The following is a 117182-nucleotide window of genomic DNA, read 5'->3' on the forward strand; positions in this document are numbered from 1 at the left end:
ACTTTCGGGATGCGGGCTGTCTCGGGAATTCCCTGGCGGTCTCGTGGTTAGGGCTCAGTGCTTTCACTGCTGGCGCCTGGTTCAGTCCCTGGTCAGGGAACTAGATCCTGCAAGCTGTGTTCATTCAGTTCAGTTCAGTCGCTCAGTCGTGTCCTACTCCTCGTGACCCCATGAATCGCAGCACGCCAGGCCTCCCTGTCCATCACCATCTCCCGGAGTCCACTCAAACTCGTGTCCATCAAGTCGGTGATGCCATCCAGCCATCTCATCCTCTGTTGTCCCCTTCTCCTCCTGCCCCCAATCCCTCCCAGCATCAGAGTCTTTTCCAATGAGTCAACTCTTCACATGAGGTGGCCAAAGTACTGGAGTTTCAGCTTTAGCATCATTCCTTCCAAAGAACATCCAGGGCTGATCTCCTTTAGAATGGACTGGTTGGATCTCTTTGCAGTCCAAGGAACTCTCAAGAGTCTTCTCCAACACCACAGTTCAAACGCATAAAAAAAAAAAAAAAAAGGCTATGGGCTGTCTTGTCATAGGTCAAGTCTAGAGAAAACCAGAGGAGATGAAAAGGGGGACTTCAAAGTCTTATTTCCCAATCTTTCTACTACTTTCTGTTCAGAGTCCTCCCGTGGCTTCCCCATGTATTTCATTTTGGTTTTATAGCTGCGTCCAGTGGGTGAGGAGAGTGTCCCCTCCGAGCCAGGGCTGCCTCTGACCCTGTAGCCCCATGCTCTGCACAACACCCTCTGTAGCAGATATGGCACCATCTTCTCTGAATTTACTTCATGACTGAGGCAAGCATATTTTTTTATATTTATGTGTTATTTCATATATCTTTGTTAATTTTTTTCATGTATCGTTCATGTTTGATTCAGCCCCCGTCCCTCACCCTAAATTTTTTAATTTCTTTATATCCTCTGGGGGGTGGTGTGTATGTCATGAAAAATCTTTACATTTGTATGTAAACAAATCAGTCTATCTTTGCTTGCATTTGGATTTTGAATTATACATAGGAAGCCTGTTTCCACACCCAGGTTATGAAGATACTCACATATCGTTTCTCTGGGTATTTGTATAGTTTTAGTTGTTTAATATTTAGTTTATTCTCAGGTATGATGTATGGATTCATGGGTATGGATCCAATTTTGACTTTTTCTATGTAGTCACTTATTTGTTCACAAACCAATTATTTTTTAAAGGTTCATCTTTGCTCCAGTGATTAGAGATTCCTCCTTTATCATACACTAAATTTCCGTATGTTCTTGGGTATTTTTCTGGTTTTTTTATTCTACTTCATTTGATTGTCCAGTCACAGAACAGTAACACATTGTTTAAATTTTTTTTTCTTAGAAGTTATATTTTAACCTCTGGTAGTACTAATTACTCCCACAACTTAATTCTTTTCCTAACTGATCTTGAATGCTTTTGTTTTACCTGTCTTTCAACTTGTCCAATTGAAAAAAAGAACACTGTTATTTTTATGGTAATCACATTAATTAAAAATCTTATAAATTAGAAAGAACTGACATTTTAATGATATTTAATGTAAGGAGTGTTTTTACAATTGTTCAAAGCTACTGCTGCATCTTTTGGGAGTTTGTTGAATTTTCCTCCTTTAGATTGTGCATGTTTTTAGTCAGATTTATTTTTAAATATTAGGTCCCTCTTCTCCAATAGTAAATAAAAAATTCTCTCCTGTTACAGCCTCTGGTTGGCTATCGCCTATGTATAAAATGGCTACTGATTTTCACTTCACTTTCATGTTCTACTAACTTATTGAATGATTTTTATTGATTTTTCTAGTTTTACCATTGACTTTTCAGGGTTTTTGAGACATACTATTTAGTTGCAATAGGGATTGTAATTCCCGAATTCTCTTGCCTCTACTTGTTTTGCTTGTTTACTTTCGTTTGCTCGTGTCTCAAATACAACGTTAGGGAGTGCCAGTCCTGTCCAGCACCTTTGTGTGACTGTATCCAGCACCTTCCTATACAGTCAAGCTCCTGCCTCCAGGGCTGATACACACAGAGTCATGATATTGTATCATATGCTGCTGAGTTTGGTTTGTTAATATTTTACTTTATTTAAGATTGTTGCACTGATCCACAAAATGCTCTAATTTCCTCTTTAGTATCATCATCAGCTATCAGGTTTAGCTATCAGTATTATGCTTGCTTTGTAAAAGGAACTTGGAAATTTTACTTTTTGGGTCAAATTTGGTAATCTGTATTTTTCACTAGGGAATACTTCATTGCATCTAAATATTTATACCTATTCCATGCAATGACTCTTCGGTGATAATTCAGTCAACTCTGCTAAAGTGACTTATATCCGAGAAAAAGCACCGCTTTGAAATGGACACTTTGTTGAGCTTGACAAATGTAAACACCGATAGAACCACCATCACAGTCAGATAGGTTGTTAGTTTCTCGGTTTTGTGGATCTTCTTTATTTCATTTTGGTTTCCTATTTCACTAAATCACACTCTTGACCTAATTTTGATTTCTTTTGGTCTAATTTTTCTTTTTCCAGGTTCTAGATTTAATCACATGGTTTCTTGATGTTTCAGCACCTCTTCTTTCATTACGTAAGCCTGTAATCTATCCATTTTCCTTGCATTGCCCATTTTCTTTTTAAAATAGAGCTTTGTCTTGATTTTATCACCCTTCAGTTGAAGGAATTTAAAAAATCATATTATAATTCCTTGTTCAACAGATGAACTAATCGAAATGTAATAATTCAGAAATAGTTGGGATTTAAAAGTTTATCTTCTTTGTTTTAGATGTTTAATTTAAGTGGATATGGTCAGAGAACACGGCCTGTGGGGTAATTTATTGTTAAATGATAAAAATCTGGACATTTGGAACAATGTGAGAGTACGAGACTGCTCTGTTCAAGGTTGAGCAGAAGACCTTGGCAGGGTGGAGGGGGGACAGGTCGTGAAGGAAAGCAGAGTCCTTTGGGCTCTGCGGCGTGTGGCGTTCACACGCAGCCTGACCCGTGGCTGGACCACGGACATGGCGGATGGGAACGTGCAGTGCTTGGGTCTCTCTTTTTAGGGCAAGGGGAGTGGAAGCAGCAGTGGGATGCCCCCACTGCCGGCTTTCCCTCCTAGGGCTTCAGAGTCCCTTCCCCGCCTCCCCACACACACTGCCGTCGGGCTGTCCTGCAGTGCCTTCTTGGAGCCCCGACCTCTTGCGGGCCATCTGGGGGACACTCAGGCCCCAGTGGGATCAGGCCCCACGACAGGACGAGGACAGAGAGAACTCTGCAGGCAGAACCAGTGAACAGAGGTCAGGGGATGGGGAATCTATGAACGCTGGCTCACCAAATCCATTTTATAGTTAAAGTTAAGGTAGTACAAACTAAGAGAACCAGAAACTCAATTATGAAGGATGTGGGGCAGAAGAGAAAGGCAAGGCGTGATCAGATGGAGACTGCACTGGGCACGTCTGAGTGTCGGCATGAAGCTGGACACCTGCTGGAATGGAGGGTGTAGCTGGCTTTGAGTTTCCCAGCAGAGACTGTGAAAAAAGACTCCAGTGGCCAAAGAATCTGCGGCAAAAGTCCTGAAGCTGAGGATGGCTGCGGTGGTGCCTGCACATCAGCGGTCCTGCTATTGGCGCAGACCAGCTTTGGGTTGGGTGGCCACATGATGCTCAGGCCCCCGGGAAAAGCGGGAAGGCGTGGTGTCAGGAGGCTGTGATCCGGCATTATCTCAGGTCAGAGGGACCGGGGGAAGCCGAGTGGTTGAGGACGGCTCCAGCTTCTTCTCAAACCACATGCTCAGCCACCAGGAAGCAGCTACTCACGGCTCAAGAATATCTTTCTCATGCGGTTGTCAATCATCTTCGTCTTTCCTTCACTCAGTCTTTACTCATTTATCCATTTATTCAGGAAAGTTTCTGATTTCTATCTGAAAGTATGCCCAGAAGGCCTACAGTCCCGGGCCCCCTGTCCAGAACAGAGACCAGGATGCTCAGCCCTCAAGGTGCCCATCTTCATGGAGAGGGAAGCAGAGACTGGCTGGCACAGTGGGTCGTGGTGGCCTCTGACCCAGATCACACACAGATTCCTAGCTTGGAGGGAAGACCCCAACTCTACCGGGTGACCATTTCCCTTCTGGACTGGCCTTGTGGACTGGCCTAAACTCAAGAAGTGAGATTCCTTATGCCTCAGTGGGCCAGGAACCTCACGTCGGGAGACGGGAGCAGTAGATGGTGACCAGTCTGCTTGGCCAGTCCAGGGGACCTGGGGTGGGGTTTAAATTCAGCATGAAAATCCACACCCTGAGTGAGCGGGAGAGAGGCCCCGCTTTAAGGTGGGCATTCTGGGACTCTCATCCAAAGACTTCCGGGTCACCCTGGCAGTCTCCCTAAACAGAGGGGAGCCACACCCAGACTGTGAACCCACGAAGGCCCCAGAGAACCAAGGGCCAGCCGGCCCATCTTGGTCTATGGGAAGATGGTGAGGAGTTGGAGATTGGGGTCAGGTGTGCAATGGTGGGAGGCAGATGTAAGAACCTGGGGCTGGGCCAGTGTGCAGACCCTGGGTCGGGGGGAAGCGTGCAGACTTGCGGGCAGGGTAAGCCTGAGAAACCAGGCGTGGTGAACGGGTGTGTGGACCCAGTGTTCTTCTGGCTCTGGAGGCCTGTGGCCTGGCGACGCTGCCCCCACCCGCTGATTCTTGGTTCCTGTCCTCTGCTGCCTGGTCCTCCAAGACGTCCCCCTGGATGGCCCGTGGGGCCCTGGTGCAGCCTGGACAGCCGTGAGCTTCTCATCAGTTCTGCTAGTCCCAACCTGCTCCCTCTCTGTGCCCTGTCCTGGGTGAGCCCCCACCAAGCCAAGCCTGGACCATCCTGGGCACCTCCAGGCCTTCCATCAGCACCTACCCTGTCCAACCCAGCTGAGCACCAAACATGGGTCCCGTCCATCCCACCACTCAAACGTCGCCTCCACCCTACCGCCCTAGGCAGGCACCACTGAGCCTGGCCGCTGCCCCAGACGCTGACCCTCCCTCTCCACCACTGGCTAGCCGGCCCTCCTGAGGACCTGGGCTTGAGCCCGTGGTGCCTGCTCGCCCAGCGCTGGTCCTGTCCCCCATTCGGTGGGCTGCAGCCTAGGTGGACAGCTTTGCGCAATGGACAGCTTTGCGCAGTACTCCCACGCTGGACAGCGCCCAACCACAGAGGTCTGCTGAGCGCTGGCCGAAGAGCTGGAGCCTGGGCACAGCGGGTAGAGATGAGGAGGAGGCAGGAGGGGGTGTGGGCAAGCAGTGACTTTATTGTCTCTGGAAGGAGTGACGGTCACGGTCCCCCTGCAGGACTCTGCCTAAGCCAGGGACAGAGGTGGCCAGGATGGTGGGCATGGAGAATGCAGAGCGGGTCAGAGCCAGAGCCAGAGCCAGCCTCTGGCTTTCCCCACCTCTTCTCCCACAACACCGGGGCCTGGACCATCCATTCAGGGCAGGGGCTGTTACTCCAAGCTGAGAAATGTGCATTCCCCAACACAGCAGGGGGCTACAATCCCAGGCTGTGTGAGTGAAGGGCCCCTGCTGGGGACAGGAGAGGTGGCCAGGCCCACGGCGAGGTGATGGCACCTCCGACCACCTCAGGGGCATGTGCCACCCAGGGTCTCGAGAGCGACGGGGGCAGGGTGCGCTTTGGGCCGAGGGAAGGTGCTCACAGCAGGACCCAGAGGAGGCCGAGGCTCACCCGAAGCAGGAGCCCCCGTGAGAGGGCCCTGGGGCCCTCCTGCGGGGCGGGGGCCCTGTTGCAGAGAGATTTGGAGCAGCAGTGCCGGACGATCTTGCTGGGCACCCCCGAGTTCGACGGCCATTTGAACTCTATGTTGGTGTTGGGGCACCTGGGGGCACAGCGCTTGCTGAGCAGGGTCTTCACCTGTAGTCCTGCGGGGAAGAGGACAGCATCCGGGAGGAGGAAGAGCCCGGGTGGGCGGCGAAGGCCAGTCCCCAAGTGGGCACTGACACCTTCTCCCGACCCTTTCACAGGCCAGGCTCTGCGAAGCGCTGGGAGCACAGCTGCCCAAGGTCACCTTCAAGGTCACAGCAAAGGCAAGGTTCAGGGCTGCTGGCCCTGGTCTGGGCTCTTCCCTGAAACCATGCACAGCCTGGACACCCAGGCAGCCAGGGGCCTGGGAGTCCCGGGGAGATGGGGGAAGCTGAGCAGAGAGAAAAGGGAGGGCAACTGGAGGGCCAGTTGATCCCAGCTGGGGCTCCCGTCCCCTCTTCACTCAGAGACGTGCAGAGACCTTGGAAGGAAGCTCCGGAGGGAAGCAGGGCACTCAGAATAACCCAGTTGCAGAAGAAAAAGTCGTCTTGGAGGAGCCCTCCTCCTCACGCTGAGCTGCTGTGCTGTGTGTGCATGCATGCTGTATCTGCTGCACGCATGGTATTCACTATGTTGAACCTTACTGTATGGTATATATGACAATCACACGGGGCCTCCCAGGTGGTGCTAGTGGTAAAGAACCCATCTGCCAATGCAGGAGATGCAAGACTCAGGTTCCATCCCTGAGTCTGGAAGATCCCCCTGGAGGAGGAAATGCCAACCCGCTCCAGTATTCCTGCCTAGAAAATTCAAGACAGAGGAGCCTGGTGGGTTGCAATCCATGGGGTTGCAAAGAGTCGGACACAACTGAGTGACTGAGCACGCACACATATGACTGTATGCGTTGCTTTACATCATATCATGGGCTGCCAAATGGCACCCCAGAGAAGGAAAGAGACCGGCCAGCCCCCCTCCAGAAGCCCTCAGGCTCAACCTTGAGCAGCTGGCCCCTCCCCTGTGCTCAGGATGGGGATCAGGCAAAGGTGGGCGCAGGCCAGGGTCCCCTGAGGGGAGCCTCCATCAGTTCCCCACTGAGACCCCAAAGGATCCAGGGCTGAGTTCCCGGAGTCCCCCTCCACGCGGGCCAAGTACTCACTCAGGGTGATGATCAACGTGTGGGAGACGCAGACCTGGTCAGTGGAGGAGCACATCGCAGGCAAGCAAAACTCCGGGCTCCTGACTTTGAAGCACTGGTAGCAGCTCAGGTTCTTCCCTGTGGGGCAGCACCGGCCCCGCGGAGGAGTGCGCTGCGCACCCACCCAGCTAAGAGCCGTCGCCGCGGGATGTGCCCACCGCCCCCAGGAGCCCCCACAGCCGAGAGGGCCATCCTCACCTGGCTCTCTGGCTCCGCCAGCAGGGTCCAAAGACACCAGCAGAGCCCACAGGGCTAGAACCAGCGCCCCCATGACGCCACCAGCTTAGCCTGCGGGGGAGTGGGAGAGGGGGGTGGGGCAGAGAAGGAGGCTTTGCCCAGAGCTCCCCAAGTTGCACCTGCCCATCCCCCGGGTCTCTCCGCCCTGGACCCCTCATTTAAGGTCAATCAGATCCTAGTTCTCATGGGACACTCTCTCCCACCCTGACCCCTCCTCCTGCCCCTTCCCTTCCCAACTGCAGGGAACTGCCCTTCCAGCAAAGTCAGCCCAGGGAGGGGCTGGGTGCAGGGGCCTGTCAGCCCCTGCTCTGGGGAGGGTCTCCTCGGGTCTGTGAGGATGGCCGTTTCCTGCTGGAGCAGAAAGGGGAGAAGGGGTGTGGAGAAGGCGTCTCCCCTGTGGCTCACCCCCTCCGTCAGGCTCCACCCCGCGGGTACTTCCTTCTCTTCCTGTAACAAACTCTTCAACCTCACTTGGAGACCAGCAGCTCTCGGGGTCCTGCCTGTGTCCGGGTGTGGCAGGAAAGCTGCCCTCTTCTCTGACCCCCAGGGACCCAGTCTCCCGAGGCTGCACCCTGAACACACAGCCAAAGCCCAGAGGCTCTCACCTGGGTGTCTGGTAGCTAGGTGGGTTTCACACTACTTCCTGCCTGCATGTTCCCCCAGGCCTTTTCTTTTTTCCTTCTTGCCTTTATGTCTTTGATCATGCCCCACTGAGCACTTGTGAGGAGCAGGCTGGCAGGGTGTGGATCCCAGATCTAGATTTGCAGCAGGGAATGCCTGCCCCCAGGGGTCCAGCAGGAGAGTGGGTAGAAGGACAAAGGGGGTGACTACTAGGCAAAGGGGGTTGAGAGGGGTTGCCTCTGGCCCCCAGGTGATGGCTGCGACCACCAGGCCTCGGCACCCCCTTCAGGCTCAGTTTCAAGGGTGTGCAGCTGGTTGGGGTCATTTTCCCTCCCAGTGGTCCAGCCAGAAGGACTGTCCCCTGCCCGTCTTTCCTGGCAGGTCCCAGCCTCCACCTCGGGGGTGGTGGAGCACCCAGAGCCTCCGGTCCGCTCCAGCCCCTCTAGCTGTCCGGCCTTTGGCGGTGTGTGGGCTGGGCTTGGAGGTGGGCCCAGAAGGGGTGGAACTGCCCCCGCCTGGGGGCGGATCTTGGTTTACATTGTGTGTTTATTCATTTGTCATTTCATGCAGTAATCCAGTTGAATGTGAGTCTGGGACCTCAAACCGCATGGTGGTGTTGGATGTGGGTGTGATGAAGCAGGCTGGGTGGGCGCGGGGTGGGCACCGGGACAGCTTTGCAGGACCCCACGCCTCAGGGTACAGTCTCGAGTTAAAGCCTTGGTCCCATTGGCAAAGGGTGAGTCACCACCTGTGAGCTCATGTTTCGGCAAGGTCCCTTCTTCTGGGCCGGGGACGCAGGTCCTGGGGTCTGAGAGGTATCTGCCCGCCAGCGATGTTTCTGCCTTCCTCTGCTGTCCCCGCAGCCCGGTGGCAGCCTCCCTGGACGGCTCCCTGGTACTGCAGGCTGAGAGCAGTGGGAGACGCATCCTTTCTTCGGAAGCAAGCACCCTTGGCAGGCTTGGTGGCACATGGAAAGAAGGGAGGGAGAAGGGGAAGTTCAGAGCTGCAGCAGCCAGAGAGACTCTTGATGTTGGAGGACACCCACCCCTCCCACCAACAGAGCGCGGACGCAGGGGCAGCTGCACTTCACCGCGCAGCCGGAAGAGGGCGACCCCGCGCCCGCAGGCCGCGACCCAGCGCACGAATCTGCGGGGAGAAGTAAAGAAGATAAAGCCTCGCTCCTGGAAAATGTCCCGGACATCCAGCTAGGGAGCAGAATAAAACTCTCCTGCCCGAATTAAAACATTTGAAAGTGTGAAGGAGCACCTTGAATCAGAACAACACTAGGCAATAAAAAGAAGACGAGATAAAAAATGACGAACGTGAGGAACGACTGGAGGAAAATCTCCATTTATGGTCTCCGTAAGTAGACCAGCTTAGAAGTGAGCTCACACTTCCAAGTTCCAAGGGGGCAGGCACCTGAGACCCTAAGTTGGAAGCTGTAGCATGAGAGCGGGCAAACAAGAGGACAAAACGACCTAACTCCAAACTAAAAGCGCTCACCTGTTCTGGAAAAATGACCCAGAAAAGTGAGCGCTAAGACTACGCTAGTAAAAAATGTAAAAGACACAGAAGCACCCTTTAATGCAAAACCTTCCACAGCATATATGTAAAGAGAGAGAGAGAGAGAGAGAGAGAGAGAGAGAGAGAGAGAAAGGTTGATATCAGACTTCTCAAGATGCAGAAATTATTTAAAAAAGAAAAACTCAAGAAAATAAAATTTGAACCAAATATTTTAAATATAGTCAAGAATATAATCAAGCATCAATACTGTAAGAAAAGTTTTTAAAAATTTGAAGTTTGATTTTTTAGTAAAAGGGAAAAAAATGACAATACACGAATTCAAAAATACTGGAGAGGTGGGGTGGGGAGGAACCAAAGCCAACAGAAGAAAGTATGGAGAAGAAAATCATAAGGCTAGAAGCTGAAGTAAATGGTGCAGAGAACAAAACCCAGACATGAGTAATAAAGCAAAAACTTGGTTCTCTGAGAAGTTAAAAGAACTAGATAAGCAAATGACTAACCTAATCAATAAAAGAGGGGCAGTACAAATATACAAATAATAAATACTGACTGAAGCAATTACTGAAAGACAAAATTTTAAACGATAACAGACTATTTCATATACTCTTAAACAAATATGGGACCTCAAACGAGGTGGATAACTACCTAGGAAAATACATGTAAGCAAAATTTATCCCAGTTGAGAGAAAAGCTTTAAGAGATCAGTTTCAGCATAAATAAATATAATAAGAAAGCATCCCAGAAGAAATGGCCCTGATCAGATTATTTCACAATCTGAAATAATTCTACAAAATTCACAAATTCTACAAAATCTTCAAAGACCAGATATTCCTAATGACACAGACTGAGAACATAAAAGAGACTTCCAAATTATTTTAACAAAGCCAGTATAATACTGGTAAGCAACCTAAAAACTGTAAAAAGAAAGACAATTACAAATCAACATCTTTTATCATTGCAAAAATCTTAAAGAAATATTAACAAATAGAATCCAACAGCACATCAAGAAAATAAACGAAGAAAAAGTAAGATATATTCCGAGGATTCAGATAGTTAAATATCATGGAATTTGTTAATGCAATTCATCCTTTTAATAGATATGAAAATAAATGTCATAGGAATAAATCTATAGACTTTGAAATATCTTGGAATAGATTAATTATCCTTCAATTAAAAATATTCAAGAAAAATATAATCTCTTAAAGTCATCACCTTACATTATAAGAAAAGCATTCCCTTCACTACTTGAAATTCAGCCAGTATTCACTGATATAAAATATTAATTAGAGGCTTTAGAATGGAGAACGAATTAAAATCAGGTCCATCTGTAGATGAGGTGGTAGTATACCTGGGAAATCCTGGAGAATAAAGAATACAAATAACAAATTTCGAAAAATAATTAGTAATGAGTCAGGATGCAAGGTAAGCATATAAAACTCAGTAGCCATCAGAGGGCGTTCGGTGTGCGTCAGGACGAAGGAGGCCGGCAGTCTTCTCCCGCGGGACCAAGAAGAAAATACCAGGCGGGTTGCAGCTGTCATATTTAAATGGGCTGGGAAGCTGAGAGGACCAAGCACCAAGTGGACTGGCTTCCAGAAGTGGGGAACTGAGCCTCCGCGGGCCCCAGCCCCGTCTTGCGGGGGCCTCGCCAGCCACCATCCCGACTGTACCCAGACACCCGGCGGAGCGGCGGAGTCGGCTACGCATGCTCCGTTCTGGGAAAGCGACGCGGCACACGCGCAGGGTCCCGCATGCTGGCGGTGGTACCCAGGGCGGGCCGCGTATAAGGAAGACGGGCACCTGCGGCAGTCCCACAGCTCTCAGGACCAAGTTCCCACCGGAGGAAAGAGGTCTGCTCCGAACACATAGCTGATCTTGCTCTGAAGAGACTCGACAGAGTCTGCAGCAAGGCAGCAGGAGTTGGCAGTGGGAGGCTTAAGGGCACAAAGGTGCGGAAATGCATCTGCCACGCTTTCCGGGATGAGGAGAGGGCCTGCTGAGCCTTCGCTGGAAGCCTGGGAGGAGAGGGATGGGAGGTCGGATGCGCCTTCCTAACTCTGGGGTCCAGCCCAACCTAGCTCGACTCTGATGGAGTTGACCTGGAGAACACCTCGTGCACTTGATCTGGTAAAAGAGGGAACTAGAGACCTTCTAGTAGTCGTGGCCTCTGGCTCTTATTTATACAACGCCGGAAGGTGACAGTAACCACTGGGGGGAAAGACCCAGGGATAATCCAGATAATGGAGTCAGTAGGAAAGGACTTTATGTTAAGTGTGTTCAATAGTAGACTTGAAATTGAGAGTTTTAACAGAGAATGCTACTGCTAAGTCGCTAACAGAGAATAGGACTTTATAAAACAAATCGAATAAATATACTGTGTATTGGCCAGGATTTTCCAGAGAAGCAGAACCAATAGAATGTGTATGTAAACAAAAAGTTTATTTTAAGGATGGGCTCATGACCTCAGGGAGGCTGCAAGTTCAAAAACTCCAGGGTGGGCTGTGTTGGGGAGGAAGAAATTTTCCTCTACCCTTTTGGCTAGCCTAAGAATTAAATTGACATGAGACAGATTAACAGGAGAAAATCAAACAGAAGTGTAATACCATGTCTACATGGGAGAGACCCAGGAGAGCTGAGTAACTCATTGAAGTGGCTGAAGCCCTCACCTTAAATACCATCCTCAGCCAAAGAGAAAAACAGGTTGTTGAAGGCAGGGACAGTCAGTTAAGGGGGAGTGATCAGTAATGCAGATTTAAGTCACTGAGTTCTCCACCAGTATGAGTTTCTAGATATTTGGTCATCCCAAATGGAGATTGCCTTTATACATGTAAATGTTTCTTACAAAAGGTCAACTCCTTACTTGGTTTTCAGAGCCCTTCCCATGTATGCTGTTTCTCAGAAAATAACCAGCTTGAAACAACTAATATGCCAAAGAGACATATTTTAGGGTGGCAAATTCTGCTCCCCTACAGCCAGAAGGCTAGAGACCCAGGAAAAGCTGATGCTACAGTTGAAGTCCAAAGACTGCTGCAGAATTCCCTCTTGTTTGGAGGAAATCAGTCTTTTGGTCTATTCAGACCTTCAACTGATTAGATGAGACCCACCCACATTATGGAGAGCAGCCTGCTTCACTCCAATTTCACCAATTTAAATGTCAGTCCTGGGACTTCCCTGGTGGTCCAGTGGTTAAGAATCCACCTTGCAACGTAGGGGATTTAGGCTCTATTCCTTGGAGGGGGAACTAAGAGCCCACATGCCACAGAGCAACTGAGCCACAACCAGAGAGTCTGTGCACTGCAACAAACAGCCCTGGTGCTGGTGCAACCCCAAATAAATAAATAAATATTAAAAAACGTCAATCTCATCCAAAAATATCCACACGGAAACATCCAGAATAGTATCTGACCACATATTGGAGTACTGTGGCTCAGTCAAGTTAATACACCCAGTTAGCCATTGTATTCAGAAAGTAAAAAATAAAATATCCAAAATTAAGAACTCATTTGGATGAATTAGGAGCAAAAGATACTATGAGCATAGGTAGAGACAGGACAGTATAAAATAGCCCAAAGGAAACTTAGAATAAAAACAATAGAAAAAAATTAATCAGAGCATCAGGGCCTGTGAGATTCAGTCAAATGGTCTAACTTTACATGAGATTGGAGTGCCATAGGGAAGAAAGAGGGGTTAAATAAATACTTGAAGATGTAATATTTTTCAAAATTCATAAATGATAACCCACAGATCCATGGATCGCAGAAAATCCTTAGCAGGATAAGTGCAAAGAATGTCATCCCAGCTGGTGATAATGCAATTGAGATGCTGAAAGCCGAAACGATGGTCTTAGTGAGATGGAGCAGGACAGTATGGTCCTTGCTCCCACCCCACTCCCCGCCACTGCATCGTCTCCCATGCATCAACCTAACAGAGAACTGTGCCCAAGCTGGGCACAGACCCTGAGACCCCCCTCCCTCACCCGACTTTAAAAGTGCTTTGTTGTAGAGATCAGATTTGTGGCTGCCAAGGGAGAGGGGGTTGGGAGAGGGAAGGATTGGGAGTTTGGGATTAGCACATGCAAACTATTATATATAGAATAGATAAATAACAAGGTCCTACTGTAGAGCACAGGGAACTATATTCAATATCAAATATATGTGTGTGTTTATGTATATATCTGAATATTTGAATATATATATATATCTGAATCATCACATTGTAAATCAACTGTACTTCAACAAAATAAATGTTTTAAAATGCTTTGCTGAAACCCTTTATGGAGTTCAGTTTTTGAGGAGGATCCGCCTGTTTGCCCTTCTTGGCCCTGCTATAAAACTGTTTGTTTCAAACTCTGACGTTTAGGTTTGCTTGGCCTCCAGGTGTGCTGGGTATGTGGGCTTGCCTTTGGTAACATTGGGGTAAATATGGAAGAATATTTACAGTGTAAAACAACAGCAGCAGCGTCTTGTGGGGTTTATAACATATGCCTATAAATAAGAACTAAGATAACAGAAGTGTGCTGGGAAGTGTCAACTGAAAAAAAAAAAATGTGTGACCTAAAATTTGAGAAAGGGAAAGAAGAAAGTGAAAAAGCTGGCTTAAAGCTCAACATTCATGAAACTAAGATCATGGCATCCGGTCCCATCACTTCATGGCAAATAGATGGGGAAACAGTGGAAACAGTAGCAGACTTTATTTGTGGGGGGGGGCCTCCAAAATCACTGCAGATGGTGATTGCAGCCATAAATTAAAAGATGCTTACTCCTTGGAAGGAAAGTTATGACCAACCTAGACAGCATATTAAAAAAACAGAGACATTACTTTGCCAACAAAGGTTCGTCTAGTCAAGGCTATGGTTTTTCCACTGGTCATGTATGGATGTGAGAGTTGGACTATAAAGAAAGCTGAGCGCCCAAGAATTGATGCTTTTGAACTGTGGTGTTGGAGAAGTGTTGAGAGTCCCTTGGACTGCAAGAAGATCCAACCAGTCCATCCTAAAGGAGAACAGTCCTGGGTGTTCTTTGGAAGGACTGATGTTGAAGCTGAAACTCCAATACTTTGGCCACCTGATGCAAAGAGCTGACTCATTTGAAAAGACTCTGATGCTGGGAAAGATTGAGGGCAGGAGGAGAAGGGGACAACAGAGGATGAAATAGTTGTATGGCATCACTGACTCAATGGACAGGAGTTTGGGTAGGCTCCAGGAGTTGGTGATGGACAGGGAGGCCTGGCATGCTGCAGTTCCTGGGGTTGCAAAGAGTGGGACATGACTGAGTGACTGAACTGAAATGAACTGAACTGAAAAGTTGAGAATGATGTTTTGTTTGTTGGAATTTCTGAGGATTTCAAGGCCAGAGAACAGCTTCTCAGAGGAGCCAGGATATGTAGGACTTTTTTGTGACAAAGACAAGGTAGTCAGAACTTGAAAAAATTATTGTTAATTAAAGAGGACCAGTTATCTCAAGGAATTTGGTGCTTTTCTCTGTATGGGAAGATGCGAGTCTGGGCTCACTGCAATCATTCCTTTCATAGGCACCTCATCTTCCAGGGCCAATATCCTGTTCTTTTCTGTCGCGAGTCCCCTCAGGGTGCACCGCTGGGGCAGTTGCAGTAGCTAAGGGCTTGGCAGTGGGCATGAGTTTGTCTCTATCCTGAGTTCCTTCAGGGCTCACCTTCGGGGGTGGTGGCAGTGGCTGAGGGCTGTAACATCCTTTGTTTACTGATACAGCAGCAACATTTTTCATTCACAGGAGGAAGGAAATGAAGTTATGGTCTGCAGGGTTCTTGAGCTGTTCAGGATATGGTGATAGTAGCAATTCGGACATGACAGAGCGACTTCACTTTCACTTTTCCTTTTCATGCATTGGAGAAGGAAATGGCAACCCACTCCAGTGTTCTTGCCTGGAGAATCCCAGGGACGGGGGAGCCTGGTGGGCTGCCGTCTATGGGGTCGCACAGAGTCGGACACGACTGAAGCGACTTAGCAGCAGCAGCATAACAAGTGCATATTGTGATAATCATATAAGAAATATACCTATAAAGGAGAAAAGGAAATATCAAAAATGTTCCATAATTCCGAAAGAATGCAGAAAGAGAAAAAACAGTTGGGAGAAATAAAAGCAAAGGGAAAAGTGGTAGCCTTGACCTGTTAGGTTTTGGCCCAGCCTATCAACACCCAGTGTTGTGGCCAGACCAGCCCTGTGGGTCCTATTAGGGTGGCAGTAACCAGCAGCAGTGTGCGCTGTGCCTGACTGCCCAGTCGTGTCTGACTCTCTGCGATCCCATGGACTGTAGCCTGCCAGGCTCCTCTGTCTATGGGGATTTTCCGGACCAGAATAGTGGACTGGGTTGCCATGCCCTCCTCCAGGGGATCTTCCCAACCCAGGAATTGAACCCAGGTCTCCCGCACTGCAGGCAGATTCTTTACCAGCTGAGCCCCAGGGAAGCCCAGCAGCAGCGATGACCGCAGGGAGCTTTGAAAGGACCAATTGTACTACTCACAAGTCCTGGACTTACCAGGAACCCCTGAAGGCACAGTGTGGGGTTTTGAGGGGAGACAGCGGGCACTGGCCTGGGGTTCTGCTTTTATGGGGTCGAGGGTGAGGACCTAGGGTCCCCTAGGGTTTGGTGGGATGCTTTTTACTTGTTACTTTGGCTTCCCTGGTAGCTCAGTTGGTAAAGAATCCACCTGCAATGCAGGAGACCCAGGTTCGATCCCTTGGTCGGGAAGATCTGCTGGAGAAGGATAGGCTACCCACTCCAGTATTCTTGGGCTTCCCTGGTGGCTCAGCTGGTAAAGAATTCGCCTGAAAAGCGGGAGACCTGGGTTTGATCCCTGCTAGGGAAGATACCCTGGAGAAGGGAAAGTCTACCCACTCCAGTATTCTTGGGCTTCCCTGGTGGCTCAGCTGGTAAAGAATCCACCTGCAATGCAGGAGACCTGGGTGAATAGCTACGCTGAGTTTCTTTGGCAAGCTGATTATGTGGGGTGGGGAAAATAAGGGCAGAATACTCACTGGGGAGGTGAGGGCTTGGGGTCACATTTCCCTGATTTCTTCCCAGCTCCGCCTTCCCAAGGGGGGAGGCCTTCATGCCTGATGGGTACATCTTATCTGCGAGGCTGATCTTACTGAGAATATGAAGAACAAAACATTTTCCAGGACTCTGGAGATTCCACCCTCTTCCCATCTTTCTTCATCTGCTTTGTTTTCTTGTCAACACCCACTGTTTACAGAATGCATGGTTTCCTGCCATGTGTCCCTGTGCCCCACTTCTTCTGCTCACATTCAGCTAACTGCCTGTTCTGACACCACAACTCACTACTCACTTTTTGTGTGTAGACCTGGATTGTGTGAGCTGCTAGTAATACACCATTTGGCAGTGTGTAACCCTTTGTCTCAGGAACGTATAACCCTGCCTTGACTTTTAACAGGTGGAAGAGTCCTCAGAGCTTTCTGAAAGACTGTCACCCTGATTGTAATCCTCAGGTCAGCTCCACTAAACTTCTCTTGTCTTAGAAAGACTGTTGATTGATTTTCCGTGGACAAGAGGACCCTGGGAGGTAGGGCTGGGGGCTCACCCTCACAGCGTGGCCCAGGTCATCCCTGTCCTCCCCTGACCTGTCTCCCCTCCTGTGGACCCAAGGGTTCCTCCTACAGGGACCACAGCTCTTAGCAGGCTCCGGGGAGGAGGGCCGGTCCAGCTGAGGACAAGTGGACCATGGAGGAACCCGAGTCACAGATCTGAGACCCCACTGGAGAAAGAGTGAGGCCACCTTCCCAGGGTTACTCAGGCGCCAGCCAGTGAAGTGAGCTGGGAGGTCTGCTCCCGGTCGGGGGTGGGGGGTGGGGGCTTTGCAAGGAGAGCTTGGGTGCAGCAGGATATGTGTTGGGGTCCAGCCCCGGTTGGATCCAGGGATTCCCTCAGGATGACGGCGTTGGCGATTAAGAGATAGCAAAGGCTGAGAGATTTATTAGATGCTCAATAATAACTGGTTTACGCGGGAAATCAATAAAGTTCGTGACAGCAAACCTGCTCTAACCACGGAGGCCGCAGGCGCCCTCTCAAATAGCGGAAGGTGCCCCACCTTAGGCACCTTCTCGATTGGGTCTTAGAAGCCCAGGCAAATAAGTCGTCGCAGAGGACCCCCGCGCTCCAAATTATTTTGGCATGAAGGAAGAACAGAAGAGAAAAGGAGGAAAAGGAAACAAGAAAGAACGACACGGGGAGGCCAAGCCTCGGTGAGCAAGGCCTGTAGCTTTATTTTCAACAGGGGCTTTTATACCCTAAGTTGCACACAGAGGATAATAGGGGGTGTGAAAACATGCAAAGTCAGCAGTCTTTGATCCTTATCGAAACCAAGGTTTCTTTTCTGCAAACTTATCGTATACAAAGGGTTTAGGTGATTTCCATCATCTTCTGGCCAGAAGGCCTGTTAACATTTTATGACTCTGATAAAGGTTTGTCAACCATAAGACTTATTTTCTCTAAGAGTAATTATTTTAAAGTTTGGCGCCATCCTCGAAGGTGTTAGATAAAGTTGCATTCCTACAGGGCAGAGGTGCAGTGGGTTTACAACAAAGGAAAGAATTTATTACCTTAAGGGTCTAAAGTTGTTAACACCAAGGCCACTACTTATTTTTTCTACATACCAACTATATTAATTAATACACTTCCAAGGATACAATACAGGGGATGTGGAAGCTTGGCAGCAAGCATTGGCTCAACAATGAAATCTACTAGTTCTATTCTGACAATTTCTAACTCTCCTAGAGGCTCTATACTATTTGAATATCGTAAGCTTCCCGTGCCTCTAGCGGCTGGGAGACTAAACAATCGTATGCATAGCTGTAGGAGTCCGGGTAAACCTGTCAGGCAAGTTAGAGAGCCATCTGAGGGATTTGTGAAATAAAATACTCTTGTCACGCCCAGGAACTTTATTAACTGGAGCTGTAAGTTAACTCTTTTTCAGAGAGAGAGATGGTGGTGGGGGACAGCCCCCTGTAAAGTCAGAGGTGTAGGTGAGAGCACAAAGCAGTAAAGTAGGCAGACTCTGGTTTTGGGGTAGACACTCAGGCAGGCCCAGAGGGGCACCCCTCGAGTTCTGGCTTGCCTTACCCACCAGAACTCTCCCACATAACCTTGTTATGGGTGGGGACTCCCGTGCTGGCTCCCGGCAGATATGGTGGTGGTGCAGGGACTCGCCAGAGTGGGGAGCCCCTGCACCCCTTCTCTTCTAGGCGCCTGTGACACCCTCGGGGCGGGGGAGGGCGGGACTCTGCCCATTCCTCTGGGGAGAAGCAGCCAAGGATGCCAATGAGCTGCCAAGAGCTGCCTCCTTCCTCCTACCCCACTCCAGGGATTAATGAGAGGAGGGGTCAGACCCTCTCTGGGTTCAGTAGGATGAGAGCCGCCGAGACCCACCCTACTGGTAAGGACAAAATAGGTGATTAAATAGTTAATCCCACTAGGGGATTGTAAGTAGAAAAATGTGGTGGTGGTTTAGTTACTAAGTCGTGTCCAACTCTTGTGACCCCATGGACTGTAGCTCACAAGCCTCCTCTGTCCATGGGGTTCTCCAGGCAAGAAGACTAGAGTGGGTTGCTATTTCCTTCTCCAGGGGATCTTCCTGACCCAAGAATCGAACTGGGGTCCCCTGCATTGCAGGCAGATTCTTCACTGTCTGAGATATGAGGGAAGCCCAGAAAAATATGGCAGACCCCTATAGGTTAATGATTACTCGAGAAAGTAGGTTTGCTTAACCGCAAAACCAAGCAGGTTTGCTTAACAACAAAACCATGCCACAGAAGGACGAGACCTGCCCCCATACGATAAAACAATGGCAGCATGAGACCCACGTCCAGCCCAGTGAGCTCAGTACGTTATGATCCCAGGACATGGTCTCTGAACACATAAAAAACAAGAATTCATGGACCTAGCTTGACCACAGGGGCAAGAAAACTCCCCTGCTCAAGCTGGAGGAGGAGCTGATGATAGAAGCAGGAAGTCTACTCAAAAGAAAGAAGATTTTCTCCCCCACCCCACTTTCCCTTTGGTTATAAAACTGTAGCCCACTAAGTTCTTGGGGTATGGCATTTCTTGCCTGCCTCCTTGTAAGCCTCACAAATGTCCTATTCTAGTAAATCACGTATCTACCACTTTACTCTCACTGAATCTCTTTACTGAGACATAAGAGACTGTGGTACTGGAGCTCTTCGGAGTCCCCCTGAAATGACACTGTTGTGGAATCCAGAGCCACAAAACACGCCTCGGAGGACACTCAGGGCAGTGGAGTACAGTTTACTACGCCAGCAGGTCCAACGGGGATCAGTTCCCAACAAGGATCCTGATGTTTCTGAGAGGCCCCGTTTCATACCCCCCACTATGTGACTGGTTACATGTTAGCAACCTCTTTGTTGCGTGTGATTGAGTTTTACAGCAAGTAGGTGCTGGGAGAACAAACGATGAAGGTTAAAGGGGGGACAATGACTATACATCAGGGGGTGTCTCCGCGGTTAACCTAACAGGCAGCCTGGCCTCCACTAGTCTCCCTTTGTCACGTGTAGGGAGGGAGGCCTCCAGGAGACCTGGTTTTCACTAGCAACGGTGTCCTCACTCTTGGGCAGGGTTCAGGCCCAGGTCACATCCTGTCTTTAAGATGGATGACAGGCTTCAAGATGCAGTCTCTCCTGCTTTCCTCACACGGGCCCCAACACCACCATATATAGGTTTCACTTCCAGCCTCTGAGCCCCTCTCCTGCCCACCCCCAGCCCAGGCCTGGGGGGCTATCCACGTTCCAAGTCCTGACCCTGGGACCTAGTGTGTGTGTGTGTGTGTGTGTGTGTGTTAGGGGGTGGTGGGGAGGGGGCCCCAAATGAAAACCGGGCCTGGGGGCTGGCAGAGCTCAGGGCCATTTTCCCAGGGAGAGCCAATCCCAGGCTCAAGTGCCTGCTCCTCTGGCCACCTGTGTCCCCAGTGGCTTCTTCGGCTCCCTATGTGGGCCCGAGGTGGCGGGGGGGGGGGGGGGGCTGTCAGCAGAGGACCTGAGGGTTGAGGGACAGGCAAAGGGGGTGGTCCTGGGGGGACGACCCCTCCAGCCCTCAGGAGGAAGCCAGCTATTAGAAGTGTTACCAGGTCCAAGCTCCCTCTGCTCACTGCACAACAGGCCAATGAATCCGAGGTGTTGAGGCAAGGAAAACGACTTTACTCGGAAAGCCAGCTGACAGGAAAAATGGCAGGCTAGCACCTCAAGATAACCACATTATTGGGGTCTGGATGCCAGGTTCTTTTATAGATCAGAGGGAAAGACGCAATAATGAAGTAAAGTCAAAAGGCAGAGCAGAGAGGGAGAGGCAGTGGGGAAGTAAAGGGAAAGGGTCTTCAGCCCTGTGAAAGAGCTCCAAGGCAATGGCCTGCCTTTGGAAGGGGTGTGTTAATCTCTGTTATTCACAGATGAGCAGGGTCAGATTCTCTCTCCTGCTGCTGCTGCTGCTGCTAAGTCGCTTCAGTCGTGTCTGACTCTGTGCGACCCCATAGACGGCAGCCCACCAGACTCCGCTGTCCCTGGGATTCTCCAGGCAAGAATACTGGGGTGGGTTGCCATTTCCTTCTCAAGCTGAACAAAGGTTCTTCAGTTTACAGTTGGGCAGGGGGTCAGGGTCCTCCAGGCAAGCCATTAAGTATCATTATAATAACAAAAGCAACAAAATCAAGTCAAAGAAACAGTTTCCAACGTGGAGTCAGAATGGCAACCCACTCCAGTTTTCTTGCCTGGAGAATCCCATAGACGTAGGAGCTTGGTGGGCTACAGTCCATGGGTCGCAAACAGCCGGACACGATTGAGTGACTTCACTCTCACTTTCACTTCACTTTCAGCAACAGAATCCAGATTGCCAGGAGAAATGTCAATAACCTCAGATATGCCGATGACACCACCCTTAAAGCAGAAAGTGAGGGGGAACTAAAGAGCCTCTTAATGAAAGTGAAAGAGAAGAGTGAAAAAGCCGGCTTAAAACCCAACATTCAAATAAAGGAAGATCAAGGCATCCGGTCCTGTTAGGTAGTTCAGTTCAGTCGCTCAGTTGTGTCTGACTCTTTGCGACCCCATGAATCGCAGCACGCCAGGCCTCCCTGTCCATCACCAACTCCCGGAGTTCACTCAGACTCATATCCATCGAGTCAGTGATGCCATCCAGCCATCTCATCCTCTGTCGTCCTCTTCTCCTCCTGCCCCAATCCCTCCCAGCATCAGAGTCTTCCAATGAGTCAACTCTTCGCATGAGGTGGCCAAAGTACTGGAATTTCAGCTTCAGCATCATTCCTTACAAAGAAATCCCAGGGCTGATCTCCTTCAGAATGGACTGGTTGGATCTCCTTGCAGTCCAAGGGACTCTCAAGAGTCTTCTCCAACACCACAGTTCAAAAGCATCAATTCTTCCGGCTCAGCCTTCTTCACAGTCCAACTCTCACATCCATACATGACCACTGGAAAAACCATAGCCTTGACTAGACAGACCTTTGTTGGCAAAGTAATGTCTCTGCTTTTGAATATGCTATCTAGGTTGGTCATAACTTTCCTTCCAAGGAGTAAGCGTCTTTTAATTTCATGGCTGCAGTCACCATCTGCAGTGATTTTGGAGCCCCCCAAAATAAATTCTGACACTGTTTCCACTGTTTCCCCATCTATTTCCCATGAAGTGATGGGACCAGATGCCATGATCTTAGTTTTATGAATGCTGAGTTTAAGCCAACTTTTTCCACTCTCCTCTTTCAGTTTCATCAAGAAGCTTTTTAGTTCCTCTTCACTTTCTGCCATAAGGGTGGTGTTGTTAGCGGAAGCACACTGATTGAAACTGCCCACCCTGGCCAGGCGCCATAGTAACCATTTGCATGAGTTGTTTTAGGACAAGAGATCCTGATAAGGAATACAGAACTAATAAGCTACCACCAACCGGAAGAGTTCGGGAAAGGTCAGAAGGAGACACCGCGTGTCCGTCCATTTCCCAGAATCCCTTTCACTAGCATCCATCTTGGCTGAGCGATGCGTGCGCCACCAGGAAAGACTCTGAATTAGAATGATTGGCCAAAGACCACCCGGAAACTAATCCCATCACCATAAAACCCGAGACTGCGAGCCACGCGTCAGAGCAGTTCTCCTGGGTTCCCTTACCCTACTGCTCTCCACCCGGGTGCCCTTTCCCAATAAAATCTCTTGCTTTGTCAGCAGATGTGTCTCCTTGGACAATTCATTTCCGAGTGTTAGACAAGAGCCCAGTTTCAGGCCCTGGAAGGGGTCTGCCTTCCTGCAACAGAGTCATCTGCATATCTGAGGTTATTGATATTTCTCCCAGCAATCTTGATTCCAGCTTGTGCTTCTTCCAGCCCAGCGTTTCTCATAATGTACTCTGCATATAAGTTAAATAAGCAGGGTGATAATATACAGCCTTGACGTACTCCTTTTCCTATTTGGAACCAGTTGCTGCTAAGTCATTTCAGTCATGTCCGACTCTGTGCGACTCCATAGACGGCAGCCCACCAGGCTCCCCCGTCCCTGGGATTCTCCAGGCAAGAACACTGGAGTGGGTTGCCATTTCCTCCTCCAGTGCATGAAAGTGAAAAGTGAAAGTGAAGTCGCTCAGTCGTGTCCGACTCTAGCGATCCCATGGACTGCAGCCTACCAGGCTCCTCCGTCCATGGGATTTTCCAGGCAAAAGTACTGAAGTGGGTGCCATTGCCTTCTCCAATTGGAACCAGTTAGAATAGGGAAAAAGAGTCCAGAATGGTGGTGGCTAAAAGATAAGGAAGAGAAAAGCCCGAGAAAATAGAACAAAGGAAGGTCCGAGGACTGGAGTGAGGACCTCAGGTAAAACAAACACTCCTGGCTGGCCCAATTTACATAGGACAGGCCCGGGGGAGAGAAAGAGGAGCCAAAGCTTTCCACCACCACCCCCCATGCCGCCCCCGCGCTCTGGGGTGCTCTTCTGTTTGCATCTCTAGGTCGACATGCCCTCACGCCTCGAAGATGGATTTTCCTGCTATTATCTAAATAAAATAGAGCTGTAACACTGAGCTGTAACACTGATTTGTCTAAGAGCTATAACACGGTCCATTCAAGACCTGAGAGCTATAACACGGTCTGTCTAAGACCTGAGAGCTATGACATGCAGAGGAGAGCTTTAATGTCCATCACTCCAAATCTTTGTTGTGACAAGACAGAACCGAGGAGCATATACTCGCACGACAGCCCCATCACTTCACAGCACATAGATGGGGAAACAATGGAAATAGTGACAGACATTATTTTCTCAGGCTCCAAATTCACTGCAGATGGTGACTGCAGCCATGAAATTAGAAGATGCTGGCTGTAGCTATGCGTTCCGGGAAACAAACTCACTCAGAAGGACAATGCAGGTAGTGGAGTGCAGTTTATTACACCGGTGGGTCCAAGGCAGTCTCCTCTTAGCCAAGGACCCCGACCAGTTTTTTGTGAAAACCTTATATACCCTAAGTGTACGTGCCCAAACCTACCTCTCCAAATTCCCTGAAACTAGTCTGAACAAAGGAAAAGAAAGATACAATCAATGTTAACCCGTGATTCATTTGCCTAAAGCCTAGGTAGTTAACAGTGGACAATTATCAATAGGCCTGTGGTCATATCCCAATTAACATAATGGAATTTACCACTTTGTTCTGATATAGAGATAATTAGCATATTCTTTTAGACAATGGAGAGTCCAAGTACAAGTCCTGAGGCTCTTTTATCCGGGGGTCTGGTTTTCCATTGGTATACCATTTCTATAGACACCGGGCACAAAGTTCAGAGTCCATTGAGAGGGTGACCATGCGTGTAGCCTAATGTTCACAGCCTGGCCTAAGATGGAGTCCAGCTATGTCTGCTTCCTTCTTCATTCCCCTCTCTTGATGCTCTTAACTCATATTATGAGCATCATTCATAAGGATATATTGAATACATTGTAAAATCCAGGATCCACAAAGCAGAACTATCAAGGCAACTATAACAATGGTAAATATAGTTTTCCACCAATCGCCCTTCACCCAAGATAGGACCGAAGTCCAGAAAGGAATGTTTTCATTTGACATTGCTTTTACCTGGTTTTTCATGTCATCTAAAGCAGTTGATACATTGTCAGATAAGTCAGGAATGCATACACAACATTCAACCTTAATTATAGCCTAGGTCCCTCCTTGAGGAGCTGTGAGTATGTCCAAAGCCATTCTATTTTGAATTACTGCTTTTCTTATTTGGATTTGCTCTTCATTTAAGGCTTGGATGGCTTTTGTTCTATCTAGGAGGGCCTGTTTTGTGAAATTAGTCAAGGCCTCTACTTTAATCATAATATCTGTTGTCCTAATAGAGGGTATGAATAAGGCAGCAATATACTCATACCATTGAAACACAGATCTTGTCCACCTAGCATGTAAATAAGGTAGATTTACCAGGGGTTGTTGTAGGTTAGGCTTTTGTTACACTGGCATTTATATCAAATGTAACCCTATGACCCGAGTCTATTGACTGTAGGTCTGGCTTACACCCAGAGAGCAAGGAGAGGTTATGATTGTGTCCCAGAGAAGAGCAGAGTGGTTTAAAATCTCCTTGGCGGAGCGGTGACAGCCACCAGGGAAGTCCATCCATCACAGACAGAGGCATAACCCCACACAACAGTGGAGGTATTGTGGAAGTTGGCGTAGGAATGTGCTCGTTGATGAGGCCAAGCAGCAGGAGTTGATTGTGTGGCTTCATCCTGAAGGGGCTCATCCAGGATCTTTTTTTTCCTTCTTATTAAGGATGGTCTTCGTCTTTCGAGGGTCAGCGGGGTCCCTCTGTGCAGTCCACTCAGCGTTTTTGGGTCTGCGTGGTATGTTCTCTTCAGCCTCGTGTGATGGATCCACGGGGCAATACCTGCAACTTTAACTGCAGTAGGGGTAGTTAGAATAACATAAAGGCCCTTTCACCAAGGGGCTAGTAAATCATGTTTCCAATCTTTGACCCATACTTGGTCATCAAGCCACTAATCTCATGAATCTGTTCCCCAAGGGGGAACAGCACCCTTTCTTGTACAAACTTAGTTACCCAATTTATTACCTTAACCACTTCCGTCTTCTGTGAAATCCTATCCCCCCTTACCTGAGGCAAATTTGTTGACACCTCTTTTATTATGGGAGGGGGCCTCCCATTCACAGTTTCGTATGGAGAATAGCCTTGGGACCGTGGGGTCATCCTGAGTCTGAGCAGAGCCCTTGGAAGCAAGTCCACCCAGGAGCAATCAGTTTCTATGATCCACTTGGAGAGTCTCTTTAAGTGTCCGGTTGGTTCATTCCACCGTCTCAGAACTCTGGGCCTATATGCAATGTGCAGTTTCCATTTTACGTTTAAACTTTTGTTTACTTGTACTACTGCTGCTGCTGCTGCTAAGTCGCTTCAGTCGTGTCCGACTCTGTGCGACCCCATAGATGGCAGTCCACCAGGCTCCCCCGACCCTGGGATTCTCCAGGCAAGAACACTGGAGTGGGTTGCCATTTCCTTCTCCAATGCATGAAAATGAAAAGTGAAAGTGAAGTCGCTCAGTCATGTCCGACCCTCAGTGACCCCATGGAGTCAGCTACAAAAGCCAGGCCATTGTCTGATCCAATACTGGTAGGAAATCCAAATCTGGGAACTATTTCGCTAAGCAGGCACTGGGCTACTTCTGATGTCCTTTCAGTCCAAATACGAAAAGCTCCTACCCATCCCAAAAATGTACATACCACAACCAGCAGGCAATGGTAGTGTCGGTGAGGTTTCATTTCGGTGAAGTCCACTCCCAGGTGTTCAAAGGGCAGCGTGCCTTTCAGCTGAATACCCGGAGGTTTTTGTCTGTGCCGAGAGGCAGCATTGACCTGTAGGCAGGCGGCATGGCCTAGGTGGGTCGCTTGGTGTGTTTGGCTTACCAGAGTGTGTGCCAGCTCCTCCGGGACCAATAATTTGCCACTTGGCAATTCCTACCATCCCTTTTCAGTCTGGATGGCCCCTTCTGCTTTGGCTAACCTGACAGCCACTGTCCTTGTTTTATCAGGCTAGTGCCATCAGTATACAGGACCCAACTAGGGTCTGGACCCTTGTGTTCTTCTTTAAAACAAACCCCAGATACCTTACCTCCTCCTTGTAGATCTGTGCCTTCTTCTTTGACACCCAGTAACCCACTCCAGTGTTATTACCTGGAGAATCCCAAGGACGGGTGAGCCTGGTGGGCTGCTGTCTATGGGGTCGCACAGAGTCGGATACAACTGAAGTGACTTAGCAGCAGCAGCAACCTGCTTCCATCAGCAGCTGGAGCAGTGTTTTTGTCCCTTCCCAACATTTTTCCTTGGTCTTGGCAGCCAGCAGCAGGTCATCCACGTATTGTAGGAGCCAAGATCCATACTCTTTTGGATGGAATGAGTTCAGGTCAGAAGCCAAGGCTTCCCCAAAGATGGCTGGGGAGTTCTTAAACCCTTGTGGGGGAGTCCAGGTGAGCTATTGTTTGGTGCCCCCGACTGGATCTTCCCATTCAAAGGCAAAGATGGGCTGGGGCAAGGTGTAAGCAGAAGAAGGCGTCCTTGAGGTCTAGGCGAGTATAAACTTTAGTCCTTGGTGGGAGGAGGCTAAGTAAGGTGTAGGGGTTTGGAACAGTGGGGTGTAAAGTCACAGTAGCCTGGTTGACTCGCCTGAGATCCTGTACAGGCCTATAGTCCTGTCCTCCTTCCTTTCTGACTGGCAGGATCGGAGTATTCCAAGCTGACTGGCACTCTACTAGAATGCCCACTTGTTTCAATCTATTGATGTGGGGTAGTATGCTGGCCCAGGCCTCTATCGGTAGCGGGTACTGGCGCTTTCTAACCGGGATGGTGCCTAGTTTGAGTTCTACTTTCACTGGGGCTTGATGTTTAGCCAGCCTCGGGGGAGGGGGGGGGTGTCTTCCGCCCAGACCTCAAGGAATAATTGAGTTAGTTCTCTATCATGCTCTTCCGGCCCACCCAGTTCTTCCCTTGGAAGCTCATGCAACCTCCACTCATCTTGGGGTGGTACTGAGAGAGCAAATAAGTCACAGTGTTCATCCGGAAGGTGGGCCTCTCCTCAGGGGAGAAAGTCACTTGTGCTCCTAGTTTGGAGAGCAAGTCTCTTCCCAACAGGCGTACTGGGCACCCAGGAATGTAGAGGAATTCATGAATCACTTGGTGCCCCTCCCGCCCCCGCCATATGACATTTTCTGGGCTGGCAAACCGATTTAATCATCTCTTCTCCCGATACCCCAGTTACAGCAGTAGTCTTTGCGGACAGTGGTGCCACGGGTTTTGTTACTACCGACAGTTCTGCTCCTGTATCCACCATGAAGTCAATGTTTTGGTCCCCCACTTTCAAGGTTACCATGGGCTCTCGGGGACGGCAGCCCTATTTACTTTCCAAGTCAGCAAGCCCCACAGCTGCGGGAGCTTCCTTCCTTGCCTTAGGGCATTCATTCTTCCAGTGGGCAAAACCTCAGCACCAGGCACACTGGTTTGGCTGTAACGGGGCCCAGGGCCTCCGTTGGGACCGGTTGAAGGACTGTCCTGTCCCTGGGGCAGAGGAGGTTTTCCAGAGGGCCCGAGATTGACTTTCCCAGAGCAGCAGCTAGCATTGCAAATCTCTTGTGTGTTCTCTTTTGTTCCCTCTGGCTCTCTGGCAGAGCGCAGGCTCTGCTTAATTCCAAGGTCTCCCTCCCCTGCCTGTCAGTACTCACCGGGAGAGGAGGGTATAACTTGGGCGGCTCGGCTGGAGCCGGATCCTGGAAGTGTTGATCAGAGGCTTCTGCCACCAGGATCGGAGTCCGCCGAGGTGGAGGCTCTACGACCTCTAGGAGAGCTGGCGGAGGAGCCGCGGCTGCTGCAGGAACTTCACCTGGCCCTGGATTGGGCATTAAGGTGGCCTCCGGTCCTGGTGGAGCACAGGGCCCGTGGGTGCGTCCAGTACGGGGGAGAGGCAGGTCATCCTTGTCCAAATCCTGCCAGATCCCAGAGGGAGAAGGGGGATCGGCGTGTCTTCACCTGCCAGTCAGCAAGGCCGAACCAGAACACCATGTGGTCCACGACTATTTCTCCCTTAAAGTCCGTTCTGCCTTGGTGGTCTTGATCAGGTGCGGATGAAAACATAGATGGGTTAAATATCCCATGTCCCAGGCCGTCTCCGGAAAAGCCAATTCATGCTCACTTATGTATCCCCCTCCTTCTAGCCTGAGAATTCCGAGGGGGTCAAGAATTTCACAGCAGACGGGACACGTCCTGCGGGAGGGCAGAATATGAGCATACAAGGAAAAGTTTCCTATTCTAAAAATCCCCTGGCTATCGCTGGTAATAATTTTCCCTGAGATGGCGTGGACACACCTCCTAAATTACCTTTGCAAATTCCCTTCCTAAGCCCTAGCACACTCGTGGCCCTGTGTACCAAGCAATCGCCCTCTGCCTATTCCAGGTCCCTGTGGGTCCGTGCTCCTTCTAGTCCCTCCCAGGGGGGTGATCAGGCCCCCTCTTCCACCCTGCCGGGTGGGTTCCTCCTCACCTGAGTGCTCAGTTTCCCTGCTGCCATCCACTACCTGCTAACGTGAAAGGTCCGGCCGTTGAGATCCAGAATCCTTCCAGAAGGGCGAGGCGTCTTCCCCCCTCTAGAAGATTCAAGCTGCAAGGCCTCAGAATAGTCTCAAATGGGACTTGTCTCCTCAAAGTGAGGAGTTTCCCGGCCAATGCACCAAATGTTGTAGCCATGCGTTCCGGGAAACAAACTCACTCAGAAGGACAATGCAAATGGTGGAGTGCAGTTTATCACACCAGCGGGCCCAAGGCAGAATCTCCTCTTAGCCAAGGACCCCGACCAGTTTTTGTGAAAATCTTATATACCCTAAGTGTACGTGCCCAAACCCACCTCCCCAAATTCCTTGAAACTAGTCTGGACAAGGTTAAAGAGAGATACGATCAAAGTTAACCCATGATTCATGTGTCACAAGACTAGATAAAGAGTGGACATTTACCAATAGGCCTGTGGTCATATCCCAATAAACATAATGGAATTTACCACTTTGTTCTGTTACAGAGATAATTAGGATATTTTTAGGCAACAGAGAGTCCAAGTACAAGTCCTGAGGCTCTTTTATCCGGGGGTCTGGTTTTCCATTGGTATGCCATTTCTTTTTTTCTTTTTTAAAATTTTATTTATTTATTGGCCACACTGCGCAACATGTGGGATCTTAGCTCCCGGACCTGGGATCAAACCTGTGCCGCCTGCACTGGAAGCCCAGACGCCTAGCCCCCGGACCACCAGGCGAGTCCCTGGCATGCCATTTCTATAGACACCGGGCACAAAGTTCAGAGTCCATTGGGAGGGTGACCATGCGTGTAGCCTAATGTTCGCAGCCTGGCCTAAGATGGAGTCCAGATCTGTCTGTTTCCTCCTTCACTATGGCCAACCTAGACAGCATATTAAAAAGCAGCGACATTACTTCGATGGACCTTCGGGCTAACCCATGTCCCAGCAGCTCCCATACCTAGCGCACCCCTCATCCGCACTTGGCACCCAGACCTTAAATGCGTTCCTCCCCAGGACTGTCACAGGTTTCTCCAGGGGGCTGTCCTCCCACAGTGCACCCTCTGCTCAGGTTTCTTGTTGTTCAGTCCCTCAGTCGTGTGCGACTCTTTGAGACCCCATGGACTGCAGCACCGCAGGCTTCCTTGTCCATCACCAACTCCTGGAGCCGGCTCGAGCTCATGTGCACTGAGTTGGTGATGCCATCCAACCATCTCATCCTCTGTCGTCTCCTTCTCCTCCTGCCTTCAGTCCTTCCAAGCATCAGGGTCTTTTCTGCTGAGGTTATTTCCTTTTTGTTCAGGGGTCCTAGAAAGTGCCCGTGGTCGGGGCTCAGAGAGGGGAGTCCCACTATGCTGTGGCTCAGTCACCAGCCCAGGGGACGGTCTGGTGTGTCCCACCCTGCCTGCACCAGACCGAGGGGAGCCAGGCAGGGACCAGAGGAACTCTGAAAGCTAGGGCAGAGCAAAGGCAGGTCCAGCCATAGCTGCTGGACATCCAGGGTCATGAGACAGCCCGCGAGTGAGAGGCCCTAGCCAGTGGGTTGGGCCCTTGGAAGTCACAGGTGAGCAGCAGCAAGGCAATGCAGGTGATGCTAAGATTGGGGAGGAGGGGGCGCCGAGTCCTCCCTGGCTTGGGCCGTGGGCACCAAACAGGCATAATGGGAGGAAGCCAGATGCTGGGCAGGACTGTCCGCCTCCCTGGGCCAGCGGGTTCAGGACTCCCTGGGAGGGGCAGGCGAGGGGGCGGGGCCGGACCGGACGGAGCTGAGTTTGGCCGCAGGGAAACGCAGGCATCACACGGGTTCCTGGGCGCTGAGACTGGGGAATCTGGACACCCGACCAGAGTGTGCCTGGACTGGACAGCGCTGCGCCTGGGCAGATGCCGGTGGGGGTGGGGTGGCGGAGAGAGAGTCCTGAGCAGAGCACGAGAGATGCCCCCCTTTCCCCTCCCCTCCCCTTCCGCTCCTGGGGCTCCCTTGCCCCTCCCCTTCCCACCTGCCCTCTCTCGGGCTGTGGGAAATGGAAACTCAAAGCCCTGTGCTCCTCCTCCCGCCCCTGCCCCGCCCAGCCCCACGCAGCCTCCCTCTGCTCCTGCAGAGTCTGGGCTACCTAGCCTCCCCCAACACAGGGGAGGGGCAGCAGGAATCTAGAGAACCGTCAGCTGCTCCCAGGAGGTCTCCAAGGGTCACAGTCACCAGGAGGCTTCGAGGCTCTGAGCCCTGCTTTTCATCTCGCTGTGTAGTTGTGGGTAGAGTAATAACAGACTATTATCACCTGCAAAATAGTCTGCACAGAGATGAAAGCTGAGGTTAGCATGCGTGGGAATAGAGCATTGGTTACACAGCTGTCCTTCCACTGCCGTCTGCCCCTGGGCTCCCGGTGTCCCCTGACTGTGATGGTCACGTCCAGCTGGGCATCTTCCTCTGGCCTGGCCTGTGTTTCAGGACTCAGTCGAGTGTGGGGTCTTCAGTGCAGAAAGAATCCAGCGGGAGGCAGAGGGACAGGAAGGGCAAAGGCTTGTTAGTGTGGGCCACTGGGCGGGGCACTGCCATCAGAGCTGGGTGGGCTACATTGTTTATAATGTAGAAGAAGTTGGGAAGGGAAAAAAGACCATCTTCTTACTCATTCTTGAGTAGATGTCAAACTTTCCTCATCAGCTCCTCCTCCACATCTGGCAGGGAAGTCTTCTTGTTTCTACATCGTTGAACTGGGATTGTCCTGGTGCTATGGAAATGTGCAAAAAGGCCAAAAAGGCGGTCACTGTCAACTACAAATTGGCACTTGCCGTCTCCAAGGATTGAAGCATGTGCTGCTGCGGCTGCTGACCTCCAGCACTCCCTGAAGGAGTTTACATTGGAGATCAAGAATGAGGCATTCTGTACCCTCGGGAAATTGGCACTTCTTCAGTAAGATGTTTTCAGGAGCTGATATTATCAACCCAATTCTTGCATCTCCTCATATCTGGAAAAGCACTAAATTCCCTTATGGTGACATCTGCTTCTCATGACTAGCGAAACCTGCAAAAATATGTGCTTGATTGCAGGAACTCCCTTTCACCAAAATCACATATATATTGATCTTTCCCCACCTGCCTCTTTGGAGCAGTCTCTCAGAGCTCTCTGAGGTGCTGTCTCCTGGGGTGCAGTCCTCATTTTGCCCCAAATAAAACTTCACTTGAAACTCTCACGTTGCGCATTGTTTTAAAGTCGATTTAACAGGATGTGAGTCTCATTTCACCATTGTTTGGGGACATGCCTTGTGTTTCTGTTGTGTGGTTTTTTGCTAAGCAAGCCTGCTTTCTTGAGTGATCATTAACTTACAGAGGTCTCCCATACTTTTTCCTTTACTTATGACCCCTTAGTGGGAGTAACTATTTAATCACCTGCTTCATTTCTTCACTCTGTCCCTGTCACCACCACTGCCCAGCCTTGCTGGTCTCAAAACAGGAGGGAAGTGGGCAGGGCACAAGCTTTAAAAGGATGATATAGCCCAAAGTGAAAGTGTTAGTCGCTCAGTCGTGTCGGACTCTTTGGGACCCTGTGGACTGTAGCCCACTAGACTCCTCTGCCCATGGGATTCTCCAGGCAAGAATGCAGGAGTGGGTTGCCATACCCTTCTCCAGGGGATCTTCCTAACCCAAGGATAGAACCTGAATCTCTTACATCTCCTGCATTGGCAAGTGGGTTGTTTACCACTAGTGGGACCTGGGAAGCCCTACAGAACTCAAAGACATATTATCATGTATTTCCCCCGAGGAGGAACCAGGACCCTGTATTTGTATGTGTATTATCACTGCACTCTTGTTTGCCTGCTTTTCCTCTGTCCCAGCATCCCTTTGTCCCCTGAAGATCACTGATTACTGACCATGTTCAAGGACAAGCGCTGTGGCCAGGCTTAGATCACAAAATGGCTTTTCTTATGTCAGGAAAGCCATTCCTGACTCTTTCTCCAGGGACTCCCTAACCTACCTGCTTACACAGTTTCAGTCTTTTTCTGGGACTTTGCTGAGGACTCTATCCTGGGAGATGGCCTCTCAGTAGCTCTGAGGAAATGTTCTGAAAAGGTAGAGGAGAAGTAGGATCTACATGAATTTTTTTGATTGGTAAATACAGGTAGTCAAGTGTTGTTGTTCAGTCACTCAGTCGTGTCTGACTGTTTGCAACCCACGGACTGTAGACCGCCAGGCTCCTCTGTCCATCGGATGCTCCAGGCAAGCACAGTGGAGTGGGCTGCCATTGCCTTTTACGTATACCTACTAGCAGGCTGCTAATTAGAGAAAGGAAATGTCTCAAAACTCGGAGAGTGGCACCAGGCCCCTCACCCACAACGTGCATTGAGATAACATTGCCACCAGGTGAGTCATCCCGGGCCATTAAACGATTGATACGAATCTTGAAGAAAGGCAGATTTCCATACAAATATATGGTTTCATTAACATAGATTAGGAGAACATTTGTATGAGTAAAACATACTGGTTTGTTGAGTCATTATTGGTTCTGAGTCTTAGGTGGAACTGATTCGAAGAGAGTCTAGGGTAAATACATAGTTTATTAACATAGCTTAACATAGCTTAAGGAAAACATTTCCATAAGAAAAAGCATTGGTTAGCTCAAGGTTTGAGAAAAGTTCAGTTCAGTTGGAACCAGGTATCATCATGGCAACACAGAATTTAAAAATAAACCCCCTTTTAATTTTGTACAGAGAAGGGAAAAATTGACACTTGTGGTTTGTTTCCTCCTGCTGCTTAAGAGAGAGATGAAAATGTCTGACACTTGGGGCCTATTTCCTCCAGGCCCCCGGACTTCCTGCCTGTGACCCTCACACCCGTCCTTCACTATCTCCCGGAGCTCATCCAATGAGTCGGTGATGCCATCCAACCATCTCGTCCTCTGTCATCCCCTTTTCCTGCCCTCAATCTTTCCCAGCATTAGGGGCCTCCCCAACGAGTCGGCTCTTCGCACCAGGTAGCTTACAGCTAACCACAAAAGACAGACATCTCATGTTAATGATTTTAGTGCTTTCTATGTATGGGAAGTAGCACAAGCTGGAATCAAGATTGCCGGGAGAAATATCAATAACCTCAGGTATGCAGATGACACTACCCTTATGGCAGAAAGTAAAGAGGAACTAAAAAGCCTCTTGATGAAAGTGAAAGTGGAGAGTGAAAAAGTTGGCTTAAAGCTCAACATTCAGAAAACGAAGATCATGGCATCCGGTCCCATCACTTCATGGGAAATAGATGGGGAAACAGTGGAAACAGTGTCAGACTTTATTTTTTTGGGCTCCAAAATCACTGCAGATGGTGACTGCAGCCATGAAATTAAAAGACGCTTACTCCTTGGAAGGAAAGTTATGACCAACCTAGATAGCGTATTCAAAAACAGAGACATTACTTTGCCAACAAAGGTCCGTCTAGCCAAGGCTATGGTTTTTCCAGTGGTCATGTATGGATGTGAGAGTTGGACTGTGAAGAAGGCTGAGCCCGAAGAATTGATGCTTTTGAACTGTGGTGTTGGAGAAGACTCTTGAGAGTCCCTTGGACTGCAAGGAGATCCAACCAGTCCATTCTGAAGGAGATCAGCCCTGGGATTTCTTTGGAAGGAATGATGCTAAAGCTGAAACTCCAGTACTTTGGCCACCTCATGTGAAGAGTTGACTCATTGGAAGACTCTGATGCTGGGAGGGATTGGGGGCAGGAGGAGAAGGGGACGACAGAGGATAAGATGGCTGGATGGCATCACTGACTTGATGGACGTGAGTCTGGGTGAACTCCAGGAGTTGGTGATGGACAGGCAGGCCTTGTGTGCTGTGATTCATGGGGTCGCAAAGACTCGGACACTACTGAGCGACTGAACTGAACTGATGTATGGGAAGATGCAAGAATTGGGGGTCATTGAAATTTTTCTTTAGACCCACATCTCAGCTATCTAGGGGCGCACGTCCAAAACACAGAAGGCTTCTTCCTGTTCTCCCCACTGGATGGCTGCAATGGGCTGCAATTTAATCCTTGTGGAACTGGACTCGTGGGGAGCAGTATTCTGGTTTTGCTTTTTTTTTGGCCGCACCGCGTAGCATGTGAAATCTTGGTTCCCCAACCAAGGATCAAACCCATGCCCCTTGCAGTCATGTGCAGTCTCCACCACTGAACCACCAGGGAAGTCCTTGAGCTTTCTGCTTTTAGGACTCAGGACTCCAGGGGTAACCAGCATTCCTGGAGGACACTCTGATTTTTTCTCCTTTGTTTCTTGTTTTGGTTTTTAATGCTGGTCTGACCCCTAAATGAATCTCAATATTTTTATCACCCCAGTCTCGACCAGACTGCTGTAATGTGCTTCTAGATCCTTCCACAATACATAGGCTGGGCCTGGATCTCCTTCCCCTCCCCATCCTGCTGGACCACCCCGATTTCTCAGGGCAGACTCCTCCTGCCCTTCCCTGGAGCTCTATCATCGCCTTGGTGCTCAACCTCAAGTGTTGGCTGGAGTCTTCCTTGGTGGCAACGAGGACACTGCCCTCGTGGGCGTCATAGGGCCCGTCTGTGCTGAGCTGCTCACCTGCCCCTGTGACCAGGGCCCAGGACATGGGCCAGAATCCGAGCCCTGCAGTGACCACTGCCCTGCCCTGCTGCACAGTGGTCCTTGGACTTTGGACCCAAGCACATAGGAGCTTCTGGCCGGCCCAGGCCAAGCTCTGCTGCGCTCACTCCCGCCACCCTGCAGTCCTGGATCCACTGCTCCTGGGCCACCAGCCTAATCAAAGAATCCCCTTGGCTTAGAACTCAGGCCCCACTGCAGACCCTGGAGGTCCAAGGCTGGCCGAAGACCACAGTGGGGCTTGCCGGGGAGTAGGCATGAGCAGGGAGGGCTGCCGCCCAGGGAGCAGCACCTCAACCCTTCTGCAGGGGAGTCCCTCCCACACGCCCTTGGGACAGGGGCCTTGCTCCCCCTTACTCAGCTCCTGTGTGCCTCCCCCCACCCGTCCATGCTGTGTGTCCTTTGCAGCCCGACTGGCCCAGATAGCCCTGCCCAAGTCCCAGAAAGTGCGGGGCTGTCTCCTCCCTTCCAATCCCATCCCTCCCTTTGCAGGGTCCTGCCTCCTACCTAGAACTGGGCTACCACCTCCCTTGCCCTGCCCCAGTCTCCCTGTCCACTCCAGTCCTGTCCTGAGGATCAAATGATCCCACCCAGCTGAGGGCAGCTAGCTGTGAACTTGGGTGACCCGGCTCCCCCAGGGCCTCCAAGTGGGCTTCAGGGTGGGGCCCCATCACAGGGAACCGTCAGATCCCTCTACACCTGAGGCTCTGGAGCTCTGCTGCCCCCCTCACTAGGACCCCGACGGGAGGGGTGGTCTCAGGCTGAGGGCCACAGCAGAGCCAGAAAAGGTGGAAACATGTTTATTTGAGGCAGCGAAGCAGCAGGAGTGTGGGGTGGAGGGAGGGGGTGGGCAGCTGTGGGATCTGGGGCAGGAACAGATTCCTGGGTCAGTAGCCTAGACCTGGGAACAGGGGAAGCCGTCTCCCCAAAGGCCACCCTCTAAGTGAGTGAAATACAAGGACATGTGCAGAGATACCAGGGACTGGGGCTCTGTGCTGGTGCTTGGGGCTCCAGACACGCTTCTGACCCCCACCCCTCCCCCAAACACACTCACACACGCCCAGCTGGGCACATGGACCACACACCTGTCTACACGGCACATCTTCTGCACTTGGGGGCAGGGAGGGCCTGGGATTAGGAGCCCCCTCTCAGCATGTCCCTGGGACTCGGTTCTGACTCCCGAATCCTCAGGCTCCGTTCCCAGGTCCCCGTGGCAAGGCTGACCTGGAGGTAGGGGGAGCTGACAGGTGTGGGTACAGGGGGCCAGGCCTGCCTGTGGGGACCCAGGGCTGAGAAGGTGGGACTAGCAGGGTGAGGAGTCAGAGGCGGCGGCTTTGAGATCCTCTTGGGTCTGGGCTTTCCTTCCTTCCTGAGTTTTGGGAGCCGGGGCTGGGCAGTCAGGGTCCAAACCGCAGCAGAGCCACCAGCAGGCTGAGCAGGAGCCCCAGGCCCAGCACCAGGGTGCTGGCCCGAGGCCCGCGGCCCGCCGCGCTGATGTTGCACAGGAAGCTCTGGCAGCAGGACGTATCCATGGACGCCACGCCGAAGTTGAGGCTTGTGGAGCCGCAGATCGGGGAGCAGAACTTGTACAGGGAGTAGCCCAAGTCCACCACGTTCTCTGTGCCACCAGAAACGAGACTGTGAGTGGAGGAGGGGTCGGGGGGCTTGGGGGTGAGCCTGGCCACCCAGCACCCACACTCACTGAGGCCAGCGGATGCAGAGACCGTCACACAGTAACTGTCGGTGTTGGAGCAGATGGTCGGCTTCAGGCAATACCAGTTGCTTTGCACATTCTGGCAGGTGAAGCACACCAGGGAGTGGGCTGCAGGGGAGGGATGCAGTCTCATGCCGGGGAGTCCTCCGGTGCCCCCTCCCGGCCCCGACCCAGAGGCTTGAGGACACCCCCTCTTGCGCAGGCACTGATGGGGCCCCTGTGGTACGTGGGGCCCAGGCTGGAGACCTGGAAGGACGAGGACACCAGACCCCGGCCCTGGAGGGGTTCCAGCAATGTCCAAGTGTCGGGGCAGGGGAGGCAGTGAGTGGCACCAGTGACACGGCCACGGCCAGCTTGGAGGCCCGGGGCCCGGGGCACCTCACCTCGCTCCACGCCCAGGAGGGCAGCCAGCAGCAACGGCAGAAAGACCTTCATTCTGGAGGGACAGGCGTCTGGCTGGGCTCTCAGGAAGCTGCAGTCAGCCTTGTTCCAATGAGATGGCGTGCTGGGGGGCGGGCCTTGCTTCTCCCAATGGGGTCCGAGCTGTTGGTCCTGGGGGAACAGTTGGCAACCCCACTTTGTAGATGGGGGGGTGGGAGGTGCCAGAAACAAGGCCAGAGTGCAGATGGTCTTTCTGCTCCATTCTGAACCCACCTCTCACTCAGCGCAGACTCCTGGCTGAGACCCTTCCCCAAGTCTGTGGCACTTGTTGCTGGGGGAGGAGGGCTAGAGGTCAGATAAGGGAACTCATTAGGGTTTTCAGAATCTCCCAGAAAGGCAGGCCAAGGGAGTGGGCCCTGCCTGTGGACCTGGCAGCGTGGGTGAGACAGGCTAGGACCTGGGATCCTCTACCAGAATGCTTGCACCTGGACAAACGTCCCAGTGAGCAACACAATACAAAGAAACTGTAAGTGACTAAAAATAACAATGCCTATGCACACCTTGGGCAAAAGGATACAAGAAGTCACAAACAAACTACATTTTTGAGGTGCTGGGAGAACAAGCAGGGCGGTGCTCAGGACCCCCCCACAGCACCACTGAGCAGTGGGACCGACCACCTAAACTACACCTCCAGCTTCCCTCCACAGACCCGCCCCTGTTGTCTCTCCATTTCAGGACGGAAGCAGCTCCTCTCCAGGAGTGGGTGAGGGTACCTGCTTCTTGCTTTTGCTTCCTTGTGCTGCAGTTTCAGCACCTATAAAGGCTTGTTTGGAATTTTCGTCTGGTCTCTTATCAATTTCTCGAGTTCTGTGCTGGGGGAGCCTGTTCAGGGCTCTCCCATTTGTCCAGGGGCAGCACTGAAGACAAGGACCCCAGAAGCATCTGCTGCTCTTGGTGGCTGGAGGGGGGCTCAGGGGGACCCAGCAGTGTGCCACCAGTCACCCCAGTGGGAATAGGCCCAGGCTCAGGCGGACGGGGGTGAGCCCCTGGGGGCTGGCCAGAACACTCCTTTGGGCAAAGATCCTTAGCAGGGGGTGGAGAAAGCTCTCAGAATGCGACCAGCTGGGGTTCTGGACTTCTGTTTCAGGCATGGTGTGGGAGGAGCAGTCTGGTGCTTTCTGCAGGGGAGAGCTGTGGGTGGGGGAGGGCACTAGTTCCTAGGCACTGGGAGGAAGGAGAATGCCAAGGAGAAGACAGATTTTGGGAGGGGCTGGCGAAGACCCGGAGAATGGGCTTCAGGTCTCTCATGCCCAGCTCTGGGCAAGGCCTGACGTCCTGGGGCACAGAGAAGGAGCCGCAGATGTCCAAGAACAGCGCCAAGCCCCCCTGGGGCCTGTGCCCGGATGCAGGCAGTTCAGGGAGGAAGGAGTCTCGGTCTCCTCCTCCATAAAGTGAGAATCCCGCCGGAGGAGCTCCGAGCGGTCCTGAAGGAAGTTCTGGTGCCCACAGCCGCCGGCCCCGGCTGGCACGGCCAGCATCATCACTGACTGCTGCCAGGTTCCTCCTCCCCGCAAGCAGGCTGAGTCCAGGCATTGGACACTAACGCATCCACACTAGTGGGGTCAAGCGGAAGGGAGCCCTGAGAGGAGCCAGTGGGTTTGGGGGGGGTGGGGTTCGGCCAATCGCGGACTGTGCACTTCTCTGCCAGGCGCACGGACCGGGCTGACCTCTGGCGAAGCCTGGCACTCTGAGCCGGCAAGAGAGGTAGGAGCTGGTCCTGGGCCCCAGGGAAGGAAGGGCGGCCCAGCGCAGGGAGTGGGCTCCTAGGCATCTCCAGTGCTTGCATAATTTATGCCAAGCAAGGTGCTTTCACCTCTTCCAGTGGCAGGCTCCCGTCCCGTGGTCACCCTCCGGGGCTATTAACTCTCTCCTTCCTGCCAGCCGCCAAGATCCCAGCTCTCTCAAGTCTGGAAGGCTGACTCTCCCCAGTTTCCACGTGAGGGGTCGTGGGGGAACCTAGAGTTGGGCGATGGGCCCCCGGCGCCTGCGCAACCCTGGACTACCCAGCCCCGGAGGGCGCCCGCTGCAGTCTCCGTGCTCTCCCGCCTTCGTCCATCGGAAATATTGGGGAGGGCCGGGGAGCGGGGAGGCCAGGCGGGCAGGCGAGCCCTGGGGCCGGGCTGCTCGCAACCCCGACCCCCAGCCTCCCTCCCGCAGGTTCCTCCCGCCTGCCCAGCGCCCCACTCGCCCGCTCCCCCTCCGCGCCGGGGAGGGCCCCATACCCGCGCCTACGCCCGCCGGGGTCGGCCGGGCCCTAACTTACCGCCAGCGGACGCAGGTCCCCGGCCTGGCGGCGCAGCCCAAACTGCCCAGGAGCGGGAGCCCGCAGCAGCCCTCAGTCCCGGCCGGAGAGGCGGCGCTCGAGCGCGAGAGGCGCGGCTTGCGGCCCAGGCCCCGCCCGCCGGCCCCGCTCCCCAGCGCAGCGCCAGCCGCCGCGGTTCAGTCTGGTCCCCCGGGGAGGGGGCGGGGGCGTTGCGCGCACTCCCGGCAGCCCGGGCAGGGGTGGGGGAGGCCCACAGGTGGCCCGACACTTTTCCGGTGGAACACGGGGGAGGGGAGGCGGCCAAGGAGGCCGAGGCGGCGGTGCCCAGAACCCCTTTTTCAGAGTCGGGTGCGGGCGGCCAGGAGGCTGATAGGAGGCCTTCCCCGCGCCGGCCGTCAGCCGTCCCATGGTGGGGGGAGGTGACAGGATGAGGATCCAGGGGTGGAGGAGGGGGTTTCGGGGCGGTGGTTGTGCACCACAGTGCGGACCGGCTGGAGATCCCGGCCGCACCGGCGTCTAAACCCTCCGCCCGGGAGGACTCATGAGCCTCCTGGGTGCTCCGCTGCAGCCGGCTGGGGTGGGTTGGGTCCCAAAGCCAGCCAAACCTGACCCTCCCAGCGGAGCCCAGAGGCCCCCGGCCATCCTTAGTGAAGCGGGCTCTCCTGGGTTTGGCGTCACTGGCTTTCTGGTGTTCTGTCTCCGGTGCCATTAACTGCCTTTCCTTCAACAACCGTTCATGGAGCATCCCCGGTGTGCGGCTCTGGCCTGGCCTGACGCCTCCCGGGCCTGTGAGCCAGGCCAGCTTCTGCCGTTGCCCCCGCCCTGCTCCTGCTTGTCCCTGGTGGGGATGGAGACCCGAACCGCCTGCCTGCCTGCACTGGGGCTGCCAGGTGGAGCCTCCCCAGGAGTCATACTTCTTACTTTCGCAGCACATTTCCTGTTGGAGCTGTTTTGTTTTTTTTTTTTTTTCCTTGCACCCTTTCTGGGTGACGTTTGTGGTGACGGGGTTGGGGGGTGGGGGTAGGGCACAGGAGAAGTGTCTTCTTAACCATACATCCGCGGAGAGAGATGGCAAGAGGGAGGGGCTGAGGCAGGATGGCAGGGTGGTCAGGATGGGGCAGGGTGGGAAGAGGGACCCTGTAAGAGCGGCCCAGTCCTCTGGGCAGGGCCGGGGTACCCTGGGCACCATGTGATTATGCGTGGATGTGAGTGTATGTGATTGTCTGGTGAGTGGGCTGTGTGTGCAGAGTTCTGCCGGGGATCCGCTTCTTCTGTGGTCTTCTGTGATGTCCAGGTGACAGGAGAGTGGGACGGATCAACTTGGAGAGGCTTCTGGGGCTTTTTCCTTAGACGCTGAAGGTGAGGCGCTGTGTGTCCTGAGATGTCACAGTTCAGGTGTGATGCCATCCTTGGGAACTACACAGTGCTGGGGCCCAGGGACATGCTGTAGGCCGTGGCTCTTGGTTAGTTTCCTTCTGGGCCTCAGGTCTGGGGAGCAGGGACTGCACCAGCTCTGGCCACACTCAACATAACCTGAAAACTGAGGCCAAGAGGCCAGCTGGTTCCCTTGAGCTTGATGCTTGGTTTCAGCCTACACTCCAGTCGGACTTGTCTGATAGGGTGGGGGTGGGGTGGCCTAATTAGCCTGCTGCACTCAGAAGGCCATGCCCTTGAACCCATGGCAGTTCTGGGTCTATATCCAGGCCCGGTATCCATAGGCTTGGTATAGCCAGGCTCATCAACCAAACTTATGCCAGGGGGCTTTCCTAAAGGCTCATCCACCCCTGGGAGGGTGGGTGGGGGTGACTCAGGCTCCCTCTTTCAACCTCTTGCTCTGGGGACTTGCTGCTTGCCCACCTGACACCTGCTGGAGTGGCCGGGTGTGTGTTTCCTGCTTCTGCGTCTAGACATTCTGAGAATACATCCGCCTTTCTCTCTGCTTCCCCTCTCCCCTCCCTCCTGTGGACTTACAGGATATTCACAACCTGAAAGTTGAGAATTCTGTTTTATTTGGCAGGAAGCCTGGGTGTCTGCATCTCAAGTAACCCTGAGAGAACTCCACCAAGGTGGCGAGGGGTGTGTGCCATGTTATATAGAAATTTGCAACAAAGGGCAGGTAGTCTGAACTTCAAAAGATTATTTTTAATTAAAGAAAAGCAGATATTCCAAGTTAAGGAATTTAGCTCTTTTCTATGTATGTAGTTGTTATTGTTCAGTTGCTAGGTGTGTCTGACTCTGTGACCCCATGGACTGCAGTATGCCAGACTTTCCTGTCCTTCACTGTCTCCCGGAGTTTGCTCAGACTCACGTCCATTCAGTCGGTAATGCCATCCAACCATCTCATCCTTTGTCATCCCCTTCTCCTCCTGCCTTCAATCTTTCCCAGCATCAGGGTCTTTTCCAATGAGTTGGCTCTTCGCATCAGGTGGCCAAAGTACTAGAGCTTCAGCTTCAGTATCAGTCCTTCCAATGAATATTCAGGGTTGATTTCCTGTAGAATTGACTGGTTTGATCTCCTTTCAGCCCAAGGGACTCTCAAGAGTCTTCTTCAGCGTCTCAGCTTGAAACCATCAGTTCTAGGTGCTCAGCCTTCTTTATGGTCCAGCTCTCACATCTGTGCATGACTACTGGGAAAACCATAGCTTTGACTATACAGACCTTTGTCGGCAAAGTGGATGTCTCTGCTTTTTAATATGGTGTCTGTTTGTCATAGTTTTCCCTGCAAGGAACAAGCGTCTTTTAATTTCATGGCTGCAGTCACTGTCCACAGTGATTTTGGAGTCCAAGAAAATAAAATCTGCCAGTGTTTTCCATTTTCCCCCCCTTCTATTTGCCAGATGGTGACTGCAGCCATGAAATTAAAAGAACTTGCTCCTTAGAAAAAAAGCTATGACAAACCTAGACAGCGTATTAATAAGCAGAGACATTGTTTGCTGACAAAGGTACGTCTAGTCAAAGCTCTGGTTTTTCTAGTAGTCATGTATGGATGTGAGAATTGGACCATAAAGAAGTCTGAGCACTGAAGAATTGATGCTTTTGAACTGTGGTGTTGGAGAAGACTCTTGAGAGTCCTTTGGACTGCAAAGAGATCAAACTAGTCAATTCTAAAAGAAATCAGTCCTGAATTTTCATTGGAAGGACTGACGCTGAAGCTGAAGCTCCAGTACTTGGGCCACCTGGTTCGAAGAGCCGACTCATTAGAAAAGACCCTAATCCTGGGAAAGATTGAAGGCAGGAGGAGAAACGGATGACAGAGGATGAGATGGTTGGATGGCATCACAGACTCAGTGGACATGAGTTTGAGCAGGTTCTGTGAGATGGTGAAGGTGAATGAAGCCTGACATGCTGCAGTCCATGGGGTTGCAAAGAGTCAAACACGACTGAGTGACTGAGCAACAAAGTTTACCATGAAATGATGGGACTGGATGCCATGATCCTAGTTTTCTAATGTTCAGTTTTAAGCCAGCTTTTTCATTCTCCTTTTTCACCCTCCTCAAGAGGTTCTTTAGTTCTTCTTCACTTTCTACCCTTTGGGTGGTGTTATCTGCCTATCTAAGGTTGTTGATATTTCTCCTGGAAGTTTTGATTCCAGCTTGTGATTCATCCAGCCCAGCATTTTGCATGATATAATCTGCATAGGAATTAAATAAGCAGGGTGACAATATGTACTCTGCTTATGTGCCATGATGTACTCTTTTCCCAATTTTGAACCAGTCCATTGTTCCATGTTTGGTTCTGATTGTTGCTTCTTGACCTGCATACACGTTTCTCAGGAGGTAGGTAAGGTGGTCTGGTATTCCCATCTCTTGAAGAATTTCCCACAGTTTGTTGTCATCCACACAATCACAGGCTTTAGCACAGTCAGTGAAGCAGAAGTAAATATTTTTCTGTAATTTTCTTGCTTTTTCTATGATCCAGTGGATGTTGCCAATTTGATATCTGGTTCTTCTGCCTTTTCTAAATCCAGCTTGTATATCTGGAATTTCTCAGTTCAGGTACTGCTGAAGCCTAGCTTGAAGGATTTTGAGCATTATCTTGCTAGCGTGTGAAATGAGTGCAATTGTTTCGTAGTTTGAACATTCTTTGGCATTACCCTTCTTTGGGATTGGAATGAAAACTGACCTTTTCCAGTCCTGTGGCCTCTGTTGAGTTTTCCAAATTCGCTGGCATATTAAGTGCAGCACTTCCACAGCATCATCTTTTAGGATTTTAAATAGCTCAGTTGGAATTCCATTACTTCCACTAGCTTTGTTTGTAGTAATGGTTCCTAAGGCCCACTTGACTTCCCACTCCAGTATGTCTGGCTCTAACGAGTGACCACATCATCATGGTTATCTGGGTCATTAAGACCTTTTTTGCCCACCAGAAACTCTTGGAGGGCACAAACAAAACCTTGTGTGCACCAGGACCCAGGAAATGAAGCACTGACCCCCACAAGAGACTGAGCCAGATATGCAGATGATATCAACCTAATGGCAGAAAGTAAGAAGAACTAAAGAGCCTGTTGATGAAGGGGAAAGAGGAGAGTGAGAAAGCTGGCTTAAAACTCAAAATTAAAAAACTGAAATCTTGGTATCTAGTTCCATCACTTCATGGAAAAAGTAGAAGTAATGACAGACTTTATTTTCTTGGGCTCCAAAATCACTGCAGATGGTGACGCCATGACATTTAAAAATGCTTGCTCCTTGGAAGGAAAGCTTTGACAGCACAGCATATTAAATACCTAGACAGCGTATTAAAAAGCAGAGACATCACTTTGCCAACAAAGGGCCATACGGTCAAGCTAGTTTTTCCAGTAGTCATCTATGGATGTGAGAGTTGGACCATAAAGAAGGCTTAGCTGAAGAATTGATGCTTTTGAACTTTGATACTGGAGAAGACTCTTGAGAGTCCCTTGGACTGCAAGGAGATCAAACCAGTCAATCCTAAAGGAAATCAACCCTGAAATTTCACTGGAAGGTCTGATGCTGAAGCTTAAGCTCCAATACTTTGGCCACCTATGCCAAGAGCCGACTCATTGGAAAAGACCCTGGTGCTGGGAAAGATTGAGGGCAGGAGAAGGGAACAACAGAGGATGAGATGGTTGGGTGGTATCACTGACTCAATAGACATGAGTTTGAAAGTCTGGGAGTTAGTGAAGGACAGGGAAGCTTGACGTGCTGTAGTTCATGGGGTTGCAAAGAGTCAGATGTGACTTAGCAACTGAACACCACCACCACCACCAACTAGGTACTTGCAAGTATGAGCTCCATATATATTGTACATTACTCTGGCTGAGATGTTGATTAGTCAGAGGTTGATTTTCTGCTGCCTCGTGTTTTGTTTTTGAGAGACTCTGTTTCACATTTCATGTTGAATTTGTCAGGGATAAAATTACTTGTGAGATTATGGGCCTGTGTGCTGCTTGTGAGCTTGATTCTTCCAGGGGTCACCCCAGAGGCCTTGTAGCTCATCTTACGTGTCTCAGAGTCTATCTCTGGCAGTCTAAGACCACCATGGTTGCTCAAATTGCTGAATGAATGGCCTGTTCTTATTTGCAGCCCCAGGGCGAATTAATGAGTGGCTTTGCCTGTGTGACCACTGCATGTTTTGAGGACTCAGTCTTCACCCCCATAAATTTCTCAGTCACCTGGGAAAACCTCAACCGGCAGGGGAAGAGTGTTGTCCCTTTTCTTCAGAGCAAAGCTCTCATGGAATATCTTTACTTTTATCCCAACAAATTCTGTTAAGGCAGATGAATTGAGGAAAAGCATCGGATCAGGCCCAACTACTCAGCATAGACTTTTCAGCCTCCTACAATGGAGCAAACTCGGTTTCTTTCAACAGAGCCCTTTATATTCCTTGGTAAACTCAACAGAGCAGGGCAGGTAATTGCTGTAGCCCACCAAACAAAACTCAGGATCATCAATCAGTACGGGAGGTCTGAGAACCAGGAGAGACTCTGTCCATCTGTCTGGACCTTGAGGAGGCCGATGGGTACAGGGGGCCTCTGCTGACCCCAAGGCTCCAGCTCCTCTTGGAGTTCAGGCGGAGGAGAGGAGTCTCCTCTGGGTCCCTTTGTTGTCACCAAAACTGTTGACTAAAAAATAGTCACAACATGAAAGTAGAGAGTTATTTTATTTGGTGGGAATGTTAGGACTTCAAGTCCAGGGGGCAGTTTCTTAGGGCTACAGTAAAGGGATAAGTAGATGCTATGCTATGCTAAGTCGCTTCAGTCGTGTCCGACTCTGTGCGACCCCATAGACGGCAGCCCACCAGGCTCCCCCGTCCCTGGGATTCTCCAGGCAAGAACAGTGGAGTGGGTTTCCATTTCCTTCTCCAATGCATGAAAGTGAAAAGTGAAAGTGAAGTCGCTCAGTCGTGTCCGACTCTTAGCAACCCCATGGACTGCAGCCTAACAGGCTCCTCCGTCCATGGGATTTTCCAGGCAAGAGTACTGGAGTGGGGTGCCATAAGTAGATGATTACATAGTTAATCCTACTAGGGGATTATTTTCTCGATAGGAGGCCCCTGTAAGTAATGATTACTCAAGAAAGCAGGCTTGCTTAACGACAAAACCATGCAACAGAAAGAAGCACAAGACATGCCCCCCAAACAAGGAAATAATGGTGGCATGAGTCTCACGTCCTGCCCTGTGACGTCAGCACATTAATGACCCCTAGGCCATGCTCTCTGCACACAGAAAAAACTAATTTGTGGACCTAGCTTGACCATGTAGGGACGAGAAAACTGTCCTGCCTAACCAGGAGGAGGAGCTGATGATGGACGCATGTCTGCTCAAGAGAAAGGGGGTCTTCCCATCTCCCCTCCCCCACTGCCATCCCCACCCCATCCATATTTTTCTTTTGATTATAGAACTGTAGCTCAGTAAGTTCTCAGGGTGCTGCTTCTCTCATCCACCCCCTTATAAACCTCACAAGTGTCCTGTTCTAATAAATCACTTTATATCTATTACTTGGCCTCTTGCTGAGTTCTTTTCTGTGCTGAGACATCAAGGACTATGGTGCTGGAGTGCTTTGGAGCCCTGAGTCGGACACGACTGTGCAACTTCACCTTCACTTTTCACTTTTCACTTTCATGCATTGGAGAAGGAAATGGCAACCCACTCCTGTGTTCTTGCCTGGAGAATCCCAGGGACGGGGGAGCCTCGTGGGCTGCAGTCTCTGGGGTCGCACAGAGTCGGACACGACTGAAGCGACTTAGCAGCAGCAGCAGCAGCAGCAGCAGAATGACATCAGTTGGTTTCATTATGACCAACACATATAAATTCTTGCTGTGTGGCAGGTATTTGATATTTTTGATTCTATCCGTTTCCGCTTTAGGGCCAAAGCCTCACCCAGTTCATGGCATTTATTTTTCAGATGGTTTATTATTAATAGAACTCTATAGGAAGTAGAGTTATTTAGGTAATGAAAGCACTGAGTTGCAAAAAGGAATGGCATGTCAAGTGGAAATGCGCTTGATTTGATTAGATGGGAGAGTGACCCTGCCTTCTTTGAGCGGCCCTGAGCAGTAGGGCAAGCACAGAGGAAGGCAGAGAGTCCTTGCTCCCTGCACGTAAGGGGCACACATTAAAACAAGGCAAAAACCTGTTCTTCCTGGAGCAAGAAAGGAAAGAACTTTCTTGTCTCTCATTTCTTGGAACAATCACTTTAGAAAACTGGTCATGGTGAGTTCTCTCTTGAGAACTGAGCTAACTTGGGATGGCATTGAATCCTTTACAAGGTGAATTTGGGGTCACCTAGTGTCAGCGCTTCAGGTCAAGTGCAAGGCCAGGTACCGTGGATCTGAAGAAGCCGTGTGAGCAGAGGACCTATCTAGTTTTGCTGTCTCTCAGCTTAGCAGACAGCCTGTGGTGTACACTGCACTCTGGTGAATGCTGATTCAACAATACGATCCACACACAGAGGTGTTCTGAGTTTGCAGGAGACTGTGCTTTTAATTCTACTTCCCAACTCAGCTGTTATCACCAGCATGGTTAGGGCACCAACTTCAGTTCCTGGGGGTCCCGGCCTTCAAATGTGTCCCACCTCTACACTGCCCAGTTCCCTCCCCTACAGCCCTGTCCTGGCTGAGCTTGGCAGCCCCTTTCTGGGGGAGGCTGGCCGCTCAGCCTCACTGCAGTCACAGCGGAGTCCCTGGTTCCCCTCCCTTCACCAGAGATCGAGGGATCCTGGGTTGAGTGTTGCCGGCTCCCAGTGGGTTTTCATGTCTGCCACCACCCTCCAAGGGAGGGCAGGCTGTGGAGGGGCCAGCAGAGACCAGGCCCTGTGACCCTGAGGGCAGCCCTAGGAATTGGCTCTCCCTGCACAGCACCGGTGTTGCCTCCTCCTCCCTCGGAGGACGCCCCCGCCCCCGCCTGAAGGAGGGGCTAGGAAGGTGGGTGGGGAATCTGCCCAGATCTTCCTGTTTCGGGTGGGCAGGGGTGGCTCCTCCCCCACGGGGTCCCCAGCCCATAGCTCGCTTCCTTGGGGCCAAAGGAGCCGCCCACACGTCTTGGTGGCCCTCCCTCTCCACTGTTGCCCAGGCTGGGCCAGGCCCAGGGTGGGGCAACATACGGGGGAAAAGGAAGCTGGAGGGCTGCTCTGGCCATGCCCTCGTGCATGCCGGTGCTATGGCTCCACTGAGCACACAGCACGCACACATGAGGCCAGCAACCCTGTGCACAGGACACCAACACCACACACAGAGTACATGTGTCCACACAGCACACACAGCACACAGGCACACACAGGACACAGGCACACACAGCACACACAGGCACACAGCACACACAGCACACACAGGCACACAGCACACAAAGGCACACAGGCACACAGCACACACAGCACACACAGGCACACAGCACACACAGGCACACACAGGCACACAGCACACACAGGCACACACAGGCACACAGCACACACAGCACACACAGGCACACAGCACACACAGGCACACAGGCACACAGCACACACAGGCACACACAGGCACACAGCACACACAGGCACACACAGGCACACAGCACACACAGGCACACACAGGCACACAGCACACACAGGCACACAGGCACACAGCACACACAGGCACATACAGGCACACAGCACACACAGCACACACAGGCACACACAGGCACACAGCACACACAGGCACACACAGGCACACAGCACACACAGCACACACAGGCACACAGCACACACAGGCACACAGCACACACAGCACACACAGGCACACACAGGCACACAGCACACACAGCACACACAGGCACACACAGCACACACAGGCACACAGCACACACAGGCACACACAGGCACACACAGCACACACAGGCACACAGCACACACAGGCACACACAGGCACACACAGGCACACAGCACACACAGGCACACAGCACACACAGCACACACAGGCACACATAGGCACACAGCACACACAGGCACACACAGCACACACAGGCACACACAGGCACACAGCACACACAGGCACACAGCACACCCAGGCACAGAGACACACACAGCACCCACAGGCACACAGCACACACAGGCACACAGGCACACACAGCACACACAGGCACGCAGCACACACAGGCACACAGGCACACACAGCACACACAGGCACGCAGCACACACAGGCACACAGGCACACACAGCACACACAGGCACACAGCACACACAGGCACACACAGCACACACAGGCACACAGCACACACAGGCACACAGCACACACAGGCACACACAGGCACACAGCACACACAGGCACATACAGGCACACAGCACACACAGGCACATACAGCACACACACAACACACACAGGCACACAGCACACACAGGCACACACAGGCACACAGCACACATAGGCACAGAGACACACACAGCACACACAGGCACACAGCACACACAGGCACGCACAGGCACACAGCACACACAGGCACAGAGACACACACAGCACACACAGGCACACACAGCACATGCACGCAGCTCCCTGTAGTGCCCTGTATGCTGGGAGGCTCTCTCCATGGGTGACCAGAATCCAGGCCATGGAGAGATGTGATGAAGTCAGCCCCAGACAGAATGGGCGCAGAGGGCTGTGGGCTCTTGTTCCTGTCTGGGCAGCGGGTCCATCAGGATAGACAGACTCGAGTCAGCCAGCTGCCCCAAGGTGGCCACCATGCAGGCCTGAGTCCCAGGGCCCAGCAGAATTGGATATTCCCAGGGTGTGCTGTCCAGTGGGGGGTGAAGGGTTGGGACCTGGGACCTCAGTGTGGGTGGTACCTGGAGGGCAAACAGGGAAGGTTGTGATTATCTGAGGGTCTCAGCACAAGGTGGAGAGAAAGCTCTGGAGTGTAAGCTATGGGCATTGGGAGGCTGGGAGTAGCGGGAACCTCTGGGATGGCAGTGGGCTAGGGGGAGGGTGTCTCAGGTGAGAAGACCAGGGGACAGGATGGGGGTGCCGTGCAAGACCCAAGGGAAGGACTGAGGGACAGCGGGGGATTCCAGCCGGGCCTGAGGGTCTGGCACCAGTGTGGAGTTCCTGTTTTGGTCATGGTGCTGTGGTTATGTTAACAGAAGAAGTTAACATTTGTGGAAGATGAGGGAAATGATTCTAGAAACTATTATTTTTGAAATGTCGTTGTCAATACGAACTGATTTAAAGATGAAAAGTTAAAAACATTTTACATAGCTGAAACAGCCCCAGCTGCCATCTGCTGTCCGGGCAGTGTGCTGTCAGGAGGTGGCTAGGAGGGAGGGGTAGCCCTATACTCAGAAAGCAAGGCTTATAAACATCCCAGGAGACCAATGCCAGCAGGGGTCAGTGATTGCTCGTAGGTGCACCTTGTGTGGTGTGTCTGTGTGTGGGTAAATGTGTGAATCTCTGAGTGTGTGTATGTGTGCATGTGTTTGTATATGGGCATCTGGAGAGATGTGTGTGTGCTGTGTGTGCGCATGTGTGTTACCAAACTCAGGTCCGGCTGCTTGCTGCTCCAGAATCAATGCCCAACAAGCAGTTGTTAATGGAAAGGAAAGTTGCTCGTGCTCAGAATGCTGGCAAGTTGGATGATGGTGGACTCCACATTCCCCACAAACCACCTCCAAAGATACTGCTCCACCACGAGGTTTTTAAAGGGAAGAAGTGCTGGGGTCCAGCCCCAGCTGATCCAGGGTATTCGAAGGAGAGACGGCATAGGCGACCTATTTATTTAAATATTTATCAAAGATATGAAGAGTAATAGAATGAGGATAGCTCAGTGAGGAAATTCAGTGGAGAAAAGAGGCTGAATAATTCAGCCAGAAGGTAAGAGAAAGAACGACATGGTGAGACCAAGTTTCGGTGAACAAGGCCCGCACTTTATTTTCCAAAGTAGTTTTTATACCTTAAGTTATGCATAGAGGATAATGGGGGAAGGGGTAGTCATGCAGCAAGCCAGGCTTTCTTCCTGCAAACTTATCATATGCAAAAGCTTAGGTGATTTGCATCATCTTCTGGCCTGGAGGCCTGTTAACATTTTAAGACCCTTTCTTCAGAAAACTTATTTTTCTCTAAAGGTGATTGGTCAGGAGCCACCCTCCAAAAGCATTAGATAAAGTTGCATTCCTACAGAGCAAAGGTGTGGTGGGCTATAACAAGAAAAAGAATTAACTCAAGGGTCCCAGGTTACAAACATTGAAGCTACTACTTACACCAATTATATTAATCAATACACTGCCAGGGACACAGCAGGTAAGGGATATGGAAACTTAGCAGCAAACATTGGCCCAACAAGTGAAAATCCCTTCACCAATACAATTTCTAATCAATCTTTTAACTACTCAAAAGAATCTGTGTTTAGACAGTTTAGAACATCTCCTGCCTCTCACAGTTGGGAGGCTCTGAACAATCACATGTGGCCAGAAAAACCTATTCAGGCAGGCTAGAGGATTTCCAAAGGAGTTTGTAGGTTAAACACTGTCACACCCAGGAATTATTAACTGGAGCTGTAAGCTAACTCTTTTTTCAGAGAGAGGTAGTGGGGGACAGCCCCCCGTAAAGTCAGAGGTGTAGGTGAAAGCACAAAGCAGAAAGTAGGCAGACTCTGGTTTTGGGGGTAGATGCTCGAGAATTTCCAGGGGGACTCCTGAAGCTCGATCCCGCCTTTGCGTATGCCAAGCCTCCTTCCTCGTGACCTTTGTCATGGGCGGAGTTCCTCACGCTGGCTCCCGGCAGTGATAGAATTCCAGTTGAGCTATTCCAGATCCTGAAAGATGATGCTGTGGAAAGTGCTGCACTCAATATGCAATATGCAATATGCACTCAATATGCAATATGCTGGCTCCCGGCAAAGAAGGGAGGTAATCTCAGTGAATCCTCGAGATGGGGGTCAGGTTGTGGCTATCCCCCACTGCTGTAGACCTGTCGACTTCTTGTCGTCTCTCTTTAGATGTCATCTTGTTCAGTTTGTCCCAGAGATTACTGATGGGAAGCCAGGGAAGAGATCTGGTCGTCAGTTACTTTCTTCATTTTACTGATACTGAAGGAGGAAACAGACAGAACAGGCTCCATCTTGAAAGCAGGACTCCATCGTGGGCTGGACTGTGGACTTTGAGCCCTATGCCCAGTTTCTATGGAAACAACATACCAACTGGAAAACCAGGCCCCCTGGATGGAAGAGCCCCAGGGCGCGTACCTAGATTCTCTGTTGCCTAAAAGAATACTCTAATTATCTGTGTAACTGAATAGAATCATAAATTCTATTATGCTTATTGGGATATTGATAATTGTCCACTGTTAACTACCTAGGCTTAAGGCATATGAATCACAGATTAACTTTGATTGTATCTCTCTTTTCCTTTGTTCAGACTAGTTTCAGGAAATTCGGGGAGGTGGGTTTGGGCACATACACTTAGGGTATATAAGGTTTTCAGAAAAACTGGTCAGGGTCCTTGGCTAAGAGGAGACTCTGCCTTGGGCCCACCGGTGTAATAAACTGCCCTCCACTATCTGCATTGTCCTTCTGAGTGAGTTTGTTTCCCAGAACGCGTGGCTACAACAATACTTTTGATTACAGAAAGAATCAGTAGGTTAGACAAGGTGCTGTGTGATCAATAAATCTGAAAGATAGTCTCATACCAGAGATGAGTAGAGGGGGTTTAAGGTTAATGACAAGACCAAAGGGATTTCCTGCAGAGAACACCTTCCTGTCAAAAGCTGCTTACAGGTGTGTGCGTGTGTGTCTGTGTGTGTGTATAGGGGAAGAAGTGCTTAAAAGCCCGTTTCCAAGGCTGGGCTCAGAGGAAGGCTCAATCCCTCCTGCTCTGGTGGGCAGAGCTTGGCACTGGAGACCTGGGTCCTCAGGTGACAGGTGCCTCTACCTCCCTGGGTGGCCAACAGCTGGTGCCTGGACTCCCCCACCCTCCTGTTAAGTATTCAGTGTCCAGAGAGGAGGTGACTCCCAGAGGCTTCCTGAGGAGGGGTCTTAGGACCTCCTTCTGTTTATGATTTACTCAATCATGCCCAATTCTACCCCTTCGGACCAGATCTGGGTGCACCAGGAGCAGGGAGGTGAAATTCGGTGCCTGAGCTTGTCACACCCTGAAAAACAACAGGTAGACATGCTGGGGGGGTGGTCCTGGGGGGCACCCATCACTGCCTGTCCTCTGTGTGCCTGAGACCTCTCAGACTAGTGGCCTACCTCCTATTGATGGTCCTAGAAACACACACCATAGGAGCCTAATCTGGAAAAACTAGACGCCACATCTGTTGTCATGGTGATCTACAAAGGACATCTCTGTATGTAACTTGCCCAACCTTCATGCATGGGGGGTAGTGCTCTGACCTGGGAAGCACACGGCTGGTTTCTACTGGTGTGTCTCATTCCGTGTAGAAGAACAATTTTGTATCTGGCGGTTGATCAGACAGAACCCAGGTCCTCTAAGAAAGATAACTGACAACACAGAAATATAACAGAGAAAACCACTCACTGTGGTACAGGGTCTATGATGGACATTCTTAGTCTTGAAATTACAGACCTACAGAAACTGCTAGACAGTGTCTCAGGAGGCTCTGAGAGCTCCAGTTCTTTAAGTCTCAGTGCACAAAGAATTCAGCGAGAGGCAAAGTGACCTAGAAGTGAGCTATCAGAATAGGATGCTTGTCACACTTTCAAGCAGGCAGCGAGCATTGCACTGCCCTGAACATTTATGGGTTGTGTAAGGCTATGGTTTTTCCAGTGGTCATGTATGGATGTGAGAGTTGGACTGTGAAGAAAGCTGAGCGCCGAAGAATTGATGCCTTTGAACTGTGGTGTTGGAGAAGACTCTTGAGAGTCCCTTGGACTGCAAGGAGATCCAACCAGTCCATTCTGAAGGAGATCAGCCCTGGGATTTCTTTGGAAGGAATGATGCTAAAGCTGAAACTCCAGTACTTTGGCCACCTCATGCAAAGAGTTGACTCACTGGAAAAGACTCTGATGCTGGGAGGGATTGGGGGCAGGAGGAGAAGGGGACGACAGAGGATGAGATGGCTGGATGGCATCACTGACTCAATGGACGTGAGTCTGAGTGAACTCCGGGAGTTGGTGATGGACAGGGAGGCCTGGCGTGCTGCGATTCATGGGGTTGCAAAGAGTCAGACATGACTGAGCGACTGAACTGAACTGAACTGAAGGAAAGAGGGGAGGGGGGAAGACCACCTCTTCCTACTTCCTCAAGTCTTCCATCATCCACTCCTCCCACATGTCAGGCAGGGGAGTTTTTGACTCAAATTGTGCACCTGGAACTGTTGAGTCACTATGGAAAAATTATTTCCGGTCTCAGTACAATGAGGGTCTTTCATTTTGAACTGCCACCTTTCCCTAAACTACTGTTTTCGTGGGCACAGAAATCGGGTGCTAGGGGCCATTAGCCCGTTGCCATCACTGGGCAGGATGCAGGCCTTACTTTCCCACTGCTGTGAATGTCCTTGAGGCGTGGCTTGTGCCTCCATTGCAGGCTTCCGTTGCTGAGCAAGCAGGTGGATTTGTTGTCGGCAAGCCTGTTTGATTTGATGGTAAGGGCCTTGCTCTGCTTTATGAGCCAAGCAGGCCCGCATTATTCCAGGATTTCCCCATTGCTTTTTTCTTTTTTTAAATCACTCGTATATCTGGCTGCATCAGGTCTTAGTACAGCACACGGGATCTTTAATCTTCATTGCAGCACATGGGGTCTTTAGGTGCACTTTGTGAACTCAAGATTGCAGCATGTGGGATCGAGTTCCCTGAACAAGGATCACACCCAGACCCCCTGCATTGGGAACACGGAGTCGCAGCCAGTGGACCACCAGGGAAGTCCCTCCCACTTCTGTCTCGAGTGATCATTAACTTATTGTTGTGTCTCAAAGCCCCTAAGTTTCCTTCTCTATTTATGATCCCCTGGTGGGATTTCCGAGCTAACGATTTGATTATCTGACTTTACCTATCACTACACTCTTTTGAATCACTGAAAAAAATCTCTTGATAATTTGAAAAAACTGCTCTCCCCTTTTGAAAACTGTTTTAAGAAGTCACCTTTGGGTTTGGAAGCATGTGTCAGTCTGCTTTCTGTCCTAAATCGAGGGCAAATGGCCATTCAGGTTTTAATTCCCACAAATGGTATCAAAGCTGTTTACCAATGTTTTCATTACGTATGGCAAAAATGCTGACCAAGATTTCCCCTGCAGCATCAATTTTCGAAGAGTCACAAATATGGGGCACTGTATTCCCATACGGAGAAGGCAATGGCATCCCACTCCAGTACTCTTGCCTGGAGAATGCCATGGATGGAGGAGCCTGGTGGGCTGCAGTCCATGGGGTCGCTAAGAGTCGGACACAACTGTGCGACTTCACTTTCACTTCTCACTTTCATGCATTGGAGAAGGAAATGGCAACCCACTCCAGTGTTCTTGCCTGGAGAATCCCAGGGACGGGGGAGCCTGGTGGGCTGCCGTCTATGGGGTCGCACAGAGTCGGACGCGACTGAAGCGACTTAGCAGCAGCAGCAGCAGTGTTCCCATAAAGCAAAGTGCCCGGTCAACAGGGTGCCTGTGACCGGAAGGACCCTGGGCCTCACCCTGAGGCCTGCAGAAGTCTCTGGTGCCTTAGGTGTGACTGACTCGGGGGCTGGTGCTCTCAGCGGCCCCGCGTTCTCATGAGGTGCAGCTCTGGAGGGGATGGGGCGAGGTCCTCTGAGGCCCAGCTGTCTCACAGGTGTGTCTCTCAGCAAGGGCTGCTGCTGGGGTTCTGGGGACCCACTACTTGGCCCGTGGGAGATTTTTGGAAACATCTTTCTTAAAAGTGTCAGGGGCTGACCGGAAGCTCCCTGTGGAGAAGGCGTTTCCTGCTTGGGATGTCCTCCAGACTCAGCTGCCTCTGCTCAGGGCTCGCAGGAGCCCAGCAAGATCTCCACAGCCCAGGCACTTCCTCCACAGGTGGGACTGTCCACATTATCACACCGCTCTCTGAAGCCCCTCTTCCAACACCCTTACACTGGAGGGCCCTGGGAACCCCAGCACTGGGGTGTCCGGGGAGGCCACAGGGGACAGCAGGGTGAGGTCAGGGGAGGGAGACTGGCCCACCAGGCTGGGCGCTGGGGCAGGCTTGCGGAGGCCAGCACGTATGGGGACCCCACATTGAGAGAAGCAGCTCCTACTCCACCATCCCACCCCTGGACATCCCCCCCCCCCATCCTGCTGCCCTGTGTGGTGTCCCGGCCCCTCAAGCTTGGGGTCCAGTTGGGGCTGGGGAGACGCTGGAAGGCCAGGTGCTGAGGGAGACACTTCTGGACTTCCAGGCCTCCGAGACCCTGCTCTTCCCTGCTCCCGGCCCCTCCCAGTGTGGGAAGGCTCCCTCCTCTGCCCCACAGGTCTGCGAGGGCCGCTTGTGTTCACAGGTTGTGGTTGAGTCTCCCTTCTTCTCAGCTGAGGGGGTGAAGAAGGCAGAGAAGTTTGGTCCGCTCCCACTCTGCTGCGGAAGAGGAAATGCTTCAGGTGGAGGAGTGGGTACCCCTGACTGCTGTGAGAGCTGACCCCTGCTGGACTGAATGTCGTTTGTATCTGTTCAGTCCAGTCAGAAGTGGTGGGGGTCCCTGTCGCCTGCTTGAAGGGAGGATCTGTTTCAATCCTGGGCAAGTTGAGCTCCTAGGGCCACAGGCATAGATGCAGACGACAGGATGATGTGGAAGGTGTTTATTTTTGCTGAGGTGGACCACAGGCCGCCTGGGGCTGTGCTGGCCAGTGGAGTGGGCAGCGGATGGTCCCAGGACTGGGCCCTGTGGTGGGCACACATCCCAGGACAGCCTTTGAGTGCGTGTGTGTGTGTGGGTGCGTGAGGGCATGCTGGGTTGGCGCCGTGCTGGTGAATGACGCCCCTTCCCTTCTGAGTCTGAGCCCCGGGGCTCCTCACAGGGCTAGAGGAGGGTGGGGCCCAGACTGGGAAGGGGCCCTCTGGTCAAGGCACAGGGGCTGGACTTCACTCGGACCACCCGTTACACAGGTCCTTTTCACAGCAGGTCACTTTTCACTCTTCAGATTGAGGTTTAGATGTGGCTATCAATCTCTTAATGAACTCTGTAGGTGTCTGGCAGGAAGAGACACAGCCCCTGATATCCAATTCAATCGTGTCTGTGGGCATAAAATGAGGCGTCTGCGGTGGCGTCCCCTCTGACCCTCCTGGGGTTGACCGTCCTCTCTCTCTCCCCTGATGCGCTGGGCCCCCTGTTTCCCTGCTGAAATTCCCATCCCAAGCACCACCTCCCCCCGACACAGGTGGCTGCTGGAGCTAGCCCGTCTCTGTACTGATAGGGACGTGGAGGAAGGCTGGTGCAGGGCAGGGCTCTGGCCCAAGGGACACTGCCATTGGCCCCTTGCTTCTCTGAGAAACCCCCTCCGTCAATCCTCCCACTCCGGATGCCAGGGACTCACCGTTTTCTATGGTCTTGGTCAGGTTGCCCGTGTAGCAGACAGTGGAATTTGAGCTGCATTTGCTTGTTGGGCAATGGTTGAGATTGCTAAATTTGCCGAGGTTGCCACAGGAGTAGCAACACAGGCTCTGAGCTGGGGTCAGGCAGGGACACAGGCCCAAAGCCAGCTGCAGACTCCCACATAGCAGGACAGAGCTGTGTGGGAGCGTCCCTCTGGGTGACTGCCTCCACGCCCTCTGTAGGAACTGGGGCCCCTTCCCACCCTCTTGGCTCCCAAAGGGCAGACCCGTCCCATGCTCACCACCACAGCCTCTTGCAGGGCATTGCCACCCATGCTGTGTGGGCCAGGTCTTTCAGCTGCCCTGGCACTCACTGAGCTCTGCGCACAGCACGAGGATCAGAAGGACAAAAACGGGGCCTTTCATGATTCGTAGAGATGACACAGGCCCATGGGCCCATCGGGGCGCCTCTGTTTCAGGCTCTTGCCTCCCCTCCCCAAGACTAGCCCTCCCTGGCTGGCCCCCAGCCCACCTCCCTCCCACGTCTACTCACCAGTGGCTTCAGACTCCTTCTGGCGAGCCAGCATCTGGTGCCCCTTCCCTGGTGGCCCACTGATATAACCCCCAGAACCCGTGAGCCCCACCCATAGGAATGCGGGGTGGGGCTCCCCTGTCTCTGCCCTCATCCACCTGTCAGACCACACCTAGGCCCAGACCAGCAGGAGGGGTGTCCTGTGGGCAGACGTCCAGCCTCTCGCTACCTTACCAGCCCTCGTTTGGGGAGATCCTAGGAGGAGGGAACCTGGGCAGCTCCCCAGTCCTCAGAACTGCAAAACTGAGACCTCTCAGGACTGTCCATCTCCCGGCCCCTTCCTCCTCTGGGGCCCAAGCCCCCAGTCCCCAGGCTGCCCGCTGTCCTCTGTGCATTCCCCACATGGCTGCGGGGAGCCCCCCTGGGTACCCTTGTCCTCAAGTTCCCTGAGCACTCGCTGTCTTCCCAGTGAGCCCCTTCGTGGCAGCTCTGCCATCAGAAAGCCCACTGTTGTGCTCACCTGATGAGGGACATGGACCAGGAGGATCCTGCCCTTCAGGCACACGTGGGAGGCAGTGTGTGTCCACCCATCTCCTGAGTTAGCTGTGCCCTCTCAGGCTCCACTTCCAGAGATCTCTGTGGGGCCGAGCCTGCCTGTCCATCCTGGTGCTGTCTAAGAGAGATGTTGGCTGGGCGAAGAAAGACTTGGGAGGAAGAAGTGTTTCATACTGCGGTCTCAGAGAGGGGGTTATGGTGTGCGTGTGGACCACAGAGGAGCACAGCCAGAAAGGTCCCCCATGATACAGGTAGAGAGAGACAGGACCTGAGAGCAGAGTCTTTCCAGGGCTCAGGGGTTACTTTGTTCCAAGCCCAGGGGCTGACCTGGTCATCCAGTTTCAGCTGGTTTTGAGTGTGAGTTCAGATTAGGACAGGAAGATGCTAGTTGAGTGCTGGAGCAAGAACTCAAAATGGAAGATGCCTTCCCTTTCAGCTCTGTTATGACAATACTGGATACACTGGATAAGTTTGCGGTGTGCAGTATGATTTAACTTACGTGCATCATGCAATGATGCACAAGACATTTAGTGACATTCAGTCACACAGGTAACAAATTAAGAGAGAGAAATTTTTTTTCTTGTGATGAACGACTTTGCTTTCTTAACTTTCATAGATAACATGAGATGGTGGTAATTATGTTAATTGTGTCATACATTACACTCCTAGTACTTCTTTATCTTTCAACTGGAAGTTTGTACCATTTGATAACCTTCATCCAATCTCCCCTCCCCACATGTCTCTAGTAGCCACAAACCTGTTCTCTTTTTCCATGAGTTTATTTGTTTGTGAAGTGTAATTTACGTACAGTACTATGTCAGTCCCCATTGTATGACACAGTGATTTGATATCGCCGTACGTTTCAAAATGATCGGCATAGCACCTCCAGTCACCATCTGTCACCACACAGAGAAGCTGCATAGTTACTGACTCCATTCTCCACGGTGTACATTCCATGCACGTGACTTATTCATTGTATGACTGGCAGTTTGCCCATCTTAATCTCCCTCATCTATTTCTTTCCTCCTACTCCCTGACAGTCACCTGTGCATGCTTGTTCGTTTGTTTTGTTTTTCAGATTCCACATACAAGTGAATCATACACTATTTGTCTTTGAGTGACATTTCACTTAGCAGAATACCCTCTAGGTCCATTCATATTGCTACAAATGGCAAGATTGCATTCTTTTTTATGACTAACATCTTCCTTCTCCACTCATATATTGATGAATGATTAAGGTTGCTTCTATAACTTGCTTATTGTGATTAATGCTGCAACGAACATCTAATCAGTGTTTTCCTTTTCTTTGGGTAGATATCCCGGAGTGTAATTCCTGGATCATATGGCAGTCCTATTTTTAGTATTTTGATGAATCTTCATGCTGTTTTCCATACTGGTTACACCAATTAACATTCTCATGAATAGTGCATGAGGATTCCCCTTTCTCCACACCCTCACCAACACTTGTTATTTGTTGTCTTTTCGAGGATAGCCTTTGTGACAGGTGTGAGGTGTTATCTCACTGTGGTTTTGATTTGCATTTCCCTGATGAATGGTGATAAGCATCTTTTCATGTGACTGTTGGCCATCTGTATGTATCCTTTGAAAAAATGTATATTAAGGCCCTATGTCCATTTTTAATCTTGTTGTTTATTTTTTGATGTTTATTTGTATGAGTTCTTTGCATATTTTGGATATTAACCCCTTGTTAGATATATCTTTACAAATATCCTCTATTATTCAGTAAGTGCCCTTTTCATTTTGTTGATGGTTTCCTCTGCCATGTGAAAGCCTTTAAGTTTGATTTGTTCTCCTTTATTTTTGCTTCTGTTTCCCTTGTTTGAGGAGACAGATCCAAATTAATATTGTTAAGACCAAGATCAAAGAGTAATCTATGTTTTCTTCTAGGAGTTTTATGGTTCCAAGTCTTATATCTAAGTATTTAATCCATTTTGAGCTAATTTTTGTATTAGTTAGTTCAGTCGCTCAGTCCTGTCCGACTCTTTGTGACCCCACGGACTGCAGCACGCCAGGCTTCCTGTCCATTACCAGCTCCTGAAGCTTACTCAGACTCATGTCCATTGAGTCGGTGATGCCATCCAACCATCTCATCCACTGTCGTCCCCTTCTCCTCCCGCCTTCAATCTTTCCCAGCATCAGGATGTTTTCCAGTGAGTCAGTTCTCTGCATCAGGTGGCCAAAGTTTTGGAGTTTCAGCTTCAGCCTCAGTCCTTCCAATGAATATTCAGGACTGATTTCCTTGAGGATTAACCGGTTGGATCTCCTTGCAGTCCAAGGGAGTCTCAAGAGTCTTCGTTTGAAATAGTCCATTGAGAAATAGTCTTTGAGAAATAGTCCATCTTGATTATTTTGATAAATGATATTGAGAAAGTTGATATTACTACAAATAATTCTCTGTAGCTGTGCAGTTTTTCCAACACCATTTATAGAAGAGACTGTCTTTTCCTCCATGAATATTTTTGCCTTCTTTATTGTAGATTTTGACCCATAGAAGTGTGGATTCATTTCTATGCTTTCTATTCTGCTACGTTGATCTATTCGTCTATTTTTGTGACAGTACTATACTGTTTTGATTGCTGCAGCTTTGTAGTATAGGATGAAATCAGGAAATGCTATTTTTTTTCTCTCTCTCAAGATTGTTTTGACTATCCAAGGTCTTCTGTGTTTTCATAATGATTTTATAATTATTTATTCTAATTCTGTGAAAATGCCATTGGTGTTTTGATAGGGATTGCACTGAATCAGTAGATAGCCTTGGGGAGTATGATCATTTTAGCGATATTAATTCTTCAATCCATGAGTACAGTATCTTTCCATCTGTTTGTGTCTTCTTCAGTTTCTTTCATCAATATCTTCTAGTTTTCCAAGTATAGGTCTTTTCCCTCCTGTTAGATTTATTCCCAGGTATTTTATTCTTTTTGATGTGAGTGTAAATGTATTCTTAATTTATCTCTGGATAGTTTATTTTTAATGCATAGAAATATAAAAGATTTATGTATACTATTTTTATATCCTGCAACTTTATGAAATTCATTTATGAGCTTTAGTAATTTGGCCACCTCTTGTGAAGAGTTGACTCATTGGAAAAGACTCTGATGCTGGGAAGGATTGGGGGCAGGAGGAGAAGGGGACGACAGAGGAGATGGCTGGATGGCATCACTGACTCGATGGACGTGAGTCTGAGTGAACTCCGGGAGTTGGTGATGGACAGGGAGGCCTGGTGTGCTGCGATTCATGGGGTCGCAAAGACTCGGACACGACTGAGCAACTGAACTGAACTGAACTTGGGAATTGCTGTATGTAGTATCATGCCATCTGCAAATAGTGACAGTTTTGCTTCTTCCTTTCCAGCTTGGAGTCTTTAAAAATTTTTTTCTTGTCTACTTGTTGTGGCTAGGACTTCCAATGCTATGTTGAATAAAAGTGTTGAATGTGGGCGTCCTTGTCTTATTCCTGATCTTAGAGGAAATGCTTTCAGCTTTTCACTGTTGAGTCTGATGTGAACTGTGCGCTTGTCATGGGTGCATGCTCAGTCAGTCAGTTGTGTCTGACTCTATGCAACCCATGGACTGTAGCCCACCAGGCTCCTCTACCTATGGAATTTCCCAGGCTAGCATACTGGAGTGGGTTTCCATTTCCTCCTCTAAGGAATCTTCCTGATCCAGGAATCGAATCCATGTCTCCTGCACTGGCAAGCAAATTCTTTACCACTGAGCCATCTGGGAAGCCAGCTGAGCTTGTCACACATGACTTTTATCATGCTGAGGTATACCCACATTGTTGAGAGTTTATTTTTATCTTAAAATATGTTGACTTCGTCAGCATTATTTCTGCATCTATTGAGAGATTATATGTTTTTTATTCTTCAGGTCGCTAATGTGGTATACTGCATTGATTGATTTGTGGATATTGAACCGTCCTTGAATCCCTGGGAAAAATCCCCCTTGATCGTGGTTTATGATCCTTTAACGTATTGTTGTATTCAGTTTGCTAATATTTTCTTGAGGATTTTTGCTCCTATGTTCATCAGTGATATTAACCTATAATTTTCTTTTTTTGTGTGATATCTTCGTCTGGTTTGGTATAAGGGTCATGCTAACCTTGGGGAATGAGTTCAGAAATGTTCTTTCCTCTGCAATGTTTGGGAATAGTTTGAGAAGGATAGATGTCACCTCTTCCTTAAATGTTTGGTAGAAGTCACATGTGAAGCCACCTGGTCTTGGGGCTTTTTTGCTGGGAATTTTCAAATTACTGATTCAATTTCATTACTGGTGATTGGTCTGTTTATGTTTTCTATTTCTTTCTGACTGAGTCTTAGGGAATTGTACACTCTAGCAATGTGTCCATTTCTTCTAGATTATCCATTTTATTGACTTATACTTGTTCATAGTAACCTCTTGTGATCCTTTGTATTTCTCTGGTGTCAGTTGTAAGTTCCTTTTCACTTCTGATTGTATTGTTTTGGGCCCTCTCTCTTTTTTTTCTTAGTGAGTTTATTTAAAGATTTATCTCTCTTTTTTTTTAACTTTCAAAGGACTAGCTCTTAGTTTCACTGATCTTTTCTATTGTTTTAGTCTCTGTTTCATTTATTTCTGCTCTGACCTTTAGGATTTCTTAATTTCTACTAAGTCTGGTTTTGTTTTTTCTTTTTCTCTTTTTTTAGGTTGTTTATATTAGATTTTTCTTATTTTCTAAGGTAGGTTTGTATGGTATAAATGTCCCTTTTATAGCTGCTTTTGCTGCATCCCACAGATTTTGGATTATTGTGGTTTTGTTTTCTTTCATCTCCAGGTGTTTTTGATTTCCTTTTGATTTCTTCAGCGACCCATTGGTTGTTTTTATAGTATATTGCTTAGCATTTACATGTTTTTATTTTTGTGTGTATGTTCTTTTTTTTTTTTTTTTTGGTAGTTGGTTTTTAGTCTCGTAGCATTATGATTGGAAATGATGCTTGCTATGACTTCAGTCTTCTTAAGTTTAGCAACGCTTGTGTTGTGGTTTAGCCTGTGATCTACCCCGGAGGATGCCCCCTGTGTGCTTGATTAGAATATATATTCTACTGCTTTTGGATGCAATGGTCTCTATATATGTATTAAATACTTCTGATCCAACGTACCATTTACGGCTAATGTTTCCTTATTGATTTTCTGTCTGGATCATCAGTTCATTGACGTAAGTGGGTGTTAGAGTCCCCTACTGTTATTGTGTTAATGGCAGTTTCTCCTTTTATGTATGTTAATGTCTGCTTTATATATTTAGGTGCTTCTATATTGGGTGCATACGTACTTACAATTGTGTTATCTTCTTCTTGAATTGATTTCTTTAGCAAAATAGAGGATTTTTTTTTTAACACACTGCTCCTTCTCTATCTCTGACTCTGTCTCTTCTTCCTTCCTTTCGTCTTTCCCATATTCCCTCTTTCTCTCTCTCAATCTCCCTCCTCTCTAAGGCCAGGGGAAGGATAGAGTCCAAGGCCACCAGCAACCTATACTGGGGTAAAAAGTAGTCTGAGTGCCAAGAAGAAGATGGAGAGTCAAGTGAAACTCAACTTCCCTGGTAGCTTGGTGGTAAAGAACCTGCCTGCCAATGCAGGAGACTTGGGCTTGATTACTGGGTTGGGAAAATTCCCTGGAGAAGGAAATGACAACCCACTTCATCACTCTTGCCTCGGAAATCCCATGGACAGAGGAGCCTGGCGGGCTCCAGTCTGTGGGGTCACAAAAGTGTCAGGCACAACTAAGCAACTTAACAGTAGCAACAAGTGAAACCCAAAGACAAGTACATTCATGGCTCTGCCACAAATGAAGGCCAGCACCAACAAGTAACAGTCGAGGTTGAAGCCATGACCAAGGCCAGCCTGGAGCCAGGCTGAGGCCACAGAAGCTAGATGCTGGTTTCTGTGCATCGTGGCAGGCACCTATAACAGCTTTGAGCCACATTGCAGATCAGAACGTGTACAGCGTTCTGAAGTTTTTTCACCAGCTTGGCATAGTGTACCCCATGTAACCCAGTGTTGGAACAGAAACACTGGAGTGGATTTATATGTGTGTTTCATAAATCTTTATTGTGATAAAATGCACATTATATAAAATTTGCTATTTTAACCATTTTAAGTATAAAGTTCTATAGAATTAAGTATATACATATTACTGTGCAACCATCACTAAGATCCATCTTCAGAATCTTTTCAGCTTCCCAAACTGAAACTCTACATCCACTAAATGCTAACTCCCTATCCTCTCCCCTCAATCTCTGGAAACCATCATTCTATTTTCTGTTTCTGAATTTAACTACTCTAGGGATATCATATATAGAACCATACAACGTCTCTCCTTTTGTGACTGGTTTATTTCCATTAACACGTCTTCAAGACCAAGACTCATCTGCGTTGCCTCATGTGTCAGCATTCTATTCCTTTTTAAGGTTGAATAATATTTTGTGAATAGATGGACCACATGGTGTTTATTTATTCATGGACTGGGAGACAGTATTGTTATGGCATCATTATACTACCCAAAGCAATCTACAGACTCACTGCAATCCCTATCAAAAACTCAACAGGCATTTGAGGTGTTTCCATATTTTAGTTACTGTGAATAATATCATTATGAACAGCTACAAATGTCTGTTTGAGAACCTGTTTTTCTTTGGGTTCTGATACCTAAAAGTGGAATTGCTGGATCATATGGTAATTCTATGTTTAATTTTTTTGTGAAACCACCATAGTGTTTTTCATAGCAGTAGACTCGGTTTACATTCTCACAAGCAGGGCATAACAGTTCTAATTTCTCCACATTTTTATTACTTCTAGTGTTATTTTATTTTATTTTTTTCTCTAGTGTTATTTTAGATAGCAGTCATCCCAATCAATGCAAAGTGACATCTCCCTGGGGCTGTATTTGCATTTCCTCAATGATTACTGATGTTGAGCATCTCTTCAAGTGCTTTTGGTCATTTGCATTTCTCCTTTGAAGAACAGTTTATGCCAAGTCCTTTGATGCTGCTGCTGCTGATGTTGAACTGCAAGAGTGTTTTTTTTTTTTTTAATGTATTCTGGATTTTAGCACCTTATCAGATTTATGATTTGCAAATATCTTCTCTATTCCATAAGCTGCCTTTTCACTATGCTAATTGTGCCCTTTCCTGTATAAAAGTTTTAAAATTTTGATGGAGTCCAGTTTATCTATTTTTCCTTTTGGTGCTTTTGATTTTGGTGTCAGCCAAGAAATCATTGCCAAATGCAGTGTTATTAAGTGGTTCCCCTGTATTTTCTAACAGTTTTGGTTTTCGGCCTGTGATCCATATTGAGTTATTTTTTGTTTATGGTGTAAGGTAAGAGTACAGCTTCATTATATCGTATGTGGATGCCCAGTTTACCCAACACAACTTATTAAAGAGACCACTTTTCTCCACTGAATGATCTTGGCATCTTTGTTTAAAATCATTTGACCACTTACGTAAGGGTTTATTTTTTGACTCTCTGTTTTACTCCATTGCTCTATATTCTGTCTTTATGCTAGCGCCACATTGGTTTGATTTCTGTACCTTTGTAATAAGTTTTGCAGACAGGAAGTGTGAGACCTCCAACTTTGTTTTTCTTTTTCAAAATTGTTTCGGCTATTTGGGGTCCTTTTCTCAATGTATTTTCAAATTTCCCTCCTGATTTCTTCTTTGACCCATTGGTTATCTAACAGTGCGTTGTTTAATTGCCACATATTTGTAGATTCTCCAGCTGTCCCTCTGATTATGATTTCTAGTTTCATTCCATTGTGATCAAAAAGATATTTTATGATTTCAACCTTTTAATATTTGTGGAGACTTGTTTTGTAACCTCACATATAGTTTATCCTGGAGGATATTCATGTCCTCTTGATAAGAATATATGTTTTTTATTGTTGGCTGAAGCAAATTTTCTACATCTGTTAGATCCCAGTGACCTGATTGTTGTTGTTCAGCTGCTCAGTTGTGTCTGACTCTTTGCGACCCCATGGAATGAAGCATGCCCGGCTTCCCTGTCCTTCACCATCTCCTGGAGTTTGCTCAAACTCTTGTCCATTGGGTTGGTGATGCCATCCAACCATCTCACCCTCTGTTGTCCCCTTCTCCTCCTGCCTTCATCTTTCCCAGCATCAGGGTCTTTTTCAATGAGTTGGGTCTTCGCATCCCGTGGCCAAAGTATTGGAGCTTCAGCTTCAACATTGGTCCTTCCAATGAATATTCAGGGTTGATTAGCATTGTTAAATCCTGTATTTTTTATAATTTTTAATAGGAGAATAATTACTTTACAATATTGTATTGATTGGGCTTCCCTTGTAGCTCAGTTGGTAAAGAATCTGCTTGCAATGCAGGAGAACTGCGTTCCATTTCTGTGTCAGGAAGAGCCCCTGGAGAAGGAAATGGCAACCAGCTCCAGTATTCCTGCCTGAATAATTCCATGGACAGAGGAGCCTGGCAGGCTACAGTCCATGAGATTGCAAGAGTTGGACACGACTTAGCGACTAAACAAACAACCATTATGTTGATTTCCGCCACACATCAACATGAATCAGTAATAGGTATACATATGTCCCCTCCCTCTTGAACCTCCCTCCCACCTTTGACCGCATGCTACCCCTCTAGGTTGTCACAGAACACCAGATAATATCATGTATTTTTATAGCTTTTATCAGGCTTTAAAAGCAGATAAAGCTCTTCTCTTTTACTTCATGAAAATCTTGCTTAAATTTGGTGTAATTTCTTCATGAAACACGTGATAAAACCCATCAATAAAATTATCTGAGCCTGATGTTTTGACAGCCATTTTTATTTTTCTTTAAGATAGTTATTCAGATTTTCTTTCTTTCTGTTTTCATAAATTGTGTTTTTTTAAACTATTCATTCCATTTAAGTTGTTGGAACCATGACATCAGGTTGTTTAAGAGTGTCAGGCGCTCAGCTCAGCTGAAGAGATGCCTGAGATGCTCTGATTTGGAGCAGGAGACTTAAACAACAGGCCAAACGCGATAGCAACATTGACATCTTTAATCAGAAAGGTGCTAAACCAGAGAAGGTGCTGACTGCCCTTTGCTCCATTTTTGCTCATGGAATTGTCCACTGACATGACTGAGTGACCCGAAACTGTTTATTTCCCTCTAAGGTCTGCTTTTGATACTTCCCATACATTTTGATACATTGTGATTTCATTACCACTCAGTTCAAAATATTTTCTACTTTTCCTTGTCTATTTTTGAACCACTGGAATGTTAGGAGTGTGATATTTAATTTAAAAATACTTGGGGATTTTCGAGATCTGAAATGTCTAAAATGGGAGCCTCTAGCCGTTTGTTGCTACTGAGCACACAACACGTAGCTAATGGAAATTCAGGTGCTTTTAAAGTGTAAAACACCTTCAGGATTTAAAAATAATAATAATTTCTTTTAATTGGAAGCTAATTACAATATTGTAGTGGTTTCTGCCATACACTGACATGAATCAGCCATGGGTGTACATGTGTTCCCCATCCTGAACCCCCTCCCGCCTCCCTCCCCATCCCATCTCTCAGGGTCATCCCAGTGCACCAGCCCTGAGCACCCTGTCTCAGGCATCGAACCTGTGCTGGTGATCTGTTTCACATATGATTATATACGTTTCAATGCTATTCTTTCAAATCATCCCACCCTCGCCTTCTCCCACAGAGTCCAAAAGACTGTTCTATACATCTGTGTCTCTTTTGCTGTCTCGCATATAGGGTCATCGTTACCATCTTTCTAAATTCCGTATATATGCATTCAGTTCAGTTCAGTCGCTCAGTCGTGTCTGACTCTTTGCAACCCCATGAATTGCAGCACGCCAGGCCTCCCTGTCCACCACCAACTCTGCATTAGTATACTGTATTGGTGTTTTTCTTTCTGGCTTACTTCACTCTGTATAATAGGCTCCAGTTTCATCCACCTCATTAGAACTGATTCAAATGCACTTTTTAAAATGGCTGAGTAATATTCTACTGTGTATATGTACCACAGCTTTCTTATCCATTTGTCTGCCAATGGACATCTAGGTTGCTTCCATGTCCTGGCTATTGTAAACAGTGCTGCAATGGACATTGGGGTACATGTGTCTCTTTCAACTCTGGTTTCCTTGGTGTGTATGCCCAGCAGTGGGATTGCTGGGTCGTATGGCAGTTCTATTTCCAGTTTTTTAAGGAAGTTCCACACTGTTCTCCATAGTGGCTGTACTAGTCTGCATTCCCACCAACAGTGTAAGAGGGTTCCCTTTTCTCCTCACCTTCTCCAGCACGTATTGTTTATAGACTTTTGGATAGCAACCATTCTGACTGGTGTGAGATGGTACCTCATTGTGGTTTTGATTTGCATTTCTCTGGTAATGACTGATGTTGAGCATCTTTTCATGTGTTTGTTAGCCATCTGTATGTCTTCTTTGGAGAAATGTTTGTTTAGTTCTTTGGCCCATTTTTTGATTGGGTCATTTATTTTTCTGGAATTGAGCTGCATGAGCTGCTTGTATATTTTTGAGATTAATTTTTTGTCCATTGCTTCATTTGCTATTATTTTCTCCCATTCTGAAAGCTGTCTTTTCACCTTGCTTATAGCTTCCTTCTTTAAGCTTTTAAGTTTAATTAGGTCCCATTTGTTTATTTTTGCTTTTATTTCCATTACTCTGGGAGGTGGGTCATAGAGGATCTTGCTGTGATTTATGTCAGGAAGTGTTTTGGCCATGTTTTCCTCTAGGAGTTTTATAGTTTCTGTTCTTACGTTTAGATCTTTAATCCATTTTGAGTTTATTTTTGTGTATGGTGTTAGAAAGTGTTCTAGTTTCATTCTTTTACGAGTGGTTGACCAGTTTTCCCAGCACCACTTGTTAAAGAGATTGTCTTTTCTCCATTGTATATTCTTGTGTCCTTTGTCAAAGATAAGGTGTCCATAGATGCGTGGGTTTATCTCTGGGCTTTCTATTTTGTTCCATTGATCTATATTTCTGTCTTTGTGCCAGTGCCATACTGTCTTGATGACTGTAGCTTTGTAGTGAAGCCTGAAGTCAGGCAGGTTGATTTCTCCAGTTTCATTCTTCTTTCTCAAGATTGCTTTGGCTATTCGAGGCTTTTTGTATTTCCATACAAATTGTGAAATTATTTGTTCTAATTCTCTGAAAAATACTATTGGTAGCTTGATAGGGATTGCATTGAATCTATAGATTGATTCAATAAGAATCACTATATTGATTCTTCCCAATCCATGAACATGGTATATTTCTCCATCTATTTGAGTCATCTTTTATTTCTTTCATCAGTGCTTTATAGTTTTCTATATATAGGTCTTTTGTTTCTTTAGGTAGATTTATTCCTAAGTATTTTTTTCTTTTCGTTGCAGTGATGGATGATATTGTTTCCTTAATTTCTCTTTCTGTTTTCTCATTGTTAGTATATAGGAATGTAAGGGATTTCTGTGTGTTGATTTTATATCCTGCAACTTTACTGTATTCATTGATTAGCTCTAGTAATTTTCTGGTGGAGTCTTTAGGGTTTTCTATGTAGAGGATCATGTCATCTGCAAACAGTGAGAGTTTTACTTCTTTTCCAATCTGGATTCCTTTTATTTCTTTTTCTGCTCTTACTTCTGGGGCCAAAACTATGTTGAATAGTAGTGGTGAGAATGGGCACCCTTGTCCTGTTCCTGACTTTAGGGGAAATGCTTTCAATTTTTCACCATTGAGAATAATGTTTGCTGTGGGTTTATCATATATAGCTTTTATTATGTTGAGATATGTTGCTTCTATTCATGTTTTCTGGAGGGTTTTTATCATAACTGGATGTTGAATTTTGTCAAAGGCTTTCTCTGCATCCATTAAGATAATCATATAGTTTATATCTTTCAATTTGGTAATGTGGTGTATCACGTTGATTGATTTGCAGATATTAAAGAATCCTTGCATCCTGGGATAAAGCCCACTTGGTCATGATGTATGATCTGTTTATTATGTTGTTGGATTTTGTTTGCTAGAATTTTGTTAAGGATATTTGCTTCTATGTTCATCAGTGATATTGGCCTGTAGTTTTCTTTTTTTGTGGCATCTTAGTCAGGTTTTGGTATTAGGGTGATGGTGGCCTCATAGAATGAGTCTGGAAGTTTACCTTTCTCTGCAATTTTCTGGAAGAGTTTGAGTAGGATAGGTGTTAGCTCTTCTCTAAATTTTTGGTAGAATTCAGCTGTGAAGCCGTCTGGTCCTGGGCTTTTGTTTGCTGGAAGATTTCTGATTACAGTTTCGATTTCCATGCTAGTGATGGGTCTGTTAAGATTTTCTATTTCTTCCTGGTTCAGTTTTGGAAAGTTACATTTTTATAAGAATTTGTCCATTTCTTCCAAGTTGTCCATTATATTGGCATATAGTTGCATAGTAGTCTCTTATGATCCTTTGTATTACTATGTTGTCTGTTGTGGTTTCTCCATTTTCATTTCTAAATTTGTTGATTTCATTCTTCTCCCTTTGTCTCTTGATGTGTCTGGCTAATGGTTTATCTATTTTATTTATCTTCTCAAAGAACCAGCTTTTAGCTTTGTTGATTTTTGCTATGGTCTCATTTGTTTATTTTGCATTTATTTCTGCCCTAATTTTTAGTATTTTTTTCCATCAAAAAAGCAAAATGGCTGTCTGAGGAGGCCTTACAAATAGCTGTGAAAAGAAGAGAAGAGAAAAGCAAAGGACAAAAGAAAAGATATAAGCATCTGAATGCAGAGTTCCAAAGAATAGCAAGGAGAGATAAGAAAACCTTCCTCAGTGATCAATGCAAAGAAATAGAGGAAAATAATAGAATGGGAAAGACTAGAGATCTCTTCAAGAAAATCAGAGATACCAAGGGAACATTTCATGCAAAGATGGGCTCGATAAAGGACAAAAATGGTATGGACCTAACAGAAGCAGAAGATATTAAGAAGAGGTGGCAAGAATACACAGAAGAACTGTACAAAAAAGAACTTCACGACCCAGATAATCATGATGATGTGATCACTCACCTAGAACCAGACATCCTGGAATGTGAAGTCAAGTGGGCCTTAGGAAGCATCACTATGAACAAAGCTAGTGGAGGTGATGGAATTCCAGTGGAGCTATTTCAAATCCTGAAAGATGATGCTGTGAAAGTGCTGCACTCAATATGCCAGCACATTTGGAAAACTCAGCAGTGGCCACAGGACTGGAAAAGGTCAGTTTTCATTCCAATCCCAAAGGAAGGCAATGCCAAAGAATGCTCACATTACCACACAATGGCACTCATCTCACACACTAGTAAAGTAATGCTCAAAATTCTCCAAGCCAGGCTTCAGTAATACATGAACTGTGAGCTTCCAGATGTTCAGGCTGGTTTTACAAAAGGCAGAGGAATCAGAGATCAAATTGCCAACATATCCACTGGATCATGGAAAAAGCAAAAGAGTTCCAGAAAAACATCTATTTCTGCTTTATTGACTATGCCAAAGCCTTTGACTGTGTGGATCACAATAAACTGTGGAAAATTCTGACAGAGATGTGAATACCAGACCACCTGACCTGCCTCTTGAGAAACCTATATGCAGGTCAGGAAGCAGCAGTTAGAACTGGACATGGAACAACAGACTGGTTCCAAATAGGAAAAGGAGTACGTCAAGGCTGTATATTGTCACCCTGCTTATTTAACTTATATGCAGAGTACATCATGAGAAACGCTGGACTGGAAGAAACACAAGCTGGAATCAAGATTGCCGGGAGAAATTTCAATAACCTCAGATATGTAGATGACACCACCCTTATGGCAGAAAGTGAAGAGGAACTAAAAAGCCTCTTGATGAAAGTGAAAGAGGAGAGTGAAAAAGTTGAGTTAAAGCTCAACATTCAGAAAACTAAGATCATGGCATCCGTTCCCATCACTTCATGGGAAATAGATGGGGAAACAGTGGAAACAGTGTCAGACTTTATTTTTTTGGGCTCCAAAATCACTGTAGATGGTGATTGCCTCCATAAAATTAAAAGACGCTTACTCCTTGGAAGGAATGTTATGACCAACCTAGATAGCATATTAAAACAGCAGAGACATTACTTTGCCAACAAAGGTCCATCTAGTCAATGCTGTGGTTTTTCCAGTGGTCATGTATGGATGTGAGAGTTGGACTGTGAAGAAAGCTGAGCATAGAAGAATTGATGCTTTTGAAGTGTGGTGTTGGAGAAGACTCTTGAGAGTCCCTTGGACTGCAAGGAGATCCAACCAGTCCCTCCTAAAGGAGATCAGTCTTGGGTGTTCATTGGAAGGACTGATACTGAAGCTGAAACTCCAGTACTTTGGCCACCTCATGCGAAGAGTTGACTCACTGGAAAAGACCCTGATGCTGGGAGAGATTGGGGGCAGGAGGAGAAGGGGACAACAGAGGATGAGATGGCTGGATGGCATCACCGACTCAATGCACATGAGTTTGGGTAGGGTTCGGGAGTTGTTGATGGACAGGGAGGCCTGGCGTGCTGCGATTCATGGGGTCCCAAAGAGTCGGACACGACTGAGTGACTGAACTGGCTGACTAACTGAACTGAACAGATTTCCTTCTACTAACCCTGGGGTTCTTCATTTCTTCCTTTTCTAGTTGTTTTAGGTATAGAGTTAGGTTATTTATTTGACTTTTCTCTTATTTCTTGAGGTAAGCTTGTATTGCTATGAGCCTTCCCCTTAGCACTGCTTTTACTGAGTCCCATAGGTTTTGGGTTGTTGTGTTTTCATTTTCATTCATTTCTTTGCATATTTTGATTTCTTCTGTGATTTGTTGGTTATTCAGAAGCGTGTTGTTTAGCTTCCATATGTTGGTATTTTTAATAGTTTTTTTTTCCTGTAGTTGACATCTATTCTTACTGCATTGTGATCAGAAAAGATGCTTGGAATGATTTCAATTTTTAAAAATTTACCAAGGCTAGATTTATGGCCCAGGATGTGATCTATCCTGGAGAAGGTTCTGTGTGCACTTGAGAAAAAGGTAAAATTCATTGTTTTGGGGTGAAATGTCCTATAGATGTCAATTAGGTCTAACTGGTCCATTGTATCATTTAAAGTTTGTGTTTCCTTGTTAATTTTCTGTTTAGTCGATCTATCCCTAGGTATGAGTGGGGTATTAAAGTCTCCCTCTATTATTGTGTTATTGTTAATTTCCCCTTTCATACTTGTTAGCATTTGCCTTACATATTGCGGTGCTCCTATGTTGGGTGCATATATATTTATAATTGTTATCTCTTCTTCTTGGATTGATCCTTTGATCATTATGTAGTGTCCTTCTTTGTCTCTTTTCACAACCTTTATTTCAAAGTCTATTTTATCTGATATGAGTATTGCTACTCCTGCTTTCCTTTGGTCTCTATTTGCATGGAATATCTTTTTCCAGCCCTTCACTTTCAGTCTGTATGTGTCCCCTGTTTTGAGGTGGGTCTCTTGTAGCAACATATATAGGGGTCTTGTTTTTGTACCCATTCAGCCAGTCTTTGTCTTTTGGTTGGGGCATTCAACCCATTTACATTTAAGGTAATTATTGATAAGTATGATCCCATTGCCATTTACTTTATTGTTTTGGGTTCGAGTTTATACACCCTTTCTGTGTTTCCTGTCTACAGAAGATCCTTTATCATTTGTTGAAGAGCTGGTTTGGTGGCGCCTAACTCTCTCAGCTTTTGCTTGTCTGTAAAGCTTTTGATTTCTCTTTCATATTTGAATGGGATCCTTGCTGGGTATGGTAATCTGGGTTGTAGGTTTTTCTCTTTCATCACTTTAAGTATGTCCTGCCATTTCCTTCTGGCCTGAAGAGTTTCTATTGAAAGATCAGCTGTTATCCTTATGGGAATCCCCTTATGTGTTATTTGTTGTTTTCCCTTGCTGCTTTTAATATTTGTTCTTTGTGTTTGATCTTTGTTAATTTAATTAATATGTGTCTTGGGGTGTTTTGTCTTGGGTTTCTCCTGTTTGGGACTCTCTGAGTTTCTTGGACTTGGCTGGCTATTTCTTTCCCCATTTTAGGGAACTTTTCAACTGTTACCTCCTCAAGTATTTTTTCATGGCCTTTCTTTTTGTCTTCTTCTTCTGGGACTCCTTGGAGAAGGCAATGGCACCCCACTCCAGTACTCTTGCCTGGAAAATCCCATGGACGGAGGAGCCTGGTAGGCTGCAGTCCATGGGGTCGCTAAAAGTTGGACACGACTGAGCGACTTCACTTTCACTTTTCTCTTTCATGCATTGGAGAAGGAAATGGCAACCCACTCCAGTATTCTTGCCTGGAGAATCCCAGGGATGGCAGAGCCTGATGGGCTGCCGTCTATGGGGTCGCACAGAGTCGGACACGACTGAAGCAACTTAGCATAGCATAGCATCTGGGACTCCTATGATTCGAATGTTGGGGCGTTTGACATTGTCCCAGAGGTCTCTGAGGTTGTCTTCATTTCTTTTAATTCTTTTTTCTTTTTTCCTCTCTGCTTCATTTATTTCCACCATTCTATCTTTCACCTCACTTATCCTATCTTCTGCCTCAGTTATTGTACTGTTGGTTCCCTCCAGCATGTTTTTGATCTCAGTTATTGCATTATTCATTGTTGATTGAATTTATTTCTTCTAGGTCCTTGTTAAACATTTCTTGTATCTTCTTAATCCTTGTCTCCAGGCTATTTATCTGTAACTCCATTTTATTTTCAAGATTTTGGATCATTTTTACTATCATTATTCTGAATTCTTTTTCAGGTAGATTCCCTATCTCCTGTTTTGTTTGGTGTGGTGTGCATTTATCACGTCCCTTTACCTGCTGAGTATTTCTCTGCCTTTTCATCTTGTTTAGATTGCTGTGTTTGGGGTGGCCTTTCTGTATTCTGGTAGTTTGTGGTTCTTCTTTATTATGGAGGTTCCTCCCTGTGGGTGAGGTTGGATGAGTGGTTCTCAAGGTTTCCTGGTTAGGGAAGCTTGCTTTGGTGTTCTGGTGGGTGGAGCTGGATTTCTTCTCTCTGGGTTGCAATGAAGTATCTAGTGAGTTTTGAGGTGTCTGTGGGTTTGGTGTGACTTTGGGTAGCCTGTATATTAAACCTCAGGGCTATGTTCCTGTGTTGCTGGAAAATTTGCATGGTATGTCTTGCTCTGGAACTTGTTGGCTCTTGGGTGGAGCTTGGTTTCAGTGTAGGTATGGAGGCTTTTGGATGAGCTCTTATCGATTAATGTTCCCTGGAGTCAGGAGTTTTCTGATGTTCTCGGGTTTTGGATTTAAGCCTCCTGCCTCTGGTTTACAGTCTTATTCTTACAGTCGTCTGAAGACTTCTCTATCCATACAGCAGCAATGATAAAACATCTAGGTTAATGGAGAAAAGATTCTCTACAGTGTGGGATACCCAGAAAGGTTTGCTGAGTTACATGGAAAAGAGAGGAGGGAGGAGGGAGATAAAGGTGATCAGGAGGAGAAGAGGGGGATTCAAAAGGGGAGAGAGCAATCTAGCCAGTAATCAAATCCCTATGTGCTCTCCACAGCCTGGAACACCCAGTGAGGTTCATGGAGTTACATAGAGAAGAGAAGAGGGAGGAAGGAGGTAGAGGTGACCAGGAGGAGAAGAGGGGGAGTAAAAAAGAGAGAGAGAGATTTAGCCAGTAATCAGTTCCCTAAGTGTTCTCCACAGTCCTGAACACCCAAAAAGATTTACAGAGTTTGGTAGAGAAGAGAAGGTGGAGGGAGAAGATAGAGGTGACCTAGGGAGAAAAAGGAGAGTCAAAATGGGGAGAGGGCAATCAAGCCTGTAATAACACTCTTAAGTAAAAATGGGTACTGAAGACTGGATTCTTAAAGGTACAAAATTGATAACAAATACCAAAAAGCAAAGATTAAAAATCTAGAATAGAGGTTAGACTCTCAAAAATACAATATTAAAAAAAAAAAAACAAAACAAAATCACAAAAATTATTAAAAAAATATATATGAAATTTGCTTTAAAAATAGGGTCTTTTAAAAAAACATGGTAATAGTAGGTTATAAAAATGAAAGTTAAAGAGGGTAATAAAGGACTTAAAAATAAAAAAAAATTTTAAATTGTTTAAATGCTAATAGTAAAAATATATCTAGGAATTTCTCGGAGCTGTTTCGGGCAGTGGGGGGTCTGTTCAGTTTCAGATAGTTCCTTGTTCCAGCTTACATGTCTCAAGGTCTATAGGCCCTTTCCAATGTAGTTGGTGCTAACTACAGAGTTTTAATCAGTTGCACCTGTCACTTTCAAAGCGGTTCCCTCTGTTTCTTTTGGCTTCTTCTGTTTACAAGTCTCTTCAGTGTCTAATTTCTGCCCTGACACAAGGGGGCGAAGGTGGTCACTTATTTAGGCTTACTTGTTCAGTCGTGCTGTGCGGAGGGAGGAACATTGCAAACAAATACCACTGGCGAGCGTGGGGAGCGCGCGGTGTCTGGGCCACACTGGGTTTGTCCCTGCTCACGGCATGTGTGTTTTCCAGGTCTACACTGCTTAGGCTCCAGGTTGCTCTGCAGGGGAACTGTCTAAAGCAGGCCCTGGGTTGAGTGCACTTCCCAGGTCTAAGCTGCTCAGGTTCAGGTTCTTGGGTACCCCCACAAAGGCACAGACTCGGTTGGGCCAGCGTTTTGTGCCCTTCCCAGGTCTGAGCAGCTCAGGCGACCGGGTGCTTAGCGAGCACACTCTCCCCAGGTGGGGTGGTGCGCCTTATCACTTCCCCGGTCCCAGCTGCTCGTTTTCCTGGGTGCGCAGCAGGAGCGCCGTCTCAGGTGTGCGGTGTGTCTCCTCTGGGGAGCTGATCTCTGGCCGCGACCCTCCTGGCAGATGTCAACCGTCCAGGATCCCAGGAAGACTTGGTTAGCAACTGGGAGCCTGCTCGCAGTTTGGTAGAGAATGCCTCTCTGGGGCAGAGATTGCCCCTTTCCAGCTCCGGCTGTCGCCTGCCTGCCTCTCTGCCTCCGGTGGGGGATGGGCCGATCCGCTGCTGGCTAGCTCTCCTCCAGTATTCGCTCACTCCTTTATCCTGTGAGCGGCCTGGCAGTGCCTTAGGTTAGAGCTTTTCGCGGGAAAGTTTTCTCTCTCTCTCTCTTCTTTCTCTCTCTGGCTACCCCACAGTTTGGGCTGCTATCTTGCATTAGCTCCCTAAGATTGTACTCAGGGCATTCAGGCCCAGATGCTACTCTAAGCAATGCAGCCCGCACCTCCCTGTTCACCCCCCTGCTTGTTGGTGGCAGATTGCAGCGTCTGGGCTACTTCTCCTCTGGGAGTTGCCATTAGGCACGTAATCTGTGGGTTTTATTTATTTATTTGTTAATTTTTCTTCCTGGTTATGTTGTCCCCTGAGATTCCAAAACTCCCCACAGACCTGCCAGTGAGAGGGTGCTTGGAAACTTCTCCTCTTTCACGACTCCCTCCCCGTGACGGGTCTCCCGTGCCTAACTCTTTTGTCTCTCTTTTTATCTTTTATATTTTGTCCTACCTCCTTTCGAAGACAATGGGCTGACTTTCTGGGTGCCTGGTGTCCTCTGCCAGCATTCGGAAGTTGTTTTGTGGAATTTGCTCAGCGTTCAAACCATCTTTTGATGAATTTGTGGGGGAGAAAGTGGTTTCCCAGTCCTATTCCTCTGCCATCTTAGGACAGCTCCCCCCTCCCTAGATTTTTTAAAGACAATTTAAAAAAAAAAAGGAACATGAAATATCTCACATTTGGAAATATCATTAATGTTGTATTTTGGATATATTGGCTTAAATAAAGTACTGATATATTTAACAAATATATTATTTATTTGGCTGTACTTGTCTTAGTTGCAGCATGTGGGCTCTATTTCACTAACCAAGGATTGAACCCAGGATCCTGCATTAATTGGTCAGGGTCTTAGCCACTGGACCACCAGGGAAGTTCCTATTACTAGTGTTAATTTCAAATTTCTTTTAACCTTTTAGTGCACCTACCAGAAAGTTTAAAACTGCATTTGTGACTTCCATTCTATTTTTATTAGACAGTTCTATTCTAAATATCTTTGTGTTATTGACTTTGATCTTACTCTGTAAGAAGCTCATCTTTTGAGATTGACAGGTTTCTTATGGACCAGGATATGTCTGTCTTGAACATATTTGATATGTACCTGAAGAGATTGCTTGTTTTGTGGTTATTTGACATCATGTCTTGTAAATGTCAATCAGGTCAAGTTGGCTAATAGTATTGTTCACATCTTTTATATTCTTACTGAAATCTGTTTAAAAATCCTCTTTTTCTATCAGTCTTTGAGAAAGAGGTCTTGTGTATTTGTATGTGTCTCCCTTTATGTCTATTTATTTTTGTTTCTGGTATTTTGAAATTTTGTTATTAGATGCTGTGAATAAAAAATGCTGCCTGCCATATCAGTAAACAAAGGATGTTGCAGCCCTCAACCACTTTAGCCACTCTGGAAGGTGAGCCACGAGGAAACTCAGGATGGAGGCAAATGGGCTGCCAGTTGCCCAGCCCTCAGCTGATGCAGTTCCTTCCCCACAAAGGTGCACTCTGAGGAGACTCAGGACGAGAAAGCACAGGATACTGGCCCTAGAATTTGAGGTGCATATTCAAAGAAATGATTTCAGTGAGCCCAGACTTTTGTATCTTTTGGTATAGAGAAAAGAGCTAAATTCATTAATTTATCAGGTTTTCCTGATATCAAGTTTTCCTTAATGAACAATAATATCTTGATACTCTGACTACCTGATCTTTGTTGCAAAGACTCCTGTATATCCTGGCTTCTCTTCAGAGCAGTCTCTCACAGCTCACTGTGAAGCTGTCTTTTCAACTTTTCTGAAGTCCTCAGAAAGTGAAATAAATAAAACATTATTCTCAGCTTTAAGCTGTTTATGTGTTTTAGTTGACAGGACATACATGCTAAGGGCTGCTGTGTCTTACTGATAAATTGCTACCTTATCATTATGAAATATCTGACTTTAGTTATACTCTTTGCTTTGGAGTATAAGTACAGTGACAGCTTCCTTATGCTTATAGTTTGCATTTATATCTTTTCTCATTCATTTATTTTCAATCTATTTATTACTGCATTTCAGTTCTCTGCCATTCTCTGCTCAGTTCTCAGCACTCAGCTGGGTGTCCTACATTTCAATTCCTGAACTAACTGTCTGGAGCTGGCACAGGTCCCACAGCTTAAAGGTAAAGTCCCCAGCAAGACAGCCTTATTACAAGTGGGGTATTGGATCTCTATCCTACTTGGCTACAAATTTGGGATGTCCCCTGACCCCCATCCCCATTTAGTTTTAATGATTTCATAGAACAAGTGAAAGAAATCACCTAAAGCTCTGTACTTAGACTACTGTTTTATTACAAGGATACAACTCAGGAACAGCCAACAGGAGGAGATAGATCAGTTCAGTTCAGTTGCTCATTTGTGTTCGACTCTTTGTGACACCATGGACTGCAGCACGCCAGGCCTCCCTGTCCGTCACCAACTCTCGGAGTTTTCTCAAACTCACGTCCATTCAGTCAGTGATTGAACCATCTCTTCCTGTGTCACCCCCTTCTCCTCCTGCCTTCTATCTTTGCCAGCATCAGGGTCTTTTCCAGTGAGTCAGTTCTTCGCATCAGGTGCCAAAGTACTGGAGCTTTAGCTTCAGCATCAGTCCTTCCAATGAATATTCAGGACTGATTTCCTTTAGGATTGACTGGTTAGATCTCCTTACAATCCAAGGGACTGTCAAGAGTCTTCAACACCACAGATAAAAAGCATCAATTCTTTGGCGCTCAGCTTTCCTTATAGTCCAACTCTCACATCCATACATGACTACTGGAAAAACCATAACTTTGACTAGATGGACCTTGGTTGGCAAAGTAATATCTCTGCTTTTTAATATGAATATGCTGTCTAGGTTGGTCATAGCTTTTCTTCCAAGGAGCAAGCATTTTTTAATTTCATGGCTGCAGTCACCACCTGCAGTGATTTTGGAGCCCCCCGCCCACCCCCAAATAAAGTCTCTCACTGTTTCCATTGTTTCCCCATCTATTTGCCATGAAGTGATGGGACTGGATGCCATGATCTTCGTTTTTTGAATGTTGAGTTTTAAGCCAGCTTTTTCACTCTCCTCTTTCACTCTCATCAAGAGGCTCTTTAGTTCTTTTTCACTTTCTGCCATAAGGGTCATATCATCTGCACATCTGGGGTTATTGATATTTCTCCTGGCAATCTTGATTCCAGCTTGTTCTTCATCCAGCCTGGCATTTCGCTTGATGTACTCTGCATAGAAGTTAAATAAGCAGGGTGACAATATACACCCTTCACATACTCCTTTCCCGATTTGGAACCAGTCTGTTGTTCCATGTCCAGTTCTAACTGTTGCTTCTTGATCTGCATACAGATTTCTCAGGAGGCAGGTCAAATGGTCTGGTATTCCCATCTCTTTCAGAATTTTCCACAGTTTGTTGTGATCCACACAGTTAAAGGCTTTGGCACGGTCAATAAAGCAGAAGTAGATGTTTTTCTGGAACTCTCTTGCTTTTTCCATGATCCAACAGATGTTGGCAATTTGATCTCTGATTCCTCTGCCTTTTCTAAATCCAGCTTGAACCTCTGGAAGTTCAGGGTTCATGTACTGTTGAAGCCTGGCTCGGAGAACTTTGAGTATTCTTTGCTAGCATGTGAGATGAGTGAAATTGTGTGGTAGTTTGAGCATTCTTTGGCATTGCCTTCCTTTGGGACTGGCATGAAAACTGACCTTTTCCAGTCCTGTGGCCACTGCTGAGTTTTCCAAATGTGCTGGCATATTTAGTGCAGCACTTTCACAGCATCATCTTTTAGGATTTGAAATAGCTCCACTGGAATTTCATCACCTCCACTAGCTTTGTTCATAGTGATGCTTCCTAAGGCCCACTTGACTTCATATTCCAGGATGTGACTCTAGTGAGTGATCACACCACTGTGGTTATCTGGGTTATGAATATCTTTTTTGTACAGTTCTTCTGTGTATTCTTGCCACCTCTTCTTAATATCTTCTGCTTCTGTTAGGTCCATACCATTTCTGTCCTTTATCAAGCCCATCTTTGCATGAAATATTCCCTTGGTATCTCTAATTTTCTTGAAGAGATCTCTAGTCTTTCCCATTCTATTGTTTTCCTCTATTTCTTCTCATTGATCACTGAGGAAGGCTTTCTTATCTCTCCTTGCTATTCTTTGGAATTGTGCATTCAGATGGGTATATCTTTCCTTTTCTCCCTTGCCTTTCATTTCTCTTCTTTTCACAGCTATTTGTAAGGTCTCCTCACACAACCATTTTGCCTTTTTACAAGTCTTTCTCTTGGGGATGGTTTTAATCATCTCCTCCTGTACAATGTCATGAACCTCCATGCATAGCTCTTCAGGCACTCTGTCTATCAGATCTAATCCCTTGAATCTATTTGTCATGTCCGTGGTATAATCATAAAGGATTTGATTTAGGTCATACCTGAATGGTCTAGTGGTTTTCCCCACCTTCTTCAATTTAAGTCTGAATTTGGCAATAAGGAGTTCATGATCTGAGCCACAGTCAGCTCCTGGTCTTGTTTTTGCTGACTATATAGAGCTTCTTCTTCTTTGGCTGCAAAGAATATAATCAATCTGATTTCGGTATTGACCATCTGGTGATGTCCATGTGTAGAGTCTTCTCTTGTGTTGTTGGAAGAGGGTATTTTCTATGACCAGTGCGTTCTCTTGGCAAAACTCTATTAGCCTTTGACCTGCTTCTTTTTGTACTCCAAGGCCAAATTTGTCTGTTACTCCAAGTATCTCTTGACTTCCTACATTTGCATTCCTGTCCCTTATAATGAAAAGGACATCTTTTTGAGGTGTTAGTTCTAGAAGGTCCTGTAGGCCTTCACAGAACTATTCAACTTCAGCTTCTTCAGCATTAGTGGTCGGGGCATAGACTTGGATTACTGTGATGATATTGAATGGTTTGCCTTGGAAACGAACAGAGAACATTCTGTCGTTTTTGAGATTACATCGAAGTACTGCATTTCGGATTCTTTTTTTTTTTTTTTTCACTATGATGTCTACTCCATTTCTTCTAAGGGCTTCTTGCCCACAGTAGTAGATATAATGGTCATCTGAGTTAAATTCACCCATTCCAGTCCATTTTAGTTCACTAATTCCTAAGATGTTGATGTTCACTCTTGCTGTCTCCTGTTTGACCAGTTCCAATTTGCATTGATTCATGGACCTAACATTCCAGGTTCCTATGCAATATTATTCTTTACAGCATCAGACATTACTTCCATCACCAGTCACATCCACAACTGGGTGTTGTTTTTGCTTTGGCTCCGTCTCTTCATTCTTTCTGCAGTTATTTCTCCACTGATCTCCAGTAGCATATTGGGCACCTACCAACCTGGGGGGTTCATCTTTCAGTATCATATCTTTTTGCCTTTACATGTTGTTCATGGGGTTCTCAAGGCAAGAAAACTGAAGTGTTTTGCCATTCCCTTCTCCGGTGGGCCATGTTTTGTCAGAACTTTCCACCATGATCTGTCCATCTTGGGTGGCCCTACATAGCATGGCTCATAGTTTTATTGAGTTAGACAAGGCTGTGATCCATGTGATCAGTTTGGTTAGTTTTCTGAGATTGGTTTTCATTCTGTCTGCCTTTTGATGGATAAGGATAAGAGGCTTATGGAAGCTTTCTGATGGGAGAGACTGACTGAGGGGAAAACTGGGTCTTGTTCTGATGGGTGGAGCCATGCTCAGTAAATCTTTAATCCAATTTTCTGTTCATTGGTGGGGCTGTGTTCCCTTCCTGTTGTTTAACCTGAGGCCAAACTACAGTGGAAGTAATGAAGATAATGGGACCTCCTTCAAAAGCTCCCATGATGCACTGCAGCACTCAGTGCCCCCGACCCTGCAGCAGGCCACCACTGACCCACGCCGCTGCCAGAGCCTCCTGGACACTCACGGGCAGTTTGGATCAGTCTCTTGTGGGGTCACTGCTCCTTTCTCTTGGGTCCTGGTGTGCCCAAGGGTCTGTTTGTGCCTTCCAAGAGTCTGTTTCCCCAGTCCTGTGTAAGTTCTGGCAGCTCTCTGGTGGGGTTAATGGCGACCTCCTCCTAGAGGGCTTATGCCATACCTGGGTCTGCTGCACCCAGAGTCCCTGCCCCTGTGGCAGGCCACCGCTGACCTGTACCTTTGCAAGAGACAGTCAAGCACAGCTCTGTCTCTGTGTCTGTGGGGGTCTCTGGGTCCTGCTGCTCACAAGGTTTTTCTGAGCGCTCTGAGCGTCTCTGGCTGGTAAGGGGTTTGATTCTAAATGCGATTTCACCTCTCTTACCATCTTGCTGGGGCTTGTCCTTTGCCCTAGGAGGTGGGGTACCTTTTTTTGGTGGGATCCAACATTCTCTACTCGACGGTTGTTCAGCAGCAAGTTGTAGTTTTGGAGTTCTCACAGGAGAACATGAGTGCACATCCTTCTACTCTGCCATTTGCCAGGTTAAGCAGCAGAAACCATTGCCCTTCAGTCTGATAAATTCTCAGCACTCAGATCCAGGGAAGGGCAGTAATTAGTCTGTTCCATATGCTTGAAGGAAAAACAAGTAGTGATCTTTAATCTTAAGCCCATGCAATCTGGTCCATGGTAAAACGGCCAGAGGGCATGAAAAAGGGTGGTGACTTATTCCAAGGATCAAGAGAAGCCATAAAGATGTTAAGTATCTTGACCTTTAAATTAATTGGTTAGAAATAATGTGGTTTAAGGAAGGATATAAAAACTGCTGAAAGTCCCACCTTGAGAGGACTCTTTACCTTCTCCAGGCAGCAATGTGGCAGTGGTTTGCAGTTCCCCTCTCCAGAGGATCTTCCTATTCCAGGGATTAAAATTGGGTCTCCTGCATTAACAGGCATATTCTTTACTACAGAGGTTTGCAGAACTCAGGGGAAGGTGAATGACAATAAGACAAAGGTGAGATCATTCGACCCAGAAGCAACTACATTCCAGGCTTCTTCATGGGACATACGTTCAGGAAATGGTGGCGCTGGCATGTTCCAAGATAACTGACCTTCCACATGGGATCCCTTTCCTTCTGGCTGAAGAATACTTCCTCGACATCTTTTTGTGCAAGTTGCTGATGATCAACTCTTGCTTTCCCTTGTCTTCCTTTCACCTTCATTCCTAAATGATATTTTTGCTGCATGTAGATTCTAAGGTTGTGTCATTTTTTTCCTTCTGGCTTCCACAGCTGCTGTCAAGAAGTCAGGTCAGGTGTCATTCCCAGAGTCACTCCTTAGAAGGTGGCCTGTCTTTCTCTAGCCAATGACAAGAATTCCTTTTTGTCTGCAGTTTTCTACATTCTCATGAGTCTGTGTGGAGATTCATTTATTTATCCTGCTTGTAATCTATGGGGCTGCTTGATCTTGGATAGGATATATTTTATCAGTCCTGAAGATGTCCAAACTATTATCAATTCAGTATTTGTGCTCACAAATACTGGGCGTCTCACAAGTATCTGGGTATCTGCTTTGCTGCTTGGCATATTTCTCACCCTCTCTTCCACATTTTTCACTCTTTCTATTGTGGAGGCTCAGCTGGGGTGCCGAACAGAGAAGTTACAACAGATTTTTACAGACCCCTCTGCTTCCTACTCAGGAGGGCAGGCAGCTGAATTGCACCAGCAAGGAAGGCTGATTCTCCCAAACGGATGTCCAAGCATTCCAAGCATTCGGGAGGAGAAATACTTTCTGGCAGGCAAAGACACAATAGGAAATGACCCACTTGTACATTCTTAGACTGCAGACTGCGTGCATTAGAAGGTTGTGAATTCCAGGACTTCCCTGGCAGTCCGGCAGTTAAGACTCCATGCTTCCAATGTTGGAGGCATGGGTTGGATCCCTGGTCAGGGAACTAAGATTCCAAATGCCACCATACATGGCCAAAAAAAAAAAAAAACAAGGTTGCAAATTCAAACAAGTGAGACATAGCCTACACTTCCTCAGATACAATAGAAAAGAAAACATCAGAGCTCATTTCATGAATAAGGGGAATTACTGCTTTGCGGAGTCCTCGTTTCAGTTACATAGAGATGTATTCACATAGTCTGTGTACATGAGTGCTCTGGGTTGCCATGCAAAATATAGCCTTTTTATTCTGGGTCAGGGTAGAAATTATTTTTAAAGATTGAAAAATATTATGCCACCTGTCTCTCTATCCCTGGCAAGATCCCATTTAACACCCCTATTATTTGATCCTGTTACATTTGTTTTAGCCATCACTAGGATGTTGGACAGGCTCTTTCCACATGAGCCATCTGAACACTGCAGCTGTAAGCAGAGCTACTCCACTCATAGCTGACCTGCTGGCCTGACCCCTCAGGGTCCATGGCCCTGTGCTATGCCACCAGTGATTAGCAGAGCAGTTAGGTTTTTGCAGGGCTGAGCCATGAAGAAGCTGCTGTGTCGTGTTCCTGGCTTTTCCTTGCCCCCATCCCAGCTCTGCCCTCTCCTCACCACTTATCAAGAGGTGTCCTCCATCCCATGCAGGCCTGGGCCAGCAGGCTGGGGGCCTGGAGTCACAGGAGGGCAGATAGGGAACTTCGGACAAAAACTGCTCACCTTGTCTCAGGCACTAGGACAGCCACTTACACGAGCTGTGCCACAATGAGAGGTCCTGATGAGGAGCAAGGTGCTGTCACCAAACACTAACCAGGAGAATTCAGGAGGGGCCAAAACAGGGGAGACGGCCAACCTCCCAGAGTCCTTCGTCCTGGAGTCCACCTTGGCTGAGAGACACACGTGCCACCAGGAAGGGTCCTGGTCACACCAAGTATGGGCCAAGCAGGCTGCGGGCCAGAAACAGCTCAGGAACTAACCCCATCGAACCGCGAGCCATGTGGCAGAGCAGCACCCCTGGGTTCCCTGAGACTGCTGCCCTCCCTCCCTGGCGTCCCTTTCCAGTAAACTCTCCTGCTCTGTCAGCACGTGACTCTTTAGACGATTCATTTCTGAGTGTTTGACAAGAGCTCATTCTTGGGCCCTAGAAGGGGCCCCTGTTCCAGCAACGTGGGTGACGCTGAGAGCTGAGAAGAAGGGGGCACAGAGCTCCCTAGCCTGGGCCGCAGGCACTCAGAAGTGCCCTGGGAGTAAGATGGGAAGGAAGGGGGCAGGTCACAACCGCTAAAAAAAACGACAGAACCCTTGAGGATACAACAAAAACTGGTCAGAACCTACTAGGCCCAAGATGGTGGAAGATTCAGCCTCCAGTGGACTTGAGCCTCATTTAAAGCTCCGTCGTAGTACATCAGCTAGTTGACACACCTACAGGCGCCAGACAGTTTCAAGGCTGACCATTAAGGCCGAAAAGTGGGTGGCGGCCCAGATATTGGAAATACTCACCCCTTCCCCAAAGTAGCAGGGATACTCCTCCCACTAGCTAGCCTATGAAATTACCCAGCCCCTTAAGAACTAACCACCCCCACAACCGCGGGCCCACTCTCACTTTCTGAGATAGCCCACACTCCGTGTTCTCTGTGAGTAAATCTGCTTCCAGCCCACTTCAGCTCACTCTTAAATTCTTTCCTGTGTGAAGCCAAGGGCCCTCACTCAGGACCCCGAGCCAGGGACCCACCTAAGACCTGGCATATAACCATCCTCTTGTGTCCCCTTGTCCTGTAACAAGAGGAGGCCAGACGCTGGGTAGGACTGTCCGCATCCCTGCACCTAGCGGGTTCAGGGCTCCCTGGGAGGGGCAGGCGAGGGGGCGGGGCCGGACCGGACCGAGCTGAGTTTGGCTGCAGGGAAACGCAGGCGTCACACGGGTTCCTGGGCGCTGAGACTGGGGAGTCTGGATCCCCGTACAGAGTGTGCCTGGACTGGACAGCGCTGTGCCTGGGCAGATGCGGGGTGGGGGGGGGGCGGTTAGTTCTGAGCAGAGCCCGAGAGATGCCCCCCCTTTCCCCTCCCCTCCCCTTCCGCTCCTGGGGCTCCCCTGCCCCTCCCCTCCCCACCTGCCTTCTCTCCGGAAATGGAAACTCAGAGCCCTGGGCTCCTCCTCCCGCCCCTCCCCCGCCCAGCCCCACGCAGCCTCCCTCCGCTCCTGCAGAGTTTGGGCCTCCTGCTGCTGCTGCTGCTAAGTCGCTTCAGTCGTGTCCGACTCTGTGCGACCCCATAGACGGCAGCCCACCAGGCTCCGCCGTCCCTAGGATTCTCCAGGCAAGAACACTGGAGTGGGTTGCCATTTCGCTCTCCAATGCATGAAAGTGAAAAAATAAAGTGAAGTCGCTTAGTCGTGTCCGACTCCTAGCGACCCCATGGATTGCAGCCCACCAGGCCCCTCCATCCATGGAATTTTCCAGGCAAGAGTACTAGCCTCCCTCAACACGGGGTAGGGGCAGCAGGAGCCGAAAGGACCGCCAGCCGCCCCCAGCAGGTCCAGCTGCCTCCGAACCCGGTCTTCAAGGGACTCTGCCCTCAAACTCCGAGCAGAGGAAATGCTGGTCTTTGCGGGGTCACAGACACAGAAGGGTAGTGGCTTCAACCCTCTGAGCTGTTTTTGTTTCAAACCTGTTTATTTTTAACTGAAGGAAAATTGCTTCACAATATTGTGCTGGCCTCTACCATACATCAGAGTGAGTCAGCCATAGGTATACATGTGTCCCCTCCCTTTCTTACCTTCCTCCCACCTCCCAGCCATTCCCACCCCACTGAGTTGTTACAGAGCCCCAGTTTGAGTTTTCTGAGTCATATGGCAAATTCCCATTGGTTACCTATTTACACCTGGGACTGTCTATGCTTCCCTCTTAGTCTCTCCATCGGTCCCTGCCTGCCGTGCGTCCACAAGTCTGTTCCATGTCTGTGTCTCCATTGTTGCCTTGTAAATAGGCACTTGAGTACTATCTTTCTAGATTCCATATATGTTAACATACGATATTTGTTTTTCTCTTTCTGACTTACTTTACACAGTGTAATAGGCTCCAGGTTCATCCTTCTCATTAAAACTGACTCAAATGTGTTCCTTTTCATGGCGAGTACTATTCCATTATATATGTGTACCAGTGTCTTTATCTGTTCATCTGATGATGAACATCTAGGTTGCTTCCATGGCCTAGCTATTGTAAATAGTGCTGTGGTGAACTTTGGGGTACACGCGCCTTTTACAATCTTGGTTTCCTCAGGGTATATGACAAGTAGTGGAATTGCTGGGTCATATGGTAATTCTACCTCCCAGTTTTTTGAGGAATCTCCATACTGTCTTCCATAGTGGCTATATCAATTAACATTCCCACCAACATTGCAAAATATACAAGCAGCTCATAAAACTGAATACCAGAAAAACAACCCAATAAAAAAGTGAGAAAAAGACCGAAACAGACATTTCTCTAAAGACATACAGGTGGCTAATACACATATGAAAAGATGCTCAACATTGCTCATTATTAGAGAAATACAAATCAAAACTATAATGATATCACCTCACACTGGTCAGAATGATCATCATCCAAAAATCCACAAACGATAAATGCTGGAGAGGGTATGGAGAAAAGGGAGCCCTCTTGCGCTGTTGGTGAGCTGGTTTTCACATGTGAAAACTGGAGGCAGCTCTCAGGCTACAGGACACCTTAATGCTCAGAGCCTGAAGCCAGTGCTGCCAGGACCCTGGGGGTTGGAGGCGTCTGCTCTTGTCTTTCAATAAAGCTGTTGGCCTAATTGAAAAAAGAAAAAAAAAATCTGGAGGTAGCCACACCCATCTTTTCCCAGGGACAGTTCCAAAAACAAATTTAATCACTCCGTAACTGAGCAGTACTCTGGTAATGTGCCAGCCTCAATCCCCTTCTTTTCAGTTTACACCTGACAAAGACTCCCTCCTGGCCCAAACTCAAACCAGGCTCCTCTGAGCCGCTTCTCAACTGGGCCTTGACATTGACCCCAGTCCTGTCTTCAGTCTCTGTCACCTCATTTTAGCAAAGAATCCACAGCATCAGTTTAGTGAGACTCCTCCCACTCTTGACATCTGATCAAGTTCCACTTTCCACGTCTAAGTCCTCAGTCTGCCATTGGCAAGAACATCCCCACCCTTGATGTTTCCACTCAGGAAGCTTCCATCCTCTGACCCCTCACCCTGTAGTTGGATATAAATCCCCAGCCATCTCTACTATATTAGGAGTTGAGGTCTAGCTCTTGAATAGTCTATCTTGTCAGTTAAACAGCTGTCAGACTACTTTGTCTGTAACAGTCTGGTGCCATGACTTGAAAGAATCCACTGCATCATTGGACCCCATGCCCCTGGGGAGCCTTTGCCTCACTCCTGGCTGGCTGATGGGGGTGGGAGGGGGCCAACAGTGAGTCCATATAGATGGAGAGTTGGTGTTCTGGATGAAGGGCTATCAAAACTGGGTGGAGACAAAGTCTGATTCTCAGGATTCTCTTGAGGCTGGGATAGATCCCAAGGTTTTCTTTGAAAGGTATGGCATTAATTTCCTAGGGACACCATAATAAAATACCACACCCGGGCTGGGTGGCTTAAATAACAGAAATTTATTTTCTTATCGTCCTGGAGCCTAGAAGTCCAAGATCAAGGCATTAGCAGGTTATTTTCTGCTGATGCTTCTCTCCTTGGCCAGCAGATGGCCATGCTGTTCATGTGGTCATACTTCTGTGCCCAACCACCTCTGGTGTCTCTATGTCCTTCCACACTGCCCCTTCTTAGGAGGACATTATTCTGATTCGATTAGGACCCATCCATATGACCTCATTTAACCTTGAATACTTCTTTAAGAACCCTCTGTCCACATAGTCACATTATGAGGTACTGGAGGTTAGGGTTTCCACATATGAATTGAGGGCACCATTGGTTGGACCATGGGAAATCCTCACTGGGGTCTCATTTGGTTTGATTCAGTTCTTTGTTATTTAGGTTGTTCTTTGTTTGTAGACAAGTTGCTGGAATTGTCTTCCCTGGTGCTGTACTTTGATACCTCCATTCTCCATGGAAATTCTCACTCTTTTGTCTTCCTCTGCAGACTCCCACTGGCTACATGGTTGGCCCCTACGGTGCCAAATCAGCCTACTGCACTCCTGTTAGCAAATCCTTCATTAGTAAAAACCTTCACTTTTACTAAGAATGGTTTGAAACCTCAGTGTCCTCATCGGGAAACACAAGGTCTCCCACGGAGCTCCTCCAAGTCTTCTCCCTTCCCATTACCTCCTTTCCCTTCCCTCAGGCTCCTTGAAACCTCTGATACATCCCTCTTCAAACCCTAACGGCCTTTATCCGTTTCTTTGCCTGTTGGATCTTTCCCTTCCCACTCCAGCCCTTAGTTCCTTACAGTCGCTCAAATTTTAGGCTGCCTGTCTCCAGTGGGGGCTCTCAAGAAACCAGGGGCCCTAAAAGCAACCCCCTGCAGCTGAGGAGGTGAAACAGACTGAGTGCTTTATCCCCTCGGAGGGGCTCTGGGGACATCTGGAAGCTGCCTGGGATCTCCCTCAGCAACCTGACCAAAATGTGGCCCATAGCCCCTTAAGACTACATGTCACGCAGAAGAAAATCTTGAAAGTCTCTTCCACAAGCATTGGTGGGAAGCTCTAACCCTCATGGGAAGCAGGTGATCTCACCTCAGATGGTCTCATCTGCCACAAACACAATTCATGTAAAAAATAGAAAGTGGTGACAAGAGCCAATGCTTTTTATAGCCAGTGAAGTCTGCATCCCTGTGTTTATGCCTGATTCATAGCTAGGACTTCAGAATAAAAGCACAGAGATTCTATTTATATCTTCCTGTATGCTTTGGTACATAGTATGCTACGTATAGAGACTTCCCTGGTGGCTCAGACAGTAAAGAACCTGCCTGCAGTGCAGGAGACCGCGGTTTGATCCCTGGGTATACATGTTATTTCCCTACTTCCAGATGATATTATTTATTAAATTACTTTATTAATTAATTTACAAAACTCCACAAAGAAGCTTGCTTTAGTACAATTGACTTAGACATAAATAAATATCAATACTCAGTAGTAGTAGTAGTGTTAGTTGCTCAATTGTGTCCGACTCTTTGCGACCCCATGGACTGTGGCCCGCCAGGCTCCTCTTTCCATGGGATTCTCCAGGCAAGAATACTGGAATGGATTGCCATTCCCTTCTCCAGAGGATCTTTCCGACCCAGGAATCGAACCCGGGTCTCCTGCATTGCAGGCAGATTCTTTACCGTCTGAGATACAGGGAAGATCCAGTCAATACTTACATAAATGAAATATTCCTAAATCTCATAAATATAGAAACTAACCCAAATGCCATTTGAATTCATGTAATTTGAATAAATCTTTGGTAAATAAGACAAGTTTGATATTGTTGGTTTAGCTGAAAAAGAAAAAATAGCTGTGTCATCTGAGTTATCAGAATTAAGGTTCACATGAGCATACATTTTTATTCTATTTAGATTTACTAGTCAAATAAGCTAATGTTGAGGAAGGCATGGCAACACATTCCAGTAGTCTTGCCTGGAGAATCCCCACAGACAGAGGAGCCTGGCCGGCTAAAGTCCATGGGGTTGCAAAAACCTGGACACAATTGAGCGACTAAGCACAGCACAGCACAAGCCAGTGTTGTACCTACTAGATGTTTAAGATTATAAAAATTATAAATTCAACAAATGTACAAAGTAAAGATGTACTAAAAATGAATTACTTGGGCTTCCCTGGTGGCTCAGTGGTAAAGACTCTGCTCACCAATGCAGGAACATGGGTTCGATTCCTGGTCTGGGGAGATCCCACACACCATGGAGCAACTAAGCCTGTGAGCCGCACCTATTGAGCCCATTGGAGCAAAAACTACTGCAGTCCATATGCCTAGAGCCTCTGCTCCACACGAAAGAAGCCACCGGCCTGAGAAGCCTGCACACTGCAACTAGAGGAGCGCCCACTAGGGAAAAGCCCACGCAGCAACAAAGACCCAGCACGGCCAAAACTAAATAAAATTAGTTTTTAAAAATGAATTTCTTGATGTCCATTAGTTCATGTATATCAAATGAAGCAGTAAAACAAAAAATATATATTTTACATTTAACTTTTTTCTGTTTTGGAGACTTTGGAGGTACTTGTCTAACAGGTATATGCTGTAAAAAATGGTTAACAGAAAAATAAATTGAATTGATGGTGAGCTTAGTTTAATATCTTATGATATTTTCATGATTACTCCAATTATATTTGTCAATACCACATGTATTAAGTTGATGTAAATAAAATAAAATTTTATGAATTAACTTTTTCAACAATTATTATGTTTTATAGAATGTCTGCTTTAAAAAGTTTCCAAAATCTTTTCGGCACTTTGGAATTTTAGACTCATGCTGAATTAAGTAATAGATATTCATTACATACTCAGATTATTTTTAAGTAGAAACTGCTGAAATATTAAGGTCTAAGCATATGTTTGCTATACTTTGACTTCTTGCTTTTAAATACTACAGAAGTTATATATATATATATATTATTGTTAATAAATAATTTTTGCTTCATTGAATAATTAATTGCACTGTGAAGAAGCATAGACCTATAAAATTTTGTGAGATAGTATGTATGGTCATGAAATTTGCTAGCCGGCTACAGAAGGCTAGTGTATGATGGCCAGTTCACAATTGTCTACTCCCTAATTTTCTCTGTACAATAAAAGTTACGAGGTTAAAAATAATGGTCAATATATATAAATGAAACTATTAGAAACAATAAGGATGAAAGGAATTAATTTCTTATACAATGTATGCATGGAAAGTAGGATGGACTTTGAGAAGGAAAAGTATACAAGGAAAGTAAGATGGTTTAAGAGAAGTAAAAAGCAACTTGCTCCACAGTAAAAGTCTAATTGTTCCAGACAGAGGAGGAAAATGTAAGACAAAACCTGGATGAGTGCCGAACATGTCAGGTTTGTAGAAAAGGAATTGTATAGACGTAAATATCAGTCAGTTCAGTCACTCAGTCGCGTCTGACTCTTTGCGACCCCATGAATCACAGCACACCAGGCCTCCCTGTCCATCACCAACTGCCAGAGTTCACTCAGACTCATATCCATTGAGTCGGTGATGCCATCCAGCCATCTCATCCTCTGTCGTCCCCTTCTCCTCTTGCCCCCAATCCCTCCCAGCATCAGAGTCTTTTCCAATGAGTCAACTCTTCGCATGAGGTGGCCAAAGTACTGGAGTTTCAGCTTTAGCATCATTCCTTCCAAAGAAATCCCAGGGCTGATCTCCTTCAGAATGGACTGGTTGGATCTCCTTGCAGTCCAAGGGACTCTCAAGAGTCTTCTCCAACACCACAGTTCAAAAGCATCAATTCTTCGGCGCTCAGCCTTCTTCACAGTCCAACTCTCACATCCATACATGACCACAGGATAAACCATAGCCTTGACTAGACGGACCTTTGTTGGCAAAGTAATGTCTCTGCTTTTGAATATGCTATCTAGATAGATTTAAATTTTCTTTTAACCGTAAGTAAATTTGAACCGACTGTTACAAAACAGAATGCTATGCACAGTTATCTGTGTAGAACAAAAGAAATCTTACGTTGCATAGTCAAAGCTGGCTAATAAGGATGGATGGGTTTATTTATAACATTTAAAGTGAACTTTAGTATCAGTAGTACACTAATGTGCCGGGAGCCGGCGAGAGACATTCCGCTCGTGACAAAGGTCATGAGGAAGGAGGCTCGGCATACGCAAAGGCGGGATCGAGCTTCGGGAGTCTCCCCGGATATTCTCGAGTATCTTCCCCCGCCAAAAACCAGAGTCTGCCTACTTTATTGCTTTGTGCTCTCACCTCTGACTTTACTGGGGGCTGTCCCCTACCACCATCTCTCTCTCTCTGTCAAAGAGTTAACTTACAGCTCCAATTAATAAAGTTCCTGGGCAATTAGGAGTGTTTAAATCCAAACCCCTCAGATGGCTCTCTAACTCACCTGACAAGTTTACCCGGACTCCTGCAGCTATGCATACGATTGTTTACAGTCTCCCAGCCTCCAGAGGCACGGGAAGCTTAAGATATTCAAATAGCTTAGAGCCTCTCAGAGAGTTAGAAACTGTCAGAATAAGACTAGTAAGGGATTTCATTGATGAGTCAATGCTTGCTGCCAAGTTTTCACATCCCCTGAATTGTATCCTTGAATATGTATTAATTAATAGTTGGTATGTAGAAAAAATAAGTAGTGGCCTTGGTGTTAGTAACTTTAGACCCTTAAGGTAATAAATTCTTTCCTTTGTTGTAAACCCATTACACATCCACCCTATAGGAATGCAATTTTATCTTTGGAAGATGGCGCCAAGCCTTAAAATAATTACTCTTAGAGAAAGTAAGTCTTTGTTGATAAGTCCTTGTCAAGAGTCATAAAATGTTAGTAGGCCTTCTGGCCAGAAGATGATGTAAATCACCTAAACCATTTGTATACGATAAATTTGCAGGAAAGAAACCCTGGTTTTTGATAAGAATCAAAGACTGCTGACTTTGCATCCCCTATTATCCTCTATGTGTAACTTAGGGCATAAAACCCCTGTTAAAAATAAAGCTATGGGCCTTGCTCACCAATGCTTGGTCTCCCCATGTCATTCTTTCTTTTCACATTCTGGCTGAAGTCTCCATCTGGAGCGTGGATATCCTCTGCGACCACTTATTTGCCTGGGCTTCTAAGACCCACTCGAGAAGGTGTCTAAGGTGGGGCACCTTCCACTATTCGAGAGGGCGCCTGCGGCCTCCGTGGTCAGAGCTAACCTGGTGTCACGGGTTATATTGATTTTCCGCGTAAACCAAGCTACTCAGCCTCTTTTCTCCACTGAATTTTCCTACTGAGCTATCCTCATTCTATTACTCTTTACATCTCTAATTACCATTTGAATAGGTCGCCGACGCCGTCTCCCCTTCGAATACCCTGGAGCAGCCGGGGCTGGTCCTCGGCACTAATGTAAAACTAGAAGTTCGTTTTTCCTCTGTTAAAAAGATGACATTTTCTCAGTTTATTCATTTATTGGTTTGTAAAAGAACATTCTTTACCATGTGAGGAATCTGTATTCCACCCAGGAAACAAAAATTCTGTGTTTTATCAGAATAATTTCCTGTGCTGGATGTTGACTTTTATCAGTTCAGTTCAGTCGCTCAGTTGTGTCTGACTCTTTGTGACCCCCTGGACTGCAGCACGCCAGGCTTCCCGGTCCATCACCAACTCCTGGAGTTCACTCAAACTCATGTCCATTGAGTCAGTGATGCTATCCAACCATCTCATCCTCTGTTATCCCCTTCTCCTCCCACCTTCAATATTTTCCACCATCAGGGTCTTTTCAAATGAGTCAGCTCTTCACATCAGGTGGCCAAAGTAATGGAGTTTCAGCTTCAACATCAATTCTTCCAATGACTATTCAGGACTGATCTTCTTTAGGATTGACTGGTTGCATCTCCTTGCAGTCCAAGGGACTCTCAAGAGTCTTCTCCAACACCACAGTTCAAAAGCATCAATTCTTTGCAGCTCAGCTTTCTTTATAGTTCATACATGACTCATATCCATACATGACCACTGGAAAAACCATAGCCTTGACTAGATGGACCTTTGTTGGCAAAGTAATGTCTCTGCTTTTTAATATGCTATCTAGGTTGGTCATAACCTTTCTTCCAAGGAGCAAGCGTCTTTTAATTTCATGGCTGCAGTCACCATCTGCAGTGATTTTAGAGCCTCCAAAAATAAAGTCTGCCACTGTTTCCCCATCTATTTGCCATGAAGTGATGGGACCAGATGCTATGATCTTAGTTTTCTGACCTTATCATGTTCTTCACTATTTAAGAGAATGAAGTCCTCTCATTTTAAGAGCTAGGTTTTTCTTTCTTTGTTTGTTTGTTTTTTTTTAAATTGGAGTATAGTTCCTTTATACTATTGAATTGGTTTCTGCTGTACAACGAAGTGAATCAGTTATATGTATACATATAGCTCCCTCTTGGACCTCCCTCAACCCTACCCCATCCCACCTATCTAGGTCACCACAGAGTGCTGAGCTGAGCTCCCAGTGCTATACAGCAGGTTCCCACTAACTGTTTCACACATGGGAGTTTTTTTTTTTTCTTTACATTTATGTTACTTCCTATATTTATTTGTAAAGTCTTGAGTAGTCACTTTGGTTAAACAAGTAACTAAGTATTGTTTCACAGAGACTTTTGAGCCTAGTTAATCAAGTGTTCAAACCTTTTGACTGACATTTTTAATAACATTGCCTTTTCAAATCGAATCATAAAGAAATCCTGTGGCTCTCAAACAGACATTGCAATTTCCCAGAAAAATCAGAATGGGTTGATTCTTTCACATTATAAAAAAAGAGGTGCCAAAAATAATGAAATTTATTTGATATGTTAAGTTGCACAAAAGCATTGTCAAATCAAAAGAGAGATTTAACCTACCCTAGGTTATATCTGTATGGATAAAATGTTATTAACATAAATAATTTAGAAATTTTCTGATATTCCTAGAAGTTTGCCAGGAAATTACTTCCCTGTCTGTCACATGCCCCGGTGCTTCTTTGCCTATTAGACAACTACAATACAATCTTATCAGTCATAATTCCTGCCACTATTTTTAAAGGTCTTACGCCACAAAAACAACTATATTTTCCTGTCATTTGTGTCAGTTTTTGTAATGCACTCTCACCAGGTCTCCGATAGCTATTCTACGTCTTTGTCCTCCATTGACAGTTTTTATTTCACTCTATTCTTTCCTGGAAGCATCTTTAATCAACTACAGGCCAAAGTGCTTTGTCCTCAATAAAAACGATGGCCTTAGACATTTTATAAACCCACTGGCTTCTCCACAAGAATTCTGGAGAGCTCCACTCAGCCACGTGGTACTGTCTCCGTTAGGCAAGGGACGCCTTCAGACCCCTACCCAGTGCAACTGTTAGCGTCCTTTCCATGGATTTCTAATGCCAGCCCTCGTTGTTAGGCAGAGCAAAAAATTCTGACATGAGGACGCTAAGACTCTGAGCTCCCAAAGCAGGGAGCACAGGTTTGATCCCTGATCAAGGAACTAGATCCCACATGCCACAAATAGAGTTCAAATGCCAAAGCTAAAGATCCCGCATGCCCCAACTAAGACCCGGCACAACCGAATAAATAAATAAATATATATATGTATATATATATATATTTTTTTTTTAAATTATGACATGGGACAGAATGGACAAACAAAAATTACTATGGTTTTGTTTCTAGACATAAGGAAGAACTATTTTCTATTTCCTCTTTATCTGCGGCTCATAACAATTTGGAAGACTGTACTTTTATAAACAGAAATGAAACGTTTATTTTTTTCTGCCTGACTGGTCTTCGCAGACTGAAAAAACTCCTGTCAGATATTCTTATTTTCATGGCAAGATAATTATTTACATAAGTTCAATAAGAGTCTATCCTCCTTGTAACAGGACATAATTGAAAACATCGGTTACAGAACCAAGTCAAGACATTGACTGGAATGTCATATGAAATAATGTGCTCAGATTCACATGTGGCCAATTTGAAGGAACTGAGGTTGACTTTGGGCTTCCCTGGTGGCTCAGACAGTAAAGAATCTGCCTGCAATCAGGGAGACCTGGGTTCAATCCCCAGGTTGAGAGGATCCCCTGGAGGAGGGCATGGCAACCCACCCCAGTATTCTTGCCTGGAGAACCCCTGTGAACACAGGAGCCTGGCAGACTACAGTCCATGGGTTTGCAAAGATTTGGACATGACTGAGTGACTAAGCACACACACAAGGTTGACTTTATGGACCAATGCTCACGAAGCCCTCTTGGGAGAACATTCCTGGTCTCCAGCTCACAGGGTTGGAGGGGAGATCATTTCCTGGGAGGCCCAGGAAGCAGGATATTCTGGGGTTCTCAAAGAAGGATTCACCCACCTCTACAGGTACTGCAGGCAAATTCTGGTGTTAAGTTATTTTTTTTTCTCTTTTTTAAAAAAATATGTATTCTATCTATTTTTATTAGGCTGAGCCGGATCTTAGCTGCAGCATGTGGGATCTCTGATCTTCACTGTAGCACAAGGGATTTTCAGTTATGGCCAGGGATTGAACCTGGGTCCCCTGCACTGGGAGTGTGAAATCTTAGTCACTGGACCATCAGGTACACCCCCTGACATCAAGTTCTTTGCTTAGCTTCCTAGCTTCAAGAGGCTTTTAAAAGTTTAACTTGAGATCACATGTGGAAGGTTCCAGCAAAGCAAACCCCAACAGGCCCATGTGACCAGTTACCATTTTTGCTGCACTTTTGTGAACAATCAGGCCAAATCTAACGAGAGCAGACTCTTGTAAATGAGAATAATCTAACTTTGATTATCTTTGATTGAGAAGGGGAGTGACTTGGAGAGAAATTTCACATTTCGGTGGAAAACTATATCACACCCTATGGGTTATCAGATTCTGGTCCTGCTCACCATCTTTGAGGCTTTGAAAGATACCTGCTAACTGGATGGAATCCTGCCAAGTTTGTCAGACCCTACCAGAGTCTTGATTTTTCTAGTGTCCTTCAATATCTGGGTACAGTTCTTCTAATATTTCCAATTTTTCTCCCCCCTCATCTCTGAGAACTAAAAGCTGACTGCCCAGATCCTTACTAAGACTATAGATTGTCTTGGAGCTAAACTTCTCCCTCAAAATCTAGCAAAGCTTTGTGAAGGAGGCCAGACAGCTAAATGCGAAAAGCTCAGCACTGGAGCCAGTCATGGATGGGCACCTTTCATCCTTAGCTGCTGCCGTGTGGATCTCTGGGAATGCACCACATCTTCTGCCTTCCACTCCAGGAAAAACCCTGGGACCATGGGCAATTCTACCAAAACCTCTCTGATGTTTCTGCCACCACCAAAAGCATTCAAACTGCAAACAAGTAAATCTGCCAGTTTGCCACTGACATGCTTATTCCACCATCTAAAGAGATTTGGAGATTTGGCCCAGCATCTAGAAATCATCTCTACTAAATGTCCTCTGGAACTGGGTTTATAGTCTGCTCAAACCATCAGCCTTTTTTTTTTTCTTTTATTTTCATAGAGATCCTCCTCATTAGATACCTGATGGCTCATGCCACCCATCATATATTCTCTACTAACAAGTCTCAACATGCTAGTCTTGCTGCTAAGTCATTTCAGTCATATCCGACTCTGTGCGACCCCATAGACGGCAGCCCACCAGGCTCCCCCGTCCCTGGGATTCTCCAAGCAAGAACACTGGAGTGGCTTGCCATTTCCTTCTCCAATGCATGAAAGTGAAAAGTGAAAGGGAAGTCGCTCAGTCGTGTCTGAGTCTTAGCAACCCCATGGACTGCAGCCTACCAGGCTCCTCCATCAATGGGATTTTCCAGGCAAGAGTACTGGAGTGGGGTGCCATTGCCTTCTCCAATGCTAGTCTTAGCTGATCCTTAATAAACAAAAGATAATTGAATGGGAAATGGATACATAGTGTTCAGAGGAAAGAAAAATGTCTCTTATTCTTTGAACAAGAGGAGGATCTCACAAAGACTCTGTCTTTGACCAAATTCTAGACCAGGCCTCACCCTAACCCTAGTCCTGTCTTTGGCCTGCCAAGTCATTTTACCAAAGAATCATGCTAAGCTCATTTAGCAAAAATCCCCCCGCCCTCAGAATCTCTCTTAGTAATTTTCCATCCACTGACCCCCTCACTCAGCTCATTGACTATAAATCTCCAGCTGTCTTTGCTACATTTGAAGCTGAATTCCATCTCTTAACCCTTATTGCAATAGTCTTAGAGAAAATCTTCCTTACCATTTTAACAAGCATCAGAATAATTTTTATTTAACACATCTACCACAATGCAATATAGTATTATACTGATATTGCTGTAAAATTATAATATGAATATCGATAGTAAAGTGTATTAGGAAACTGAGGCCAATTGTATGTAGGAAACCTAGCCCTACCCCTCCTGCCTTCACCAAATGTTGCTCTATTATGCTCTCACAAGTATGTTTTTTTTGCCATAAGAGATCCATGGTCAAAGGTAAGGTAGCCTGTGATACAGGAAAGAATATATCTGGTCTCTGGCTCCAGTTCCAGGCACAGAGCTTCAAAAACCTTTGAAATTTCTGAGTGATAGGAGTGTCTTGTTATTCATAATGAACTCTTTTCCATCATGCCTGAGTTTGTGCTAATGTGATGACTTACGGTGGGCCCTTAGATAGTTTCAAGCAAGTGGCTGGCCACCCGAGGAAGGCCAAGCACATGGTTAAAGGGTCACAACTTTTCACCAGATCCCTGACCTCCGGGGAGAGACGATGGACCAGAAACTGAGCTCAATTGTATGACAACGAGTTAATCAATTATGTGTGTGTAACAAAACCTCAATGAAATCTCCAGCTTTATTGAAGTTGAAGTGGGGAGACCTTCCTGGTTGTTGAACTCACTGATATGCTGGGAAAGTGATGTTTCTGCTCACAAGGTGAGAACTTTGTCCTGTGTATCTTCTCCCAGGTCTGCAGCAGACCCGGGAGGCACAGCATGTGGCCTAAGTCTTCCTAGTCCGTTAAGGAGATTGCCATTAGCCCCACCATAGAGCCACTGAGCAGACAACCCACAAACTGGAGAACAATTATACCAAAGAAGTTCTCAGACTGTTACAAAAGTTCTAGGGCCCTCAACAGATTCCCCAACCTGGGGATCTGGCAAAGGGACTGAAAACCCCCAGGAAATTTGACTTTGGAGGCCAGTGGGATTTGATTACAGAACTTCCACAGGATTGGAGAAACAGACTGTTGGAGGGCACAAACAAAACCTCGTGTGCACCAGGATCCAGGAGAAAGGAGAGTGACCCCACAACAGACTGAGCCAGACTTGCTTGTGAGTGTCCAGGCGTCTCTGGCAGAGGCATGGGTGGACAGTGGCCTGCTGTGGGGTCAGAGGCTCTGAATACAACAGTGCCGGCATAGTCCTTTTGAAGGAGGTCGCCATTACCACCGTTACCCCAACCGTAGTTTGGCCTCAGGGCAAACAACAGGGAGGGAGCACAGCCCTGCCCAACAGAAAACTGGATTAAAGATTTACTGAGCATGGCCCTGCCCAACAGAACAAGACCCAGATTACCCCAGAGCCAGTCCTTCCCATCAGAGAGCTTCTACAAGCTTCTTATCCATCAGAGAGAAGACAGAATGAAAACCACAGTCACAGAAAACTAACCAAACTGATCACATAGATAGATCACAGCCTTGTCTAACTCAATGAAACTATGAGCCATGCTGTGTAGGCCAACCAAGGTCATGGAGAGTTCTGAAAAAACATGGTCTAGTGGAGGAGGGAATGCCAAACAGCTTCAGTATTCTTGCCTTGTGAACCCCATGAACAGTATGAAAAGGCAAAGACAGGACACTGAAAGATGAACTCCCCAGGTCAGTAGGTGCCCAATATGCTACTGGAAAAGAGTGGAGAAATACCTCCAGAAAGAATGAAGAGACGGAACCAAAGCAAAAACAATGCCCAGTTGTGGATGTGACTGGTGATGAAAGTAAAGTCTGATGCTGTAAAGAGCAATATTGCATAGGAACCTAGAATGTTAGGTCCATGAATCAAGATAAATTGGAAGTGGTCCGAGAGATGGAGATGGCAAGAGTGAACATCAACATTTCAGGAATCAGTGAACTAAAATGCACCGGAATGGCAAATTTAATTCAGATGACCATTATAATCTACTACTGTGGGCAAGAATTCTTTGGAACAAATGGAGTAACCCTTATAGTCAACAAAAGAGTCCGAAATGCAGTACTTAGGTGAAATCACAAAAACAGCTGAATGATCTTGGTTCGTTTCCAAGGCAAACAAATCACTTAATATTACAGTAATCCAAGTCTATGCTCCAACCAGTAATGCTGATGAAGATGAAGTTGAACAGTTCTATGATGACCTACAAGACCTTTTAGAACTAATACCAAAAAAAATATGTCCTTTTCATCATAGGGGACTGGAATGCAAAGTAGGAAGTCAAGAGAAAAGACCCTGGTGCTGGGAAAGATTGAAGGTGGGAGAAGGGGACTATAGAGGACGAGATTGTTTGATAGCATCACTGACTCGATGGACATGAGTTTGAGCAAGCTCCGGGAGATGGTGATGAACAGGGAAGCCTGACATGCTGCAGTCCATGGGGTCTCAAAGAGTCAGACATGACTAAGTGACTGAACTGAACTGAAAGACACATTCCAGGAATTCAGGACAATGGAGCAGGATGTTTACTGAAAACAAGACCAAGGTCTCAGAGTTCTACACTGACTGCCTAGTAATTTCTACCTCACTAGTATATGTGGAACACTTAATTGAGCCATTAGTGTTAAGGCTACTCTTGTCTATTTTTGTTGCAGTTATTTCTGCTCTCAGAGAATACACTGAGAACACATCCCAAGCCTCTTCACCTTCAGGGAAGTGGGTTTGAGACTTTTTCTCTTGTCTCCTCATGAATAAGTCCCTTTCTCTGCTGCAGAGCTCAGCATCTCACCAATTGGCTTGCTGTATGTCAGGCAAATGTTTTGGTAACAGAGGTTGCAGGTGGGGATTTTGCCTCTGGGGCCTCCCACGCAGGTGCCTTTTCCCTCAGGGTGTGCTCTTCTTCTGGGCAAGAGTCCAAGACACCTGTTCACAAGAATGGCCCCCATCAGGCAGGAGTGGGATTCCCTCTAAAGGGGCCCCTGGACAAGGGACATTGGCTGCAGAACCAAACTAAGAAGGAGTCACTTTTGTCGGGGACAAAATGGAGTTGGCCAGTGCAGGTACATTAAAGAAATGAAACCTCATCTCACTGGATGTAAGTTGCAGGAATTTACAACTCTCCCTGGGATCAACAAAGGACATCAACCAATCCCCAACACCAAGTCTGTTCATGCCATTGGGTCTCCTGTTTCCCTGACTCAGCGAACCTGATCCCAATAAGAAAGAAGGCCATTAGGCAGCCAGTTAGCTGGAAAAGACAAATAACTTCTGTATTCACCTTACAAAAGTCTCTCAGCTTGTGAGCTACTCAGAGCTCAAGGCTCCTGTGCCCTTGAATCTCTTGGCTCACAGGTCAAAATCTTGGCAGCAAACTCATCTTTCTGCTCTATTTTACTCGATGCACTGAGTTTTATTTTTGACAGAGCCCTGTGTTAACATCTGACATACAGCAAGCCAAATGATGAGATGCCAAGGTTTGCAGCAGAGAAGAGTTTATCCACAATGTAGTCAAGTGAAGAGATGGGAGGGTAAGTTTCAGATCACATTCCTCAAAGGTAAGGAAGTTGGGATATTTGTGGAGTAAAGAAGCAGGGTGGTCTTAGGTGTGGGGAGAGGTGATGGAAGCAGGGAAATGGTGAGGTGATTGGTGCTCTGCGCAGGTATATCTGAATTACTTGCTTTTTCGTGGGATGCATGCTTACAAATGGAGGTGCTTAGCTGTTGGGAGCCGTGTTAGGCATTACTGACAAAATGGAAGCACAGCCCCAACCCCCTCTCCTCATCCCACAGGCACGGTCCCGGGATGAAGGAGTTAGGTTTTGTGATTCTGACTTGCTCTTTCCTTTCTTTGGTTGAGTTGGCTGGAAAGAATGTTAAGGTACTTAATGTTCTTGAGAGAAGCATGAGAAAGCACAAAGCCTTCTGCAGTTGTGCCCAGAAAATAATATATAAAGCAACCATTGACATTTGTTCAAGGATTTTTACAAAGAATGTCCCGGGATGAGCACATAGGCCGTAGCTTGAGGCCATGGGAAGGATTGTTATCTGAGACCTGTGTGAGGGAAATGTTTATGGCAAAGGAAGTTTGCTGAGTTTAGGGTTTAGGAATAATTAAGAATAGTTAGAAGCCTTTTTAGGAGATAGTGAGCTTAGGATACTAGGGGCAAGCAGGATTTAGAAAGATAAGAAATAAACTGAGGAATGTGGTATGCAGCCCAGACATAAGCATGAGTTACAATGTAATCACAAGTAAACAGGATTCTGACAGAATCACAGAAGCAGGAACTCTGTTTGAAGGGCAACAATGAGACAACAAATCTGGGTGAGGGGGAACTGAAAATGTCAAACCTCTGACCTAATGCTTTTGTCAAAGTATAAAAGAAGACCTGATGCTTGAAATAAACATGTAGTCCTGTACCTCGAGTCAGAGGTTACATCATTCTTTGCCAACACCGCTTATCCCTTTAGGCTGATTCCCTGGCTTCTGGAGCTGGACTCCGGCACTTAGCCTTATCCAAAGGTGGAGTTTTTGACCCTCTGGTATCAAAGATTGTTCTATGGATACCTGTGCAGACCCAGTTTTAGGGCCTGTGGCACCAACCAGTCTTAGCCAGCTCAAACTGGTCAAGAGTTGACTCTTAAGTTCCTAAAGAACAACTTAAGCCCCATTACTACAGCAAACGTATGTCAGAGGTGTTATCTACTGGGGTAATTAAGGAGTCTTGTGATATATTAATATTACCTAGGCTACTTGAAACTTGGAGGCTGTGGTATTAAAGACAGGGAGAAAATAGTTAATGTGAGCTTAATCAGTGAAGACAGGCTACAAGCAGAGGGCTGTTCTGAAAGGCAAGCTCAAGAATTTGAGCTGTCTTTTCTGAAACCCCTTTCTGCATCATATGCCTCAACATGCAAGTCCTGAAATCATGGGGGCTGGCCTTGGCCAAGTAGGGCAGAGCCTGGGGGATGGAGAGTGCCTCTGTGCCTTGACCTTCAAGACTTAGCTCCTGGGCCCCCTCCTGCAAGGATTGAGGACTGGGACCACTGAGTGACCCCCTGAGTGCTGCCTTTAATGAGCTGCGTGGTCAGAGATGAGGCATCCAGTTAAATTTGAATTTCAGATGAACAACAGACAACTTTTTAATATGAGTGTCTCACACAGCATTTAAAAAACTCAAAATTAATGGAGCACCCCAGCTTATTTTGTTCATTTAAAAAACACGTTTATTCATTTGGCCACTCCAGGTCTTAGTTGTGGCACATGGGATTTTCAGTCTTCACGTGGGCACGTGGTATCTTCAGTTGCAGCATGTGAACTCTTAGTTGGGCCATGGGAGATATAGTGCCCTGACCAGGGGTGGAACCCACGCCCATTGCATTAGGAGTGCAGAGTCTCACTGTACCACAGTGAAGTCCCCCAGTTTCTTTATTTTTGCTAAACTTGGCAACACTATCCCCATGCCCTCAGAGCTTGGCACAGACCCAGGGATCCCTACAATCTAGAGACAGATTCCTCTGCCAAGCACTGGACTAAGGTGCAGCAACTGGAACACATTGCACTGGATAATTATTTCTCCTCCCTTACCAGGTTCTGGGAAGAGAACACTGTAATGAAAGACAGACTAACTGGAGAAAAACCAAGTGAAGTTTAGGAACATGTACACAGATAATCACGATGGTGTGATCACTCACCTAGAGCCAGGCATCCTAGAATGTGAAGTCAAGTGGGTCTTAGAAAGCATCACTACAAACAAAGCTAGTGGAGGTGATGGAATTCCAGTGGAGCTATTTCAAATCCTGAAAGATGATGCTGTGAAAGTGCTACACTCAATATGCTAGCAAATTTGGAAAACTCAGCAGTGGCCACAGGACTGGAAAAGGTCAGTTTTCATGCCAGTCCCAAAGAAAGCCAATGCCAAAGAATGCTCAAACTACCACACAATGGCACTCATCTCACATGCTAGTAAAGTAATGCTCAAAATTCTCCAAGCCAGGCTTCAGCTATACTTGAACCGTGAACTTCCAGATGTTCAAGCTGGTTTCAGAAAAGGCAGAGGAATCAGAGATCAAATTGCCAACATCTGCTGGATCATGGAAAAAGCAAAAGAGTTCCAGACAAACATCTATTTTTGCTTTATTGACTATGCCAAAGCCTTTTTCTGTGTGGATCACAATAAACTGTGGAAAATTCTGAAAGAGATGGGAATACCAGACCACCTTGCCTCTTGAGAAACCTATATGCAGGACAGGAAGCAACAGTTAGAACTGGACATGGAACAACAGACTGGTTCCAAATAGGAAAAGGAGTACGTCAAGGTTGTATATTGTCACCCTGTTTATTTAACTTCTATGCAGAGTACATCATGAGAAACGCTGGGTTGGAAGAAGTACAAGCTGGAATCAAGATTGCTGGGAGAAATATCAATAGCCTCAGATTGATTCCAAAGAGTTGACTCATTGGAAAAGACTCTGATCCTGGGAGGGACTGGGGGCAGGAGGAGAAGGGGACGACAGAGGATGAGGTGGCTGGATGGCATCACTGACTTGATGGACATGAGTTTGGGTGAACTTCGGGAGTTGGTGATGGACAGGGAGGCCTGGCGTGCTGCAGTTCACAGGGTCGCAAAGAGTCAGACCCGACTGAGCGACTGAACTGAACTGAACTGATGGGTGTATATGTATGCGTGTATATTCAGTCACACTTTTTAGTGTTATAAACCTCTGCCTCTACGATGGGCTTCTGCAGTTCTGTGGAGATTTCCTTTTTTTTCCCATTTTCGTTCTTCTTCGATTTTTTACTTTCCTCTTTTTCCAATTTTCAATTTTTGAAACATATCATATATTTCTACATGTATTCCTTCTTTGCCTTTCTGACTATTCTGTTCCCCTTGCAGTTACGCTTTAATGTATGTAAATCTTCATCTACCTCTATTTAACTGTGCACATCTATTCTTTCTTTTCTTTCTTTCCTTTCCTCTCAACATATCTGTGAGTTGTGTTTTCATGGCTTTATTCCCCACTTGGCACCTTGCTTTAGTTTTGTTTTCCAGTTCATGCTTTAGTTAGTTTTCTTAACTGGTAAATATAATTTTTAATTTCCTTTGTTTGCCGGGTCAGTCTACTGTATTTTATTTTTGCTGGACTATTTTCATTAGCTCATGGGTGTATATGTGTACATTCCATTATTTTAATCCTTATATGCCTGATTTTGTAACTGCCAAACCCCATTTGTGTGGGGTTATTTGTTTGTGGATTTTTGTTTTAATCTCACTGAATGCCATAACAAACCACTTGCGGAATCTTGTTCCTGACCAGAGATCAAGCCTTGAGCCTTTGGAGTGGGAGCACTGACTCCAAGACCCTAGACTACCAGAGAACTAGCCCAAGGGAGTATCAAATGGTGTGAAGTCACACAAAGGAAACCACTTGAATACAAGACCCAGCATCACCCAACCACCAGTAGCACCCTGGGCAACATGTCTCATCTAAATAACGAACAAAACAGAAATACAAACCCAATCATCAGCAGACAGGATTACCACTTCACTCAGCCTTGCCCATCAGAGGAAAAACAAACAAACAAAAACTCAGCACAAATCTCACCCAAAGAAAAGCTTACACAAACCACTGGACCAACCTTAGGAAGGCAGAAACCAAAAGGAAGAAAGAATTCAACCTTGAATTCTCCTGGGAAAAGGAGACCTCAAACACAATAAATTTTAAAAAAAAAATCATGAAAAGGCAGAGAAATACTACACATATGAAAGAACAAGCTAGAAACACAGAAGTCCAAATGAATGAAGAAGAAATAGACAAACTACCTGAAAAAGAATTACAAATAATGATAGTAAAGACGATCAAAAACCTTGAAGACACAATGGAGAAAATGCAAGATTCAATCAACAAAGACCTAGAAGAATAAAGAATAAACACACAGAGGCAAACAACACAATTACTGAAATTAAAAGTATTCTAGAAGGAATCAATAGCAGAATATCTGATGCAGAAGAACGAATCAGTGAGCTGGAACATAAAATGGTGGAAATAACTTCTGAAGAGCAGAATAAAGTAAAAAGAATGAAAACCACTGACGACAGTCTCAGACACCTCTGGGACAATATTCAACTCACCAGCATTCGAATTATAGGGGTCCCAGAAGAAGAAGAGAAAAAGAAAGGGTATGAGAAAATTTTTGAAGAGATTATACTTGAACATTTTCCCAACAAGGAAAACGAAATAGTCAATCAAGTCCAAGAGGCACAGAGTCCCATACAGGGTAAACCCAAGTAGAAACATGCCAAGACACATACTAATCAAACTAACAAAGACTAAACACAAAGAACGCATATTAAATGCAGCAAGGGAGAAGCAACAAGTAACATACAAAGGAAACCCCATACGCTTAACAGCTGATCGTTCAGCAGAAACTCTGAAGGCCAGAAGGGAATGGCAGGATATATTTCAAGTACTGAAAGGAAAAAAATCTACGACCAAGATTACCGAGCCAGCAAGGATCTCATTTCTTAACAGAATTCAGTACCATCAGATCAGCTTTACAATAAACGTTAAAGGGACTTATATAGCCAAGAAATGCAAAAGAGGAAAAAAGATCTACAAAGTCCCAAACAATTAAGAAAATGGCAATAGGAACATATATATCAATAATTACTTTAAATGTAAATGGACTAAATGCTCCAACCAAAAGATACGGACTGGCTGAATGGGTACAAAAGCAAAACCCATATATATGCCGTCCACAAGAAACCCACTTCAGACCTAAAGACACATATAGACTGAAAGTGAGAGGATGGAAAACTATAGTCCATGCAAATGGGAAGCAAAAGAAAGCTGGAGTAGCAATCCTCATGTCAGACAAAATAGACTTTAAATTAAAGAGGGTTACAAGAGATAAAGAAGGACTCTACATAGTGATCAAGGGCTCAATCCAAGAGGAAGACATAACAATTGTAAATATCTATGCACTCAACATAGGAGCACCTCAGTACATAAGACAAACACTAACAGACATAAAGGAGAAATTGACAGGAACACAAGAATACTAGGAGACTTTAACACCCCACTCTCACCAATGGACAGATCATCAAAACAGAAAATTAATAAGGAAACACAAGTCTTAAATGATACATTAGATGAGATGGATCGCCTTGATATCTTCAGGACATTCCATCCAAATGCAGAAGAGTACACCTTTTTCTCAAGTGCACATGGAACATTCTTCGGGATAGACCACATCTTGGGTCACAAATCAAACCTCAGTAAATTTAAGAAAATTGAAATTGTATCAAGCATCTTCTCTGACCATGATGCTTGAGACTAGATATCGATTACAAAAAAAAAAAAAAAAAACCGTAAGAAACACAAACACTCAGAGATGAACAACACATTTCGAAATAACCAGCAGGTTACTGAAGAAATCAAAAGGGAAATCAAAACATTTCTGGAAACAAATGACAATGAAAACACAACTCAAAACCTATGGGATGCAGCAAAAGCAGTTCTAAGAGGGAAGTTTATAGCAATACAATTCTACCTCAAGAAACAAGAAAAACCTCAAACAGACAAACTAAATTTACACCTAAGACAACTGGAAAAAGAAGAACAACCCCCGCCCCCAGGAATTAGTCGAAGGAAAGAAATCATAAAGATCTGAGCAGAAATAAATGAAAATGAAATGAAAGAAACAAGAGTAAAGATTAACAAAACTGAAAGCTGGTTCTTTGAGAAGATAAACAGAATCAAGAAAACTTTAGCCAGAGTCAACAAGAAAGAAAAAGAGAAGAATCAAATCAACAAAATTAGAAATGAAAAAGCAGAGGTTACAACAGACAATGCAGAAATACAAAGGATTATAAGAGACCATTATGAACAACTATATGGCAATAAAATGGATAACCTGGAAGAAATGGACAGATTCTTAGAAAACTTCAATCTTCCAAGACTGATCCAAGAAGAAATAGAAATTATGAACAACCCAGAAATAAACACTGAAACTGAAGCTTTGATCAAAAATCTCCCAAAAAACAAAAGCCCAGGGCCAGATGCTTTCACACGAGAATTTATCAAACATTTAGAGAAGAGCTAATGCCTATCCTTCTAAAATGATTTCAAAAAATTGCAGAGGAAGGAACACTTCCAAACTCATTCTACGAGGCCACCATCAATTACCCTGATACCAAAACCAGATAAAGACAAGACGAAGATAACTACAGGCCAATATCACTGATGAACATAGATGCAAAAATCCTCAACAAAATGTTAGCAAACAGAATTCAGCAACACATCAAAAAGCTCATACACCGTGATCAAGTTGGGTTTATTCCAGGGATGCTAAGACCTTTCAATATATGCAAAGCAATCAATGTGATACACCATATTAACAAACTGAAATTAAAAAATCATATGATCATCTCAACGGACACAGAAAAATTCTTTGACAAAATTCAGCACCTATTTATGATGAAAGCTCTTCAAAAAATGGGCACAGAAGGAACCTACCTCAACACAGTAAAGGCCATATATGATTAGCCTACAGCAAACATTATTCTTAATGGTGAAAAATGAAAGCATTTCCCCTAAGATCAGGAACAAGACAAGGGTGTCCACTTTCAGCACTATTATTCAACATAGTTTTGGAAGTCCTACAGCAATCAGAGAAGGAAAAAAAGGAAAGGAAACAGATAGGAAAAGAAGAAATAAAGCTCTCACTGTCTGCAGATGACATAATACTGTACATAGAAAACTCTAAAGATAGTATCAAAAAACTACTACAGCTAATCAGTGAATTTAGCAAAGTTGCAGGATACAAAACCAATACACAGAAATCACTTGCATTTCTATATACTAACAATGAAAAAATCAGAAAGAAATTAAGGAATCAATCCCATTCACCATTGCAACAAAAAGAATTAAGTATCTGGGAATAAACTTACCTAAGGAGACAAAAAACTCTATACCGAAAATTATAACACACTGATGAAAGTAATCAAAGATGACATCAACAGATGGAGAGATATTTCATGTTCCTGGGGAGGAAGAATCAATATTGTGAAAATGACTGTACTACTAAACACAAACTACACAGTCACTGCAATCCCTACCAAATCACCAATGGCACTTTTTCACAGAACTAGAACAACAAATTCATACGGAAACACAAAAGACCCCGAGTTGCAAAAGCAGTCTTGAGAAAGAAGAGTGAAGGTGGAGGAATCAACCTCTCTGACTTCAGATTATACTACAAAGCCACAGTCATTGAGACAGTATAGTACTGGCACAGAAACAGAAATACAGACCAATAGAACACGATAGAAAGCCCAGAAATAAACCCATGCACCTATGGGTACCTTATTTTGACAAAGGAAGTAAGACTATAGACAGGGGCCAAAACAGCCTCTCCAATAAATGGTGCTGGGAAAACTGGACAGCTACAGGTAAAAGAATGAAATTAGCACACTTCCTAACACCTACACAAAGATAAACTCAGAAGGGATTAAAGACCTAAATGTAAGGCCAGGAACTATAAAACTCTTAGAGGAAAACATAGGCACAACACTCGATGACATAAATCAAAGCAAGATCCTCTATGACCCACCTCCTAGAGTAACGGAAATAAAAACAAAAGTAAACAAGTGGGACCTCATAAAACCTTTTGCACAGCAAAGGAAACTATAAGCAAGGTGAAAAGACAACCCTCAGAATGGAAAGAAAATAACAGCAAATGAAACAACTGAAAAAGAATTAATTTCCAAAACATACAAGCAGCCCATACAACTCAATACCAGAAAAACAAACAACCCAATCAAAAAGTGGGAAAAGGAACTAAACAGACATTTCTCCAAAGAAGACATACAGATGGCTAACAAACACATGAAAAGATGCTCAACATCGCTCATTATAAGAGAAAGGCAAAGCAAAACTATATTGAGGTATCACCTCACACCACTCAGAATGGCCATCGTCAAAAAGTCTACAAACAGTAAATGCTGGAGAGGGTGTGGAGAAAAGGGAACGCTCTTGCACTGTTGGTGGCATTTAAATGGATACAGCCACTATGAAAGACGGTATGGAGATTGTTTAAAAAACTAAGAATGAAGCCACCATATGACCCAGCCATCCCACTCCTTCCTCAGGCGTGAACCCTGAGGAAACCAAAATTGAAACAGACACATGTACCCCATTGTTCACCGCAGCACTATTTACAATAGCTAGAACATGGAAGCAACCTAGATGTCCATCGACAGATGCATGGATAAAGAAGTTGTGGTAAATATACACAATGGAATATTATCCAGCCATTCAAAGGAACACACTTGAGTCAGCTCTGATGAGGTGGATGAACTCAGAATCTATTATGCAGAGTGAAGTGAGTCAGAAAGAGAAAGATAAGTATCCTATCCTAACACATATACACGGAATCTAGAAAAGTGGTACTGAAGAACTTTTTACAGGGCAGCAACGGAGAAACAAACATAGAGGATAGACTTATGGACATTGGGAGAGAAGAGGGTGAGATGTATGGCAAGAGTAACATGGAAACTTACATTACCATACGTAAAATCGACAGGCAACGGGAATTTGCTGTATGGCTCGGGAAACTCAAACAGGGGGTCTGTACCAACCTAGAGTGGTGGCATGGGGAGGGAGATGGGAGGGAGTTTCAAAAGGGAGGGGATATATGTAAACCGACAGCTGATTCATATTGAGGTTTGACAGAAAACAGCAAAATTCTGTAAAGCTATTATCCTTTAATTAAAAAAAAAGTTTAAAAAAAAAAAAAAGACAATGACACCCCAGGGCTTCCCTGGTGGCTTACAGAGTAAACGGTCCACCTGCCTGTGCAGGAGACACCAGTTCAATCCCAGGTCCAGGAAGATCCCGCATGCCGCAGAACAGCGAAGCCTGTGCGTGCCACAATTACTGAGCCTGCGATCGAGAGTCCAGGAGCGGCAACTCCTGAACTCCTCCAGCCCAGGGGCCCAAGCTCTGTAAGAAGAGACGCCAGTGTGATGAGAAGCCACGCACCACAACCTGAGAGCAGCCCCCGAGATGCAACTAGAGACACGTCTGCACAGGAACTAAGACTCCGCACAGTCAGAAATAAATAATCACATAACAGTGAGAACACGAGAAGGAAAACCCTAGGAATAGACATACCTAAGGAGACAAAAGACCTCTACTTTGAAAACTGTAAGATCCTGATGGAAGAAATCAAAGATGACACAAACAGAGGGAACGATATGACCATGTTCTTGCTTCAGAGGAATCAATATTGTCAAATTGTCTCTCATACTCAGAACCACCTACGTATTCAATACAATTCCTAGAAAATTACTAATGGTATTTCTCAGAGAACTAGAACAAAAAATGTTTGAAATCTGCATGGAAATATACAAGTTCTGGAACAGCCAAATCAATCTTCAGAAAGAATAGTGGAGCTGGAGGAATCACACTCCCAGACTTCCCACACTCCCAGACTGTAGCCATACTTCATACAGTCCTCAGAGAGAGTAAGGTACTGGCAGAAAGAGAGAAATACAGATCAGTGGGAAAGGATAAAAATCCCCAAATAAAGCCACGCATCTACAGTAAATTAATGTACAGTGAAAGGGGCAAGAATATAAAATGGAGAAAAGACAGTCTCTTGACTAAGCAGTGCTGGGCAAACGGGACGGTTACACGTAAAAGAATGGAGTTAGAACGTTTCTCATACCACATACAAACATAAATTCAAAATGTATTCACGACCTAAACATAAGACCGGACGTTATAAAACTTCCAGAAGAAAACATAGGCAGGACACTTTTGACATCTATCACAGCGATCCCTTGCGGATCTGTCTACTAGAGTAATGGAAATAAAACAAAATTAAACCAGGTCGAATCTCTTGCAATGCAAGAGACCTAGGTTTGATCCCCATGTTGGGAAGAGGTCCAGGGGAAGGGCATGGAAACTCAGTATTCTTGCCTGCAGAATACCATGGACAGAGGAGCCCGGTGGGCCTCAATCCATGGGGTGGAAAAGAGTCGGACGCGACTGAGCGACTAACGCGTTCAATTTCTATATATTCACATATAGACTATGCATATATTCATACATATTATGCATGTGTATATATACATATATATTTCTATATGTTCATATATATCCATATGTATATATATGGATATACACCACTTCTTCCTCATCCAATCCTCTGCTGATGGACACTCATGCTGTTTCTATATCTTGGCAGCTGTAAATAATGGTTCTAACATCTTCCCAAATTAGCGTGTTTACTTTTCTCAGCTATGTACCCAAGAGTGGCCATCCTGGCACGTTGCTCGTCTTTTTCTGTTGCACACAGACTGTTACTAACAGCATGGACCTTGCAGATGCTGAGGTCTGTGAGGTCCAGTGCATCAAGTAGGGGGCCCCTGCCTCCTCGAGGAGGTGCCCCGTCTATCCTGGCTGGGCTCACACTGCAGTTGGCAGTCCACTCCCCTCAGAGGACGGCAAAGAGTTCAGATATCCAGGCCAGAGGATCCTGTGGTTCGACCTGTGTGGGAAGGCTGAGGAAGGGGCTGGGCCACTGCTGGGGTTCCGGTTAACTCTCCCGGCCCAGGGAAAGAGGGGAAGGAGTCTGAGAACTGTATTGAGGCGCAGGCTCTGAGCCTGGAGTTGGGGTAGGAAGGACCAGGGATGAAGTGTGGAGAATTCGGTACCCAGCACGCCGGGGAGGAGAAGGGTTCTGCCTGGGAACAGCCTGATACAGATATCAGGGCTCCTGGGCACTGATCTTGCCCTGGGACGCCCACTGAGTGGTACTGTTCTCCCGCAAGACCCAGGCCTGGCCCCACCGGGGGAGACCATCAGGCAAGGCCTCCCATCTCAGGGCCCTGGGCCTTCTGGGGCTAAGCTGGGTCCTCAGCCACAGCTGTGCCTCGGGGGACGACAGCCCGGCTGGCTGGCCCTCAGCACAAGAAGAGGTCTGCCGGGGGTGGGCTCAGGGCCCATGCAGAAGGCAGAGCCCCACCTTCGGCAACATGGGGACCAGGGGCCCTGAGAGCACTCTCGGGTCTTCCTCTGTGAGGAGTCATTGTTTGAAGATTCCCCTGGGACCTGCACCTTTCTCTGAAGCTTGGCTGGTCTAGGAAGTACCAAGAGCTCGGCCCAAGTTCAGGAGCTTTTGGTACTAGTGCAGGCAGAGGCCACACAGACAGGAACAGGTTCAGGAGGCTGGCCAGGGTGGGCTGGGCCGAGGCAGTGGCACCCCAAGGGCAGGCTGGGGCTCCAGGCTGCGTCTCTGCCCGAGGACAGCTCTTACGCCACCTGGGGCTGAGGCCCATCGTGCATCTCGGCTTGATGAGAGACCTTGGCAGTTCTGACTCATGGCCACAGCTGAATATCCCCCAAGGAAGTGTCAAGAGAGGGAATGAGTGAAAGTAGAAGAACAAGGAACACTCAGATCTTCAGCCACCCTGCTAGAAGCCCCACGTGTTCCCTGTCCTACCTCCAGAGCCTGCACGGCGGTGTCATCAGGGCACCATCCCCAAATCAGGGCTGGGGCTCCTGGGCACCTCTGCAGAGGCCCAAGCATGAGGGCCCTGGGGTCCTGCTGACACACGGGGGACCTGGGGTGGGCACAGAAGACCTGCTGTCAATCTCCTGCTTGAAAGCAGGGCCAGGGACAGCAAGACCGACCTCCTGGGAGAGCTGCCAGGGGTGGGTGAGACGACACGGGGTCTGAAACTATGGGCCCCCAAGCACAGGGAGGGCTCCAGCTGTGTGCCTGCTGGGACCATGGGAGGGTGTGGGGCCCACGACCACACCCCTGTCATAGACTTTCCCCACCCTGGGAGCTGCTCATATTCCAGGAAGAAAGAAGGATGTGGGCCCTGAGCACACACCCCATGGGGGCAGAGTCCTCTCACCTTTCTGACTGAGGAGGGGCTTGCAGGCCAGCCTCGCCCTCCCTGCCAGTGACCCCGTCTTCTGGGTTCTCTGCTCCTCAGCTGGACCAGCCAGGCCAGACACACGGGGCCTCGGCCACAAACTGCCCTGGACGCCAGTGTGCCAGTGGGGTCTTTGCATCCCCTAAGTGCCCCCTGTGGGACTGCAAGCCCCCATTGGGAGGGACCCTGGCTGGCTCCTGCCTCCACCCCTGGACTCAGCATCCGGCCCCGGCAAGAGTAGGCAAAACCCGGGGCTGCAGGAGATGAGAGCCCAGCCCTTCCCACTGCTCCCCGTTAAGGTCCTTGTAGAAGAGAGACGAACATACCCAAGGTCCCCTTTCATCCCTTGCGAAGATAAGACACCCATTCATCTTGCGCCTGTTCCACACTGGAGGGGGAGCCTCTTGCCGCCACCGCCACCCCTTTGGGTCCCTGCTCCAACCCTGACCTGTTCCCAAGAGCCACCCACCAGCAGGCCTGGGTCACTGCCGGACCCGGTGCCATCCATCTCCCTCCTCCCGCTGGAGGCCTTCAGCGTGAGCGCAGCCCCAGGCTTCCTGGTCTGGCCCAGAGCCAGTCTGGCCTGTGACGTGATCAGATTGCCTGGGCAAGCAGGCCCGGTGAGATA

At 47.0% G+C, this 117182-nt stretch overlaps 2 protein-coding genes and 2 long non-coding RNA genes across 8 annotated transcripts; 1 reads left to right on the forward strand and 3 right to left on the reverse strand.

Annotated features, from left to right (window-relative positions):
• Nucleotides 1–5262: 5262 nt before the first annotated feature.
• LY6L (lymphocyte antigen 6 family member L) lies at nucleotides 5263–11267 on the reverse strand. 4 transcript variants are annotated; one of them, XM_025001988.2, is made up of 5 exons: nucleotides 10714–11267; nucleotides 8590–8798; nucleotides 7182–7271; nucleotides 6945–7061; nucleotides 5263–5907 (listed from the first exon to the last, which is right to left on the reverse strand). In XM_025001988.2, exons 3-5 carry the CDS (start codon nucleotides 7252–7254, stop codon nucleotides 5681–5683), a joined length of 417 nt encoding a protein of 138 aa, XP_024857756.1. In that variant the 5' UTR covers nucleotides 7255–7271; nucleotides 8590–8798; nucleotides 10714–11267; the 3' UTR covers nucleotides 5263–5680. The 4 variants fall into 4 exon arrangements, with proteins under 4 accessions (XP_024857756.1, XP_024857755.1, XP_024857758.1 ...); XM_025001987.2 differs by lacking the exons at nucleotides 8590–8798; nucleotides 10714–11267 and adding an exon at nucleotides 7826–8583; XM_025001990.2 differs by lacking the exons at nucleotides 8590–8798; nucleotides 10714–11267 and adding an exon at nucleotides 7626–7818.
• A 12500-nt stretch (nucleotides 11268–23767) lies between these two features.
• On the reverse strand, nucleotides 23768–31627 carry LOC104973964 (uncharacterized). Of its 2 annotated transcripts, none has more exons than XR_009490416.1 (2): nucleotides 28119–31627; nucleotides 23768–25294 (listed from the first exon to the last, which is right to left on the reverse strand). It is a non-coding gene; the product is annotated as an uncharacterized lncRNA (long non-coding RNA). The 2 variants fall into 2 exon arrangements; XR_009490417.1 differs by having other exon boundaries at nucleotides 25508–31627.
• Nucleotides 31628–36330: 4703 nt separating this feature from the next.
• Nucleotides 36331–40035, reverse strand: LY6E (lymphocyte antigen 6 family member E). The gene is made up of 4 exons (NM_001046070.1): nucleotides 39965–40035; nucleotides 37644–37812; nucleotides 37249–37368; nucleotides 36331–37164 (listed from the first exon to the last, which is right to left on the reverse strand). The coding sequence occupies exons 2-4, from the start codon at nucleotides 37693–37695 to the stop codon at nucleotides 36944–36946; spliced, it is 393 nt and encodes a 130-aa protein (NP_001039535.1). The 5' UTR covers nucleotides 37696–37812; nucleotides 39965–40035; the 3' UTR covers nucleotides 36331–36943.
• Nucleotides 37993–92888, forward strand: LOC132342168 (uncharacterized). Its single transcript, XR_009490418.1, has 2 exons — nucleotides 37993–39405; nucleotides 92631–92888. It is a non-coding gene; the product is annotated as an uncharacterized lncRNA (long non-coding RNA).
• The last annotated feature ends 24294 nt before the right edge of the window (nucleotides 92889–117182 follow it).

The sequence above is a fragment of the Bos taurus genome, chromosome 14 (assembly GCF_002263795.3).
Source record: "Bos taurus isolate L1 Dominette 01449 registration number 42190680 breed Hereford chromosome 14, ARS-UCD2.0, whole genome shotgun sequence".
NCBI classification, from domain to species: domain Eukaryota; kingdom Metazoa; phylum Chordata; class Mammalia; order Artiodactyla; family Bovidae; genus Bos; species Bos taurus.

Bases quoted from the DNA above. Each gene is read 5' to 3' on its own strand.
- LY6E (NM_001046070.1), bottom strand. From the start codon at position 37,695: ATGAAGGTCTTTCTGCCGTTGCTGCTGGCTGCCCTCCTGGGCGTGGAG. The intron at 37,369-37,643 runs GTGAGGTGCCCC...CCTCCCCTGCAG, and splicing joins CCTCCTGGGCGTGGAGCGAG to CCCACTCCCTGGTGTGCTTC. The intron at 37,165-37,248 runs GTGAGTGTGGGT...CTGGTGGCACAG, and splicing joins CTCTGCATCCGCTGGCCTCA to AGAACGTGGTGGACTTGGGC.
- LY6L (XM_025001988.2), bottom strand. From the start codon at position 7,254: ATGGGGGCGCTGGTTCTAGCCCTGTGGGCTCTGCTGGTGTCTTTGGAC. The intron at 7,062-7,181 runs GTGAGGATGGCC...GCTGCCCCACAG, and splicing joins TGGCGGAGCCAGAGAGCCAG to GGAAGAACCTGAGCTGCTAC. The intron at 5,908-6,944 runs GTGAGTACTTGG...TCTTCCCCGCAG, and splicing joins CACGTTGATCATCACCCTGA to GACTACAGGTGAAGACCCTG.